The sequence below is a fragment of the Hemicordylus capensis genome, chromosome 5 (genome assembly GCF_027244095.1).
Source record: "Hemicordylus capensis ecotype Gifberg chromosome 5, rHemCap1.1.pri, whole genome shotgun sequence".
Classification (NCBI taxonomy): domain Eukaryota; kingdom Metazoa; phylum Chordata; class Lepidosauria; order Squamata; family Cordylidae; genus Hemicordylus; species Hemicordylus capensis.
Genome location: NC_069661.1, coordinates 12,069,108 through 12,213,286, shown reverse-complemented (window position 1 = coordinate 12,213,286; position 144,179 = coordinate 12,069,108). Strand labels below are relative to the sequence as shown.

At 44.9% G+C, this 144,179-nt stretch overlaps 2 protein-coding genes and 1 long non-coding RNA gene across 14 annotated transcripts in view; all 3 read left to right on the top strand.

Annotated features, from left to right (window-relative positions):
- Nucleotides 1–4,938, top strand: part of LOC128327036 (uncharacterized) — a 10,545-nt gene extending 5,607 nt beyond the window's left edge. Inside the window, exon 3 of the long non-coding RNA XR_008308414.1 lies at nucleotides 4,387–4,938. This is a non-coding gene — a long non-coding RNA (uncharacterized LOC128327036). The remainder of the gene's footprint in view (nucleotides 1–4,386) is intronic.
- A 35,245-nt stretch (nucleotides 4,939–40,183) lies between these two features.
- NPFFR2 (neuropeptide FF receptor 2) lies at nucleotides 40,184–103,514 on the top strand. 7 transcript variants are annotated; one of them, XM_053257047.1, is made up of 7 exons: nucleotides 40,184–40,486; nucleotides 62,151–62,224; nucleotides 80,808–80,984; nucleotides 84,381–84,534; nucleotides 89,013–89,351; nucleotides 90,978–91,077; nucleotides 95,640–103,514. In XM_053257047.1, the coding sequence occupies exons 5-7, from the start codon at nucleotides 89,024–89,026 to the stop codon at nucleotides 96,484–96,486; spliced, it is 1,275 nt and encodes a 424-aa protein (XP_053113022.1). In that variant the 5' UTR covers nucleotides 40,184–40,486; nucleotides 62,151–62,224; nucleotides 80,808–80,984; nucleotides 84,381–84,534; nucleotides 89,013–89,023; the 3' UTR covers nucleotides 96,487–103,514. The 7 variants fall into 7 exon arrangements, with proteins under 7 accessions (XP_053113022.1, XP_053113021.1, XP_053113023.1 ...); XM_053257046.1 differs by lacking the exon at nucleotides 62,151–62,224; XM_053257048.1 differs by lacking the exons at nucleotides 62,151–62,224; nucleotides 84,381–84,534.
- Nucleotides 103,515–131,634: 28,120 nt separating this feature from the next.
- Nucleotides 131,635–144,179, top strand: part of LOC128327796 (disks large-associated protein 5-like) — a 16,115-nt gene continuing 3,570 nt past the window's right edge. For 5 of the 6 annotated variants that reach the window (XM_053257057.1, XM_053257058.1, XM_053257055.1 and 2 more), the window contains exons 1-4: nucleotides 131,635–131,912; nucleotides 135,289–135,374; nucleotides 135,974–136,211; nucleotides 138,025–138,242. In XM_053257057.1, coding sequence (XP_053113032.1) covers nucleotides 135,989–136,211; nucleotides 138,025–138,242 — 441 coding nt within the window. In that variant the 5' untranslated portion in view covers nucleotides 131,635–131,912; nucleotides 135,289–135,374; nucleotides 135,974–135,988. The remainder of the gene's footprint in view (nucleotides 131,913–135,288; nucleotides 135,375–135,973; nucleotides 136,212–138,024; nucleotides 138,243–144,179) is intronic. The other variant, XM_053257054.1, reaches the window with a different exon arrangement.

Genomic DNA, 144,179 nt, shown 5'->3' with positions numbered 1-144,179 from the left:
GCCAAATTGGCCCAAACTACTGCCGCGGCCGCGGCTGCCGACCACCCACCCAACCACCCAACACAAGGCCCGATTTCGGGCCAAGGTAGCCCGTGGCTACTAGACCGGATTAGGGGCCAAATCGGCACAAACTACAGCACTACAGCCGCCGCCGCCCGCCCTCCCAGCCGCCCGAGTCCTCACCGCAAGAAGGCCCGCGTCAGTTGGGCTGATCAGGGCCCCACAATTTGAAAAGGAGAGGAGCTCGCAAACAGAGCTCCTCTCTCTGCAAAGTCTCGGCCCGAACTGGGGCTTTGGGCTCAAAGGACGCCTGGGAGTTCCGTCGGATCCTATAGGATTCCAAGAGGCCTTCTTGGAAGGACCATCCTAATAGGTCCTGCACCCCTGCAGAGGTGCACTAACCCTCGAACCTTGGGATTCCAATAATCCTATAGGATTCCAAGAGGCCTTGGAGGGTTTCAGAGTTGGTTCTGCTGGTGATTCTGTTGATGCCGTGGTGGTGACCTGGAATAGGGAGCTTACCAGGGCAGTAGATACTATTGGCCCTAAATTGGCCCCATGGTACACTGAGTAGCTACGGGAGCTGAAGCAGCAAGGGAGAAGACTAGAGCATAAGTGGAGGAAGACTCAACTTGAATATGACAAGACACAACATAAAGCCCATTTGAAGGCTTTGTCTTTGGCAATGCATGCAGTGAAGAAGCAATTCTATTCTGCATGTATTGTGTCCACAGCTTCGTGTCCAGCTGAGTTGTTGAGTTGTTCTGAGATTGACTCAGGTTCCCTCCTCTCTGAACTTAGATCTGGATTTTTCATCATCCCGCTGTGATGCTTTTAGCAACATTTTTGAGGATAAATCTCTTGCATTCAAGCTGACTTGGACTCCACGGTTTTGACGGCGTCAATTGTAGAGTAACTCCTCTGGTTCAATTAGAATGGATCAATTTCCATTTGTGATTCCTGAAGATGTAGACAAGTTCCTTGGCAGTGTTCAGCCTACCACTTGTCCTTTGGATCCATGCCCAACGTGGCTTATAACATCTATCAGGGAGGCTGTTAGAGATGGCTTAGTTGAAATCATAAATGCCTCACTGAGGGATGGCAGGATCAGAGGCACTCTTACCCTTGCACTTCCAGGCCAAAGTTCAGGGCATCCACACTCTCTGGCGGACCTCAAATCCTTTTAAGTCTATCTGGTGGTGTGGCCGTGTTACAAATGTGTTAAAAATACTTGCGGGGGAGGCTCCAAAAGACTTTAGGTCCAGACTCCAAAATGACCTAGGTGCACCTCTGGGTAGTATGTCTCCATGTTTGCAGGAGGCAATTGTGAGACATCTGCTTAAAACACATGAGCCCTTGGTGAGGGATATTTATAGGCCAGTCTCCAACCTCCCTTGGGGTGAGCAAGGTGATTGAGAGGGTGGTGGCTGATCAACTCTAAGCAGTTTTGGAAGATACTGATTATCTAGATCCATTTCAAACTTGCTCTGGAACAGGCTATGGGGTGGAGACAGCCTTGGTCAGCCTGATGGATGATCTATACCAAGGAATGAATGGAAGGAGTGTGATTCTGTTGGTTCTTTTGGATCATTCTGTGGCTTTCAATACTATCAACCTCTGGTCGCTTTTATGACAGGACTGGAGTTTCATGAATCTGGACATACAAGAAAGTCAACCTCAGGTTCCTTCATCTCCAGTTTCCCGTTACGTGTAAATACAGCCACTGTTTGGTTGCCCTACCCTTTCCCCTATCTGGAGACACCTTAAGACAAAATAAATTAAGCCTTCTTGAAATGAATGTATCTCATTGCATTAATTTTTGGAGAATATTTTGTGTCTCTGTGTGTGTTCTCTTCTGTTATGCAACATCTGAATTCGGCCCTTTATTTATCTATCAATCAATTATATTTGAGAGCGTAAGTGCAGGAAGACCCAGCAAAAATCTGACAGATCACAACACAGAGCACATTTGAAGATCTATGCTCTGACAGTGCAGGCAGCAAAGAAGCAGCCCACATTGCTTCTGCAAATTCATGTCCAGCTGAGTTGTCTAGGGTTTTGAGGGGACTAGTTTATGGCTCCTCCCCTTGAATTTGAACTTGGAACTATCACACTCACTGTGATGTCTTTAATGACTTTTTTGGTGGATTAAATCTCTCATATTCAGGCTGAACTGGATACTGCTAGATACCACAGAGTCTATTGTAGAGGTGGCCAGCAATTCCTCTTATAGGATTAAATTGGATCACTTTCAGTTTGTGACTCCTGTGGATGTGGACAAACTGCTTCGGACTGTACATCCTACAACCTGTTCACTTGACCCTTCCCCAACTTGGCTTATTTCATCTAGTAACGATTATCAGAGAGGGTCTAGTAAATATTATAAATGCTTCTCTGAGGGAGGGCAGGATGCCTCTTTGTCTTAAGGAGGCTACTATTAGACCTTATTTGAAGAAACCTGCATTGGACTCCTCAGAGTTGGCTAATTACAGACCCATTTCCAATCTTCCATGGTTGAGTAAGGTGATTGAGTAGTGGGTGGCCTCTCAGCTCCAGGCTGTTTTGAATGACACAGATTATTTAGACCCAATTCAAACTGGTTTTCAGATGGGCTATGGGGTTGAGAGTGCCTTGGTTGGCCTGATGGATGATCTCCAACTGGCTATCAACAGAGTGGAGTGTGACTCTGCTGATCCTTTTGGATCTCTCAGTGGCTTTTGATACCATCGACCATGGTATCCTTCTGGGTCACTTGAGGAAGGTGGGATTAGGTAGCACTGTCGTACAGTGGTTCCATTCCAACCTCTCTGGCAAATTCCAGATGGCGTCACTTGGAGACTGTTGCTCTGCAAAATGAAAGTTGAAGTGTGGAGTTCCACGAGGCTCCGTACTATCTCCAATGCTTTTTAACACTTACATAAAACCGCTGGGAGAGATCATCAGGAGGTTTGGTGCTAGGTGTTATCAAAACGCTGATGATGCCCAGATCTATTTCTCCATACCAACTTCATCAGGGAATGGCATAACCTCCCTACAGGTAAATGTCTGCCTGGAGGTGATAAATGGTTGGGTGAGGGATAACAAACTGATGTTGAATCCAAATACTGACTCTGTGGTCAGGACCCGAGAACTGGTTTAGATCTGCCTGTTCTAAATGGAGTTACACTTTCCTGAAAGATCAAGTACCTAGCCTGGGAGTGCTCATGGATCCCAAATGCTCTTTGGATCCCAAAGTTTCTCAGACTAAGTCAATGGCCAGGAGCGCTTTTCATCAGCTTTGGCTGATATGCCAACTACTTCCATTTCTCAGCCTTAAAACAGTTGTACATATTCTGGTAACCTCTAGGCTTGACTACTATAATGCACTCTACATTTATTTATTTAATGTATTTTTATACCGCCCCAAACTCGCGTCTCTGGCTGCCTTTGTATGTAGTCCGGAGACTACAACTGGTACAGAACGCAACAACCAGACTGGTCTCTGGGTTTACCTGAAGGGACCATATAACACCAATTCTGAAAGAATTGTATTGGCTGCCAATATGTTTCCAAACAAGATACAAAGTGTTTGTTATTACCTATAAAGCCTTAATGGCTTGGGTCTAGGGTACTTAAGAGAGCGCCTTCTTTGTCATAAACCCTGTCCCCTATTAAGATCATCTGGAGAGGTCTGGTTATGGTTTCTGCCGGCTTGTTTGGTGGCAACTCGTGACTGGGCCTTCTCTGTGGCTGCCCCAGGGCTCTGGAATATACTCCCTGTTAAAATAAGAGCATCTTCTCCTCCTCTGTTTTTAGGAGGTCCCTCAAGACATAGCTATTTCTTAGGCTTTTAACTGGGTTTTAAAAATTATTTAATGTGTTGTTGTCTTCTAAGATTTTTGTTGTTGTTGAGAATTTTAACTGCTTTTATATTTTATATTTGCTTTTAAAAAAAACTTTGTATACTGCCTAGAGATGCATATATCAGGTGATACAGAAATATGATAAAGAAATAAAAAATTAAGTCAAAAATTTAAATCAAATTAAAATGATGGTTGAAAAACATTGTTCAGGGAAATGTTCCAATCAAAGGCCAACCTAAACCAGGAAGTATCTATATGGGATCCCCTAGCAGCATGTGTATCTATAGACATCACTATGTAAAACTGAGTGTAGAATGAATAAAAGTGACAAACATTAAATAAGCCAAAATGGATGTGGTGTTAATGGATGAATAACAGCATGAACTAAATGATCAAAATAACCAAAACCAAAGCTTTTGCACACCCCTGCTGAGTGGTTCACAGCCCAAATGGGTGTGATCAAGCAAGGAAGAACCTCTTTTATTCTTCTGCTCAGATCTGACCTTGCATGCAGCATTAATACTGTTCCTTTCTTCTCTTCCAGATCTTGATCTCCTTTATCTAGGACTCACTCTCTGACACAGACTTGATCACAATTGTGACAACAACTAATTCGGAGCCCCGGTAACAGAATTCCTTGGCTCAAAAGTTCTAAGAAGACCCAACCAAGTGGCCCATTTATCTTGGTCTTTGAAAAAATAATTGCTGCTTGATTCTAAAAAAAAAGCCATTTTCTTGTTCAGGGAGTGTATGATTTATAGGGAAATTTGCATTGTAAAGCCATAGTGGTAGGCAAATTAATCTTAGATTCATCCATCTCTGTTAAATATGACTACATGCTTTGTGAGCTCATTAACACTCTTTCCCCACTGGCTATGAATCTTTTTCTAGATTAAGGGATGGCATAAACTCAGTACAGCCATCTCTCTCTCTCTCTCTCATATTCACTCATATATATATATATAAATTTATACATACACAGACACACAGAGCCACTTGCTCTAACATGCTGAGGCCCTAAGCTTTGTCAAACATAGGTCCCATAGCATTACGCACACAACAAAACTTTTCTAATAAAAAGGACAATAAAAATAAAGCTTTGTTTTTACTAGACAAAGATACAATTAAAAACTAACACTGGTTACCTTGCAAAAAGACTATTTGCATACCTTAAAATGAAAATACTAGATTGGCAGATGTGGAGGAACAGCCCTCTGTTCCTCTGCACCATTTTTACCGCTGCCACCAAGTGGACTTTTGGTATGGCTGGGTCTACTACAACAGCCCTTCACATTTATCAAAAATTACACAAAACCAAAAACAAATCTCAGTAGTGTGGAAAGGCTTATAGGCATGGGATAAAGACAAATCAACAAGCTTCATTTATATATATATATATATATATATATATATATATATATATATATATACACACACACACACACACACACACACACACACACACATGGAAGTTTATTTTTAGGTGAAAGATTGTTCAATTAAAATATTTATCTTACAGGGTAAAAAATACAAACTAAAAACAGTTACTTAAAAAGCAGGTCAGGGAAAATAAAAAGCTGGAGAAACACAATCACTACCTGTCTCTATACTGGTCCCTACTCAGAGTCCTCTTATACTTTCTTACTACTCAGTTCCGGGCTTGCTGGGCAGACTTTGTTCTGGTTGTGGCACAGGTCTGGGCCCCAGACTCTGGGGCTCAGTCCAACTTGGCTCTTCCTTTTCTTCCAGTGATTTCAGCTAGAAGGCTTCTCTTTTTCTTGCTGGCTGCTCACTCTCTGCATCGATTCACTCTAGCAGACTTCCAGGCTCTCTTCCTTCTTCTGCAACCTCCAACTCTGACTTGTCTTGCTCGAGTAGACCCTCTTGACTTCTCCCTCTAGGACTCTGCCTTCTCTCTCTCAACACTTCCAAGATATACAGTTTCTCTGGCCCATCCATTCCTCCACCCAGCCAATCAGAACAAACAAAAAATTCCCTCCATTTTTAAAAAATCTATTTGCCCCGTAAAAAATCAGCTGTCAAAATGCTAAATCAAATGTGAAACAAGGATTAACTTTTGACCCCGCAATGAGACCAGCCAACATTCTATACATATTTACAATGGAGAAGAGGTTTGTGCCTCATTCCGTCATGGCAGATAACACACAACTGTGGAGTATGACTAACAAGTCAAGATGACTTTGATGGAAGGAGAACCTGGGTTGCAACTAATGTCATTGGATTCAACATGACATTATGGATGGGGCCGCTCTGGTTCCAAGTTCCATCTAGGTTCCAAGTTCCCTCCCTGGCAGCATCTCCGAGATAGGGCTGAGAGAGATTCCTGCCTGCAACCTTGGAGACGTTGCTGCCAGTCTGTGAAGACAATGCTGAGCTAGATAGACCAATGATCTGAATCAGTATATGGCAGCTTCCTATGTTCCTAACATGCCAAAATGCAAAATCATGTAGTTATAAAAGAACAAAACAAAACAGCAAAACAACCCAGCTGCTTGGATTGGAGGATGTTTGGGCTTGCCGGTAATACATGGGACAAGGATTATAAGTTAAAAGATGAGCATGAGTTCATCACAGCACTGTGATGCAGCTTCAGAAAGGGTGTATGCAACTTGGCTGCATGGTTTACTAGAACCAGGGGACAGCATCCAGAGTAGGGGTAGGCAACCTTGGCTCTCCAGCTGTTTTTGAAAGCATACCTCCAAAGTCAAACAAGTTTGTTTGTTTGTTTTACATATTTTTATACCACCCAAAACTCATGTCTCTGGAAGGTTAACAACAAAAACAAACAAACAGAAAAAGTTAAAATGTTAGTTAAAATAGATAACAACAAAAAACATTAGTTAAAACAAAATAAATAATACAGTAAAAGTTAAAACATTACAACAAATTAAATTTTAAAATGTTTTAAAATAATTTTGAAGCTATTAAAACAATATTTAATTAAAAGTTGTTCTAGTAAGAACTAATCCGCCTACTATCTTTTCACTATTCCTACAACTGGACTAAATTTGGTCCAAATCAGTTAGGCAGTTCACAAATTACTTCACTTCTTCCTCAAATGTTCAAGTGTCTGCCATCTTGAACTGGGGTAGATGACATCATCAAAAACTATACATTTGTGGTGTCCCTATGTATTCCTGCAACTGTAGCAAATTTGGTTCAAATTGGTTAAGTGGTTCACAAGTTAGTCCAATTGTGCCTCAAATGTTCATGTCCCTGCCATATTGAATTGGGGTGGATGATGTCATCACAAACCATGCCATTGATGTGCCCCTATGTGTCACTCACTATAACTGTACAAATCTGGTTCAAATCGGATATGTGGTCCACAAGTTAGCCCTCTTGTGCCTCAGACTTTCACACATCCACCATCGTGGATCAGGTTGGATGACATCATTACAAATGACACTATTGAGATGTCCCTGTGTATCACTTACTACAACTGTACCAAATTTGGTTCAAATCAGTTAGACAGTCCATGTTAGCGCACTGGTGCCTCAAACATTTACACTTTCGCCATCTTGAACCAGGATGGATGATGTCATCACAAACTCAGCCTTTGAGGCATCCCTATGTGTCCCTGTAGCCAATTTGTTAGGTGGTTCACAAGTTAGCCCACTTGTGTCTCAAATGTCCCTACAACTGTACCCAATTTGGTTCATGCTGGTCCAGGCATTGCAAAGTTGATAGGGACACACAGAGACAGACAGACAGAGTGCTGGGGGATCTCAAGAGCCTACTGGAAAGTAGGCTAAAATAAATTAGGGATAATGGTTTTGCAAAACCTTAATATATTCTTATTAAGAGGGGTTTGGATAAATTCATGGAGGAGAGGAGAGGTCTATCAATGGCTACTAGTCTGAGGGCTATAGGCCACCTCCAGCCTCAGAGGCACGATGCCTCTGAATACCAGTTGCAGAGGGGTCACAGCAGGAGAGAAGGCATGCCCTCAACTCCTGCCTATAGGCTTCCAGCAGCATCTGGTGGGCCACTGTGTGAAACAGGATGCATTGCTGAACTAGATGGGTCTTGGAGCTGATCCAGCAGGGCTGTTCTTAAGGATAGGTAGCAGAAAACAGGGATTGTCCCTGGTAAATAGGGAGAGGTGAATTGGATGGGACTGATGCTGATTTCTAAATCAGGACTGCCTGTGAGAGCCGGCTTCCACATCTGTTCATCTTGTATATTTATATCGAAATGGCAGAAGGCACCAGGAGCCTCTAATCTCCCAGGGAAACTAACTCTATTAAAAAGCTTACCCTCAGAACTTCTTACTGCTCAGGCAAAATGGAGAGTATGAAACACCTTACATAAGGCAGCAAAACCAGATTTTTTAAATTTAAAAAATCTTCCTAATAATTATTTTGCTAAAAACGAGTCGCTGCACACACAAGCAAAAGTGCTTAATTACTCTATTCATCACACAGACTCTGCACTGCTCACCACAGGCAGCAGAAGGAAAGTGGGCCCATTATGGCCAATGGAAATTATCGATCATGGGATTTTTGAGCCAAAAAAACTTATTCATTCATTGGCTCTGTTAAGCAAGCCTTGGTGACAAAGCTTCATGGCAGGCTTTCAAAACCAAATTCTGCATGGCTTGAGCAACGTTCTATTTGTCGTGGGAAGCCAAAGTCTGTACAGGGCTGTAGCCCAATGGTAGAGCATAGGGATGTGCACGGAACCAGCTGGCCTGGTTCAGTTTGAGTCCAGACCAGACTTACACCTGACCAGGTCAGTTCGGTCTGGCACCCCCTCAAGGCCCCCCCCTTTCAGTTCAGTCTGGAGGGGTTTGTGGATTTAAAAATAAATAAAAATAAACTGTATTCCCTTCAGGGGAGTACCTTGGAGCAGTGTGTGTGTGTGTGTCCGAGGAGGTTCTCCCACGCCCAGCCGGCCTCCGTTATCACCGCCAGCAGCCCGTTTGGCCGCTTTTTTGCATGGCATGACCCAGGCCTCTCAGAGGCCAATTGCGCAGGCGTGGTAGCGTCCAAAATGGCTGCTACGCAAAAGTTTGCAGCTGAATGGGCTGCTGGTGGTGATAACGGAGGCCATCGGGGGGGAGCCTCCTCAGATCCCTCCCCAACCCCCCCCCCAGGAACTCCCCTGAAGGGGATACAGTATTTTATTAATAATAATAATAATAATAATAATAATAATAATAATAATAAATAAATAAATTGAGAATCCCCCCGAAAAGTCGGACCAAACAGGTTGGTTCGGTTTGACCCTGGACCATCGAACTGAACCGGCTTGATGTCAAACCTCTTCGACGTCGAGCCGGTTTGCACATCCCTAGTAGAGCACCTGCATTGTATGCAGAAAGTCCTGAGTTTAATCTCTGGGATTAAACCCAGTTTAATCTCCAAGTATAGCTGAGCAAGACCCCTATCTGAAATCCTGGAGAGCCAATGACAGTTAGTGTGGATAATATTGTGCTTGACAGAACAATGGTTTGACTTGGCAGAAGGCTTCCTGTGTTCTGAGCTCTGAAATGAGAGTTGCTTTTTTGCATGCTGGATTTTCGATGTCAGTTCTAACCTAATCTGAAATGAATGTGCAATTACCTTTGTCCTTTTCATACTGTTCCGGAACCATCCCTGCCCCACCTCCATTTGTGCAGCTTAGAGACAGTACAAAGTATTCCAGTGGTGTAGCAAGTGCACAAGGGGCCAGAGTTCACATCTTCTGGTGCAGGGCCCTATCCTGGAGGTGCATGTGCTCACACGCGCATGCACAGCCCACCCTTGATCACCCGCCATTTGCTTATCACTGCCTTCTGCACCTGCTGCCTGCACCGCTTACTAATTCTTCCTCCTTCTGGCCTGGGAGCAAAAAGTGCGGGCAGAAGAGGGGAGGGCAGGCAAGCAAGCAAGTGCAAGGTGGGCAGCAGAGGCGAGCATGAGCATGAGTGGTGGCAAGAACAGCAGCAGCAGTGGCCAGTCAACTGGCCGGCAATAAGCGGGGGAGGGTGTGGCAGCAAGAGTGGCATGGGCCCAAGGGGTAGAGGGGCCCATGTTCCAGGGACACCCTGGAAGACTGCTAGTTCAGCCACTAGAGAATTCTAAGACGGGTGGACATTAGCTAAGAAGCTACTGGCTTCTCTCGACTAGCTCTCCAGGAAATTGGCCTTCCTTCTCCCTTCCTTATGTTCTAGCCAATACTGCAACTCTGATTGGCTGGCAAATCTGAGTAGCTGGCTGAGTGGTGGCATGGCCACACCACTTTTCATCTCTCTTTCTGATTGTCTGGCTGAGAGGTGGCATGACCGCGCCACTCTGAGGCCGCATTCATATGTAACACCAAACCAGAGGTAAACGTGGCCAAGGTTTCAATTTGTAATTCCAAATTGCACTGCAGATGTTTGCCAAACTGCGGCCTATGAAACTAAACTCCAGTTGCAGGAGAGGGGAGCCCCTCCCTACTGCTCGGCCTCTGAGGCAGATCCACGACCTGACTATGGGCAGAGCATCGCCACATCAGCGGGTTGGCCACGATTGGCCATGATCTCGAAGAGGGCATGCCAAGTCCGCTCATGCGTTTTTGGAGCACTCCGCCCACCCTCAACATGGAAAGGATTTAGATCCATTTAAATGCCCTGCCTTGCAATGGCAGCACTTCTGTCAGAGATGGCACCGCCACCCCCAAAGTACCCTGCACCCCAATAGTTGCACAGACATGAATTCTTGGGGGCAGGGTTAGGGTCTGGGGGAGAGTTGTTGTTCCAATTTAATTAAGGGAGGGAGCATGGAGACTTCCTTGGAGGGGATATGTAGATGAGGGAGGGCAAAGGATACTGGAGGATGCTGCGGGCTATGTCCCACCATAACCTTGGATGATGTCATGAGGGGTGATCCCGGCAAAGCATCCATGCAGACTCAACTGAAACCTGCTGTCTGGCAGCTTGCTGGTGAGAGGGCCAGTCTATCGGGGAAGTCTGTGCCCATCCAAGGGTGGTGCCCCACCCAAAGACTGTGAGCTCACAAGTGGAGCCAGTCCACCCACACACACACCCAAGGGGGGGGGGGCTTGTGTGGGGCCCCCAACTCTTGGTGGTAAAAAATATAAAAGATTCTCTGCAACCTTTAACCACCCCAATCCACCTGAAGTCTTGCATGCACGCAGGGGACATCTAGATGCTCCTGTGCCCTGGTCTGGACATGTTCACAAAGGGGAAGGGGGAACACTGAGATGGACATTTAAACCCATTCAGAATCCAAGGCCTAGGTCTGGCATTACAATGGATGTCTGATCTGTGGGCACAGGGAATTGTGGGAGAGGGGATGCCTCGTTCTCTGGCCACCCTGGGACAGTGGGGTGTCTGTTATGGGGTTCTGTCAAGGACACATATGTCAACATGTCAACAAGGACTGGCTGGCAGGGGGCACGATTTCACAACAGCTTGTCTGCAGTCCCCCAAACAAGGAAAGAAGTCTCCGGGGTACCACTCCCCATGGTTCCCCTGAACACAGAAACTTTGCTCTCTTTTGAGCCCCCATTGGCCTGACACTAGGGGTGTGCACAAAACCAGTTGGCCTGATTTGGTTCAAGTCTGAACTGGACCCAAACTGGACCGAGCTAGTTCGGTTTTGCAACCCCTCGAACCACCCCACCCAGTTCATTTCAGTTGGGGGGGGGGCTCACAATTTTTTTCAAAATTAACTTACTCCCTCCAAGGGGTGCTGCCGCAAACACTGGGGATCTCCAGAGGTTCCCCCCCACTGGCCTCCATTACATCCCCAAATCACCTAGCCCCCATTTTGAAGGCCATCATGCATTCCCAATGGGCGTCTGCATGGCCGACTCACCCATTGGGCATGCACGGCCACCTCCAAAATGGCCACTACGATGGAGGACAGGCCCAGAATGGGCCTTCTGAGGAGGAGCTGCCTGATCCACAGTCCCCTGATACGGTCCTGCCTCAGGATGCTGAGGAAGAACCCCACGGATGAGAGCTTACCTGTTGTGGAATGGAGCCATTGTCCTCTTCAGATGGGGAGGAGCTGGGACCAAGCAGCAGACTGGTGAGCTACGTGGAGCGTTGGTGTGACTGCAGAAAGGAGCAGCATTTTGTGCAGAGAAGAAGCAGCCGTTGGGCTGCAAAGTTTGACCAGGGAGACATCTGAATCTGTGGCTCCGAAGGCAGGCGGGGCCTTAATTGGCTTCACCTGGCATTTAACCTTGACAAGGTATAAATTAAGACCGCTCACTCTGCACCACACTGGTTTCAACTGATTGCTTTGGCATATAGCAATAGCACTTACATTTATATACCGCTCTATAGCCGGAGCTCTCTAAGCGGTTTACAATGATTTTAGCATATTGCCCCCCAACATTCTGGGTACTCATTTTACCGACCTCGGAAGGATGGAAGGCTGAGTCAACCTTGAGCCCCTGGTCAGGATCGAACTTGTAACCTTCTTGCTACAGGGCAACAGTTTTACCACTGAGCCACCAGGGACTCTATGTAGTTCCAGCTCTGCATGTAGTTCCAGCTCTGTGCTCTTGAGCCCCTTGTTCCTGTTTGCTCCTGTGATTTTGACCCTGTGCCTGACTATCGACTTGTGATTCTTTTCAGAGCCCCCTGGACTACGGAACTGGCAACCGACCTCTCTCCTGGCATTGACCCATATTGGACTTGGCACTCAACTATGAATTATGGACTGATGATTCAAATGTGGTAATTTCCATTGACTTTGTCCTACGTACACTTGCTTTCATTGTTGCTTTGATTTATTGCGGGAGCATGCACCTTTGACAGGGAGCAAGGGACAAAGTGGGAAGAGGGGATGCCTCCAAGTGTCTATGCAGCTTGACAGGCTGACAAGTCTGGGATGGGGCATGGCGGCATCCCTGTAGCCTGGCAACTGCATAGCCACATAGCTGATGGGCGGGGGGGGGGGGGGGTGCTCCGAGAAGGCTGAAGGCTTGGAGCAGCCATGTCCTTGGGTGGGCCTGCACCACCATCTCGGATTGTGGTTTGAAAATCAGTGCAAAATCATGGTCATGTGTCCAGAGTCGCACATAACCCTTTGGCAATAAAACCTCAGGTGTTGGTGGCGAACCTTAGAGATAACCAAAAGTTCATTTTGGACTTGCCAATTTGGATAGGCAAGCGGGAAGCCAATATTTACTTTATGTGCAGAATTATATAAATGAATGTAATTTGAATGTTAAAGCTATTGTAAAATCCAATAAAAATTTAAAATGCAAAAAAAGAGAAGAGGTTCAATTTGGAGTTGGTGAGGCAAACGTGCTATAATGCTAGTGGATAGGTGGATAGGGTGTTTTCAGTAGTCCCCCTTCCCCCCACATCTTTAGAATGCCCTCCCAGAAGGCATTCTTCAACAGTCTCCTTCCTTGCTTCATTTCAAAAAGAACCTAAAACCCTTCATTTTGAAGAAGCTTTTAAGAACTGATGGCAACTGGCTTGCTGGTGTTAATTGATTTTAATCCTGACTGCTGCTTCATCTTGTTCCGTCTTTTATTGTGGTTTACGATGATTGCTTGTGTTTTATCGCCTTTTACTGTGGATGATTTGCTTTTATTATTTTACTGTAAGCCACCTTGAGCTGCAGTCTGCTGAAGGGGAGGGACATAAGCATTTTTAATTAATTAATTAATAACAGGCTGCCTTTATGCTAGGTGCTGCTGCTCACGCAAGAAGATGAACAGACTGTTGCACCAGCAGAACATTATCTTGAGATTTAGTGCCATTTTCCTCACCCTGTGCTTTAGAGTAAGGCATTAAACAACTCTTTTATGAGTGGGAAGGCAGGCAATATTCCAAGCAGAATGGCCCATCATAACAGTAATCATACAGTAATATCAATGTGAAGCAGAAGTAATAACTCACTATCATGGGATGAGTTATGGCAATTAGTCTGCGGGTAGACAGGGAAACTAGGTGACTTTTGATCCTTTTAGCATTTGCAGGGTTACCCGAGGCTTCCTAGACAGGCACACTGTGGACTGATCTGCATTGAAACCATGGCAGGGGCAGGGTGGCTTTAACCCTTTGCCTTCATGATGCAGCCCCAATATAGATTGCCCCTGTCGTGAGCCCTGAGTATGCCCCCAACCGCACCTGCCCAGTCTTAGAGAGACCCCATGTCTGATACTGAGACTGAGGCTGAGTTCAGTCATAACACAGAATCAAGGGTCCAATGGACCTCTGGTTCTGCTCCCCCCCCCCACGTGCTTACCAGTCTGAATTTGGACATAAGCACTTGTCTCCTCTCTGCAGTCTGTGAGACTGCAGCAAAGAGGGGGAAGTGGCTTCCGGGCTTACTCCTTTGATTGATGGACAGCCACAGCAGCTAATAAGGATGATGAAAGGGAGGAGCTTCTTTCTCTCAACTCCGGTTCCAGGGAAGGCTGCCTCTATTACTAAATTCGGACATAATGGAGGTAACTGCAAATCGTAGGGCTGAGCAGTGAACCACACTTCAAACCGAGGGTTCAAATTGGAGTTTGGTGAATGAACTCTCGGATGGCGTTAGACCCTGAACTGCAGTTTCATGCATTTGGACACGCAGTTACCCAAACCCCAGCCACCCTAACTGGTTTTGTGTGATGTCTGACTGTAACGAGAGTCGAGGATGCAGCAGCAGAAACAGTATGCAAAGCCTACCTGGATAGCAAACATCTGGATAGCAAAAAGAAAATAGCATCTCCTCCCCACCTTCCCTTTAAGTAATGACTATTAGAAGTGAGAATTTGAAAGCATTGCTCTTAGCACTGCAGTAACCCCTTCAGGCCACTAGAGGCACGACGAGATGTTAATTGGTCTGTCTTGCTCAGTTAGAGTGAGTTAGAACTCTTGTTGTTGAAGGCTAGTGCCTGTTTGGGTATGTTGTGCTATGGCTCTCTCTCAGTATGTGAGGTTTTAGTTTAGTTTTTTGAACTTAACCTTCTTTAACCAGATAACCCACATGGCCCCATTTTGGGGGGAGATTGATCGGCCCCTGCTGTATTGGCAGCGAGATAAGGAGCCATGCACGGGCCGATTTCAATTTCGCAGGCCACTTGGCCCCATTTGACATCATCTGGGGGGGCATGTTTGGGGGTGCGCTCATGGCCCCTGATTGGTGGTAGCCCAGGTTCTTTGAAACCATTCACCCAGTGTTGGCTCTTCCCCTGGACAACGTGACAAACACAAGACAGCAAACACAGAAAGAGAATAAGGAGAGAGCGATATAAGGAGAAAAGTTATGACCTAGAGGCATGGAAAGACAGTCTGAAAAGGAGAATTGGGAATAGAATAATCCAGTTCCATGTTCAGCTAGAACTAATGGGATATTATTAGTAACTGTTGAGCTACAATTCTTCCCTGAGCCTGGATATTTAGGAGCCAAAACCTAACTGAGATGAGTATTGGTATAGCAGTCAGCAATCAGTCTGAGTCACTGGTTGATCAATCTCATTGCTATTTCAAGCTGAGGGCCCACCATTGGTCTTGAAAGCTGCAGGGGTTCACAGCATCTCTCTTGAATGATGACCCAGGCATGGCTTGCCTGCTGCTTCTAGGGAACTGTTGGCTTTCATCTCCAACTGTGACTGGTAGCCACAGGGAGCAGCCATGAGGAACGTGCTTTGGATGTGGACTGCATATTTCTGGATTAAGCAGGCACAGTTAGATTTGGGATCGAACAGAAATCCACCAAATCCAGCTGTCAGCCCGAGTCTGTGCAGCAAGATTTTTTTTAATGTGCAACTACAAACAAAATATGCAGCCCGCCCCCACCACAAAAAATGTGCAGTTCTAAAAGAGCATTTGTGCAACTCAAAAATCCAAGTCATGCAAAAGTTATATTATGCAAGATGATATTTAAAAAGTGACTATTGACAATGAGAAGAGTGCTTAGTCCAAGTTCCTCTAGAACCCAGACCCTGATCAAGGACATTAATTTCTCCTCTCCCTACCAAAGGCACTCCTCGATGCCCATTCACACGTTATGTTCAACACTTGTACAGTGTACACAGGTACAGTTATTCACATGATACGTTGAACACAGGTACAGCAGTACACTTCCTGTCTGTACCATGCATTTGAAGAGCCTGTGTCCAGGTTCACTTTTAAAATCAACGCAAGTATAGTCATTCATACAAACACATGTATGAGTGTACAGAAAACTGTACACTCATACAGCATACTGTCTGAATCCAGCTGTAGACTCCAGTGCTGGTCCCCATGGAGTCCCAAAGACAAAACTGGATTAGGGTAAAATTGCAGCCATTTTTGCACAGAGGAAAGGTTTAAGGTCAGGATTAGGGGTGTGCAAACAGGTTCGATTCTGAACTGGTTCAAATCCAAACCAGTTCAGTTTGAAGGTTTGGGGTCGAGCCAAACTGCCCCATTTGGCTCCACCCCATACCACCACCACCACCCCTCAGGGGTTCGTTGAACAATTTTGAATTTTTTTTCTTTTTAACTTATCCCTCGGGGGGGGGTTCCTCCAAGGTGGCAGGGGTCCACGGATATTCTCCTCCCCACCGTTGGCCTTCCTTTTTGTAAAAATTGCCTGGTTTGGGTGTCTTTGACCCTTTCCAGGCCTATTCCTGTGTGCTGTGGCTATCTTGGAGGCTGCCACACCTGAGTAGTGGGACCCTGCGCAGGTGTGGCAGCCTCCAAAATGTCCACTGCACACAGGAATAGGCCCAGAAAGAGCCAAAGATGCCTGAACCAGTGAATATTCATCCCCCAAGAATATTCATGTGAATATCCATCCCCCAAGAAGGTACTGACCACCCCAGCTGGCTCATGCACTAAAAGGAAAAGTTGTGTATGCTGCCCTGAATGCTAAATAAGAATATAATAAGTCTGCAGTCAGGGAGGATAAAGGACAAGCAGAGACATAGAGAACAAGGCTGGGGAGCCACAAACAGGGCTAGAGTCCAGCTGCTGCCAGGTTTGGTGAAGATGATGATGATGATGATGATCATCATCCTTTATTACAGTCACAGACCAGCATAAAAATACATGTTAAAGAATACGAGTAAATAAAAGTGGAAATAGAAGGTGGTTACATATATGATGATGCATATTAACATTAGAAGAATTAATAATACTAAGAATGTATGAGGGCGATTACATGTTAAAAATATGAGTACTAAAAAAGCTAAAAGTACTAAAATACTAAAAATGAAAATGAATAAAATAATAATAATATACTATTACTATTAGGTTTAGAAGTCATAAAATGCATAAAAGACATTAAAAGGGGGACATACGATAATAGAGTTTTAAAAAACCATAATATAAGAGAGCTATAAAAACCAGAATAAAAATTATATTGAGCATTAAAACCAATTTAAAAAGGAATAAAAAGGGAGGCGCGAGCAATTACAAGGTCAAAACAGGGCTAAAAAGGCTTACAGCCCGTCATCCACCGATGGATGCCGATCGCAGCCGCACAGTATCTGGCAACGCTATAAGTTATGGTAGGCTTAAGATCAGCTGCCAGGTCTGATCTGGGATCTTGTTGTGGCCAGGCAAAGACGGGAGGAACCAATGGACTGATGAAGGGGGTAGAGATAGGATGGCATTTGTATGGACAATATTGCCACTTTCTTTCTGTAGTTTGCAGAATGGGCCTGATGAATGGCATTGGATGCCACAGAAATGCTAAAGATAAGTGGGCACCGAGGTGATCAGCAACCATGATGGGAGTCTTCTGGGAACCAAAGAGCAAGCGGCAACCCCGACAGTGATGAAAAATGTGTTGGATTTTTAAAACACTCAGGTTATGTAACGTAGTAGCACCTGACCCATTTCAAACAAAAGTCCTTCTTCTTCTGAGGCAACTACAAAGAGAAGTACAATTGTGAAATTCAACCACTGTCCCATAAAATCAAAACATGCCCTATTGTTCAACATGAGTACAATTTAAAACATTCAATCCTGAACAATGTTGATACCTCCATGAGAGTTTGACTAAATCAGTTCCAAGTATTTGTTCAGAGGAGATCCCCTTTATTTGTGGGGGGTTTGTTCTTGCCTGTAGGTGTGAATATGGAAATCACAAATAAAGAAACCTAACCCTAACCCCTGTGGGAATCCAGGGGTAGGTTCTTAGCACTTTGGCACACACGAAAGACCAGGAAGTAAGTGTGTGGGGGGGGGGGGGGTAAGAGAAGAAAAGCACAGTACCTTGCTTTCCAGCAATGCCCCCCACCATTTGCTGATTTTCCATGAAAAGTTGCAGATTTATTTATTTTTAATAGCCACAAAATGTTCGGTAGTGCTTCCGGACCAGGAATGACTTCAGAAGTCATTTCCGGTGGCTCATCAACCACAGATAGGTAGAATCTGACTATCTTTATGTATATTTCTCTAAGGCATCCCCGTGGCTAATCCCATGCGTGGCAGCTCTCATGAGAGTTCGGAGAGCTGCCGGATAGCCACAGGATGGGTGGGGAAAAGAAAATGGTGGTGGCAGCTGGCTGGATGGCAGGCAAAAAAATGACAGTGAATGGTGCCGGCCGGCTGAAGAAAATTGCAGGTGGCGGCAGGTGGCGGTTGGCAGGTGGGTGCGGAAACAGATGGCCGGTGGGCAGGCAGGGAAGGAAGAAGGCAGCAGGCAGGGGACAGGCAGGGTAACAAGAAAATGGCGGATGGGCAGGGAGCGGGCGGATGGATGGGGAAAGATGAAGACAGTGGGCAGGGGGTGGGCAAGGAAACAGACTGCCAGTGGGCAGGGAATGAAGAAGATGGAGGGCAGTGAGTGGGCGGGGAAGAAGACCTGAGAGAATGTGGCAGGGGCAGGGGCAGGCAGGCAAAAAAGTAGCGGTGGGGGTGAGGGGAGGAAGCGACGGCAGCGATGAACTAGTGGTGCAGATGTTCTGCACTGGATCAGCTAGTTTTTAGTATTGTGGATAAAGAAAATGGGTATCTAAGACCAATCCACAGATACTAGAAACCACTGTCTGTGACTCCATGGATAATGAAGACCTCCTTATATAACTATGAAAGTCACATCTGAATGAATATTTGAGGCTTGGAGTGGGCATTTCCCATCGTGGTCATTTCATACAGTACCCCAGCCAGTGGGGAAAACCAGGCATGCCCTTGAGGTCTGGCAGCAAGGCAGGACAGCACCATGGACAGCTCCATGGGCCAACAACATGGGCCAACAGCCAGAGGCAGACAAAGCTCTTAAATAGCTCCAAGCTCAGTCTACCCCTGCTGGTTTCCACACTTTTGTCCAGAGAGTGGCATTCTCAAAGTCCAGAGACACCTCTGGCCTGGTGTCTGGCACTCCTCCTCTTCCTCTCCAGCTGATCCTGCCTCATCTATCACCAGTGCTGATGTGCAGATCTCAAGGAGGGTGATGGAAGGGGAGGATCTGGGGGTTCCAGTTCTGGGGCGTCCAGGTTCTACTATTGCTGCCTCAAAGGGCTCCATCACTGGAGTTCTCTCAGGCTCTGCTTCAGTGGCCCAGGGATGGTCCTGCCTCTTCAAGGAGTCACTAGTGGGCTGGGGTCATGACAGGTGAGAAGATGCCTGGTTCCCCCAGGGAGAAAAATATCGGGTACTACCTGACCTAAGCTGCTATGCAGTACATTTCAGGGGTGTGTGTATTTCTCTCCAGCAGTTATCATGGTTACCATATCTGAAAGACAGGAGCTGCACACCCACAACAGTAGTAACATCTGCAACATGAGTGGATATTTTCCATAATTGTTCCCTTGGAGCCTTCATAATTGCTCCTTGTTTATTTGTTTTAGATGTCATGTTAAATAAATAAATATTTGATTTGATTTTATAGTTTGTTGCACCCCAATGCTCAGAAGACCCAATTCTTCTGTATTCTTGCCCTTTTATGCATGATCCACATGGGATTTTGAACTCTGATGTGGCATTTTTCATGTACATTCCTATGCAGCAGGGATTCTGCTGTATAGTTTTCCCACAAGTACCTGTGTAGGTTCCTGTGGTTCCCCAGGTGATGTTGGACTACAGCTCCCACAATGGCTGAAGAACATTGAATGACTGGGGATAATGGGAGTTGTAGTCCAACAACATCTAGGGCCTTAAGATTGGGAATATCTGCTCTACATAAATTCATAGAGCAAAATACTGAATTGAAAGTGGACCTTCACTATGTAGGCTGTTGATGCCAGAATAGAGATGTGTGGATAGAGGTGATGGTGAATGCAAGATTAAAGAAGCAGGAATTGTATTCTGTGCACATGTTACAGTCCTTTGGTGACATCTTGCTTAATAGCAGCCCGAAATCAGCCTAGTTATTTACAATGCTGAGAAAATTGAATCCTGGATTTGAGCTAATGGATGGCAAATTTTTTAGTGGAAGCTAATGATCCTCAAACAATACATGCTGCACAGTTGGATCGGAAATAATAGGCAAGGTTTTGGAACACATAAATAGTGTCTGCTCAATTTAAAATGCATTTATCACTTTTTATGAGAACATGTCATCTTCTCCAAAAGAAGGCTAGAGTGAAACAAGTATTGGGAACAAATACAAAAACAATGGCAACATGCTGTGCTCAGGAATTGTAACCAGATTGTCACACTCTTGATTTTACAATGAAAAAAACAGGGAAAACATTGCCATCAAGTTAGTTTTGCAAAGCTGCAGTAGGATATAAAACTTGCCACTCCAGCACGTTAACACTCTTTCTCAAGTCCATGCAAGTTACATAAATAATTGTATCAGTTTGTTGTGACAAAATAATAGCTGTGATTTGGGGTCGTTTGGTTTTGTGTGTGTGTGTGTTTCGGAAAAGACATTAGTCAGCATTGTTCTTAAACCATAGGCGATAAAAATATAATGTATTATTATTATTCATGACAACGGCTGGTTTTATCCATTATGTTTCACCAGCTCATTGTGAGACTTGTCTTCAGAATTGCACCCTGAAAGCCCTTTGAAACATCGAGGCTCTTCACACAATGACTCCATTTTCCCAGCAAAACATGGAAATGCCCACCGAGCATGCGGTCCTGCAGACTGTTGCATTAACTCAGGATTTTTCAGTGATTTCCGCTTGGCAACACACCAACCTGATGTGAGGCTGAGATCCGTAACTTGGGTGCTGAAGTTCATTTGTTGTTCTCAGCTCCACACCAGGTTGGCACACTGCCAAGCAGGGATCTCCAAAAAACTCTGGGTTCATGCAACATGCTCTGCAGGAGCATGCAGAGGGTGGGAGGTATCCATTTTTTCTCTGAACTGAAATATGATACTGAAGTCATATGTTGAAGAACCCCATTGCGTTGAGGCAAAACTTGGTTTGCCACTGCATGCACACTCAACATAGAACCTTTCCACTTCTGAATATAGAGGTTGTACTTCTAGATTTCATGGCTGAGGATATCAAAAGGTCTGAGTTAATGAAGTTGTAGGAGTTTATGCAAATATTTGGCTTGAGTGAAGCTTCACTCTGAGATGCAGATAGTTTAATATCAATTTGTATGCTGGAGAAAGCCATATGTTAGAACACAACCTGCCTCCTTCCTTCTGTGCTTAATGTTATAGTTATAAAGAATGGTAATATAAGATGCTTGCATGTAATGCATCAAAAGCCAGTTTTGCCTAACACTGCATAAAGCAGCAGACATTATCACCCCCATTATATATCGGTTATGGTAGCAAGTTTATTGGAATTGTCGGGGAATTGATTGGAGAAAGCTCTGAGGGTTATGTATTTAGCATAATAGCATAAACATTATTATCTGCCATCCCTGCTAAAGGTGAGAAATGGGAACAGACCTCTTTGTCAGATGAGGTTGTTTGTTATGGTTTCATTGGTGAACATGTTAGATGTTTGGGATCCCGGCATCTGCCCCAGCTCCAGGTCGATAGATACATGTTCAATCCCATCATGAAAGGACAGAACTGGAGAGGCGATGGCTCTTCACCTGATGGGATGCTGGCAGAACTGGAATTCTCATTTGTATGTCAGCATTGTATTACTAGGACCATGAGGGAAGCACCAGCAAAGGGACCAATAGAGGCAGGGCTCTTTTAAAAGGAAAATGAAGAACTGCTATGAAAATGTAATGTGTGTAGTACCATGCACACCTGCAGCACACACCTGTGCACATGTCTAGAGTCCAGGGTCACACTTCATGACACTTAGAAGCCTACAGAAAGCAGGAGAAAATTCTCTGAGCTAGCAATTTGGTAGCACTATTAGGAACATAGGAACCATATGCCCATTGGTCCATCTAGCTCAGTATTGTCTACACAGACTGGCAGCACCTTCTCCAAGGTTGCTTTATGCTGCTCTGTGCAAAATATGGAAACTGGGGGGGAATTCACAGAAGAATGGAAATTCCCAAATGCATCGGTTTCACTTTGGAAACAAGATTACATAACTTGGATGATTACGTAACTCGTCTCCCTTCATCGTGGCTTTGTGGTCGTTTTGCAGTTGAGGACTGAAAAGTAAACTTCACAAGCCAGCCTGTATTAGGAATTTCATAAATAGCTCCAAAAATAAAAGATGTAATTACAACTTAGAGTTCTAACTAAAGGAAGGTCAAGCACAGAATGAGAAGTTCATTATTGCCTTAGGATAGTGGGTGCATGTGTTACTTGTTTATTTGGGTAGAGTCTGTAATGAGACTAAATTCCCTCATCCCTCATTTGAAAAGAAACACGGTGAATTTTTTTTTAATGTGGGAAGCATGAATTTTTAAAGTACTTTCCTTGCTTATTTACTAAATTACTAAAACTTTATCCCAGCACCTGCTGCTGATATTTCGTTTGGATTGGCAACTATTTCCTCTAATCGTCTATCCAGTAGTGACTGTTTTGAATTGCCAACAACCCTATGGGAAGATGCAGAGAAAAAGCCAAGCAGATAATTTCATCCATTTCTCTGTTTGTTTTCACAACACTTAGAAACAAACAAAAATCAGGCCTGCACAACTTGTGATCCCCCAAGCCAAATGCACAAAATTGTACATAGTAGGAATAATGATAATGATTATAATAATGATAATAATAATGATGGTTAATCATTATTAATTAATTTATTAATAATAAATAAATAAATAAATAAATATTTATTCGATTTTTTTTAACTGTCATGTTCTTAGGTGCCCAGAAAACAATTTTTTTTTTGTTGTTGTTATTTTTCATTAATTTGATTTCTATACTGTCCTTCCAAAAATAGCTCAGGGAGGTTTACACAGAGAAATAATAAACAAATAAGTTGGATCCCTGTCCCCAAAGGGTTCACAATCTTTAAAGAAACACAAGAGAGACACCAGCAACAGTCACTGGAGGTACTGTGCTGGGGGTGGAGAGGGCCAGTTGCTCTTCTCCTGCTAAATAAAGAGAATCACCACATTAAAAAGGTGCCACTTTTCCAAGTTAGCAGGGGTTGGTGTGGTTATGGTGTGGTTATTACGATGTTGTTAGCAAAGTTTGCCATTTTTATCATTAGTAGGCCACCAAACATATTTGGCTTCATGGATTACAAGTTGTGCAGGTCTGCCTTCAAAAGAAGCAAGTCCAAATTCATGTATGTGCTACATAAATAATGTCATCTCCTTAGGGCCAACCCTACCATTAAGCAAGGAGAGACTTAAAGGTAGAGAGACTTAATTTTCCACAGTTTCTCCTGTGGAAAAGCTGAAAAGCATTAGAGAGCTGTGAAGAGACGTTTTGTTGTTACAAAATGTTTTACTGTGATGAGAAGCACCATCCACATTTTCTGCTTGAGGCTTGTCAGATCAACTTCTAAGTAGGGATGGGTGAGTCATCCCCACCTTGTAATGGATTGCCTCAGTTATAAACTGAGGAACATAGGAAGCTGCCATATAGAGCCAGCATGGTGTAGTGGTTAGAGTGCTGGACTAGGACAGGGGAGACCTGAGTTCAAATCCCCATTCAGCTATGAGACTTGCTGAGTGACTCTGGGCCAGTCCCTTCTCTCTCAGCCTCACAGTGTTGCTGTGAAGAGAAACCTAAGTATGTAGCACACCGCTCTGGAGGAATATTGTCTACATAGACTGGCAATAGCATCTACAAGGCTGCAGGCAGGAGTCTCTCTGAGCCCTATCTAGAGACGCCAGGGAGGGGACTTGGAACTTTCTGCATGCAATCTGCATGCAATCATGCAGATGCTCTTCCCAGAGGAACCCCATCCCCTAAGGGGAATATCTTACAATACTCACACATGTAGTCTCCCATTCAAATGCAAACCAGGATGGGCCCTGCTTAGCACTGTGGACAATTCATGTTTGCTACCACAAGACCAACTTTCCGCCTATGTTCCTCCAGGGGGGGGGGAAACTAGATGCAGGAGATAGAGAAGAGGGAGAAGCAAGATGTAGGAAGAAGTCCTGTAATGTTTTGTGTTCGTCCAGCAGAGGGAATCAGAAGGCACTGTGGTATACGTTGTCTACACTCCAGAGTTCTGAGCCAGAGAAGAGCATAACTTCACAGGAAGTAGAAATGCTGCAATGATGAAACTCAGGACTCATCCCCCACAAATGCTGTGATATGTTGATATATCAAAGAGCTGAGGTCTCACAGCCTCAAGCGCAACAGATGCCTCTCAGCTTTTTCCTGACCTGCTCAAAGGAAGGGCCCAAATAGTGCAGAACAGAGGTGCACCTAGGTAATTTTGGAGCCTTCACCTAGAAGCCTTTGGAGCCTCACCCCCCGCAAATTAAGCATCATCATGCTCGGCTGGTTGACCACACCATCCAGGAAACCCTAAAGAGGATTTGCAGGGGCGGGTGGCTGGGGCCTGCGATACCCGGGACACCCGGCCCACAAGTCCAGGGGTAAGAACGCCTCTGGTGCAGAAGCCAGTCAGGGCCAAAGTCTTTCACTTTTGACTACTAGCTAAGTATTTCAGCTGGAAGTTGAATGCATTCTGAATGGTCATCTGAGGAGGTCCGTCTCCAGTTACCGCCAACTCGTTTGGTGGCTACACAGAGACGGGCCTTCTCAGTCGCTGCCCCGAGATTGTGGAATGCGCTCCCTGCTGAGATACGATCCTCCCCATCTCTGGCAGTTTTAAAAAAACACCTGAAAACCCATCTTTTCGCCCAAGCTTTCTCAGCTTTTACAATTGTTTTAGGTTTTAATCTCTGGTTTATTTTTAATTTGTTAAATTGTTTTAAGTTTTTGTATATGCTTTTAATTTGTTTTATGCTATTGTTAACTGCCCAGAGATGAAAGTTTGGGGCAGTGTACAAATTTGATGAATGAATAAATAAAATAAATACATAAGTTTCAGGGGGAAATTCAATGGAAGTTTGCAAATTACCCAGGAGACATATCATGGTGACCAGATGGAGCGGGTATGACTCAGTGAGGACTACTGACTGGATCTTAGCTTGACCAGCAAAACTTCTTGAAGGTGTAATTTGATAGCAGAGCACTTACTTTACATACAGAAGGCATCAGGTTCAGTCCATAGCATCCAGCATTGAGTGGCATATTGTGACCAAGTATAATGATGTGCAAACAAATATTGTCACATTGTTTGCTTTCAATTCCTGTAGGTAGAACTAGGAAACAGGTTGCCAGTTGTCACTGGAGTCTCTTATTTTCTGCAGAGCAATGACATGTTTTCAGCGTGGGTATGACGGATAATACTGTGCCTCGAATTTTCACAAAAGAGCTGACTCTTTTTACTTCCCTTCTGAAAAGTGAACTTGCCAGAGCTCCTTGCTGGGAACACACACTAAGCCTTGAAACAATAGACAGTGTGGGTTGGTATTTGTCTGATAACACAATAGCACTTTTACCAAACTGATGGGCAAATGGCATCCACCTTTTCTGTACATCAGGGATGCCTACAGGTGAATCCTGCATATAAATATGAATGGGCAGCAACCCCTCCTATTTCTCTTTCTACAATCTGGGAAGGATGATATTGCAAAGAGCGTGCCATAGGATCAAGACTGCTTTTGTTATTTATTTATTTATTTATTTATTTATTTATTTATTTATTACATTTATATACCACCCCATCCTAATGGCTCTGGGCGGTGCACAGCAGCAAAAATAAAACCTGCAAATCGGTCATTTTAAAAACTATCAATATGAAACAATTTTTAAAATGTTTAACCATTAAACATTTAAAACATTTTTAACCATTAAAATGTTTAAACCAGTTTAAAAACCCTGGAAGGCCAGGCCAAATAGATAGGTTTTAAGGGCTCTCCTGAAGGCCAACAATGAACTCAAGCTACCAGGAGTGCATTCCACAGCCCTGGAGTCATTACTGAGACGGCAACCTTTACATAGCACATCTGGTAAGGCAGGATTCCCAGGCCTGGGTTCGCAGATGCTGCTGGACTACAACCCCCATCATCCCCAGCCACACAGGCCTTGAAGCCACATGGGCCTTGCTTCAAGCCTGTTGTATTCAGCCTTTTAGCAAGGCCCTTGTGGCTGAGGATGATGGGAGTTGTAGACCAGCAGCATCTGCCTGCAAGCTTGGGAACTCCTCCTGTTGTAAAGAAAATTGTGTATCATAGTATTTAGAGCAGTGGGGGTCAAACTGCCAGATCAGGCCCATGGAGGTCAACTGACTGGCCCAAGTGAGGCCAGGACAAGCCCTGCTGCCACTGGCACTCCACCCCTCTCCCCACTGAAGAAGAGGTGGCACATATTTCTGACAAAGCTTCCTTCCCCTGCCACCTCTGCTGGTATTTCTTTCTCTCTCTCCCCACCAACCCATGCGCGGCAGTGGAAGCTGTGAGTTGCTCCTTTCCTCCTCATCACTTCCACTTCCCTCCCCTCCTCCTCCTTCGGGCTTTTCAGTGTGTGAAGCACCAGCCCGGAAGGGGGAGACTGGAGATAAAGAGGGGCGAGGAGGAGCAAATAAATAAAAAAATAAAAACAGAAGACAGCACAGGGCACTCTTTCTCTGGGTGGCGGTGGGGAAGGAAGAGACCGAGAGAGAGAGAGAGAGAGGAAGGAGAAGAAAAACGGGTGAGTAGAGGGTTACGGAGGGGGAAGAGAAGCTCTGCTCTGTTGAGAACATTTAACAGTTAAAATATGATGGTTATGTTCAGAATTGCTTTTTGAAATACTCTCTCTCTCTCTCTCTCTCTCTCTTCTCCCGAGCACATTCTGGTGTGAAAGTAGTGTATTCCACTAATTTAAATGGCAGGGTGAGTGAGGAAGAAAGGAAGAGACTGAGATAAAGAGGGAGGAGGAGGAGGAAGATCAAAGGTGGTGTGAGGTGGGTGTGAGGCAGATGTGAGATGATGGAAGGCACTACAAGGCTACGTGCAGCCCCCGAGAGGTGCATTGGAATCAAATCTGGCCCACCACCCAATTGAGTTTGACACCCCTGTTCCATAGGAATCCCTTCTTCTGATGCAGTGGATTATGTTTTCATAGGAACATAGGAAGCTGCCTTCTACTGAGTCAGACCATTGGTCCATCTAGATCAGTATTGTCTATGCAGTTTCTCCAGGATTGCAGGCAGGAGTCTTGACTCTCAGCCCTTTCTTGGAGATGCCAGGGAGGGAACTTTGAACCTTCTGCATGCAAGCAGGCAGAATCTCTTTTTATTGTTAAATATTTATTTTACTTTACTTATTGTTAAATTTATATACCGCCTTTCATTAAAACATTTCCCAGAGCAGCCCCATCCCCTAAGGGGGATCTCTTAAGTGCTCATACATGTAGCCTCCCATTCAAATGGGCAACATCTTCTTTATGATCCCCACCACATGTTAAGGTCATCTGGAGAGGTCCATCTGCCCCCTGTTGGCAACCCGGTTCACCAGGCTTTCTCTGTAGCTGCTCCTGGGTTGTGGAATGCACTCCCCACAGAAATTTCTGCTTTAATTTGGGCCTTTAAGAGAGCCCTTAAGACTTATTTGTTTGGTCTGGCCTTCCAGGGTTTTTAAATTGTGTTAAATTGTGTTAATTGTTTTAACTGTTTTAGATTTTATGGTTTTAAGTTTGATTTTTGAATGATGTTTTTGTGTGTTGGTTTTGGTTTTGTAAACCACCCAGAGTTGTCGGATGGGGCAGTGTAGAAATGTAATAATAAGCAAGCAAGCACACAAGTAAATGCAAACGAGGGTGGACCCTGCTTACCGAAGGGGGCAATTCATGCTTGCTAATGCTACCACAAGACCAGCTCTCCTCTCCCTCAGAATTTTCTGGGGATTGCTGGGATTGCTCAGAAGCTTATCAATGGTTCCTGAATAAGCACACCAGTAACAGTGGATACGATTCCCTGAGTAATTGCTTGTCCACTCGCTCACACAATTTCTTTCTCTGTAATGCACAGTGCGAGGAGCGTGTTAATTGTGTCTCTGCAGGAATATTAGTCATCTTGCTACTTGAATCCCTTGCATTAATTAAGCCCCCATTCATTTAATTATTCTTTGATTTGTATTTATGTTCATGCCATTATTTGTTTTGTTAGCCTTGTTAATGGTTCTGTTTGTAGATCAGGTGAGCATCACGATTGTTATTCTACTGTTGATATTTTATTGATTTGTGTTTTTGTACCGTTGTCTGTCAAACCCATATATTGGCATATTTCTACTTGTTATGCCCTATGGCTAGGAATAAACTATGTATTGATTGTTGCCCTGCCAAAAACCTTATGAAATCCTGTAATGCCAGGGATGAACACCTGTGAGGCTTCTGTCATAACCCCTTTATCTTTGTTCTCAAATATAAACAAGTTTTAAGGATGTGTAACTACTCTGTACAGATCTGTGTCCACCCTTCTCTACTTTTATCTTCCACCTGTTCCTCTGTGATTTTTGTAGGCTCCTTGGGATCAGCAACCCATTTTTGCTTATGAATCTTTGAAAAACACCATGTACTATGCAGACTCCATCCATTAATGTGATGCCTTCTACAAGTCGTCATCCTTAGAGGTGAGCTTTTTGCGGTCTTGGAGTAAAATGGCATCAGCCACATGCTCATGGTGTTCCCGGAATAGATCTTTCCATGTCACACTTCGAGGCTATAGTCACGACTACACAGGTGGGGGGTGGAGGCAGCATGGAACCTACCTCCCCCTCACCCAATGAGTTAGCTGGGGTTACATCCAAGTAACCCCAGCTAACTTGGCAAAGAGGCACCTTTTAACATGGTGATTCTCTTTATTTAGCAGCAGGAGAGTAACTGGCCCGATCCACCCCCAGCACAGTATTTCCAGTGACTGTGGCTGGTGTCTATCTGATGTTTCTTTTAGATTGTGAGCCCTTTGGGGACAGGGATCTACCTTATTTATGTATCATTTCTCTGTGTAAAATTCTCTGAGCCATTTTTAGAAGAGCAGTATAGAAATAGGATAAATAAATAAATAAATAAATAAAACAACCCTCTTTGGCACACTGCCATGTGCCCACATGATCCATGCTACACGGAGCAACAGGGATCTCTGGAGGCCAGGACTCATTGTCCCGGCCTCTAGGAATCCCACAATGCACCCCGTGATGAGCACTTTGCATGGGAAGGGGGATTCCCTTGGTAGTCAAGTGCTCTAAGTGTCTAACTCTGTATATTCTCGGGCTGCATGCAGCGCAAGTATAAACATGACCCCGTACCTGGGTAAAGGGTATGCTCGTGCCCTTTAACCGAGGTAAAAGCCTGGGTACAAAACCTGGGCTTTTGCAGAAGGCATTGCCAGGATGGGGATCGATCCCAGCACTGCACATGAACAGCCCTACCCAGGTAGGGCTTCCCTAACATGCGTAGGGATGCTCGTGTGCATAGCCTTTTCTTATTTTGACCTGTTATTGGGCCATCAACAGAACAGTAGGCAACCAAATGGAAGAAACTTCATTTGCAGCTTGAACTAAGAAACCAGTCATTCTTCTTGACAGTTCATCATCATCATCATCATCATCCCCCAGTGAGGCACTACCATGGTGTGGTTGTGGGGCTTGCGTGCTCTGAGGAAGGTGAGAGCTATGCCAGAGGTCAAACCATACTGGACAGGTCTCACCAGAGGAGCCAGACAAAGAGTGCCTCTCCCATCAACAATATGGTGAGACGTAACTTTAATAAATCTATACTGGATCGGTCGTCGCCCAGGTCAACAAGGACCGCGCCAGGTGCTGGAGTCCCTGGACATCTGGTGGCAAGTGGGCAACAGGACTCAGGATCTTCAGTTGAGCAGCCAGGGCTGGAGACTGCAAGGTTACTGGAAGAAACATCACTTAACCAAAAAAAATATACAAAAAATGCCAACAAGGAAATAATGATCTGCTATTACAAGTCTAGTCCAACTAGAAGAGGTTATTTTAAAAGAATGTACCAAATTTAGAAAGAGAAGCATCCAGATACAGAAATAACAGAACAAAGGCTAGCAGACCAGAGAAGATTCATAATAAGAAATAAAGTATTCACAGGAGTTGAGCTGGAAGAACTGCAATGAGCAACACAGGCTCAAGATATGGAAGAAGAATTACCACCAACTGAAGCAGTTGCTCAGGCGCAGGTGGAGGAGGTGTTGGAAATAGAGGATGCCACTGTTGTTGAACTATTTCAAAATCAAAACCAGGCAACCACCCCTTTGCCTTCACCTCAAAAACCCAAATGCCATTTAACAGAAAAGCAACAAGAACTAAAGCAAAAAATAACTGAGCACATGAACCAAACAACCACCAGGGTTCAACTTCCAGCTCTAAAAACAGTTGCCAAAAAACAACTTGCTCAGACATTAAAAGATGTCAATGCTGCACGTGCAGAAATAACAACCAAGAATTTGCAAGAAACAAACCAACTAATGTACAGTGCAGCAACAATAACAACACAAGAGCTCGGATGTAAGATCAATGGACCTGTAAAAAAAGAAAGTAGTACATCACCAGTAGTACATCACCAGTGTGTCAAGCCAGCATGGTGTAGTGGTTAGAGTGCTGGACTAGGAGCGGGGAGACCCGAGTTCAAATCCCCATTCTGCCATGATACTTGCTGGGTGACTTTGGGCCAGTCACTTCTCTCTCAGCCTAACCTACTTCACAGGGTTGTTGTGAGGAGAAATGTGAACATGTAGTATACCGTTCTGGGCTCCTTGGAGGAAAAGCGGGATATAAAATGGTTTTTAAGGAGAGGAGAGCTGGTCTTGTGGTAGCAAGCATGACTTGTCTCCATAGCTAAGCAGGGTCTGCCCTGGTTGCATCTGAATGGGAGACTTGATGTGTGAGCACTGCAAGATATTCCCCTCAGGGGAATAATAGCAGATGAAGTGATGCAACACTTATTAACCAACAAACAGCCTCCAGTTGAACAGAAAGGAAATTGCCCGAACACGAGAGGCACAAAAGACCAGCTGCTGATTGACAAAATGATTTTAGAAAATTGCAGGAGAAGAAAAACCAATCTAAGTGTTGCATGGATTGACTACAAGAAAGCCTTCGATTCATTGCCTCACACATGGATACTAAAATGTTTAGAAACAACTGGTGTCAGCAAAAACATTCAGATATTTATATTAAAAAGCAATGAGCATGTGGAATACACAGTTAACAATCAATGGCGAGACACTTGGACAGGTTAGCATTAGGAGAGGCGTTTTCCAAGGGGACTCACTATCCCCTCTGTTGTTTGTAACGCTATGACCCCACTTTCACAAATACTAAACAAAACAGGTCTTGGATACTAAACATCTAAAACATCAAGTAAAATCACCCATCTGCTGTACATGGACGATCTGAAGTTGTATGGAAAGTCCCAGTCAGAAATCGAATCACTGCTAAACGCTGTCCGTATCTTCAGTAGCGATATAGCAATGGAATTTGGACTAGACAAGTGTGCTGCATTAATAATTAAAAGAGGAAAAATAAGAAAAACAGAAGGAATAGAACTGCCCAATGGAAGCAAGATCAAGAACCTGGAAGAGAAAGAACCTTACAAATACGTGGGCATTCTCCAGGCTGATAACATTGCATACACTGAAGTTAAAAGCAAAATTGGAAGTGAATACATCAGGAGAGTTAGAAAAATCCTAAAGTCCAAACTCAATGGTGGGAACACCATACAAGCCATAAACACCTGAGCTATACCTGTTATAAGATACACTGCAGGAATAATAGACTGGACCCAGGCAGAGCTAGAGACGCTAGATTGTAAGACCAGGAAAATCATGACCATCAATCATGCTCTGCACCCCCGCAGTGATGTCGATAGGCTCTACCTCCCTCGCAGCTCAGGTGGAAGAGGAATGCTGCAAGTCCATCAAACAGTAGAGGAGTAGAAAAGAGGCCTTGAAGAATATATCAAGGACAGTGAAGAAGATGCACTTAAAATGGTCAAGAACGAGAAACTATTCAACACCAATGAAAGAAAGCAGGCCTACAAGAAAGAACAAGTCAAGAACCGAGCAGAATAATGGAGAAATCAAACAGCAAGTGCCGCCTTTGTAAAGAAGAAGATGAAACAGTGGACCACCTAATCAGCTGTTGTAAAAAGATTGCACAGACTGACTACAAACAAGGGCATGACAAGGTAGCAGGGATGATACACGGGAACATCTGCAAAAAATACAAGCTTCCTGTAGCCAAAAATTGGTGGGACCATAAAATTGAAAAAAATTGTAGAAAATGAAGATGCAAAAATATTAGGGGACTTCCGACTACAAACAGACAAACATCTGCCAGACAATACACCAGATATCACTGTAGCCGAGAAGAAAGAAAAACAAGTCAAAATAATCGACATAGCAATACCAGGGGATAGCAGAATAGAAGAAAAAGAAATAGAAAAAAATCACCAAATACAAAGATCTACAAATTGAAATGGAAAGGCTGTGGCAGAAAAAGACCCAAATAATCCCAGTGGTAATTGGTGCCCTGGGTGCAGTTCCAAAAGACCGTGAAGAGCACCTCAACACCATAGGGGCCACAGAAATCCCCATCAGCCAATTACAAAAAGCAGCTTTACTGGGAACAGCCTATATTCTGCGACAATATCTATAACAACAGCAACAACATTGACAATAAAATTCAACCATCCCAGGGCCTTGGGAAGGACTCGGTGTCTGGATAAAACAAACCAGTCAATAACACCTGTCTGACTGTATAAATAAATAAATAAATAAATAAATAAATAGATGATGATTTCTATACCGCCCTTCCAAAAATGGCTCAGGGTAGTTTACACAGAGAAATAATAAATAAATAAAGGATCCCTGTCCCCAAATGGTTCACAGTCTAAAAGAAACATCAGATAGACACCAGCAACAGTCACTGGAGGTACTGTGCTGTGGGTGGATAGGGCCACTTACTCTCCCCCTCAGAGCTTGGAGTTGCACAGAGCTTGGAGTTAACACGGTTCTATACAATGCCTGAACCTGCCAATACAGAGAGATGAGTCTAAATCATGGGAGGGAAGGAGAAAGAACCTGAATGAACCACAATATGGTGAAACAAAACAAGATTTGGTGATTGTCTGTGATGCCAATCCAGGTTTATTAAGTAGCCCTTATTTAAAATAAATCAGGAAACCACATGTCCGAAGTGACCCCTGGGGCACAGGCCCCCAGTGAATTGCTCAGGTCCCCGAATCTCGTCAGCCACCTTCCTCCTCCATGACTTCTTCCAGAAAGGAAGCGTAACAGTGGAGGCACCGACACAGAGCAGGGGAGAGAGCTCTTGGACTCACCCAGCTCTCTGCTGCGTCCACCTTCAAGTTCATAATCCTATATAATAATATTAGAGATGTTAAAAAACATAAGTAGTTATTCTTAGAGGGGTATGAGTGCGTGTAGTTATCAAAAGGGGGTGTGTGGGCCCAGATCTCTTAAATACCCAGCAAAGGTCCTGCCCCCAAGTTAAACTCATGATTGATTTGAGCCAGGGTCTTCCTGGTAGTTCTTAGCCAGTCTAGGGATGAGCATCATTCCTTATTCTCCTCCTCTGTTTTGGAGCAGGGGTAGGTAATCTTGGCACTCCAGCGGTCGAACTACAAGTCCCATCACCCACAGCCACAGTTTATTGTGACTGGGGATGATGGGAGTTGTAGTTCAACAACAGCTGGAGTGTCCCGATTACCTACTCCTGTTTTGTAGGTCCACTTTACCCTACGATTCACTTCTCCTCGATCCTCCTTTTAAGTAGGAGAATGAAAAATAACCCCAGTATTGGAGCATGCATAGCTTGTTCCATGTTTCAGTTCCTTCTCCCAGCTTCCCTGCCAAGTTTCCACTCCGCAAAGAACAGGTAACTTGAAACTCTAAAATCTCACGATTCACTGTTGGCATGAGGTTTCTGCACGCCCTGATGGTCAACCCTCAAAGTTTAGTAATTAGAAAAACAAGGCTTACACAGCCTTTCCCTGTTCAGTGAGAAACTGTAACGAGCTGCTGAATTCAGCTGCTCTTTTAAACTAATCACATTTTGGCAAGTGCAATTCCCTTCCCTGTTGGGCTGCAGCTGCTTCCCTGTGTCCTTAAAAACAGCAACTTTGTAGTGCTCAATCATTTCTGGCAGAAAGTGGAGGACATGAAATGCAAGCCATTTCTCTCTATAGAAAAGTTTGCATTGAACCTAACTTTTGCATTCATAGTCTTGAACTTTTTTCCACTGAAGAGGTAGATTGTTCCGCAGATGCCCCAAAGTGAAGGCCACTGTAATCCCCAGAAAGAGTCACCTTCCTTTTAAGTGGATATTTTGATAACAAAGGCAGTTTGCTGTGTGATCAAAGAGTGGATCTTAACATACAGTTATTATAGAAAAGCAGAACAGGCTGCAAAGAGACCGCTTTGCACTTGGTGTATTGTGCAGGAAGTAATGTCTTGGTTTTTCAAGGTCTCGTCTTTGCAGAATCCAGCAGCTTGCTGCCCTTCTAGGTGGTGTGGATCGTTTGCCCCAGCCCCCTCCCTCCAAGGAGCACATGACACCTGGAAGCCATGACCATTGGCTCCCGGAGCGGGGCTGGCCCAACAAGCCGTGCAGCACGCTCAGTCCGACACTCGCATTCACCCCTCCCTCCCATCCCTCAGATATAGGCTGGGCTTGGCTGGTCACCGTTTGGGGTTGGGCAAGAATTTTTTGGGTCCACAACTAATTGGCTGGTGGTGTGCGCCTTTCTTCGCCTGCCCTGGACTATATCTGTATTTCCTGTTTTTTCCGGTCACATTCTGGGCAGGTACAGTGTGGTGGGAAGCATGAGCTTAAAATAGGTGCTGCACCTTAGATAAGCATTTGGCATCAAGGGGGAGGAGCAGATTCCTTGAGGCTTGACAGATCAGGGATGCCGCTCAACCCCTTCTTCTCTGCAAGCGACATCCTTCCGTATCGCTGGACAGCATCAGAGGGGTGTCGTTGGTACCAGAGACCTGACCTTAGGTCAGCTAAGAAGGGCCCCCCCACCCCGCTTTAGAGCGTTGGAGCTGCCTGGAGCCAAGGTGCTAGTACCACAGTCATCTAGTCCAAGGCGGCCACTTTCGTGGCCAGCCTTCTAAGAACTGCACTGTGGTGGGTGGAGTGCCAATCCCAGTAGAATGCCATGTAGGCACGCAATGAACATCTCAATAAATGTGGCCAATTTCACCAATGAATCATGGGTCGGTGTCTCCTTGTATCTGGGAGCAATCCAATCTTTTGCAGAAATTTAATTGGAATTTTATCATTGCAATGTTTATTGTGTGGTAGCTAGAATGACAAGTTGCACAGATGCTGTATATTGAAAGGGAAACTTCTTGATGTTTGGCAGATAGGTGGTGGCAGCCAAATGTAGTAGATGGCAAGTAATTAAAGGAAGGGGGCTTGGCTATGGAAGCACCTTTGCTCAGAGTAGTAGAGGGACCCCAGTTCAAAGTGGGTATTGGGAATTCTCTCTGGTAAGAGATACCCTTCTAATATAGCAGAGTGCACAGAGGCACAACACAGCGGAGTCTGCCCAGGCATGCTTGTATGCTGAGAGTAAAATAACTTGGAGCCAGTTCATAGTTGCAAATCAATATAAGGAGTATTTATTAGTGAACTCCATTCTAGATAGTAAAGTGGAGAGATAGGATCTCTAATCTATCTATCTAGCTGGATGCACATGGATGCATCTCTGCACACATGGTGCAGGGAGAGAGGAGCTTGCATGTTGCAAGGGAGAAGGAAGGGAAAAGGAAGAAGGAAGAGGAAGTGGCCAGGCAGGCAGGAAGTTAGTCCCTAAGAGTAGCAATCTACATATCAAAGGGATAGTGTCAGAACAGTAGAGAAGGGATGACCAATGTCTTGACCTCTCTAGCCCTCTGACTCACTAGTCTGTCCCCCTCTGTCACTGAGACATGAGACAGCGCACAGAGTCCTTCACTTCCAACAGTGGGCACAGTCTTTCAAGCATGTCCCTACTCAAATGAAGATCCACATACACACACCATTTGCAGCCAGTGATTGGGTGGCTTCACGTGACAGGCAGCAAGTCTGGTTGCTTTTAAGTAACCAGAACTGCTGGTTCCCCATGAGTGTACACTCCAAGGAACATAGGAAGCTGCCTTATACCGAGTCAAACCATTGGTCCCTCTAGCTCAGGATTGTCTACACAGACTGGCAGCAGCTTCTCCAAGGTTGCAGGCAGGGGTCTCTCTCAGCCCTATCTTGGAGAAGCCAGGGAGGAAACTTGGAACCTTCTGCACACAGGTGCTCTTCCCAGAGCAGCCCATCCCCTGTGGGGAATATCTTACAGTGCTCACACATGTCTCCCATTCTAATGCAAACCAGGGCAGACCCTGCTTAGCCAAGGAGACAATTCATGCTTGCTACCAGCCGCAGTGTGCCATGTGAACCGAGAAATGTCAGGCGCCCCAGCTGTATTCCTCATCCACCACCCAGCATCCACCACCCAACTTCAAATCTTGGTTATAGATGTCAAGTGGCGAAGGAAAAATGTGTCCGGGGCATCTGACATTTCAGGACTGGAACTTGAGGGTTGTGTCAGGAGCACTTGCTAGCAGGGAACCGGGAGATTGTGGCAACCAGACTTGCTGCATGTTGTGTGAAGCCACCCATTGTGTGTCTCACAAAACCTCATGATCTCGGGCTGCAAGTAGTAGCCAGCTCCACTCAGCCCAGAGGAGTCCCCACCAGTGTTCCTTGGAAAAAGGATTTCCAGATGTTGTTGATTACAGCTCCCATAACTGCTAGCCAAAGTCCATTGCAGCTGGGGATTATGAGAGTTGTAGTCAACATCTGGGGAATCCCTGTTACAGGGTACATCGGTTGCCAATTCTTGGCATTCCCAGACAGTGGGCATTTGTAGGCACCTGCAATTCTTGCCTGCAAATGGAAGCCAGCTCTGCAGCCCTGGAGAATCCCACTCTGTCACGATCCCATCCCTGAACTGTAGCATAGAGGTGACCCTGAGAGGCCATGGGAGCCAGCCACAGGCTCAGTCCCAGCTCCTAGCCCTGCCACCTGTCTGGAGCCTGAGCTCACCAACTGGGAGACCCCAGAACTGGAGGCCCTGCAGCCAGCATACACTGAGCCTAAGACCCCTAATGAACTGATTCTTCCATACCACGTAATCTGTGCTCCTCCGAGCCTGGAGAACATCACAGGGAATGGGCCTGGAGGGTCTTGATGGAGCATGGAAGTGCAAGATTCCAGGCCAGATGGCTGTCCTTTTAAATCTCCTTGCTCTCCAGCCAGGGAGCCAGAGCCTGAGAGGAGTACTCTGAACCTGGAGGTATGTAAAAACCTAATTTCAGCTCCAGCACTTGTTGGAACAACTTGCTCAGTGGGAGCTGTCCAGCGTGCTACTTTGGCTCATCGATTCCTAATTTTCAAACATGACACCCTTGCCATGTTTTCAAACGTGATAACATGTTTGAATTTTCCTTGTCAAACTTGTTGTGAGAAGCAAGCTGTCAGAACAGCAGGAGATCTGGGACCTTCCAGACACTCACAGTCTGCAGCTGCAAATGACACTCTGCCACCTGCCCCACTCTTCTGCTTTCCATGGCCTGTTATGCCCCCATTCACCAAGGTAAGGATTTGGTCTTGGGAAAAGGTGGGAAACTGACACTGGAGGGCTGGGAAGTGAAGGATGCTGAAAGAAAATGAGCTGCTCATTAAAAAGCTGAACACTAAAAAAAATAAAAATCCATTGAGGTTTTTTGAGCAATGAACTTAAGCATTTGAGTACCCTTATTTATTTGTAGGCTGATCAAAGAGGTGATTACCCACCTCTGATAGAGGGCAGAACTCTGGTACTTTTCATAGTTTTGCAGAAGAGGAGGTTCTGCTAGTTCAGTTTTTCTTCCTCTTATTGCTCTGTGATGTCACAAACTGCAAATTATCCTAATCTGTACAGCCATTCAGAATACAGCAGCCCCATCCTCTGTTGAACCTGACCACCCCAGACTGGCACTCCTTTTGACCCACCTTGCCAACACTTCCCACTGGCTTTATATTGCAGACTGCCAGGCTCTCAACAACATCTCGCCCCACCACCTCACAAACAGAAGAGTCATTGTGGGTCTCAGCTAAAAAGGGACCACTGACTTCTTTTGCTCCGGGGTCCAGGTCTACCGAGCAGCCAAGTCTCCCAAGCTTGTGGTGGTTGGTGGTGGTGGACTTCCATGTTCACTTCGAGACCACTTTATCTGGGGTGGCTCAGGAGTTCATAGTGGCCATGACAACTGTGACAGCAACTACGACCACCCATACCAAGTGGTCTTGGGCTTGACACATGTTGCTGGTCACATGCCTGATCAGGTCTTTTACTCTGATCAGGGTGGTGTTCCATGGGTGGGGACTCCTGTGATTTCCCCATTGTTATGGACGGACCACCATCTGTTTAAGATTAGACTAACAACCAAGTCCCATCTTCTCAGGGGTGAGGGGCCTATCAGGATGGCCTGCCCTAGAAAGTTATTGGATCCTGCAGCCAAACCCCCTGTGGGGATGGTAACTGGAAAACTCTTTGAACTATGGAGAGGTGGCACTCTCAAAGTCGCCTCTGCCCAGGAGGGCATCTCATCCTCTCATTGGCTGAGGAGGAGTCAACCTGAGCCCCCATGGCCGACCTCTGATTGGTGGAAAGTCTGCAGCACGCCTCCAGGTGTTTGCCAAATAAACTCTTTAAAAGTTGTGTGTTGCCTGTATCCATCTATCTGCGGAACCACCCATCACCAAGATATGCGAGTGCTTTGCTTAGACTGTAGAATGTGTTAGGAGCTAGATATGACTTTTGTTTTGTTTTACCAATGCCTACCTATTTCCCCGACCCCACCCCCAGCCACCTTGGTTCCTGTAGATTGATAAAGTAATCTTTTAGAGAGAACCATCTCGCCTCTTGTGTGTGCTTGCCCAGAGACTCTGGAGGTGTCGCTCCCCACAAGCTGACTGCTTGGTTGAGCTACTTAAAATGTACTTTAAAAGGGGGAATCAAGCCTGGCTCCCGCCAAAGGTTGATTCAGCCCAGACTTAACTTCTCTCTGGAAGCAGGGAGAGAACTTAAGTTCTCTCTGGAAGGCAGCGACTACCGGACCTGCACTGGAGCAGGGGTGAGTGAATCAATCTACCTAAACTTCATTGGGATCTCTTTTACAGTTTGTCACTCAAAAGCCATCCCCACTGAGTTCAGTGGGGCTTACATAAGACAGCAAACCTAGGCAGTATTACCTGAGTCCAAGTCCCACTGAATTATGTAGGGCATACTTCTGAATAAAATGCACAGTTACAGTGATAGGCATTAAAGTGAATGGGTTTAGGCATGCCTAACTCTGCATAGGATCGTGCATTACAGCTGCAAGTCTAAACACACTAACTAGTGAGCAAGCCCTGTTCACTGAACTTCGTGAAACTGACTCCTGCGTACACATGCTTAAGATTGCGGTAAATCTTCACAACCAAGGCTGCAGATGGTACCCCAAGGAGCTTGAATCCGTGATGTGAGACTTCTTCTTTCTCTAAGAAGAAATCCAGTTGCAGCCAGTGAGATTTACTTGAGTCAACGTGCAGAGGATCGGGCTGCCGGTCTACACAACCACGTCAAGTAAAGCGTGGGTCCACACATCTCCCAAGCATGGAGGGTAGACAAGCTGACTTGTTGGGCTCTTTTTCTCCCCCCCCCCCCGTATAGATCCATGAGGGCTAGTGACTTATTTAGCACGATCCAGAGACAGTAGCCTGTTGCAAGCAAAGTAACCCATTTCACTAAAAACACCAGAAGGATGCCTTGGCCTTGATCAAAAACACGCCACGTTTAGGGGAGGCAATGCGTGTCTGGAGAGCGGAGGCGACGTGGCGGCAGCAGCAACCCACCCCCGCTATAAAACGCCGTTTCCAGCTAGCGACTTTCCCCCCGACGACGCTCAGGATCCGCGGGGGGCGGGGCGGGGCTTTGGGGCTGCTGCGCGGCGCCGGTACGAGCCCTGCTCTCCGGGCGCCACCCAGATCCGCCCCCCTCGCCGGATGCTAAAAGGGCAGGGGGCGCGCAGAGGCACCATCGCCTTGCCGTCTGGCGGCAAGCGCCACAGTGCCAGACGAGACGCTCCTGCCGAGCCGCCTTCCTCTCGCGAAGGCTGGGAGCGGTCGCCACAGCGGAGCCCGCGGGAGCCGGCCCATGTAGCACGTGGAGTCGCGTCGGGGCTTGCGCGCCCGCCCGCGGGGTGAACTTGCCGGGAGAGCCGCGGAGACGACCCCCGGCGCCCTGGAGGCTCCTTTCCGCGGGGGTTCCTGCCCCGATTTTCCAGTGAGGGTAAGGGGAATGGTGCGGAAGGGTGTGGGGGCGACTTGGGGGGCGTGTGTGGCTTTGGTGCGGTGGGAGAGAAAGTACTCGCGAGGGCTCCAGCCCCAGCTCTGTTTGGAATTCGGCATTCGGGTGCCCGAAATGCTCGCGCGCGCTTGCTTGCTTCCGCCCTGCTTTTTTGTTTCCTCGTGTAAGTTTTGATTTCCGAAAAGGAGAGGCTGATCTGAACGCCCTCCTTCCTCCCCGCTCCGTCGGGGGTTGCTGTGAGGCTGCGCTGAGGAAGGGGAAGCACTCTGCACATGCCTCGGCGCACTCTCTTCTGGAGTCAACGCGCTGAGATCTGGCATTGGCAATGGGTTCTTCTGTCGAGGCTAAAGCCGGGGTGAGCTTCGGCTCGTTTTGCTAGCAACATCTCTGGCGTGTTGGCTCTGGATAACCCCCACCACGCCCTGCGCTGCACCTACTCCCAGTCCCAGTCCGGATGCCCTTCGGATTCTGGCCCTACTCGCGTCCTAATGAAGTGTCGCATGTGTGTGCAGGCCGGCCCATGCATGACTCGGAAGTAAATCTCGCAGTGTCCAATGAGACCGGCATATCAAGGTGCCTAGGGGGCTGTGTCTTTATGGCACAGGAGCCCTGCTTGGCTCCTTGGAAGAGGAGATGGTGGGACTCGTGTGTGAAGACTGGTCACCCACTTCAGCCTTTTCACACCCAAGCGAGGGGCCTTTCTGGAGTGGGGGATAGGACTCAGTCGAGCAGCACCTGCTTTGGGTGTAGAATGTGTTGGCTGGAGTTTAATTCCTGGCATCTCCTGGTAGGACTCGGAAAGACGGTCTGATACCCAGAGCTGCCAGCCAGTGCAGGCAATACTCAGATGGATGGGCGTGGTGGTCTGTCTTGGCCAGCTTCATAACTCAGGAATCCGCTTCACTCTGGCTGGTGGTGACGGCTATCCCTTAATCCCGCTAGCCACTGCCAGACACGCCCCCCCCAATAATATGATAGCATCATAATGTTCATGCAAGCAAGAAGACACTTTCTTTCCCCCAAGGAGATGGCTGGATTTTAGCCATGCAGGAGACAAAAAACTGGGGCAGGAGTTAAAAAAAAAAAAAAAGGACTGGTTTTGAACAAAAAATGAAGAGGTGTTCTTGTCGGCAGGCAAGTTGATACCAAGACCTGCCATTTTACAGCCACAAAGATTTGAAGTGGCTTTTCTTTAGAAACTGAGGCACCTTTGGAAGGTGTTGGGCTCTCTTAGACCTAGCAAGGAGAGAGCAACTGTCCCTGTTCAGCCCAGCATTCAGTCCTTCCACTGGTGGCTGCTGCCATGTCTCCAGATGTGTGTGTGTGGGGGGGGGTTAAGATGGTGAGCCCTTTGGGGGCAGGGAACCATTTTCTTAATCCCATTGCTGTGTAAACCAGCTCCAGAACCTTCTGATGAAATGGGATATAGAGATGTACATCTCAGGCAGTATAATGATATGACAGATAAATAAATATATAAATATTGATGCTACCTTGGCGGGTGGGATGTTTTAGAGGTAGATGTGCCTCCCTGGCAATGTCTGGCTAAAACCAAAAACAAATCAAGTCTTTTCTTTGGCTACTTTGTTAAAATCTCATCCCGTGAGGGCGCCTGGGAAACAAAAGCGTCTACTTCAGGTAGCCCCGTTGTGTGTGAGCTTTTGAGTAGCTGTTCTGGGGGCCATTGCTAACATGCAGTAGGTTGGAGGCTGGAGTGATTGTAAACGTTTGTGCCATAATAGTCTGATAAAAGAGATTATGTGGAGGTACTCTTCTTAGCTCCCCAAGCTTCGGTTAGCTTTTTCTCTGTGCTATATATTTCACAGTGTAAAGGATTCATTTAGCATTGAGACAGACAATGCATTGAAGCTATTCCCACGATCGGGAGCAATCTGGCTAGGGAAGGCTCACCTGATTTCTCCTGATCGTGAGAAGCAACAGGAGCCGCATGGCTTCCGGTGGTGGCTTGGTGCAAGCCCGCTTATGGAGCCCACCAGGTTTTGGGCGCAGGAGCACCTGAAAAGTGGGTTAAATGATTGTGTGGCCCTGCATTGTGGCTCTGCACCGCAACGTCTCACAAGTAGCCCCCTGACAGGGAGGTTACAACAAGCATCCTGGTGTTGGGAGACTCCCCAGAATGCTGCCTGCAATCGTGCGGGTCATTCTGGGACTTCTGGGGACAGGGAGGCCCGCAAACCCCACCGTCCCAACCGGCTCCATGACAGAGCCAGTAATCTTCTGGGCAGCTGATCTGTCTGCCCAGGGAGGGCTAGGCGGTCATCTGCGCGGAGAGCAGGTCAAGCCTACTTTCCCTGCAAACCCATTTTGGTGCTTCACACTGTTCGTGTGAACTCCTCATTAACTACCTCAAGGTTTCCCAGTCTTCAGGCCCCCCCTAGGGGTGGTGAGAGTTGTAGTCCAACAACATCTGGTGACCCAAGATGGGGAACTTCTGAAGTAGGGGGTGCTAACCCATTGTTGCTCAATCTGCTGTCTAAAAGGTGGCTGTAGTAATGCAAGTCCATAAAAGAGCTTCTTGAAAGATGTTCTTTTGGGCCATCAAACCAGGATCTGAAATCTTGGTTAGCAAATGGTTTGCAAACCAGTTTGTTCTAACTGTGATTTCATGTTTGGCTGGTTCAGACATCACACAATCTAGGTTTATTCTAACCAAAATCCAAATTGGATGCTCGTGTAGGTGTGGGAGTGGTGATGTGTGCACGCTTGAGCCTTGAATGTTGTGCAGGACTAGGACCCACCGTGGTGATGTCTGAACCATATTATTATGCCTGAATTCACAGACTGTTGATAAAGTATAGTTAGGGCTGTAGCTCCACCTGCAGAAGTCACTGCACCATGAAGATGGAAGCATGTTGTATGTCTGGACACTCAAACCATGTTTTGCATTCTTAGTTATGACTATCACAAACCATGGTTTTGCATGAAGTCTGAATTCTGCCAATGTCTGAAATACATGCATTTTTAAAAGTTCTTAATCAGAATTGCACTGTACGTTTACCCAACTTTCTCATTCACTTGATGAAGGGTTCTTTGTCAAAAAACTCTGCACATTCTTGTGCCAATCAGCACAAATATAACTTGTCATCTTTTCTGTTCTATAATATCTGGGATGATAACTGCAATCCCTAAGCACATGGTTGAGGAAATAAGTCTCACTGAATAGTGTGACCTGTTTTCAAGTACACAAGCAAAAGATTGCATTGTAAGTCTCCAACAGAGAAAAGCTGAAGGCCACAATCCTGTGTCTCATATCTATTTATTTATCTGTCAGATTCGTACACCACCCCAAACTTTAGTCTCGGGGGGTTAACAACATAAAACGAATTAAAACATACACTTGTAAGTGGTTAGAGTGCTGGACTAGGACCGGGGAGACCCGGGTTCAAATCCCCATTCAGCCATGATACTAGCTGGGTGACTCTGGGCCAGTCACTTCTCTCTCAGCCCAACCTACTTCACAGGGTTGTTGTGAGGAGAAACTCAAGTATGTAGTACACCGCTCTGGGCTCCTTGGAGGAAGAGCGGGATATAAATGTAATAATCATCATCATCATCTCAAAATTAAAAACAGATTACAACTTAAAAATTTAAAAAGCTTTAAAAGCTTGGGTGAAGCCAACTGTTTGGGCCTCACTGACAGACCAAACCATAAAAGATAAACAGGCCATTTGGCAGGTAGGTTCCATTTCATCCACAGTACTAGAAAAATTAAAAAAAGACTCAGAAAAATTCACAAATTTCCCCCCAAATGCAGAAGAACTCTCCCTTGGAAAAGCATGGGAAATGATGCCTTCTGACAAGTTTTGGCAGTTTTCTTGAGTACTTTTACAGAGAGGAACTCTAAGCAGGGTCTGCCCTAGTTGCATACAAAAGGGAGACTAGAAGTGTGAGCACTGTAAGATATTCCCCTTAGAGGATGGAGCCGCTCTGGGAAGAGCATCTAGGCTCCAAGTTCCTTCCCAGGCATCTCCAAGACAGGGCTGAGAGAGATTCCTGCCTGCAATCTTGGAGAAGCCCCTGCCAGTCTGTGTAGATAATATTGAGCAAGACGGACCTATGATCTGACACAGTATATGGCAGCTTCCTATGTTCCTATGTTCTTATGTTCCAGACTTCCACAGAATGATGAAGAAATGCAAGCTATATTGTTCCAGTCGATTAGATTTCTATCCATGTCGAATTTCCATGAAACCCACTTAAGAAATTGAAAAACACAATTTTTGCATTCGAGATCTTCTCTCATCTGTCGCCTAGAACTTGTTTTACGTCTTATGCTCAAAGGAAAGCAGTTCTTCTGGTCACCAGCTAGCAAGAAGAGAGAGTGCATGGTCATTTTGTGGTACAGGAGGAATGCTTGCCAGCTGCAAGCCCATTTTACTAGTATATTTTTATGAAAGTAAGCCCCATTGAGCACAGTGGGATTTACTTATAAGTACGCATGAGCAGGATTGGACTGTGTGAAGTTTATTATCCTTAAAGATTAATTCATGCCCTTTTCAACTGGAGTTCTCAATTCTACTTAATCTTCTGATTCTGAATTGACCTGCAGCATTGAATAAGTTGGCAAAGCTTTATAGAAACTGAACTGTAGTGCTTCAGTGCAAATAATTTAGCCAGTGCACTGCAGGAAGGTGTGTTTCTGCATGCAGAAACTAAGGATGTGCATGAAATGGATTTTGAGTTCTGTTTCGAGCTTGAAATGAAACACAGATGGCTGAAAGGTTTCATCAAATAGTGGTCAACTCCAGTTTTGATGGAAAAAAATCTAAAAGTTTTCAGTGTTCTGGCCATAGGGAACAATGGGGAAACTTGAAACACCCCATTGTTCCCCATGGGTAGCGACTAGGGACACAGAAGTGAGTTGGGCAATAGGACATGATGGATGCTACCTACCACCCAACCTACAAAAGAAATGGGCAAGCAGGGGCAATCTTAGACAAATTTTTAATCTTTTTCCCAAACCCACATATTATCCTATCCATGGAGAACAATGGGATATTTCAAGTTTGTCCCTATGGACAAGTTACATTCACAGAGTGCACACAAGTTTTGCATCACAATTTACATTGCATTTTGCAATCCTGCCTTGAAAAACACTGCAAAAGCAAACCATAAAAGGGAATCTGTCCCTCCTAACACAAACACACATTTCAAACACAGTCCAAAAATGGCCAAAAAAGAATCGCTGACCCAGAGTCGACTGCCAGCCACAGTGCCTGGACTGCAGTAACATCACTGGCACAAATTGCTGCCTCTCACACAATTATTGCTCCTTCTTGGTATTTTAACAGCTGCCCCAGCAGCACCCTTACTTAACAGCAGGAATAGACGTAAGCTCAACTAGAGCAACTTCAGCCACATTTTGAGTGAGTACACCTTACGATACAGATTGTAGAGCAGTGAGTAAAGCAGAAGTTAGTCTGAAGGCCAGACATGGAGCTCAACACAGCAGTCACCAAGAAATATGACATATGTGTGCATGTGTGCACACACAAACACACACACCTGCCACTGTCCATTTCACTCCACAACACAATCTCACAAAAAAACAAACCCCAACTCAAGGAAGGCAGGCACCCAAGTTCTGTCTTTGTCAATCTGAGATCCAGAAAAACAAGATAGTTATAGCAGCAGTAGCACAGTATATTATACTCCGTGCTGAAAAAAGAAAACCACAAAATCAAATCCACCTTCCTCTTCTTCCAATCTCAGCTGAAGTTGCTACTTTCGCTATGTTTTCTTTTAAAGTCATATTTATGTTCCAAAACGTAGCATTGGTTTTAACTCCACTTAACTGATGTGACTTCTTGGTATGTTGCGTTTCTTCTTTTATGTTATGTTTATGACCTGTGGTCACAGCAGTTAAGTTATTACTCACTACTTTCCTCCTGTCCTGATGTATCCTCTTCTGGAGAGCCATAGGGCTCTCTTAGCCTCTCAGTCCCTTTGAATACTTTTTGAAATTCCCCCCATTTGTGTTTTGCCTCCCTCCTCCTCCCCCCCCAGCCAATGGAGGCACAGTTGCCCATGGCAATGCTTGATCTGCATGATAAGCCAACCAAAAAGCAAGGAGATTGCAAGCCAATTGAAAGCCAGTGCCAGAAAACCAATCAGCAAGGGGAAAACAGGCCTCCAAAATGGTGTTCAAAACATTTTGATGGAAAGGGTGTTTTTCCCCCCTGCTCTGAGCTTGAAGCAGTCTCTTTATTTAAAAGGTGTTTTAATTTAAGCTCAAAACTGCTTGTTTTGAGTCAAAACATTTTGCTGTTGGAATGTTCTTCACATCCCTGGCAGAAACCACTCTTGGAATTTTGTCTTTGCTTTAGCAAGCCTTTGAAGCCTTAGGTGTATCTGAAATTTCAGCCTTATTAAAGAAAAACAAAAGGAAATGTGATCTTGCTCTTTTGATCTGAATCTCTGATTTTCTTATGTCAGCCTTTGATCCTTGCTGAATAACAGTGGTCTGATACTAAAGACTGAGCTTTTATCCAAGGACCTTGTAATATTTCGAGTGCCTTCAAAGTTAGGAAGGCATAGGGAAATGGGAGAATGTTTCCTGTCATTAAAGCCATATTTTATTTTGAAAGAAGGCTGTGCAGTTCATAAGCTGGTTAAATTAGAGTTTTATGGATTTAAACTTGTCAAGGCTGATCTTGGTTTGATTCGGTGTTGTGGGTATGTCTAAATATAATTTGCAATCTAATACAACTAGCTTAATCCAAGCAGAGCATCTGCTTGCTAGTACTTGATTGCTCCTCTCACCCCCTGCCACAGCCCCCCTCACCTGAGATTTCTCCACCCTCACCTGAGCCCTGCTCCTCCTCCTTCATCTAGTTGCTTCCATCCCCCTCACCCCTCTTGGTCACTCCTCCATCCCTTTACTCCATCCCCCTCACCCCTCTTGGTAACAGCTGCAGTGTTGCTGGACCTATTGGCCAAGCTGCAGCCCCACTCCTACTCCTCCACACAGGAGCAGCAGTGGTTGACCGGTCCCTTCCTCACTGCCGCCACCACTATGGCTGCTCGTTCCCCTCAGGCCGCTGACAGGCCCGGGTCTGTCCCTTGCCTGCCTCCCTCCCTCTGGCAGTGTCCTTGATAGCCCCAATATCAGCAATGGTGGACTGGGCCCTTCTGGTCTGCCAATAGGCTCCACCATGACCGCTCGTTCCTCTCAGATCACTGACAGGCCCGGGCCTGTCCCTCACCCTTCCTTCTCTCTTTCTTCCCCTCCCTTCTTTTTTCTCTCTTTTCTCTCCCCTCCCCTCTGTCTTCCCCTCCCTCCCTCCCTCCCTCCCTGAGTTAACAGATCTTGTTCATCTTGTTTCCTCATCTAAATCATACAACGGCAGCTTCCTTCTCCTGAAAGGGCTCTTTCCTCGCTCATGACCCCTTTCTTCACAGACCCCTGCCCACTATCCCATATATATATATATATATATATATATATATATATATATATATACACACACACACACACATATATTATATATATATATATATATATATATATATATATATATATATATATGAATGAGATTCCTCTCCTCTACAATCAAGAACATCTTCCGACCAGAACCAGTTGCATTCCAACTGACCTTAACCATCAGAGGCTCCTCCTTCCTATCTACATAGGAAATCTCCACTGCCCAATCACCATGGTGCTTCTGGTCGCGAACTCTCGCGAGAGCTGCCACACATGGGATTAGCCACGGGTGCGCCTTTGAGAATTATATATATACTAGCTGGGCCAGGTGCAGAGCATCTGCACCTCTAGCTGCCTGCCCCGCCGCCACTGTTTCCCTATCGCCATTATTTTCTCTCCCACCCGGGTTCTTCCCCTGCCCACTGGCCTGCCCACCGACTGGCCGCCATCGCCACCTTCTTCCCTGGCTGCCATCATTGCTCCAGTTTTCTTTGGCTGCTGCTGCTGCTGCTATTTTTTCCTCTCCCCAACGTCCCGTGGCTACCCTATCTGGCATCTCTCTGAATTCTCTCGAGAGCTGCCACACATGGGATTAACCATGGGTATGCCTTAGAGAATTAAATACTGTATATAGATAGATATGCTCTATATACTGCAAGCAGGTGTAGCTTCCCCTCTGCTGAAGCAATATATGACAAACTGTACTTGTCCAAAGCTTCTCTCCCTGGCATCCTTCAGGAGCACAGCTTTCGTACCCTTGCTTCAGTGATCATGTTGCAATGGTGCCTTTGCAAGTGTGACTTTATTCAGGTTGCTTTACAAGCACCATTTAAGTGCTTCCCTTTTCTAAACAAAATGATATTACCATACAAGTCCAGTAATTAAATACCTTGCTGTAGTGAACCTGGGGATTATATCTGACATGTATGGACCCGCAACAAAATGTAGCAGTATATTCCTGCTGTGCAAATGTTGCCTGCGCATGGTGCAGTTTTTAGGCACCTTTCCCCCTCCAAAGCAGAAAGCTTGTGGCTGTTTCGAGGAAGTGTTCTTCAAGCTGAGAAATGTCCCACCCTTTCCCCTCAGGCCACCCCCCCCTCCACCTTGTTCCATTAGCTGTGAACACTTGGTTGTCCAGTCTGCCAACATTCTGCTCCATTGAATTATCACTGAGGAAAGTTTGGGTGGGGTATTTTTTTTTTTTGCCCCCTTAGGTTTATTGTGAAACCGACATGTTACCCTGAGTCTGCCAGTACCTGCCTCTCACCTGCAGATGTTCCGGTTATGCATCCATAAAGATCATAACACTTTTAGCTTGTTCAGAAAAAGATACAATGTATTGGAGACTGGCAGCTGGGGACACCTAGGTCAAAACTGCCCCAACAGTGCACCCAGAGGCAGGTGTATATCCAAGGATCATTACATGTTGGTCATCCGTCCATTTGGGGGTTGGTTGTAGGGGTGAGTCAGAATATCCCCCAGCAGAAAATTCAAGGTGAAATTGGGAGTTTGGGGTACAAAATCCCTCTCCCCAATCGCAGCATGTTCTATGGACACCCTGATGCTGACCATGCCCCTTGATGTTGACGCACTGGTGTTGGGATGTGGCTGGCATTGGGGCATAGCCGTGCCACATATTGGCTTCTCCCAGCCAGCGAGTACTTCATTCACCAGCTGGGTGCCTGCTGGCAGTTTGCCAGCCAAGGGACGTTTCTCCTCGCTGATCAGTGATGACTATGCTCTGGTTCTTTCAAACACGGGAAAACTGGATGGGTTGCTGAGTGACACAGGGGGCACTTCCTAGATCTAGAGCACAGTGCTCTGCAGCACAGACAGTGTGGTAAGATAGGCACCTGGCTTACCTGTCTTACCACACTGTCTGTTTTACCACATCTTGATAAATCCCAGACACCCGGGAGCCAGGGTGCCTAGAAAGTTAACCATGACATCTAGTTTCGGATATTCGGAGGTCGAGTTATTGAATAAAATCTTTGTCCCAAGCAGCCCTGTTTCTGTATGTTACAGAAGTATGTTACTTGTTACGGAGATAAAGAGAAGCCCATTTACCCTTCCCCATTGACACTATCACTAAGTGATAATTTTGTCAAGTGCCTGTTGCCTGGCTCCTTAATTTTTGGGCTGGCTCCTAGATCCAAAGAAAAATGGCCAAGGCCTGGTTTATGCAGTGGGTGAACTTCAGACATCATGAAGAATGATGGGCACAAGAGAGTCATTGTGGTGTGTGTGTGTGTGTGTGTGTGTGTGTGTTGGTGGTCCTTGACTCAGAAGCATGGAATTGGCCTTTTTCACGGCTGCTGCACGGCTCATTGGAAGTTTCGACTCAATGTGCAGCAGCTGTGAAAAAGTCCAATTCCATCCTTGGAATAATTAGGAAGGGGGTTGAAAATAAAACTGCTAATATTATAATGCCCTTATACAAATCTGTAGTGCAGTCACATTTGGAGTTCTGCTCTGGTCACTGTATCTCTAGGAGGGTATTGTTGAACTGGGAAAGGTGCAGAAGAGGGCAACCAAGGTGATCAGGGGCCTAGAGCACCTTCCTTATGAGGCAAGGCTACAACACCTGTGGCTTTTTAGTTTGGGAAAAAGATGACTGAGGGTAGACATGATAGCGGTCTATAAAATCATGCATGGTGTGGAGAAAGTGGAGAGAGAGAAATGGTCCTCCCTTCTCATAACTCTAGAACCAGGGGTCATCCCATGAAACTGATTGCCAAGAAATTTAAGACCGACAAAAGGAAGTACTTTTTCACACAATGTATAAGGAACCTATGGAATTCTCTGCTACAAGATGTGATGACAGCCAACAGCCTGGATGGCTTTAAGAGGGGTTTAGATAAATCCATGGAGGACAGGTCTATCAAGGGCTACTAGTCTGAGGGCTATAGGCCACCTCCATTCTCAGAGGCATGATGCTTCTAAATACTAGTTACAGGGGGGTAGCAGTAGGAGGGAGCTTTTGTCTGTTGACTTTCCAGAGGCATCTGGTGGGCCACTGTGTGAAACTGGATGCTGGACTAGATAGGCCTTCGACATGTTCTTATATTCTTATGTCCTTTCTGAGCTTTTTTCATCTCTGTGCAGAATGAGTTTTGATCTGGGTGTTGGTGTCAAGGCAGTGTGTGTGCATGTGCATTCAGAGTGGGGTCTTCCTGATTCAGTCTTCGCAGGATCTAAACTTAACGGAGTATGCATCAAAAACTGTGTGTGCACATGTGCATGCCTTAGAGGGAACACTGCCCATGACTCCCCTTAATCCTCAATGTGCAATTAGTTTTCAGTAAAACTGGATGCTGGCCAGGGCTATGGATAGGAAAAACGTTTAGGAACTACTGAGAGACAAAGGAGCAGTTCATTATGCTTCTTTTAAAATATCTCTCTGGACAAGCTGTCAATTTTGCCTTGGTTCCAGCCGTAAGAAACGTCCAAGCGCTGAGTTAGAAGCTCTAGTGAAAGTAACGGATGTACTTATCTTGGTGTGGTTTTTGAAGATAGCAAATGCCTGCTTATGTAACTGCCATCTGGATTCCACTCAAATCCTTGGCATGACTTCCAATTCCTTTGGACGGACAAGGACTCCTGGTTTAATTACCTATACAGTATTACTCTGTTTTTTGGGGAAAGCAGTATACAGTAAGACTTATAGTGTAAGTCTATGTTAATCCAGTTATAGCAACATGAAGTTGTGGGACACAGATCTGTCTCTTGCCCACTGATGCTAGGTTCCAAAAGAAGACGAATGCTATGACTCTTAGCCAAGTGGATTCCAAAGGGGAAAGCAAGGAGGAGAAAACAATACTACTTACAGGGCTTGCACATATGAAGTTGCCTTATACCTAGTCAGCTGATTGATCCATCTAGCTCAGTATTGTCTACAGCAAGGCCACACAACTTTGGTCCTCCAGCTATTGTTGGACTACAACTCCCATCATCCCCAGCCACAGTGGCAAGTAGGCAGGGGTGATGGGAGTTGTAGTCCAACATCTGCAGGAGGGCCAAAATTGTGCAGCCCTGGTCTACGGTGACTAGCAACAGCTTCCCAGGGTCTCGAGCTCAGAGGTCTTTCCCAGCCTTCTGGTGATTCTGGGGCCTTCTGGATGTGAAACAGGTGTTCTACCATTGAGCTATGATCCCACCTCCGAAATGTTATTACAGAGATTATGGGCAGTGTCAGACATTGCATGGAACCATGGTTTGTTTTTACTGAGGTTTATTTTAGAAACCTGGATTGGTGCCACAATCACCAAATCTAGGTTTTGTTTCATCACATCATGGTTTGTTTGTGGCCTGCCCCTTCTCCTTACCACCCTCATCTAGACTTGCCTCACCCTGTGAGAGATTATGTGGGGGTGGAACTACTGAAACCAAGATTAAACCAGGCACCACACAAGACCATGGTTAGGACAAACCAAGTGAACTCCAACCTTGGGTTCGGATTATAGCTTTCCTGCCTGAAATTTGAGTTCAGATCATGGCTTTGACTGCCTGGTAGTTGCTGAGACTGCATGCTGCATGCATGAAGTTAGAATTGCCAGATCTGTATCTGGTGTCCATACTGTTAATGCTTTGAGGTGCTGTATGTACCCTCAACTCAGATCTTCCAGAAGTCTATTTGCCCATGCTCTTCATCTTCATGCTTTGTACAAAATTAGAGTCATGAACAAACAAGAGGAGGGAGAGATTTTGAGGGCCTGGTATGTCTTTAGGGGAGAAGTCCCTCTGTGTCTGTATGTGTGTTTTGCCAAGGCTTATTTTGATAGCTGTGTGGCTTTCAGTTTTAGTTTCTCTTTTGCCTGGAGAGAGAGAGAGTGGGAGGAGCCAGCTAGGGCTGAGGTGAGTCACACCTGTGGGACGGCCACACTCCTGTTGAGCCTGGTTGCCTCAGTTTGAAGTCTACTCTCTACATAAGAGGCGGTGGCCAGGGGAATTAGTGAACAGGAATGAGCAAATGGGTATCATAGGAGATTTGTGTGGAGTTGAGTGGGGAAGTGTGCAGGAGAACTTGAAAGGAGCCCCTCTTGATCACATGGAGCCCAGTGGGAATTGGGATGGCATGATAGAGCTCTATAACATTATGCATGGTGTGGACAGAGAGAAGTTTTTCTTCCTCTTGCCTAACACTAGAACCAGGGGTCATCCATGAAACTGATGGACAAGCAATTTAGGACTGACAAAAGGAAGTACCTTTTCACACAATGCATAACTAACCCATGGGATTTTCTGTCACAAGATGCAGTTACAGCTACCAGCCTGGATGGATTTAAGAAGGGCTTGGACAAATTCATGGAGGATAGGTCTATCAGTGGATACTAATCTGGAGGGCTATAGGCCACCTCCAGCCTCAGAAGCAAGATGCCTCTGAATACCAGTCGCGGGGGAGTAACAGCAAGAAAGAGGGCGTGCCCTCAGCTCTTGCCTGTGGGCTTATCAGAGGCATCTGGTGGGCCACTGTCCAGGCTGCTGGCTAGCCAGTGTGGCCTGCCAGCTTGCCAAAGAGGCACCTTTTTAATGTGGTGATTCTCTTTATTTAGCAGGAGGAGAGTAATTGGCCATATCCACCCCCAGCACAGAACCTCCAGTGACTGTTGCTGGTGTCTATCTTATGTTTCTTTTTCGATTGTGAGCCCTTTGGGGACAGGGAGCCATCTTATTTATTTGTTGTTTCTCTATGTAAACCACTTTGGAAACCTTTGTTGAAAAGAGGTCTATAAATATTTGTTGTTGTTGGATCGAGCCAGTTCCCATTGTGCCAGAGAGGGGGTATTGGATTGCTGGTTGTGCTCTGGCCCCCAGAAAAAGTACTGCGGACACCCTTATGGTATGGCTCTCCTAGAAGGCTGGAAAATATACTGTATTAAAAAGGCCAGTGTGTGTCCAACAGACAACAGCCTCAACTTGCTTTAGATATGATGATCCAGGTTAGGGTAGAACCCTGACATTTCACTTGAGTTGTCATAGAGAGCCCTGGCTTATGTCAGCCGGTGATGAGAAAGAAAATGTTATACTGTAGCCTTAATTGCTCTCATGTAGAAGACAATGCAATGATGGTGCCTGAATTAGCTGCCCCATGTCTTTTGGAATTGCAGTTGTCTTTGGGCCTTCAGACTGCATAATTAGACCCGTAGACAGGTGTTACAAGACTATTTCCATCTAACTGCTAATTATCTGATATGCTCCTCTTTTGAAAAGAAAAGTTCCAAGCTGCCACAAACCTACTGAGACTTATTATTATTCATTCATTCAATTTCTATACCACCCTTCCAAAAATGGCTCAGGGCAGTTTACACAGAGAAATAATACATAAATAAGATGGCTCCCTGTCCCCAAAGGGTTCACAATCTAAAAAGAAACATGATAGACACCAGCAACAGTCACTGGAGGTACTGTGCTGGGGGTGGATAGGGCCAGTTACTCTCCCCCTGCTAAATAAAAGAGAATCACCACGTTAAAAGAGGCCTCTTTGCCAAGTTAGGAGGGGGACAATTGTTCTTGATCCACTAGAGGACAAGTTTGCTGAGCAGCCGCCTGATAACAGGCGAATGCATTATTCCAGAAAAGGGAGTTTGGACGACCTGGCTTTGATGTATTAAGCTCCATCCTGGTGTTAATTATTTTATCAGGAACTTCTTGTTACTGCTGGCTGACTGGCCACTGCGGCAAGTTCTTCATGGCGGATGATCTGGAGAATCCATGTTATCTTCTAAGATGCAGCACAGAATGTGTGTGTGTGTTGCATTGTGCGTGTTCTTCTTTTTCTCATTATCTCAAAAGAGAATTCTTCACATTATCTGCATATCCATGGTTACAAGCAGGACATATATTGGGAAAACCTGGTCTTGCTGAGTTTTTAAAATACCTGTTTGGCTGGGTGATGATTTCAATACCGACTTTCAAATGTTTCTTACAATAGGAATAAGTAGTGAGACCCAACATGGTCCAAACTGGTCCCTTGTGCTGTCTCCCCCTCCACCCCACATCTGTCAAGCCAGCTGGGAAGCAAGGGGGATACGAGAAGGGAAATGGGACATTGATAGTTCATTGTGTCGAGTTGACACACTACCATGTATTGTCTCCTCACAAGCCCAGTTCGGACATTATGCTGTACGAGTGTACATATGTCTGTACACTCATACATGTGTTTGTGGGAATGACTGTACCTGTGTTCATTTTAAAAATGCACCTGGATATAGGCCCTTCAAATGCATGGTGCAGATAGGAAGTGTATGTAACATGTGAATGACTGTACCTGTGTACAGATCTATACCTGTGTACATTGTACACTTGTATGAGTGTTGAACATAATGTGTGAATGGGCTTACAGGGTTCCTCTTTTCAAAATGGGTCTTGCATGGTTGCCTAGAGTAACAATTAGGATTCCTTTAGCCTAGTAGTTCTCCAGCTGAAGGCTATTGTGGTTCAGGATGTTGGGATTCATAGTCCACAACATCTGGGGTCACAAGTTGGCGAACCACTGCTTTAGCCCTTTGTAGAATTCCTGCCCAGACGAACTTCCTGGTAGAAACTTGTGGGAAGACCTGTGTGTGAGAATGGAATGACAGCATCTGGTCTTCTCTTTCTATTCTGTGTAAAGGTGCTTGGAAGTGAGGAAATACACTTATGTTCTACCCAGTTTGAGACTCTGTATGTTATTGCCCCTTGTGGCAGCTTGCTGCACTGCAACATAATTTTTTTTTAAGCCTTTTTAGGCCAGCATCAGAACTCCAGAGAGATACTTAGAATGATCAAGGTGCATTCACCTAACTTGCAGCATCCGCTTGCTTTCTCTTTTTCAAATGGAAAAACTGCTGGTGCGTCATCACCCCTTGAAGCATTCCCTTTCATTTATCTAGGTTAGATGGGTATCAACTTCTTCAAGCTTTGAGTATCTAATTCAAAAACACACAGGCCTGGCTGTCAGATGTTTATGTGGAGCCAGCATCAAATTTTGTTTTCTGTGACATTCTCTAGCCTCAGAAGTGTGCACTTCTTCCAGGATCTGTTGTGATGTCCAAACTGATGATCTTTACTTGTTCTTGTCAGAGTTCATCATCGTCATCATCAGAAAGTGGGATCCCAACTTCAGATCCTGGTTTATTTTGAAACCCTGGCTAATTGGTGAAGATTACCTGGTTCAGACATCCTGACAGATCCCGGCTTGTTGCAAGCTGGATTGGAAATAGTGGATAGAGAGAAATTTTTCTCCCTCTCTTATAACACTAGAAACAGGGGTCATCCCATGAAACTGACAGCCAATAAACTTAGGAACAAAAGGAATACTTCATACTGTGGAATTCTCTGTCACAATGTGGTGAGAGCCACCAGCTTGGATGGCTTTAAGAAGGGCTTAGATAAATTCATGGAGGACATGTCCATTAATGGCTACTAGTCTGAGGGCTAAAGCCCGCCTCCAGCCTTAGAGGCAAGATGCCTCTAAATACCAGTTGCAGGAGAGAGGGCATGCCCTCAGCTCTTGCCTGTGGGCTTCCCAGAAGCATCTGGTGGGCCACTGTGTGAAATAGGATCCAGGACTAAATAGGCCTTGGGCCTGATCCGGCAGGGCTGTTCTTATGATGTTGTTCAGAATGCTGTACAATGTCTGGAAATACTCTCTCTCTCTCTCTCTCTCTCTCTCTCTCTCTCTCTCTCTCTCTCATGTTTTGGTGCTGCTTCAGAAACAAACTGTTAACTTGCAACTCCAACAATCCTTCTCTGTAATACAAAGAACATTTGATGTCTCTATTTAGAGGAATGCCATTTTCTCTCAAACTGGTTCCACATCTGACATTATTATTAGATGGATTAGCTAATGGCACTTGCTGTTTAAAAGTACCTGTGATTGAATGATTGTGTGGTTCAGAGTTTTTGTGGGGTTTTTTGAGGTTCACAGCATGGGCCTAATCAGCACAGAGAATCTTAGCGGGAACTGTTCTGGCACAATCATATTTGTTGCTATGATTCACTGTATGGGTAGCTGTTCTCAACAGCATCTATATGGAGCTAAGGCAGAAGGGTGTCTTTCTTTTTTTAAAAAATAAACAAACATTAAAAAAAAATTAATTGGCTAAGAAGTACCTTGACCTTCAGGATGCCTAATGAAAACAGAACGTGACTTGCAAAAATGGTACCTCTGCCATCTCTCATTTAAATTAAATCAGTGGCATCACCACAAATATGCAGATGAGCTGCCACCAAAACAAAACAAAAATTGTCAGGATACTGTGTTACCTGGTCATCCGCACAACCCTCTTCCAGGGGTTCCTCCCTCTCCCTACAAGGATACCTGCAAGGTGGACCCAGGTCTCCCTGGATCAGGCACAGCTGGACGACTGGGGCAGAGAGCTGCCCCATACAGTGCTGGTGGGGCCACATGGTTAGGAGAAACAGGAAGCCGGAAATGTCATACCCTGCACAGGATAGGGTATGAATCAATCTATCTTTATTACAATCGACTTGCAGTATAATCAAGTAAAACTACAATACAGAATATAATATGATACAATTGTAATATAACAAGCATGAGTAACTGGGATTAAACTCCTACAAGCTATAACTACAGGTTTAATAAGAATTCATCCAATGTTATCCACCTAAAAGTATTGTATCAGACATTAACTCTTGCCAGGTTCTGCTGATCACTACACAACATTTTGGATGGACTGCCTAAATAGTGCATTATTATTATTATTATTATTAATAATAATAATATTACATTTATATCCTGCTCTTCCTCCAAGGAGCCCAGAGCGGTGTACTACATACTTGAGTTTCTCTTTTACAACAACCCTGTGAAGTAGGCTAGGCTGAGAGCGAAGTGACTGGCCCAAAGTCACCCAGCCAGTTTCATGGCTGAATGGGGATTTGAACTTGGGTCTCCCCGGTCCTAGCCCAGCACCCTAACCACTACACCACGCTGGCTTTGAATCATGGGTTGCATTCAAAGTCATTTATGTGTTCCAAGCCCTTGGACACAGGAGCCCCAGCACTGATGCACACTCTGTCCCTCACTTCCAGAAGATCAGAATGGTGGTGGTGACTTTGACTGTAAATAGTCACTGCAGAAGCCATTGCAGGAGGGTGAATTTACACTCCCTGAGTGTTGAAATAGGGTGTATGTAACTGTGTACCCTACAGATAGGTTTAAAGATAAAGTTGTGCTGTTGAGTCGGTGTCTATTCCTGATGACCACAGAGCCATGTGATTTTCTTGGTAGAATACAGGAGGGGTTTACCATTGCCATCTCCCAATGAGTATGAGATGATGCCTTTCATCACCTTCTGCTGCCCAGTATAGATGTTTCCCATAGTCTAGGAAACATACCAGCAGGGATTCGAACCAGCAACCTCTTGCTCCATAGGCAAGTCACTCTCCCGTTGTGCCATGTTTACTAGCTTGGTTTTTGCTCACCTGTAAAAAGTGGCATAATCTATAAGGTAGGTGCTCTGTTTAGAGGCACGCAAGTCCAATTTGCCGGTAATGGATCCTCTGCTTTAGTGTTCAGGAGGAAGGAAGGACAAAGGAGGGGGTTTGGCAGGAGGATTTTGGCAACAGCCCCATCTTTCATGGCAAAAAGTAGAAGAGCGTACAACCCAGATTGCTGTAACAGACCAGTGTCTCTGGCACTAGATGATGGCCTTGGTCAATCAATCATAATTCTGCCCTGGAATTCATGATGTGCTGTGTATACCTTTTAGACAATGCCTATGCCATGACCTGTGCTTGTAGATAGGAGGGAGCTTGTGGACATGTTGGAACATTGGAGTCATGTGCTCCTGAATGGACCACTCTATTCTGCAGTTGCTGCAACTTCTGAACACTCACTTCAGCAGTTCCATGTTAGAGACCTTGCAATTGCCGTACCATATTGTTTCAAAGGCATAAATGATGGTTGTGAGTGTGACTAGGCACGTGTTGGAGATGTATTGCAGAAGCATTTTCATCCACTAGAACTCTTGAAAAGCATTAGGTTGTTCAAGTAACTGCAGCACAAACATTTTTTGGTGGAATGCTAGTGTGCATGTGCGTGGCTAGAAGACGCCTAGATAGAGGGATCCACACATTTGGGCTTAGCTCACTAGCTAGCCACCATCTTTGGTCGCCTCCTGGTCTTGTGGTAGCAAGAATGACTTTTCCCCTTAGCTAAGCAGGGTCCACCCTGGTTGTATATGAAAGGGAGACTTGATGTGTAAGCACTGTAAGAGATTCCCCTTAGGGGATGGAGCTGCTCTGGGAAGAGCAAGAAGGTTCCAGGTTCCCTCCCTGGCATCCCCAAGATAGGGCTGAGAGAGATTCCTGCCTGCAACCTTGGAGAAGCTGCTGCCAGTCTGTGTAGACAATACTGAGCTAGATGAACCTCTGGTCTGACTCAGTATATGGCAGCTTCCTATGTTCCTTACAACTTTTTCTAGCATGTAGGCAGAAGGCTTAGGAGAGAAGTAAGTCATCTGTCATTTGCACTGGGATATGGAGATGGTAAGTAACAGTGGGAGCCCTCTCATACTGCTCAAAAGGGATTCCTGATGTTTCTTACCTTCTCAAAAATGGTAGTGGAAATGAGATCTCTGGGAGGAGATCTGTGCTTGCCAGAGGACTGGCGGCACTGGTGAGCTGGCAAGTGGGTTTGTAGATGCCTGCCCAATTATATTCAAGAATCAGTTTGGATGTCTTGTGCAAATTCATGCCAAAAGATGGCATAGGGTGCATTTGTGCTGGAAGATGGCTTTTTTTCTGGGTTGCTCCTGGCTTTGTGTTCCATAGGAAAAATGGTAGGTAAGAAACAAATCTTGGTGCAAGTACAACATCTCTTTCTGACACTGTACTGATGCAGCACCTGCTGTGCCCAATTCTCTGACCATTCCAGCTGTTGTGCCAATGTCTCAGTTTACCCATGGGGAAATTCTATTGATAGCTAATTCCTTCTTGTAATTCTATTTTTTTAAAAAATAATAATGCAAAAAATAGAACTGCAAACAAAAAATGTATATGCAAACTGGTAAAGCAGCCAATTAGAAAATAAGTACATGGATTATTTGGTAAACAAGTATAATATGAACAGAAGACATAAATTGGAATACATTTTGCTTCAATAAAATCAGATGGCTTCCTCACAATTATTTTAAAAGTTTGTTCATTTAATTAATTCAGAGTTGCTCTACAATACTGTGAACCAATTTCTTAGCTTCTAAATGGAAATCTAAGGGTAATTTGTGCTTCGCCAACCGGTAAACGAAAGTCTTCCATACTATTAATTTTTATGACTGCTTGAAAATGACTTTATAAAATAATACAAGTGCAATGGTGGATTATACTGTAATTACAACTGTAAGAGAAAATTGCATCTAACCTCTAATGCTACATCCTCCCATGGTAGCACTACAGGAATATAAAGCTACCTTCTTCCCAGCTGCTTCTGATTACAATTTGGGCACAATCTTTGCTACTGGAATTGGGTACCATCTGTATAAAAATTTAAAAGGCATTTTCAAACTTCTACCAACCGAGAGTTCTGATTTTTATATGCAAATTAGGGGTGTGCCCAAACCAGTTTTTACCGACTCGCAGATCGACTAATTGGTTTGAGGGGGTGGAGCGGGGGGGGGGGGACTGAGAAGCACCTTCAGAAGCTGCCTGGAACAGCAGCTCTCCCCCCAGTAGCCTGCATAATGGTGGCACGGCCACATAACTGCGCGAATCACCGAACCAGTTCACTTAGAACTCGGTTAGATTCAGTTCGATCTCGGACTGGTCTCCTTTCCTGTAGGGCACTCTGGTTCGGGTTTGAGCCACTTGAACCGGCGTGATTCATGGCAGACTGGTTCTGCACATATCTAATGCAAATATCAGAGCTGTCCGTGAAGTTTTCTGAGCTTGAGTCTGGAAGTAATCCTCAGGTTCTCAGTAAGTTCACCTCTCCTCTTGAAGGGGGACACTAGACATTCTTAATTTTTGCTTCAGCTCAGATTAATCCTCTGTATTGCATTCAGTGGATGAGATACTATGTATGTATGTATGTATTTATTTATGTAACAGATTTTTATACCTTCCAAAACTTAGGTCTCTGGGTGGTTTACAACAAAACAAAATAAATAGAAAAGGTTAAAGCATTGGTTAAAACAAAATAAATGACAACAGAAAAAGTTAGAACATTACAACAAAACAGTGTTTTAAAACAATGTTAAAACTATTAAAACAGTATACAATTAAAAGCCTGGGTGAACACAAGACTTTTTAAAAGTTGTCAGAGATGGGGAGGCTCTTATTTCAGCAGGGAGTGTGTTCCAAAGCTTTGGGGCAGCAGTGGAGAAGGCCCGTCCTCAAGTAGCCACTAGATGAGCTGGTGGCAACCGCAGAGAGTCCTCTCCTGATGATCTCAATGGGTGGTGGGGTTCATGATGAAGATGTTCTCTTAAATACCCAGGTGCCAAGCCATTTAAGGCTTTATAGGTTATAACCAGCACCTTGTATTTTGCCTGGAAACTTTTAGTGGCAAACAGTGTAGCTCTTTCAATATGGGAGTAATATGGTCTCTCCGAGATGCCCAGAGACCAACCTGGCTGCACGCTTTCACGAAGGTTCCAAGTTCCCTCCCCGACTTCTCCAAGATAAGGCTGAGAGAGACCCTTGCCTGCAACTTTGGAGAAGCTGCTGCCAGACTGTGTAGACAATACTAAGCAAAGGGACCAATGGTCTAAAACTGAATAAGTTCTGTTCCATGCATGTTTTCTGTTCAGTGTTGCGGACAATTTAATTCATAGCTTCTCCATTTTGGATTTGACAAGACAATCACCTTGGCCAATTAACCCTGACAGGAACAAAGGAAGCTGACTTATTCAGTTTCAGACCACTGGTCCCTTTGCTTAGTATTGTCTTCACAGACTGGCAGCAGCTTCTCCAAGGTTGCAGGCAGGAATCTCTCTCAGTCTTATCTTGGAGATGTCGGCAAGGGAACTTGGAACCTTCATGAAAGTGTGCAGGTGCTTTTTTGCTGAGCTCCAGCCCATCCCCTAAGTGGAATATTCTACAGAGCTCACATTTAGTCTCCCATTCAAATGTAAACCAGGGTAGACCCTGATGAGCAAAGAGGACAATTCATGCTTGCTACTACAAGCCCAGTCAAGTGATTGAATAGAATCAAATGAAAGAAAAGTGTCAAAGACAATTTTTTTTGCTCTTTATTTTTATTAGTTTTCTACATATCAATGTGACTTCCCGTTCATCTTTCAACACAGTTGTGCTACAACATCCATATCTGCTCTCAAGTAAATATTTTCTTCATATTTATATATCTAGTTATTATGTCCTAATCCTTGTTTTCATCACCATAGTAATCTATTAATTTCATTACTATAACAAATTCCCCAACTGTTATTTTTACTCAAAGACAAATTCTGGCAATCAGTTGCACAGTCCAGGTAACCTGGGTTCTGAGCTGACCCATCTGAACAGAAATGCAGGCTGGCTTTGCCCAGTGGTGCCTTCACAATTTTTTCTGGTGATTGTCTAATCACAAAATGGAAATATTTTGTTCCTTCTGCTCCAATTCAAAATATGAAGGCAGATATGCTCCTGTGGAAACTTAAAAAGCAAGATTTAAAAAACCATTGGAAGACCTTGGTATATCTTTGTCTGATGGGCTTCCTATGAGCAAGAGAACACAAGAGCTCATTCAGGCATGCAAAACTCCAGACCAGTTTGGTCTGATTATGTGTGTTAAGTGCTCATTTTATTTTTGCATCTCCTCCCTGGCCATTAGAAAGCCATTATGCACTGAATAGCCAGGAAACTCTAAACCAAGCTCTCATTTTAACTTGGCTTGCAATCTTCAGAGGCAAACAGACATTTAAATTACAAATTATTTAGAAGGTAAAGGGTATCTGGGTGATAAAGCAATCTGAACTCAAGACATGCAGAACACCAGAGGGGCTTGTGTGTGCATCTGTCCTTCACTTTTTATCTTTTAACACGTTATTAGTACTACTTATTCTCTAGATTTAAAAAGGCTTTCAGGGTTACTGTTTCCTTGTGCAGAGCTCTGTCAGTAAGAATGGGTACTCTTAGTCATGGACAAATTCTCAACCCAAATAAAGAGACTTGCAAATTAACTTTTGTGGAGGACTGAGAAAAATGGCAAGGAGGTGATGACACACACATCTTCCTTCAGTATTTATTTTGCAAATGTAAGAGAGGTGCATTTCCTCTGGAATCATGATTTTTGGCTAGTCTTGGATTTTCTTCCCCAGTAAATTGTAAGATAAAAAACCTTTTGTTTCTGACTTGTTTTGTGAACTTGAAAAAACTTCAGTAAATAGCACAAACACACCCTGTTGAATTGGACCAAAAGATCACCAAGCTCGGTCTCCTGTTTCCAGAAACAACCAATCGGATACCTCTGGGAAGCCCATAAGCAGGACATGAAGTGAACAGCTCCCCTTTCTTATTTGGCACCTGGTCTTTGTATTCATGGATATACTACTTCTGGACCTGGAGCTTCCATTTTGCTGTCAAAGTGTAAATGAGTTCTCTTTGTTCTCCAATCCCCTTGTGGTTGCCCCTAGAGTAACATAAAGTACTCCAGAGTACTAGGTGTCATTTGTTTAGCCCTCTTGCAAGCCTGGTGTTGGGAGATCTGTATCTGTGAGACAGCAAGTTCAGGCTCCAAAGCAGAATATATGCTTTGATTGCCTCCTTTTCCTTGTCTCTCCCCCCGCCACCCCCCACCAAGACTGATTATACCTCGATTTACCACTCTCGTAGCCAGGCCGTGACCATTTTTCTTTGTATCTCGGAGCCAGCCCCATGGAGCCAGAAAACGAGTGCTGAAAAAATTACTGGACTTATTGATGGCTCACACTGTGGAGGAGGCAGCTAAACGAGCTTCTCTTTATTCCCTTTACAAGTAAAGTGCTCGGAAGAGAAGCAAGGCTTCCTAGGGCAAATCAAGAAAGTATTAAATAATGCTACCTCTGGATATCCTCATCTAGGTGCCATGGTTCCATTTCATTTTCCCATTTTATTTTATTAAATTTATGGTCATTGACCAAGACGTAAACATAGATACATGCATATTACAGTGAACAACAACAACTGCAATAATTTAAAAATTGACTTTTCAGTGAACAAAGATCTTTGAATATTGATAGCAACATAACAAAATTTAGCTGTTACATAGGAAACAAATATGATTGTTTCAGAAAGTAGAAAAGTAACAAGCAAATCATCTGATTCCCCTTCCAATCTGATCAACAACGGGGGGATCAAACATTGTCTGACTCCCCGATAGAACTTACAATTGAGCAGGATATGTGCAGTGGATTCTGTTTCTCCACAAGGACATGTCCTAGCATCTAAGGGCAGGTGATGATATCTCCCTGTTAGCAGGGCTGAAGGTAACACATTAAAACGGGCTCTTGAAAAAGCCCAACGGTATTTGCTGAAAGTGATTTAGTACAGATATTGTGTGGGGGGAAACCCCACCCTCGTGTTTAACAGTATATAACACCCAGGTAGAACAGCAATCTCATTTTGCAGTTCAATATCTTCGATTTTCTGACGCACCGATTTCTTTGCATTTACTAAGAATCAAGAATTTATTAAATAATGCTACCTCTGGATATCTTCGTCTAGGTACCATGGTTAAATTTCCAGGTGCCATGGCTTCCTGGCGCCTGAGATCTGTCCAGCCCTGCTTGTGGGCATATCCACCGTTTTCTTGGTTGCTTTAATTTGTTTGATCCAACCAACCTGTTCTCCCTGCTCTTTTGCTGCTGACACACCTTGGATGGGAAATACAGCAGATACCATGAATTGCAGTGCTTCCTGCTTGTTTACAGCTGCAGAAACTATCAGTATGCATTCAACAAAGGAATGTTAAAAAATTAAAACTGGCGTCCTTTTAGGGAGCCCACTGAGCTTTCTTCGGCAAGGTGACCCCCCACCGCCATTTAAATTCCAAACGTGCCCACTGGAAATGTACAACTGTGCTGTAAGGGAATGTTATAAATGGCAGGTTAGCACTATGTAATAGGTTTGGTTTGGGGAAAATGGTAGGCAGGAAAAATTCAAGGCAGTAGGTGTCTATAGGAGGTGATTAGTTTTAAAACAGCATTTCAGCCTGGAATTCTGAATGCCATAAACCATTTTTTACTGCAGCAAAAAAAGAAGAAGAAGAAGAAGAGGAAGAAAAAGATCCTATTGTAGTCAGACTAATAAGTTGTCAGTTATGATTTGCCCAAATGATGGGTGTAATTCACTGGACTCACTTGAAATAAAAGCCTGCCTGCCTTGGGCAATGGTGCTGAAAGACTAAAGCCTGACCTGAGGCTTTCGGGGTTTCACCTGCTGCCTTAAAATCTGCAGAGGAAGCAGGGGATGAGGGGCTTGAATCAAGCCATGGGAGGGGAGAATCTCGGGATGAGGGGCTTGAATCAAGGGGAATCAAATCTTATCAGCTTGGCTGGTGCACTTTTGCCTCACGGGCCCATCACTGCAGCCCAGAAGGTGTGAGTGGTGGGAAGATGGAGACGAAAGGCACAGAAATGTCTTGGATCCCCGTGCTCTGTAATGAGGCCACAAAGCAAAATACAGCCAAGGCAAGCAGGAGACCTTGTGCTGCCTTTGGACAGGGGTCCTCTTTTGGCTTCTGTGCTCTGCTCTTGTAAAGCACTGGGACAAATGATACAAGCATCAACATTGAGTGGAAGTACTTATTGTGTTCCTGGACTGCACTGTTTCGTGCTTCAGGCCATAACTTGTATATTAGCTCAGATGCTTCCTCCAAGTAGAAAACAACCTTTTTGTATATAGAAAAATATGATATTGGATGCATGCAAGAAAGATTATTTCCTTTCCTGTCTCTGGGCCTTTTCAGATAACATTTTGCCCAACTGGCCCACTGCACCTTGTTAAGATGCAAGTGTGCTGTGAGTGCCTATGCCGTGGGCAGCTCCACTTTCTGTTGAATCAGAAAACTACTTGCAGGTATGCACAATATAGACGAGCTGCGGAATTTAGCTGTTCTTGGCATCTACCTGTGCAGACACAGTCCTGCCATTCATCACCCTGTGGGTGTTGCTATGAGACAAAAACTGGCAATTATGAGGCTGTGTTGATTGTAAAGCATTTTTGCCTCGCCCTCTGGCTTTGGAAAATAATTTGGCTCAGCAAGCGGAGGTGTTGTCATGTTGTCTCTTCCAGGTTTCCAAGGGTTTCTGAAAGTGTTGGCTTTTGATGGCTTGCTAGGATACCTTAAGCATGCATGCAAAAGCCAAGAAATGAAGTCCTATCTAACACCTGCCCATTTGCATTGAAGCTGTCCACAAACATTGGCTAACCCAGGAGTTCCCAACCTTGGGTCCTAGATGTTGTTGGACTACAGTACTCATCATCCTTAGCTACTATGGCAGAGGATGATAGGAGTTGTAGTCCAACAACATATGGGTACCCAAACTCATATTGTGGAGACAAAACTATTTCTAGCTAGAAGATGAACTGGTCAGTCATGAGGCAGAAGGTTTTCAAGGGCACACACAGGATGAATTTGGATGTTGTACAGAAAAAGGAAGCATGGCTATGTTACACTCCCTTTCCCCATTTCTCTGGATTTCAGGGGAAGGAAAGGATATGGGCATTTTCTCCCTTTGCATGAGAACTGGAAGTGGGGGGACAGGAAGCACACATCACCAGCACTTCCTCTCTTTCCACCTCTGTGGAATGTGGCCCAGGAAGGCAGGAGCATTTGGAGCATTGGGAGTGAGACCAAACAATGTCTTTAAATGATAACAAAATGTGTGGGGTATTAAGAAGTGAAGCTCTGTGTGTCAAGAGAATTCTTGGTCATTTAGTTTCTAATGAATGTCGGCCCGCTGCTTAAGCCTGGAAGATAGATTATTTTGCTGTACTTAGATTTATTGCATGCATGCTTCTAATTTTTATGCCACTGAGGAAGGTTCAAGAGTTGAGGGCATGCCCTCTCTCCTGCTGTTGCTCCCATGCAACTGATATTTAGAGCCATCTTGCCTCTTAGGCTGTAGGTGGCCTATAGCCTCAGACTAGTAGCCATTCATAGACTTCTCCTCCATGAATTTATTTAGGCCCTTCTTAAAGTCATCCAGGCTGTTGGCTGTCACCACATCTTGTGGTAGAGAATCCCGTAGGTTGATTATGTGTTGTGTGAAAAAATACTTCCTTTTGTCGGTCTTAAATTTCTTAGCAGTCAGTTTCATGGGATGACCCCTAGTTCTAGTGTTATGTGAGAGGGAGAAAAAATTCTCTCTACCCACTCCCTCCATACCATGCATGATTTTCTAGACCTAGATCATGTTGCCAGTCAGTCATCTTTTTTTCTAAAACAAATAGCCTCAGGTGTTGTAGACTTGCTTTGTAAGCAAGGTTTTCTAGGTCCCTGATCATCTCATTTGTCCTCTTCTGCACTCTCTCCAGTTCTATAATGTCCTTTTTGAGGATGTTTGTTTGTTACTTGAGGAAGCCTTCAGGCACTTTCTAAGCATATTGCTCCTATTTATATGACAGCAAGACCTTGAACAGCACAGACTTTGCTTCCGCCTGCTCCTCTAGGGTTTCTCCACCTTCTGCGGGAAGTGAAATAATAAACTAAGGGATGTTTGAGAACACAATGCATGCAACTGAGTGAAAGCTTCTTTGAATTAATGCAAATCTTCCATTTTTGGCAGCTCCTGAGGTAGGAACATAGGAAGCTGCCGTATACTGAGTCAGACCACTGGTCTATCTAGCTCAGTATTGTCTACACAGCTTGGCAGCGGCTTCTCCAAAGTTGCAATTCAGCCCTGTCTTGGAGATGCTGCCAGGGAGGGAGTTTGGAACCTTCTGCTCTTCCCAGAGCAGCTCCATCCCCTGAGGGGAATCTCTTACAGTGCTCACACTTCTAGTCTCCCATTCATATGCAACCAGGGTGGACCCTGCTTAGCTAAGGGACAAGTCATGCTTGCTACCAAAAGACCAGCTCTCTTCACGAGAGCTGATAAAAGCAATACATAAAATTTCCAGTTCTAAATTGTATGTAAAAGTAGAAATTCAGCATTTGAAATATTTGAACTGGTTCAGATGATCATATGATTAGGGCAGGGACGTGCCAGGAGTGTACCTGCCCTGACATTAGGTCATCCCATTGTGCTGTCGGGACATGCTGTAATTGTGCATCAGGGTTGACCATCCAAATCACCCTTCTACATGTATGCCTCGCAGTGATGTCAATGTGGGTGCCCTCTTGATGCTTCCCTGCCCTGAATGTGTGAGCTAACTCATATGAACTGGCTCTCTGTTGTTTTTGCATCTTACCTTTCCTTCAGGAGCTGAAGTTGGCATACTTGGTTATCTCTTCTCTCCCAGCTCTGATTTTATAGTTCTCACAACTCTGAGGTCCAGAGAGAAACCAACTTTAGCTACACTGGCAATTTCAAGAATGTTGTTGAACAAGATGGAGGGCCGTGCTTTAATAAATATGGGTCCAGAGCTGTTGATCTGACACTTCCAGCTTGCTTCTGTCCATGTTTACTTAGAAGAAAGCCCTACTGAGCTCCGGAATGTTCACTTCCAATTAAGTGAATTAACTATCTTGCTGAATACAATGGTATACTAATCTTGAAACATATTTGATTCATTAAGTGCCGTCAAGTCAGTGTCGACTCTTAGCGACCACATAGATAGATTCTCTCCAAAATGATCTGTCTTCAACTTGGTCTTTAAGGTCTCTCAGTGGTGCATTCATTGCTGTCATAATCGAGTCCATTCACCTTGCTGCTGTTTGTCCTCTTCTTCTCCTTCCTTCAATTTCCCCTTATGGACTTCTCAATGGAGCTGGGTTTTCGCATAATGTGTTCAAAGTATGATCGTTTGAGCCTCATCATTTGTGTATTGACACTCCTTAATTCCACTACATGCACTTTTATTTTCAGTACTTCTTTTCTAATGAGAGGTTTTTATTTTATTTTATTTATTTAAAGAAATATTTGAAAACAGCCAATAGACAACAAAGAAAAGGAAAAAAAGAAGCACATATGACATCTCACGACGAATATATCAACTTGGATTCTACTTCCCTATCTTATCTCCTCCTATCATTTTGTTCTAACCCAGTTCAGTTTAGGCCCCCCAGCTGTTTTTCGACTACAGCTCCCATAATCCCCAGTCACCATGGCCAATAGCCAGGGATTATGGGAGTTGTAGGCCAACATCTGCAGAAGGGCCAAAGTTGAGCAGCCCTGTTCTAACCCAATGGCAGCTGAGTAACATATCTATGCAGCAATACAAACATCAGAATTAAAGATATAAAACTTGTGGCCTTGTCTACATAACCATCCAGATCTTGGATCTGGTGTTAAACCATGAACCAAGTTATAATGTATAAACGGTTCCCACGTTGAAACAAATTTGTCCTCTGATTTGTTCTTTATGTATGAAGTAATCTTAGCCATTGATTCATATTCCCAAAGTTTAAGTTGCCACTCTTCTAATGAGGGAATTAAATTAACTTTCCAATATATAGCATAGAGAATTCTAGCAGCAATTATCATGCATAAAGAGAGTTCAGTATATTTTACAGGTATATGAGGCTTTTTGATATTTAACCAAAAAAATCTGGTAACAAGGGAAAGTCAATATTCAAGAGAGTTCAGTATATTTTATAGGTGTCAGACTCCCAGGGGACAATGTGGGCTCGTAGCCCTTCTTGAACACCAGAATGACTGGAGCATCCCCAAAAAGATCAGCCTCAGGAACAGCCAGGGGAGGAGGTTAGCTTGTCACCTGAGTCCTCCTCCTGGCTTGCTGCATCCAGCCAGTTCCCTCTCCTGGAGAACTCCTGGCTCCCATACTCAGAAGCAACCCCTCATCATCAGCTGCCTTATCCTAAATTACCCCAGTGCAGAGCTGACAAGGCTTTAAGCCAGGCATCCCCAAACTGTGGCCCTCCAGATGTTGCTGAACTACAACTCCCAGCATCCCTAGACACAATTTTTTGTTGCTGGGTATGCTGGAAGTTGTAGTTCAGCAACATCTGGAGGGCCACAGTTTGGGGATGCCTGGCTTAAAGCCTACTCCCAGCCCCGCCCCCTTCCTGACCTTGCTTCCTGTTTCCTGCCACCCAACCCAGCTGTCTCCCTAGAGCTGTTTCCTGCAGCTCTCCTTTCCTTGCCCTCTCAACCCCCCTGGGATCCGACCAGCCTGGGCCTTTCTCATCCCTACTGCCCCCTAAAGGGAACAAAAGCCTCAGAGGAGAGATGCCACACCCTTCTTCAGACTCCACAGGGCCACCCAAGCAACCAGGTAACATGGCATCCCAGCAACAGGTATATACGGTTTTGTGATATTTGACAAAAAAAATATCTGGTAACAAGGGGAAGTCAATATTCAAGATTTGTTGCATCTTAGAATGAATTGTCTTACATAATTGTTGGGCTTTACTGCATGTCCACCACATATGACAACATGTTCTTGCCTGATTCATACATTTCCAGCATTTACCAGAAGATTTATTGTCTATCTTTGCAATCATCATGGGAGTAAGCTACCAGCAAAAGTACATTTTATACCAGTGTTCTCTTAATGTGCTATTCACTGTAAATATAATATTCACCTTCCATTGATACTCCCATTGTTGCATATCGATTCTCCTATTTAAGTTTTGCATTCATTTTATCATGCAATCTTTTACTGATTCTGAATCCTACTTTAATAACAACTTGTATATAAGTCCTAGTAAGTGCTCTGAATTTTGTGTTATTAATGAGAGGTTTTGTTTCTGTGTGATAATACTGAGGCTTTACATGCTGTTTCTACGATATATAGATAATAACAACCTTCCTTCGTTTACCGCAGTCTTGATATTGATAGTTTCAATATTGCTGTTCTCCAAACTAGCAAAAACTAAGATATACTTCCCTTTTGGGTGCAGTGGCTTTCAGCTTCTTCTGGGTATATTTGTAATTGTGTTGATAAACCAAGGGCATTTCATAAATACAGCAAGCATTAAAATTGAGGAATCCAACTGAATCTGAACCCAAATTGAAAGAGAAAGAATAGGAGAATAGGAGGTGGGGGGAAACCACAATTCAGAGGCGCTTTCAGTGAACCAGAACTGAAGCCAAACCGAAGAGCCAGACCTAAGCCATTCAGGGCAATTTTGGCAATTTTTGGGCGGGGTGGCAGGCAGAGATTCCACCCAGTGAAGGTTTTTATCCCCACAGTCTTTCATGGAATGAGTGTAATATGAAACGAATGTAGCATGGGTGACTCTGTGTGTGTGTGTGTGGGGGGGTGTATTGTACTTGTAAACTTCATAACATCATGTGCTCTGTGATAAGAAGAAAAAAGCCTATCTAGTCCAGCATCCTGTTTTCCCCCAGTGGCCCACCAGATGCCTTTGGGAAGCCCACAGCCAGGAAATGAAGGCCTGCCCCCTAAATGTAATACTTTGCATACATTTAAAAAAGGCACATGCCAGCCAGCAGTCACAAAAGGAACACACAAAGCCACCCAAAAAGAAAAAGATGGCATCGGAAGAAGTTAAGCCAGGGGAAAAGTTTGGGAGGATGTTTTGCCTTTCCAACTCTTCCAGATTTGAGCCCAGAATTCTCAGGAGAGAATTTTGTTCGTAGTTTAAACTGCTGTTAAAGATAGAGAATAGAGTGGGTCTGTTTTTCTTGGTCAACCGGCAAATCTGTGTCCATTTGGACCTGATGTTCTCCCAAACCCTAGTGTATTTACTCTCTCTCCACCCGACCCTCTCCACCTCTCTCTTGCTGAGTTTAGAATCTGATCTAGATAAGAGCTGCCCAGCTTTGGCTCTCAAACTGTTGATGGACTATAGCTTCCATTATCTCCAGCCACAGTGGACAATCAGGGATTATGGGAGTTGTAGTCCCTCAACAGTTTGAGGGCCAAAGCTGGTCAGGCAAAACAAGAGATGGTTAAAAAAATTTTTTTAAAGTCTCTTTAAAATTATATTATCGTCTCCTACAAATATTCTGGTTTAAAATGAGGTCTATATTTTTATAGAAGCATGTTGTAGCTTTCTATTTCTGAAAATCAATCCATAACTCTCTGTCAGACTCACTGAGCGGATGTCTTCCCTTCTATATAAAAGGAGCCTTGGAGACATTTGAAGTCAAGTGTTAGAAATACAACTCAAGAAGTTATGTATGTCTTGTAGGCTTTCTCACAAACCTAGGGACTTGCAAGTTATCACAAGTATTGGGATCTAGAAGATGCTGCCATCTCACTCAAAAACCTGAGCCCCAAAAACATTTCTCAATGAACTGCAACCAAACCTGTTGCCTTAACAAGAATTGGAACTGAATCCTTCAACTAGAAAAGTGGTAATTGGTTAGATAATTGGGCATTCATGAACTGTATGACCAATAGCTGATATCCTGACTAAGGCTGCATGTGTGCTACATGAAATCTGCCTGTGAATGGTGATCTTGTATATGTGTGAATTTCACCAAATTCCCTTTTCCTTGGAAGTGCTCTGCACCAGCTGAAAATATATAGGAACATAGGAAGCTGCCATTTACGGAGACGGACCTTTGGTCCATCTAGCTCAGTATTGTCTACACAGACTGGCAGCAGCTTCTCCAAGGTTTTAGGCAGGAGTCCCTCTCAGCCCTATCTTGGAGATGCTGCCAGGGAGGGAACTTGGAACCTTCTGCTCTTTCCAGAGCGGCTCCATCCCCTGAGGGGAATATCTTACAGTGCTCACCCTAAGGGTTGCATGGCCTCCAGAAACATAGGTTTGGGTGTTGCAGGGCACATCTGGTGGAAGGGGAGGTCAGTGAAATTACTCCCCCCCCCCACACACACAAGTAGCTGGAAAGCTTTTCATAGAAGAGGCTCTTCTTTTTTTTTTGGCTGCATGTATGTAGCCTTAGTCAAGATGTCGACCGCTGTTTTCTTCTCTTTTTCTTTTTCTTTTTGTCCTGTGTGGTAAAGTGGTTTACCACTTTGTGTGTGTCTTCCGGTCAGTAGTAATAGTTGTATAGAGTTCTGTTGCTGTCAAAAAAATTGGATGACTTCTGTATAAATGTGTTGGAACCAACTACTGATTCACTTTTAAAATTAGTGTCTGATCTGGGTTGTCATTTAAAAAAAAAAAACCCCAAACCCAAGAACTGATTAACCTGAACAAAACTGAACTCAGTTTTCTAATAGCTTGACTCCCTGGCTGCTGCTGTTACTTGTTTCCAGAGATGTGGGGTGGAAAATAAAGGAGCTAAGCAGAAGTCTAATATTCTGCTTGGCTTCTTAGAAAACTTTAGATATACAGTGAGGAAAAATTAATATGGAGCGTGGGTTTTTAAAAACATTGTATAAATAGGCCAAATGAAATCACAAATCACACGCTAGTTAGGTCATCAGGAAAATTTATATTGTTTGGGTTGTTTTTTTTTTTTTTTAAAGGCGAATATTATGCAAATGAGGCACTATGCAGTTTTCAGTCTCTTAGGAGCTGAGGCATATTTTGAATGTTCATCACACACACACACACTCACACACACACGCCAGATAACCTGGTATATAACCATTTAAAAATGTAAACTCTTTGTTCAAGTGGTTAAACTTTCATTAATGACAAAAGTCATATAAATTTTGTTATTTATATACTGCCCTAAGATCCCAGGATGATTTAAGAGCAAGATAAAACCAATTCAACAAAAACAGGACAAATGTAGCGAAAGTAGCTACATGCATGCGCGCGATGCGCAGTCACTACTTTGGCCACTTCCGGCCAATAGGGAAACAGGGCGGCAGGGAGGAACGCTGCCGCCCTGAGGGACTTAAAAATAATGGTGCGCCGTCAGGGGAAATGCAGCAGGAGGGGTGAGTACACCCTCCCCCACCCTTAACGTACCCCCCCCGGAGCCGAACCCCCGCCGAGCCGAAACGTTTTGAAGGCCTACTAGTAGACAAGCTTAGTAGACACATCACAGCATCTAAAAATCCTTTCCAAGTCCTTCATGGCAACCCTACCAAGTGCTAGTCTGTGGCGTCTTTCTTGGTTGCTGGGTCCTTTACTGTTGATGGCCAATCCTAAAAGACAGAAGCTATCCACCACTTCAGTGTCTTCATTGTCAGTTCTGAGGCTGGTTGCTATACCTGTTGTCATTAGTTTAGTATGCTTTACATTTAGTTGTAGTCCCATTTTTTTCACTGTGCTCCTTGACTAGAGCTTGCAGATCATCCACATTCTCAGCTATCAGAGTGGTGTCATCGGTGTAGCACAGGTTTGTGATGTTTCTTCCTCCAACTTTAAAACCATGCTCTTCTTCTTCCAGTCCAGCTTCTCTCAGTATATGTTCGGCATATACCTTGAATAAATAAGGAGAAAGTATACAGCCTTGCCTTACTCCTTTTCTGATCTGGAACCAGTCTATTTATCCATGTTCCGTCTGGACTGTGGCTTCCTGTCCTGTGTATAGGTTTCTCATGAGAACAATGAGATGTTCTGGGATGCCCATTTTCCTAAGGATATTCCACAACTTGACATGGTTGATGCAATCAAAGGCTTTTCTGTAGTCAAGAAAGCACATATTGACTTCTTTCTGGTATTCTTTGGCTTTCTCAATTATCCAGCATGCATCAGCAATGATGTCTCTTGTTCCTCGGCCTTTTCTGAAACCAGGTTGAACATCTGGCATTTCCCTTTCCAGGTAGGGCTCTAATCTGTGTTGGATGATCCTGAACATGATTTTGCTAGCATGTGAAATTCAGGATATTGTGTGATGGTTTGAGCAGTCTGTTAAGTCTCCTTTCTTTGGAATGGGTATGTAGATTGACCTCTTCCAATCTGTTGGCCACTGTGGTGTTCTCTAAATTTGCTGGCATTGTTTGGTTAGAGCAGGGCTGCACAACTCAAATGCCCTGGTGTGCCGGAACCATCTACCACTTGGTGTGCAGGGCCTGAGGTCAAATTTTTTAGCACATTGTTACATTAAAATTAAAAATATTATTAGTTACTTGTGGATCTATTCCCCCTGTCAATGAACCCATAATTTTCACCAAGGATAGTGGCTAGAGAATAGATCCTGTCCTTGCTCAATCAGTGGGGCCCCTGAAGTACACGCCAGCCCCAAACGAATGCCAAGACCTCTCCTCTCCCTAAATTGTTGTTGCTTCCAGTGGCAATGCTAGGCATGCTTACATGGGAGTAAGCCTCACTGGGCACAGTTCTGTGCATATTTGGAATATATTTCTGAGAAAGCATGTACAGGATGATGCTATAAGGCAGTTTCCAGCTCCTGTGTTGCTGCAGGATACCTGAGGGCCAGTAAAATAGTCCCTGTGGGCTGAATCTGGCCCCCGGGTCTTATGTTGTGCAGGCCTGGGTTCTAACCTTGACTGATTCTTCTTCTGTTGCCTGCCATATTTCTGTAGATATTCCATCAATTTCTGTAGCCTTCCGACTTGGTAATGACCAGAGTGCTGATCTAACTTCATCTTCCCATACTAGAGGTTCTTGCAAGTAGGGAATATCTTCTAGAGTATCTTGGATGTTGACATCCCTGCTGTACAGATTTTCAGTATACTCCTTCCATCTCAGTTTGATCTTCTCTGAATCAGTTACTATCTGTCCTTTGGCATCCCTTAACTTACCAGTTCGAGGTTGGAACCTCCTGAGTTCAGAGATCTTTTTGGAAAACTTTCCTTGTTTTTCCCTTTCTTTTTCCATCCTCGGGGTCTTTACAGATGTCATTGTAGTACTGCTCCTTGTCTTTTCTAACAGCTTTCTGAAATTCCCTATTAAGTTCCTTCCTGAGGTCTTTATCTTTCTTGACTTTGGCTTCTCTCCTCTTCATGGCAATATCCACTGTCTGTTCAGACATCCATTTTGCTTTCTTCTGTTTCTTGGTCTTTGGCAGCCTCTTTTCGCATTCATACTTAACAACTTCTTTTGTTTCATTCCACAGTTCCTCTGGTTCCCTATCAATGAGGTTCAGAATTTCAAATTAATTCCTGATGTTCTCCTTGAAAATGGTGGGTACATTCTCAAGATCATATCGTGGAAGCTGGATAGCTTTGTTTTTCCGCTTTAGCTTGACTTGGAGCTTGCACTTGAGCAGTTTGTGATCTGTTCCACAACCAGCCCCCGGCCATGTCTTTGCTGTTGTAACTGAGCTCTTCCACATCCTTGAACCAATAATGTAATCAATTTGATTTCTGTGCACTCCATCTGGTGATGTCCATGTGCATAGGCACTGCTTTTGTTTTTTGAAGAATATGTTAGCAATGAAGAGATTATTGGCTTGGCAGAAACTAATAAGTCATTCTCCTGCTTCATTTCGGTTTCCTAGGCCATGTAGTCTTAGCCCTTGCACATAGCTGATGCATGAAACTGTGTTAACATGCAGGTCAGTGTTGTGAACTCTGCTCTTCAGATTATATTTTTTTAAGTCTTGGTGCTTCCACTTTCATCTCCCTGTTCATGCCTGCATCTGTCTGAGGTAGTTTTAATTATGAAATTCAACACATGCCCTTGGCAAATGAGTGCATTAGAAGATTCAATTTTATCCCATCACTGGGCTGTCAGTATTTGTTAAATTAATTCCGTTTTCCATTGCCTCCAAAACATATGCACCTGCCCTCTGTGCCCTCGCCAATTATGGTTCTTATCTGCAACTACTAAGCTGCACTGTCACAAGTTATTTTGGAGAGGTGCAGCAGGCTATAGAACATGGGAGAAATGGGAGAAAGGAGGGAAAGCTCTGTCTTGAATAATAAATAGAAATCTGAGCAAAAGCCATTTGTTCTGGGATAATATATACTTGTAAGGGAAAATGAAAAGGAAGAGGCTTTTAAGAGCCAGAGCTTAAATGCAAGACCAATATTAGAATTCATTCAGTTTTCTAAGTGTAATTCTGAACTTGATGAAAGGAACACATCCCATCACTGTCATCTTCAAAAACTGGAAAATAACTTCTTTTATTCTAAGCCCACTGTTGTATCAGCACCAGTAATGTCAGAAGTGCAATAGGGTCTGATCTTGTTCAAAATATCTTGCACACACTTACCTGGTCTGTAGCTCTGGCATAGCAATGGAAAGGATGGCTGTGCCTCTCCCCATCTGGCTCTGAGCGTAGTGGTATGGTCCCAGGGCAAGTTCTAGGGGCACAATACAGCCACCTTGTGGAAGCAGAGCAGGTAAAGGTCTGGCTGGTGGTTCGATGTGTGACTGCCTAGGAACCCCATTGACACCACCTTGAGTACCATGATGGGAGAAAGGTGGGATATAAATATAACATACAAAATATAGCTGCAAACCAGGTACCAGGAGCATTTGGAAGTGTGGTTTTCCCAGGCTTGCTGGAGGAAATGCTCAGAGGAAAGGAGGAACAAGTCCTTCTCTGGCTCAGTTTTTAGTACATTTAACCCTTTTAAGCAAACACTGGGGTTCCTCCAAAAGAGTAACCACTTGAGAATTTTCAAATCGGTTTCTATAAGACAAGTGAAACTTATCGGCTAGTTTCTGCACATCAGTAGGATTGGCACTGACTTGCAAAAAAGTGAAATTGGAATTATTTAAAAACTTGCTTTCTTCCAAAGAGAAACATCTAAGAATTCCTGATGGAAGCCAAATAGGGTTTTCCCATGGAGTTTCTGCATATGCTTAGCAAGAAACCATGCTCACATGTCACAGAGGGATGCCAAATCCCATGTGAAACCTTATCTATTTTTTTAAAAAAATAAATTTTATTAAATTTTCCAAAATACAAAAGATAAAAAGAAAAAATTGAAAGCAAAGTGCAACTCTAAACTAGTAGCATCAAGAGATTTCACAAACTGTTATCTACCAGTGAAATACAATTTTATCATCAGTCTCATCAAGAAACAGAAACTATCTAATCCAGCCAAACAGCCTATCTGAATAAGGTCCAGAGCAAGAATAAAAGGATATATAAAAAGAAAAAAGGAAAATGCAAGACAAAAATCAGTAATGACATTCAGGTTTTATGTCTTTTTAGACTGTGAGCCCGTTGGGGACAGGGATCCATCTTATTTATGTATATTTATTATTTCTCTATGTAAACTGCTTTGGAATCTTCTGTTGAAAAATGGTATATAAATAATTATGTACATCCATTGACATTTGGTACTTGAGTGCATTTTTAATTGGCTGCCATCATCTGACTTTAATTTCTGTTTATCCCAAAAAAACTGATGCACCCATCCTTCAAGAACAAGCAGAAAGAGAAGACACTTTTAGATACCTGACAATTATTCCTGTATATTAATTAATTGGGCTTCAACATTTCAGTCTGGAACATGGAACACTGATAATTATCAATGCCTTTAATTAATAAAGACATTAATATCTGCCTTTAGATACTTCAAAAAAAGGCTTGGGTTATTATAAACTCAACTAAATCTTTCCAAAGTTCTGCTTGTATAAAGGGAACTATAAATGCTTTAATGAACTAGGAAAGCAGGATTCTTCAGATGCCTCACTTCAAGCTCAAATCTGCTGCCCTCGAATCTGAGTCAATATGGATTTGATTTGAATTCTAATTGATTTGCCCAAATTTTTTTAATGGTTGGGTGGCAGGGCCCCTTGGGTGCCAACTGCCAACTAACCCCTAAAGCAGGCATCCCCAAACTGCGGCCCTCCAGATGTTGCTGAACTACAATTCCCATCACCCACAGCTGCAATATATTGTGGCTGGGGGTGATGGGAATTGTAGTTCAGCAACATCTGGAGGGCTGCAGTTTGGGGATGCCTGCCCTAAAGGAATCGGGCAAAGGGCTGAATATTTAGGAATTTTTATGTGTGGATTCTCTGTTGTGAAACAACCTCCTCATAGGGATTTCCTATGACAAAGTCATATCACAGTTGAAAATCCACAGCACATAAAATTATTAAAAATTCACCCCTGGCAGAAGCTTGGAGGAGACAAAAATGGAGATTGCTGGGGACAAAATGGTTGCTCGAATTGCTGAATAGAGGGTGATTCAATTTGACCTTGAATCTGGTAATCATCCTCTAATCTATCTTGATTAGAGATCGAATCACCCAGGTTTGAGTCCAATCATTTCATCCATGAGTGGTTTTGCACATCCCTAACTAGGTGTGCCTGAGGCAAAGGTCTCTGGGAAAGAGTAGCAGGAACCAACACCGCACCAAACCACCAGAAAAGCTTTGTAAGAGATTCTAGCAACAAAGGAGAAAACATCTTAAGCAACCAGGATATCGGCCCAGGTAATTTGCTCACATGAGCTGACACTAGCATATTTGTGCATGACAAAAATGCAGTAGCATGACTGGATTGCAATGATCTTTTAATCAAAGCCAATGGCACAGACATTGTAGTCATCGCCATATCAGTTCTTCTATTACTGAAGCAGCTTGGCTTTCAGACCCTGTGGGTTTCTTTTGAGAAAGTCACAAAGTACCATTGGATTCCAGTCCGTGAAATCGTGGACTCAGTAGGGCCTGGAAAAATTAGTCTTCTTCCATGCTCTCCCTGAGTGTGATACCATATCATTACATGGCAAAAGCAAGACATCTGCATGGTGTGGATAGAATATATTTGATGTGTCAAGTGTGTTTACAAAATTAAGTCGTTGCCCAGCAGTGACTGAAAACCAAGATCCCCACATCTTGGAGAGGTTTATGGTAATCACATATGACAGAGGTAGTATTGCTATGTATGTAAATGATGCAGGACTGCAACTTTTTGCAAGGGAACAAAAGTCCTTTCTGGCTGTTTGCTGACTGAGGATGCCCTCTTACTGCACTCAAAGCAGGCTGCATACCAGGCAAGAATAGTATGGGACCAAACAACTGCTTTCCATCCGTTCATTGGACTCACATAGTGAGTCTTGCTGAATGGGGATGGACGAAGAGCATGGTACATGGAAAATCCTTTGGATAACACTTCCACCTTTCTCAGAACGCTGCAAGGAACTTATGAAATGTGCAGCAGAAATGAAAAGCTGACTGCAAAGCAAGGTGTAAATGTTTCAAAAGTGATCTCGACTGCCCTGGACTGTGTAGCTTGTGCATGCTTGGATTAGAAAGGGATCCAATCTCATTTATTTAATTAATTCATTAAGTTTGTTTCACCACTGAAGTGCTTTTATATATGAGTTATGCTCTTAAGAACTAGTAAAAAAATTGAACCATGTAGTAATATAAGTATTGTTAATGTCAATTAGTTCTGTTGCAAATATTCATGCTCAGTTCCATCAAATATATTTCAAACAATTTGAGTGCTATTTTTCCCCATTTCATACTGGTCTGTGATGAATATTACAATAAAGTAATTTTCTATAGGTACACTATAGATATATAGGTACCACTTTTGATACAGGCACCATTTTGGATTTTTATATGGCTAGTTTTTTCCCCTTTAATATTTGAATTATTCAACAGTCATGCCAATTTTCATGCTTGTGACCCAAAGTGGACGATGCTGCCCACTAAGACATTTTTTGGGATGAAAGGTGCAGCAAGGATGGAGACTTTAGTAGGACATCCTGGTACTATGCTCAAGAATCCAACCTGATCCAGGAGCTTGTGTGAATGGGCATCTCTTTGCAATTTGTGTGTACTGGTGTCCAATGAATGTGTTTTGTATTTAGAAATGCACTCTTAATGTGTCCAGCTAAAGTTCTGCTCTCTGTTTGCTGTGATTCTGAGCACAGGCAGCAATGTAGATAAAGAGAAGGAAGACTGCTGAGCTGGTCACCTCTCCTTGCCTCCTTTGGATCGCCTTTCCCCTTCTGCTCAGTGATGACATTTCACACTGACCACTAAGGGAGGGAAGTTTGAAGGCACTGGCAAGCCGTACTCTTTCTTTTTTATTCCCCATCCAGGTGGCCAGAAGACTGCTTCATGGCTGCTATTCGCAAGCCCCTCTGCACACCATGCTCTTACTCCTGCTTCTGACAGCCATTGCATGTGTGAACAAGAGTCTCTCTGTTGCAACTGTCTTTCACTTGTCCATGTCAGAAATGCAACATGAATTATAGGGGAGAGTACCAGTATTACAGGTAATACTGTACTGAGTATGTACTTAAAGCACTACTTGGATGCCTTAACAACAACTGGATGTCTGCTTATTCACCTGATTCAAGTACAGTTTAAAACTACCTCTGGCAATAATAATAATAATAATAAAGCCCTTCAAATTGTAGCTAGGATTAGTAAAATATGACTGAAGCTAAAATATTAGCAGTATTCTAAGTGAAAACATGCTGCCATTTATTATTACTCCTCACCCTTTTGCATCCTCTGACAGGATGAAGAAAAGATGTTGTTTTTTTAAAGTTGTGATGCTCTTTCGGGAAGAGAAGCGACTGCTTAGGAACATAGGAAGCAGCCACATACTGAGTCAGACCATTGGTCTATCTAGCTCAGTATTGTCTTCACAGACTGGCAGCAGCTTCTCCAAGGTTGCAGGCAAGAATCTCTCTCAGCCCCATCTTGGAGAACCCAGGAAGGCACTCACACCTACAATTGCAAAAGCGGGGATGGAGACATAGGAAGCTGCCATACAGGTATAGCAAGTCAGACAAGTGGTCCATCTAGCTCAGTATTATCTACACAGACTGGCAGTGTCTTCTCCAAGGTTGCAGGCAGGAGTCTCTCTCAGCCCTATCTTGGAGATGCTGCCAGGGAGGGAACTTGGAACTTCAGATGCTCTTCCCAGAACGGCTCCATCCCCTGAGGGGAATATCTTGCATTGCTCACAAATCAAGTGTGAACACAGCACTAAAACACAGCATTAAAACATCCGAGTAAAAACATATCAAGCACATCAGTGCATTTTAAAATTGTTTCAAGTTAATTTAAACAAATTATTTTCCAAGTTTCCTTTTTTTGTGGAAAAATTTAAAGCTAAACTTTCCTAGATTCAAAGAAAATCTGTTGAGACCTGCCCTACACAGGCTTCAGGCCAGCATACCTGTGGACTGTGCATACATACAATCCTCTGCAACAACAGTCATGGTGTCCTTCAGGAAATCCCCGAGGACAGGATGTTTGCTCAGCATAGGCCATGCCCCCTCATGAGCCCCATGATCTTCATTCAAAGTCCTCTTGGCTCAATGCACACCCTGCTTGGCATTTACAAGCTTTTTCAGAGAACTTCTGGAGAAAAATTCTCATCTTTTCCTGAAGGGTTTTCTGTACAGCATCCTGTACTGTCGGCCGTGCTGTATCACATTTCCTTATACAATGAATATGACAAATATGTATATACCGCTTTTCAACCCAAGTTCCCAAAGTGGTTTACATAGATATAAATAAATAGCTTAATAGTTCCCCCAAAGGGCTCCCAATCTGAAAAAAAGCAACATAAAACAGACATCAGCAACAGCCACTGGAGGGATGCTGTGCTAGGGATGGAGAGGCCCGTTAAGAATCGCCACTTTTAAAAGGTACCTCTTTGCTCTGTTAGCAGGGGACTAACAGAGCAATTCTCACTTTTAACTGATCCCTCCTCGCAAATTTTCATCTGTTTATTGGCTGAATCCTAGACACTAATTCCAGTGTGACTTTGAAGTTGCCAATGAACTTCACAAAGTGGAGCTGGTATTTATATTTATTAATTTATTTAAAATACACCCCCAATTTATTTATTTATTTAGAATATGTCTCACACGCTGCGGCTTAAGGCCCATAGCTAGGGTTGGCTAGGGCAGGTTCAGCTCTCCCTCTCCCACTAAATGTTTCTCTTCCCTCTCCATTTTTACAAACAATTTTTAAACTACTATATTGTGATGGAGAGCAACTAAAGGGGTGAAACCTAGCCTCCTACCCATTTTCATGACCCTCCACCAAAGTCTTAGGCTGGCTATGGACCTGGCAGCTTATAAAGGCATAAAAAATGCCCAGAGATGCAAGTTTTGGGTGGTATAGAAATATTTTTAAATAATTAAATAAATAAAATAAAAAAGACAAACCCAATGATTCATCATAAATGATTCATCATGGATAAGGCCATTTGCCCTCCCCCTGCTAACTGAACAAAGAGGCACCTTTTAAAAGTGGTGATTCTCTTTATTTAGCGGGGGAGAGCAGCTGGCCCTGTCCATCCCCAGCACAGCATCCCTCCAGTGGCTGTTGCTTGTGTCTATCTTATGCTTCCTTTTTTAGATTGTGAGGACACCTGTCCCTTTGGGGACAGGGAGCCATTATTTATATCTATGTAAATGGCTTTGATTACATTTGTTGAAAAGTGATATATAAATATCCGTCATATAAAACCCAAGATTCTGGAAGCCATACACAAGATAAGACAGCAGTCAGGATTAAAAGTAATTGACACTGGACACCCACTTACAGCCAATTTTTAAAAGCTTCTTTCAGTTCTTTTAAAAACTAGACTTCAAACTCTACCTCCTTTTACACACTGCTGCTGGATACAGCAGGACTCTTATTTAGCTGCTGGATCACAGGGCACATGGATCAGGGAAGTTTATTTATTTTATTTTATTTTATTTAACATATTTTTATTTATAGTCTGTTTTATTTAACATATTTTAATAAACATTTAACATATTTTTATATACATATTTTTATAAGTTCCAAGCCACACGTACATACGCACATTTTTCAGAGTACCGTGTTCCAATTCCTTGGCCCAAATGAGCTGCAGCTGCACTTCTCTCTCTCTCTCTCTCTCTCTCTCTCTCTCTCTCTCTCTCTCTCTCTCTCTCTCTCTCTCTTCACCTTGCTCCCAGCTCAAATATTAAAAGTATCTATCTTGCATTTAATACTGAAGCTTGTTTTCTATGATGAACTGCAGAAAACACTTCCAGACAAATATGCTCAGAGCCTAATGCATCTGAGCATTTTGAGCTGAATAAATTTGTATTTGGAATGAGGCAATTCCAAGCTTTCCCCAGAGCACTAACTATGACAGAAAAATCTTCCTGGTTATAATACCTGCATAACTATATCTCAGTAGCACAATTTGTACACTGTTTCATGAGCCTTGAAGATCTCAAAATCAGATGTCTTCGAATTGCAAATATTCTTATTTAAAATATATACTCAGATGTGTCAAGATTGACTCAGATCTTGAATAAGTATTGTGCTCTGTGAACTTTAATATCTGGAGTGTGAAAAATTGATGAGACCGTAAGTTCATTCGGCCTGACTCCTTGTTTACAATACTTTTGTCAGTTTGCAGATGGGATAGAAAATGATTTTTTTCTGCATGCATGAGGCTAGAATCTTAACTATAAACCGGGGGTGGCGGGGGGTGGGGGGGTTAGGTTTATCAGGATTGAAGCCGTTGCATGTAGTTCATACATCAGCTATCTCTGAGAAGAGTATTAGGGCTGAGCTGAAATAGGGAAGGGATTAACCAATTGATCAGTTATTTAGGTTTGCTCTGAAGTGTGGTAGTTACCAACCTTTGTGACTCTGCTTTGGCTTAGGTGGGGAATTCAGCTTGACTTAATGCAATCCTGCATACATCCAAATTATAGACTGAAGTACTGGGAAAGCTGACCGTGGATAGGATACAGCTGTGTTAAAGCACTCAGAAAGGCACCATAAAGTGCAGAAACATATCTTGAAAGCAAGGTTAAGGTAGGTTTGATAGAAAAGTAAGTGTCTACAGTAAAGGCAATGGTTAGCGCCGTAGCAAGGATGCTTCTAATGATCTTCCCTTAGGGAGTTAATGTTGTGAGAATAGCAGAGTTGCTCCTAGGGATGTGCTGAGCCACTTCCGTTTGAACCCAGTTGGAATAGAATGAGGCCATTTTGACCAGTTTGGATCCCCCCCAAAAGGGGTGGCCAGCCCCAGTTCTAATGGAACCAGTTTGGTGATTCAAGAGGCATGCTTGTAAAGGGGAATCAGGTGAGGATTTCCCTTTACAAGCAAAGGAGGGAATCCTGCCTCCCTTTGAAAATACTCCTAATGGGGGGCAGCAAGTGGACATTTCAGCGGTGCAGCTGCTCTGAATTCCAGACCATGTCTAGCACTCCAGCACCACCAGGTTTCGACCGCACATGCACAGAGGCCATTTGATGATGATGTACATTTGTGTTATCACGCATATGGCCTCCGTGCATGTGTGGAGGCTGGAAGCGGGCCACTCTGGAGTGCCAGACCCAGTCTGGAGTTTGGAGGAGCCACCACCACTGTTGTCGAGGTGCCATCTCGTTGCCTCCCATTAGGAGTATTTGTGAAGACAGGCAGGGTTTGCTTGTAAAGTGAAATCCTCACTGGTTTCCTCTTTACAAGCTGCTCCTCATGCCGAATCGAACCGGTTCGACCCATGGACCGAATCGGGGGCCGGTTCAACTTGAACTGGCTCACAGTCCAGTGGTCCAGTTTGAATTCAGCTCAGATTCAAACCAAACTCCTGGAATCAGTTCCCTGCACACCCATAGTTAGTGCTGAGGGAGGGGATGGTGTTGCAGATACAAGAAAATGGGACTGAGAGAGGAAGGGAAAGGGGAGAGAGAATAGTCTTACCTATCTTGCAGCTTTGCCTTGTGTTGGGATGATGATAAGGGAGATCTGCTTGACAGGAAACTCCAGGCAACTAAGTTTGGCCTGCAAGGAATAGAGCCGAAAAATAATGATTTCATCTAAGAGATGCGTGGGCATGAGAATCTCTAGGACTCCTTCACAGAATGTGCACTTTCTCTGGGCTTTCAGTGGAGTGGGTGGTCAGGTTTGCAAGAGGTAAAGTAAAGTTGTGCCGTCGAGTTGGTGTTGACTCCTGGCGCCCACAGAGCCCTGTGGTTGTCTTTGGTAGAATACAGGAGGGATTTGCCATTGCCTCCTCCTGTGCAGTATGAGATGATGCCTTTCAGCGTCTTCCTATATTGCTGTTGCCCAATATAGGTGTTTCCCATACCGGGGGGGCGGTTCAAACCAGCATCCTTTTGCTCCCTAGGCAAGTTACTTCTCTGCTGCACCATTAGGTGGCTTAGCAAGAAGAAGGCAATCTCAATCCTTGGGAACAGCATGACATAGAACTGTTCTGGGCAGGGGCGCATTAACCTTGTTGCGGCCTATAGGAAAAAAGGCTTTTGCTGCCCTTAAAAAAGAAGCAAGTACTGTGGCGGAGGTGGGGAGAGGAAAATCTCCCTCCTTTACTTCATTTTTTAAGGCATGGCAGCGGCTGCAGTATCTGCTGCGGGGGGGGGGAGTGACGGGATGGTGGGAAGTTCTCCCCTTTTGTCCCCTAAAAGGCTGTGGGATGGCGTGGTGGTGGGGTGAGGAGGGGAGAGTTCCCCCCTTTACCTTTAAAAGCCCACTGCTCACAGCGGGCAATGCTGTATCAGTGATTAACTCAGAGGGGTATTTCTACCCTAAAGACTGCATTCTATAGGGAGTTTGCTCTGTTCTGGAATTTCTTTACCGTTCATTTCCTATGGGTGTTCTCTTCGACATTTCTCTTAAAACAAAAAGCTGATCTCCCAAGGGAGACAACTGCGTGGGGAAGGAGAGCACTGATTTTCAGCATGACTTGATTGAATCCAAGAGTCTGCTCTGTGGCAGGGAATCTGTCCTTGGTTCCTTGGCTTATCTGGGTGTTTTCTCATTAATAGAGAGAAACTTCATTCGAGGCTCAGAACTTTAATGCTTGGTCTATTCTAGCATCTTCTGTGCATGCTCAGGGGGGCAAGGGTGGTCAGAGTGGCATTTCCTAGGCCTCTATGATCACACCAATTACTTGAGGGCACTTAGGAAAAGCCTAGCCCGAATGACCCATTTCCTTGAGTCCGGGGAATGAACTCTGGCAGGGGCTCATTACTAGAAACTGTGATACAGCCTTGATTCAGTCCGGGGGTGCGATGGGAACAGGTGGGCATGTCAACATTTCTCTCTGCTTTGGCTTTGTAATAGCTCAGGCTGCTTTGCTGCATGGAAATGCGACATCATTACACTGGTTGTACAATCCTTGATTGCCTGGATCATGAAGTCAGTGAGAAAAAGAACGCTCTTTAAAACATAAAAAAAATGGGTTGCATCCTAGAAACTCCAACCTAAAATTTTGAGGGAGCTTGGAAGGAAAAGGTGTGTGGCAGTGAGGGTGGGGAGATAAATCTCTCCAAGCAGATCTGATTTTGCTACCAGTGCCTATTTCACAGTGGTGGTAATGGCACTCCTGCTAGCCCCACCCCACCCCAATTCTCCTCTGAATGACACTGAGAGCTGGTCTTGTGCTAGCAAGCATGAATTGTCCTCTAAGCAGGGTCTGCCCTGGTTGCATTTGAATGGGAGACTACATGTGAGCACTGTAAGATATTCCCCCTCAGGGGATGGGGCTGCTCTGGGGAAAAAGCACCTGCATGCTTGCAGAAGGTTCCAAGTTCCCTCCCTGGCAGCATCTCCAAGATAGGGCTGAGAGAGACTCCCACCTGCAACCTTGGAGAAGCCGCTGCCAGTCTGTGTAGACAATACTGAGCTAGATGGACCAATGGTCTGACTCAGTATATGGCAGCTTCCTATGTTCCTATCTTGGTGGAGGGGGTTGTGCAATACAGTGGGGTGCTGCTGCTACCACTGACAATAAGTTTTGGATCACCCCACCCCAAAAAACTTTTCCAAAAGCCCCTTCTCCCCTTTAACCAACTGCAAATGGGGCTGTGAAGATGGGGAACATTTCACCTTCTCATCAGCTGAACCATGCCAACATGTGCTATTCAGTCACCATTCCACCAGGTTCCATTCACTCCCGGTCTGCACAACCCTGCCCACCCCCCTGCAGATGTTGGACTACAACTCCCATCATTCCAGACTATTGGCTACTGTGACTGGGGTTGGTGGGTGCTGCCGTTCAAAAACAGTTGAAGGGCCAAAGCTCTGCAGCCCTGGTCCAGCTGAAGTGCCTTCCTGTTAAGAGACAGCCACTCCTGCCCTTACTTTGCATAAGTCCCACCCCTCTTTCCCGCCAGGCTTTTGCTACTTCCACTCAACCTGTGCTGAGCTTTCTGGTTCTCTATCCAGTGCCTGTTGCAGGAGTTGCCATCTCTAGATGCTGTCAGGCTACAACTCCCACGCAGCCGGCGTAGCAGGATCTGAAATGTCAGATCCAAGTCACAACAAAACCGATCCAACAACCGTGAGAAAAAGGTAATAAGAAGACTGCACTTGAGTCAATAAAGCATGTATAAATCATATACATGTGGCTGGGGATGATGGGAGTTGTAGTCAAACGACAACTGGGGATCCAAGATTGGGAACTCCTGCCCCCCCTTCTGTCGGTTTCTATGCTCTTTAAATGACTATGTTTCTGGGATCCATGCCTTCCACCCCTCAGCCTTTGGCTTCCCTGCCTGACTAGCTCCTTGCCTCTGTCCCTCTTCCTGCCAATGATATGCAGCTGCTCCTGTCCTTAAACCTTTTGTAGGATTTTTTTCTCCTCCTAGGAAATCTGACCTTTCGTTTTCTGTCACCAAGTTTGCACTGTTCATCTGTTGCTGGCACTTTCACCCAACTACTACTGCTTTTCAACCAAAGTTCTCAAAGTGGTTGACATAGAAAAATAATCAATAAAGATGACGCCTTGTCCCAAAAAGGCTCACAATCTCCAAGGAAACTCAAGGTAGGCACCAGCAACAGCCACTGGAGGAGATGCTGTGCTAGGGCTGGATAGGGACAGCTGCTCTCCTCCTGCTAAACATAAGGGAAATGCCACTTTCAAAGGTGCCTCTCTGCTCAGTCAGCTAACCCTGAACTGATAGTTGGTTGGTAGATAGCTTCCACTTATTGCACGACATGCTTATTTAAAACTAAGACTCTCAAGTATCACAAGATTTATTCAAACCTTAAAGGTTGCTGTGTGGAGCAAAATATCTGGAGAGTGGACCATCTCAGAAAACACTATATTAGGACTGAGCTGAAAAGTGAGCGGGGGGTGGGGTGGATTTGTGAAGAAAATTGCCTCCTCTGACCATGTCTCTCCTCATTTTGGCAATAATGTTAATAAATTCTGTGACATCACAGCAGGTCTGCCAGTGAGCACAAAGAGGAGGGGCTCACAGGAAGGCTGGCTGGCATTACAGTTGCTATTTCACCCCCTGACTGTCTTCTTTCTATTGTAAAGCTCAGCTTAGGATGGATAAAAATGTGGAGCCTGGTTCTTCAGTCAGTGGACCTCCGGTGAGGAATTGCAGTGGATATACAAGTTCTTGTCTCATGGAGAGCAACATTTCCTACGTGGGCTTTTACCTCCATCAGCCGCTTGTAGCCACCGTCTTCATCATCTCCTACCTCCTCATCTTCCTCCTGTGCATGATCGGCAACGGGGTGGTTTGCTTCATTGTCCTGCGGAGCAAACACATGCGCACCGTCACCAACCTCTTCATCCTGAACCTTGCGGTCAGCGATCTGTTGGTGGGGATCTTTTGCATGCCCACCACTTTGCTGGATAATATTATATCAGGTGAGTCTTAGTACAGTCTCTGGAGAGTGCCACCTTTCTGCAAGGTGACCAGTAAAATCTGATGGGAGTTGGGTGAATGGACCAGGTCTACCGGGTTGCATTTGTGCGACTATTATATTTTAATACATGTGTATACTAAATGTATTTCAGAAGTCTCAGGGTGGCTTACAAAGGGTGGTGTGTGCGCGTGTGCATGTGCATGTTGGGGAGGTCACATTCTGGTCCTCTTAAGGCCAAAACAGATGCAGTGCAGCTGTGTTGGTTTATTCAGCTGTCTGCCCTCCTCACACACAAAGGTCTTTCACATGATCATCAGGGTGTGATTTGGGGGAGGGAAGATCCCGGGAACACAAAGAAAGCAGGCAAATGACTGAACACATGTGACTAACAATGGCAGCCGATGCCAGTGGGACAGATGGGGGCAGAGGGGCGAGGCTGGTGAATGCCAACAGGTCACAGCTGCATTTTTCTCCCCACCCCAGTACCAGTACTTCACTGGTACTGGCCATCACTGGTGACTATCCTGCCAAATCTGTCCTGAATATATCGCTGAACTGAAAGTTCTCACAAAAGAACTTTTGGGGGCAGCATTCAGGCAAAAAATCCCTCACAATCACATGGAACAGCTGCAAGGACTGGCATTCCCAAGATGTGCAGACAGGAATCTCGATCAAGGGGCTACCTGATTCCTTTACAAATGTATGATGCTGCTGAGATCAGACCTTTGGTGCACCTAGTTCAGGGTTGTCTACGTGGCTGCATCTCCCTAGGGCAGGGGTGTGCAAACTGGCACTCCAGCAGCTGTTGAATGACCACTCCCATCATTTCCAGCCACAATAAATTATGATCCCTGCTCTAGGGTCTCAGACTACATGCCCAGAGAGCAACGTTTTATAGGTTGGCCATATAAATAAAGTTACATTTATTTTTACAGGAGAACCCCATTATCTGCTGACCAGACACCTGCTGATTTGCGTATCTGTGGTTGGGTAATTGGCACCCGACCTCAGTATATGCAGGGGGAAATGGCAAAAAAAGGGTTAACACTCACGTATCGGTGGGTCGGAGGTGGGCAGAAATGATGTCTGAAGTCATTTCCACTTGCCATTTGGAGTAAGGGAGACATTTTCTGGTTCATTTCTGTAAACCAAACTAAGCCACAATTTTTCACAGAAAAACAAAATAAAAATTGCAGCATTTTGGGGGCATTGCTGGACAGCTGGGAACAAAGCATGACAGGGCACTTCACCACCCAAATCCCCCCTCCAATTTCCTCTACTTTCCACCCTTTTGGGGTGAATTTTTGCTGCCTAGGGAACTTACCCCCCCCCAAAAAAATTCCCATTGCCCTAATGCCCCATTATCCACCCCCCGCACGGATAATGGGATTATCCTGTATTTTTTGTAGTTGTGAGCTGCAGTTGGCTTTGAAACTTTTTTCCCCATTTCCCCCCTGAAATCATCCCTGTCTCTCACCCCCTTTTGCTCCCCATGGACTTCTCTACTTGTGAATGGCAAAATTGGGGGGACCACTGTTCAGCTCAGCCTTACTTATATAGCTTTAACTGTTAAAGTGATCCAAGTGCAGCTTTGATCTCTTCATCCAACTGTCATTTTATCCAACAGGATGGCCGTTTGGGAATATGGTCTGCAAGATGAACGGGATGGTCCAGGGAATATCTGTCTCGGCTTCTGTCTTCACTTTGGTGGCAATTGCGGTTGACAGGTAGGACTCCGTACAAGCCTGGAAACCAGTCTTGAGTTCAAGCACTTCATTTCATTTCCCAGCAACCCCCAACATTTCATTCATTGATTGTGCAATCGAGGCAACCAATTGGTTTCCGGGCAAAATACAAAGTGCTAGTTATAACTTATAAAGCCCTAAACAGCTTAGGCCCTGGGTATTTAAGAGAGCATCTTCTTCACTATGAGCCACACCGCCCATCGAGGTCATCTGAGGAGGTCCGTCTCCAGTTACCCCCAACTCGTCTGGTGGCTACACAGAGACGAGTCTTCTCAGTTACTTCCCCAAGATTGTGGAATGCGCTCCCTGTTGAGATACGATCCTCCCCATCTCTGGTAATTTTTTAAAAAACATCTGAAAACCCATCTTTTCACCCCAGCTTTCCCAGCTTTTTAAAATTGTCTGTTTTAATTTTATGGTTGATTTTAAATTGTTGAATTGTTTTAACTTTTTATATGTGTTTTAATAGTTTTATGTTAACCGCCCAGAGACGAAGGTTTGGGCGGTATAGAAGTTTGATAGATAGTTAAATAAATAAATCAGTAGGAGCAGGATGGAGTCGCACACAAGCAGAACAATAATCACTCCAGTGCTGATTTAGAGTGTGTTGCTCGGTAGAAAGGCACCCAGGGAAGGCCAGGTTACATGGCTTCCCCCTCCCCAAGCTTCTTGAGGCTCAAGCTTTGTGGAAACAGAGCGACAAACTGCTTTGATTGCAGTTTTGACTGCACCGTTACTGCTGTATTAACCTGCTTGTGTTTTAGTTGTATTGGCTTTTTAAATGCATGCTGTTCTGCATGTTTCTTAAAATGGACCTAAAATCAACAAGTGGAGCTTCTAGGTGTGAAGGAAACTAGCTGGATTTTAAAGGGCTGGCCAACATAATTTTTCAAGTTTCGTATTTCCAAGTGTGGACAAAGAACCTCATGGGACGCTGCCACTTTGCTTGAAGGTGTGTGCATGTCTGTGCCCTTCTCCTTGTGAATTAAAGCCTCTCCCTCGAAGCAGTCACCCACCCATCCTCCCTCTGCATTTTGATCCGGTTGGACAAGTGATGTGATCAAGTGTGAATGACCAGCAAATAGCTTAGTTCATGTCTGACATCCTGGCAACCTGCACTGCCAAGTGAGGGGCGGGGGTGGGGGGAGTGTCTTGGGTCTGCAGAGGTCTGCTAAAGGCCAAAGAGGATCATTCAGCCCTTCTCAGCATGCCCCCCACTTTTTTTTTTTTTTTTTACTAAAAGGCAGAGGTGGGAATTTCAAACAGAGCTTCCCTTTCTGTAAGAGAACCCTTCCTCTTGGTGTGGTGCCTCAGGCAGAGGTGGGCAAACCTGACCCTCCAGCGGTTGTGGAACCACAACTCCCATCAATCCCAGCCACAACAAATTGTGGCTGGGATTGATGGGAGTTGCAGTTCAGTAACAGCCAGAGGGTTAGGGTTGCCCATCCCTGGCCTGAGGAATTATGGGTTGACATCCTGTCCCGTCATGTCCTGCAAGGTCTGGTGGCTGACCTTGAGCAACAAAACAGCACAATAGAGCTCTGATGAGGCCCAGACCGCCAGATGGGTAGCATCATGGCGCGAGCCATGAGACATGTCAACCCAACAGTCAAAGGCAGACTGATCCCTGAAATACCACTCTGCCCTGGTCAGGCTCTGCCTCTCTGGCCTTCAGGGGTTCCTGGTTTGAAGGCAGTATGCCTTCTCCTCTCCATCAGATCCTGCTGTATCTGCTGCCAGCGCTGGCACACAGAGTGGAGGGGGTGATGGAGGAGGAGGAGGAGGGGACAGGTCTCCCAGGGATTCCTTCCACCACCTCAGTTGGGCAGAAGTGCACAGGGAAATAGGGGAAGACTTGGTGAAGACAGCCTCTTGTTATGAAGGGCCTCTAAAACAAGAGCCCACTCAATACCAGTTGCAGGGGAGCAACAGCAGGAGAGAGGGCATGCCTTCACCTCTTGCCTGTGACCTTCTCAGAGGCATCTGGTGGGCCACTGTGTAGGAAAGAGGGTGCTGGACTAGATAGGCCTCAGGCCTGATCCAGTAGGGCTGTTCTTATGTTAAGGGCATATATCTCTGAATGCAGAGCAGGACTCACTACTAGGAGGTCAGTTTGCAGGGATTTTGTCTCCAGGCAATAGTCTCATGTGAGTGGTAATTTGAGTGCAGAGGCTTGGGTGGGGAGTATTCCATCTTTTGATTTTTATTTGTTTTTGCCTCTCACCAGCCTACAGTCTCAATCTCTTTTGCAAAAACCTTGGAAGCATATTATTCACATTGATTACAATAAAAGTTTGATCATCCATTTGTGAATCATAATCATCTTGTTTTCTAAGTGCGCAAAGAAAATCAGGCAACAATTAAATAATTAATAATAGCTATTAGAATTTTTAAAAGGCATTAGACTTAATGGATTGCTTTCTAAATAGCACCTGACAAGGAAACTCATGGTGAGTTAGGACAGCAGTCTATTTAAACAGATTAGTAAACTGGTATAGTTTTTTCACTTTTTAAAATGCTGGGGGAGGCAGATGTGTGGAGAAAACATTCTCCAGTGTGCAGAAAATCAACTTACAAGTTTGTATTAAATGAAGAAAAACCCCAAAGTGCCATTTTGATAAAGTATCTTCTTCTACTATTGTAGTGATCAAAGGCAAACCACTCATGCCTGCCCAACAAACACCCAGCCTAAACCTTTATGAAAATACATCAAAATATATATTTGGTATGACCATCTCCAACCCCAGTGTGGTCTTCTAGACTTCACAATTTCCAAATTATCCCATATAATCTCACTCTCAGCAGATAAGTAAAAACCAGGCATGTTGTAGTGGGATTCTTTAGTGTGGAGAGCTGGTCTTGTGGTAATGAGCCAGATTTAGCCCCTTTGCTAAGTAGGGTCCAGCTTGGCTTGCATTTGGATGGGTGACTGCATATGAGCATTGTAAAATATTCCCTTCAGGGGATGGGGCCATAGCTCAGTAGAAGAGCACCAGCATGCTGGCATGCAGAGAGTCCCAGGTTCACCCCTGGCATTTCCAAGTAGGACTGAGAGAAACTCCTGCCCACTGTTCCCTCTAAGGCGTGCGCTCATGCACATGCTCACAAGCTTTTGGATGCCCACTCAGTTCATTTTAGATCCCGCTCAGATTGACTCAGGAAGGTGCCACTCTGAATGCACATGTGCACACACTGCCTTGATACTGCCGCCCAGAACAAAACTCATTCTGCACAGAGGTGACAAAAATTAGAGGGACCACTGCTCCTGCCTGGAACCTTGGAGAGCTGCTGCCAGTCAGTATAGACAATGCTGAGCTAGATTAACCAGTGGTCTGACTTGGTACAGGGCAGCTTCCTAAGTTGGGTTCCAGATGTTGGACAACAATTCCCATCATCACCAGCCACAATGGACAAAGATTAAGAAGCCCTGTTTTAGGGCATCCCTTTAGCAGCTGTCCACAGGGCATGTGACAGTTCAGATCAGGGGCGGAACCACCATTGGGCGAACAGGTTCAGAGAACCCGGGCCACCACCAATCAGGGGCCGCACCTCTTGGCCCTGACACACACACACACACCCCGCGTCTGACGTTTGACACGTGGGTGCTGGTTTAGCTCCCAAGCGGGGCTGCACGGCCCCGTTCGGGAGTAAAATGGCTGGTGCTGCGTTTGCGGCGCGGCCAGGAGCGGCTCTTCCCTGCCTTTAAGGCTCTGTTCAACTCCGTTGGAGTTGGACAGCCAACGCTGCATTTGCAGCGCGGCCAGAAGCCATGCTGCAAATGCAGCGCCGGTCAAGCTCTAACTCCTGAACGGAGCCACGCAGCTCTGTTTGGGAGCCAGACCACGCCCCCTGCATCTGATGTGGGGCTGGGCACAGGCCGCTCACGTCATGGCTCCGCACCTGGTTCAGATGTAATTTGCTCGCTAGTTGGGAGGGGGATATGGATCCCTGAACATGTATAGAAACCTCTGGTAGGGGATGGAGTTGTACCCAATCTCCATTCTTTCCTCCTTGCTCCCATGGGAAACTGTGTTTGAAATTTGAGGTGCGGATATGTATTTATTTTGTTTATTTATTCGATTTATGTACCACCCTTACAAAAATGGCTCAGGGCGGTTTACAACAGAATAAAACCCATAAAAACCAATTAAGAATTAAAATCAAATATATAGAAACAGAATAAAACTAATTAAACATACAAACAGTTAACAACCCTGGAAAACCAGGGCAAACATTCAGCTTCTGCTCTGGAGATAATGGAAATGGAGCCAGCGTGGTGTTGTGGTTAGAGTGCTGGACTAGGACTGGGGAGACCCGAGTTCAAATCCCAATTCTGCCATGATACTTGCTGGGTGACTCTGGGCCAGTCACTTCTCTCTCAGCCTAACCTACTTCATAGGGTTGTTGTGAGGAGAAACTTAAATATGTAGTACACCGCTCTGGGCTCCTTGCAGGAAGAGCAGGATATAGATGATGATAATGATGATGATGATGATGATGTAGCTGTCTGCCAGACTTTAAGGTGCTATATCTCTTCATTTCAGGTTCCGTTCCATTGTTTACCCATTTAAACAAAAGCTCACCCTATGGACGGCTGTTGTCATCATAGCTGTTGTCTGGATTCTGGCCATCGCCATTATGTGTCCATCTGCTGTGATGCTGAAGGTGGAGGAGGAGAAGCGTTTCCGGGTGATCCTCGGCATTGGCAACCAAAGCAGCCCCATCTACTGGTGCCGGGAGGACTGGCCCAACCAGGACATGCGGAAGATCTATACGACAGTCCTCTTTGCCAATATCTACTTGGCTCCCCTTTCTCTCATTGTCATCATGTACGCTCGGATAGGGATCACTCTCTTCAGTACAGCAGTGCCTGCCACCGGGAAGCAAGGCCAGGAGCGCCACTCTGTGTACAGGAAGAAGCTGAAAGTCATCAAGATGCTCATCATTGTAGCACTGCTTTTCATCCTCTCGTGGCTGCCTCTCTGGACCTTGGCCATGCTCTCCGACTATGCCAACCTGAATGAAGGCCAGTTGCAAATCATCAATATCTACATCTACCCTTTTGCTCACTGGTTGGCCTTCTTCAACAGCAGCATCAATCCCATCATTTATGGCTTCTTCAATGAGAACTTCCGGCGAGGTTTCCAGGCAGCCTTTAGGCTTCAGCTCTGCTCTGGGGACATGATACCCAGGGAGATTTATTCCCAGCGGGGACAGAGCAATGCTATTTTACCAGTAGCTGGTCACCAGGAGGGTACCTGTAACCTTATGACAACAGGTACCGGGAGATTGACTCAACAAGGGAATTGGATGGACAAAACGCAGGTTTTGATGATGGAAAACCTGGACCAGGCTTCAACTAACAATGGCATTAAACAAGACTTGCTATGAACTACCTCAACAGTTTTGTTTGGTGACCTTGTTGAATGTAATTGTGCTGCTCAAGCCCGATTGGCAAAAAGGACGGGAGCAATTTTAAGACTTGGTTGCTTGTACAGTGTATAATTTTTGTACTACATTTTGTTGTTTTGGAGAAGGGGAACATGCAGCTCTTAGGTCAGTGTGGCTCAAGAGTGATTCTGTTGTACTTTAAGAGAGGATTGAACTTTCTCTTGGGACCACTTAAAGTCCTGTGTTCAAGTCAGTGCTGGATCTTACTAGGAATCAGCCAATCACAAATACATAATTGTTTAGGTAAAGCTTGGATGTAGCCTATTGCAAAACATGCATGTTGGTGAACACAGCCTTTCAGACTTGGAAATCAACCCATCCAACCCAGAGCCACTAGAAGCAAGAGAGAATATCTGGATACACCGCCTGAACACATTCTAACACCCCCTGGCCTTAACTTGGAAGATAATACATAAGCTGCTGCTACTACGCTTGTTTTTCAAAGTCCCACTGAATGAATCCTATTGCCTGGTTGGAAACCCAGCATATCTATTGACAAAACACTGAACTAAATAATTTTAAAACTACTGTATTTACCTGAATCTGAGACTAGGTTTGTCCAAGTTCTTTCATGTTAGAAATCAGGGGGTCATCTTAAACTTAGAGTCATCTTGTATTCTGGTAAATATGGTATCTCTGTTTTGCCAGTCACTTATATCAGGGTGCCTAGCCTTGAGTCCCCAGATGTTGTTGGACTGCAACTCCATTGGGCTGGGAATGATGGGAGTTGTAGTCCAACATCATCAAAGCTGAGAACCCCTTACTCCTATCAGTCAATAGTCATTCCAGCCCAGTCACCAAAGATTCACTTTGGACATCACAACACATCATGATGAGGGGTCTGTTTCCCAGCACAGTGCTTGTCCCAGCCGTCAAAGCGTTGTATGCATGGAGAGTGGGAGGAAAGGAAGTGAGAATATCTTCTGCTGCCTGTTTTCATGAGTGTAGCCAAAGCAAGGACTTGCACATCTTTCACTCCACATTGCAAGAGAGATGTCAGAGTCCCTGCTTTGGAGATTGGACCCGAAGCCAAAAAACCCAGGATGCATGATTCATGAGGCTAATTTGGAAACCAAGGCTGCCATGAAATGGCCCACTTAATTTCTTTGAAACTACAAAAGTCAAAAACTTTGTGGGGGAGCTTACCATCAGGGCAGCAGTAGCTCAGTTTTTTGTTTCTGTTTTTCATTGGTGCCTATGGTGGTGGCCATGGGACTCCTCTCAGTGGCCAACTCCAGGCAGCCATCATTGTTGCCCACTGTGCCCAGATGATGTATTTGTTCTGCGGGGAAATAGCAGCCCTGATGGCTTCCACCATTTGTCCTCAAACTGTCCCAGAACAACACAATGTATTGCGCAAGACACCAGCCTAGTAATGTGTTATCTGTGCCACTCGCACAGAAACAGTGTGTATTGTGTTGGAAATAATGGCCTTGCTCTTGTGTGATGCAGATCATGCAAATGCAACATCATTAGGCTGACATACTCTTGCCAGTATTTGGGGTATTGTGGGGAATTGATAGCTGTGAGGTCTGATTGCTGAGAGGTGCTGTAATGCTACCAAATCACCTTCTCAAAGATACTGTAAGCTCCTCTTATGTTGTAGAAAACGCCTTCTCCTGAACTTGCTTGCATTTCAGCAGGCCCTGAATTATAATGCCCCCAACATTTCAAACCAAAAATTCATCCTTGAAAATATCCATCTCAGCATTCGCTAACATGACCCAGCTAGTTTCATGTTTATTTCTCTGTGTGTCGATATTGCCTCCCTTTTATATTCTTATTATCTTTGATACCCACTGCAAAGTGTTGGGATGCTGTTTAACACCTCATTATTTCTCTGGCCGTTGCTTCTCTTCTGTGTCGTTGTCTTCTTTGTTGCGGTGCTACATGGAACACCCATGCCGTCGGTGTGATTCAGTATTATATGTGGGGCATCATAGCCAATAGGATTAAATGGCAGTGAATTCAAATGATGCTGGAGATAATTGGTGGGCGGCGGGGTGCACTGAGAAGTAGCAGTTGGCAGGGACCATGAAGGCACTGCTCAGACATTGTCTGAATGTGCTTTGGGTGGGAGGCAGATTGTGCCAGCCTCAGCAGAGGCACAGGGAAGTATCTACCACTTAAGACTATATAAGCATCAATATGTATGTTTTTTTCAACTCTTCCCAAGCAGTGATACCACTGGCTCGCTGGATCATTCTCACCCCCATACTGTCCTCTAACTTGTGTATTCCTGCACCAGATTTTGAAATAGGGATTTCATAAATATGGGAAGCATCCTCTGCAGTAACTTTGGTATTGTTTGCATGTAATTAATAACTGCATTATCACTTTTGTATATATGTCCACCAAACTGCACCTGGCGCATCTCCTGTTCCTGCATCTGATGCATGCCCTGTTCCTGCACTTGGTGCATGTCCTATTCCTGCTGACGCAACATGCCCTCCCGACCCAGTTTGATCCTATTTGCAGGTGGAACATAGGAAACTGCCATATACTGAGTCAGACCCGTGGTCTGTCTAGCTCTGTATTGTCTGCACATACTGGCAGCAGCTTCTCTAAGGTTGCAGGCAGGAATCTCTCTCAGCCCTGTCTTGGAGATTCCAGGGAGGGCACTTGGAACCTGCTGCTCTTCCCAGAGCGGCTCCATCCCTTAAGGGGAATCTCTTGCAGTGCTCACACATCAACTCTCCCATTCATATGCAACCAGGGCAGACCCTGCTTAGCTAAGGGGTCAAGTCATGCTTGCTACGCAGAAGACCAGCTCTCCTCTCATATGGTTGCAATATCCATTCTGGAGATATCAGAAGGGTGATACTTACCAATGGCAGCAGCGGTGCTCTTCTTGGCATCTGCTGCAGCAGGGGGCTAACCCTGCCCCCAGAAGCTGCTCTCAGAGTGATGCTACATTGCCATATAGAGCAGGGACTCTCAAACCTGGCTCCCTCTGATGATGTTGGACTACAGCTCCCATTACTCCCAGCCACAATGGCCGAAGGTTATTGTGGCAGGGGGTGATGAGAGTTGTAGTCCAACAGCATCTGCCAAGCCAGATTTGAGAAACAAAGATGGAAAGTCATTCCTGGGTGCTTCTGGGGGAGAAAAATATCAGTTGCCAGCCTATAACAGTTAGGAAGAACAATGCCACTGGAAAACAGCAGCCAGGGAGGGAGGTTGGAGAAGATTTCAGCTCTGCTTCTGTTCTATTATTATTTCAGAAATGTGTCCCTGTGGGTGAAGGCCGGGGGACAGGATCGATCTAAGCCTTGAAAAATCTCTACACGGGTTTAGAAGAAAATCGTGATATTTTTTAAATCATCATGAATGTCAAATGCTTTTAACCGAGTGGGTGTTTACAATTATTTGTATGTTTTATTTATCACACTTGTATCCTGCTTTCTCCAAGGAGCTCAGGATGTCACACATAGCTCTTTAGCTATGTAGGACTGACTTAGCTCTCTCGTTGTGACTAAATCCCGTTGAAAGCGATGAGATTTATATGCCCTGTTTACATTACATCCAATGTGTGTCTAATCTGTGTACAGTGTACACGTCTCTAGATCTGAATGTATACACAGTTATTCATGTGTTATGCTCAGTGCACATCCAGCAGTTGCATGTGAGAAGGTCTGTGTCCACGTTCAATTTTAAAATGCAGGTACAATCATTCACTCAAATACATGTACATGCATACAGACTCCTGTATAAAAGTTCAGTGTTATATCTGAATAGGGCTCCAGGTATGAGCGAATGGCTTCCTTGACTTCATCAGGATTTGGCCATGACCAATTTGGGCTACAGCCTCCTCCAAGCATCTGTTCCTTGCAGTGGTTCTTGAGGGAGGTTGGCTCAAGAGATGTTGATTTACACAGCGACTGAGTGGCAGGGGTTTGGGTAGAAGAAGCCACAATCTTGTGAGTGTCAGTTTTTGCATTGACACTGGCATATCCCACGAGGGATACCTTTTTGTCAAACAGCTAACCAAACGGCACAAACATTAAAAGTGTCCCTCTGTTTTTTGAACAAGTCCTGGAGGCCCGTCGCTCAGCCAGAGCTACACAAAGGTCTCCAATGGATGGCTTTTAAGGCTCCAGGTAACAGTCTTGGCGTTTACCTACAGCTCAGGGCAGTTCCGGCCCTTGGGAGCAAGAGCATTGGATCAGGCCCAAGCTCACCTAGTCCAGCATCCTGTTTCACACAGTGGCCCACCAGATGCCTCTGCGAAGCCCACAGGCAAGAGGTGAGGCCATGCCCTTTTCCTTGCTGTTGCTCCCCTGCAACTGGTATTCAGAGGCATCTGGCCTCTGAGGCTGGAGGTGGCCTATGGTCATTTATTTATTTATTACATTTTATATCCCGCTCTTCCTCCAAGGAGCCCAGAGCGGTGTACTACATATTTAAGTTTCTCCTCACAACATCCCTGTGAAGTAGGTCTACACAGTCGCCACATCTAAAAAAGGGCATTGTTGAACTGGAAAAGCTGCAGAGGAGGGCAACCGAGATGATCAGGGGCCTAGAGCACCTCTCTTATGAGGCAAGGCTACAACACCTGGGGCTTTTTAGTTTCGAAAAAAGAAGACTGCGGGGAGACACGATAGAAGTCTATACAACCATGCATGGTGTGGAGAAAATAGAGAGAAATTCTCCCTCTCCCATAACACTAGAACCAGGGGTCACTCCATGAAATTGATTGCCGGGAAATCTAGGACCAACAAACGGAAGTACATTTTCACACAATGCATAATCCACTTGTGGAATTCCCTGCCACAAGATGTGGTGATGGCCAACAACCTGGATGGCTTTAAGAAGGGTTTGGATAACTTAATGGAGGAGAGGTCTTATCAACGGCAACTAGTCTGTGGGCCACCTCCAGCCTCAAAGGCAGGATGCCTCTTGAGTACCAGTTGAAGAGGAGTAACAGCAGGAGAGAGGACATGCCCTCAACTCCTGCCTGTGGCTGCTGGTGGGATCTCATGGGCCACTGTGCAAAACAGGATGCTGGACTAGATGGGCCTTGGGCCTGATCCAGCAGGGCTGTTCTTTTGTTAGGCTGAGAGAGAAGTGACTGGCCCAGAGTCACCCAGCAAGTATCATGGCTGAATGGGGATTTGAACTCGGGTCTCCCCAGCACTCTAACCACTACACCACGCTGACTCTCTTACCATTAGACTAGTAGCCATTGATAGACCTGTCCTCCATGAATTTGTCCAAGTCCCTTTTAAAGCCATCTCAGCTAGTAAGGTAAAGTGTGCCATCAAGTCAATATCAGCTCCTGGTGACCACAGAGCTCTGTGGTTGTCTTTGGTAGAATACAGGTGGGGTTTACCATTGCCATCTCACATGCAGTATCAGATGATGCATTTCAGCATCTTCCTATATCGCTGCTGCCCAATATAGGTGTTTCCCATAGTCTGGAGAAAACATATTAGCGGGGATTTGAACAGGCAACCTCTGGCATGATAATCAAGTCATTTCCCTGCTGTGCCATCAAGTGGCTTAGTAACCATCACTATATCCTGTGGCAGAGAATTCCACAGATAAACCATGCACTATGTGAACATCCCTGAGCTAGTCCAACAAAAGGGTGGGGCTATACCACGCAGTCACTGTTGGAGGTGGTATTTAGATTCATGAGTACTAATGACATAGTCTGACGTGGGCCAAACTCACTACACATTTCTTGCTTCTGGCCAGACTCCTCTCCCTCATGAAGCTGATTTAAAGCACGACTGTAGGGGAGCATTTCCACCTTGAGCCCCTCTGCCACTTGTGCCTCCTGCCTGGTCCACCTGCACAGTGAATTTGCCATGGCCTGAATTTCTGCACTAGAGCACTGCCACACTGCATATACAAGCTGTCCCTTGCAAACAATTCTATCCAGGATTTTGTTTGCGCACCAGATCTGAAAACTGATCCTTATCTAGTTTGGACAAGCATCACCTTGCATGCATGAGGAGGTCAGGGATGCTCTTAAGAGTGCTCCCATCCTGGTGTCTCAGGAGGATGTCTTGTCACTGTAGGGGTGTCCCTTAATCATGCGAAGCGGGCGTTCCTCTGAATAACCCCTTGTACACATGCTCCCAAACCCTGTGGGATTGTGTAGAGGGGTGATTCAGATGTACACCCCCTTCACATGATGAAGGGGTGTACCAGCAGTACATTGGTTCATCCTCTTGTGATGGACCTTCTCAGGAAGACTCTGTCCCAATCGTGTTGTGACCAGCATTAATCTGAACTGGCACTCACTACACCTTAATAGAGGCAGAAAGCAATTGCCGGGCTCCCATTCCTAGTTTCGCCCTCATCTCAACACTGCTGAGGTGTCTCGGACGTGTCCATCTTGTGCTTTCTAATTACAGCTGCTGCAAGTTGCCATTTTTCATCACTCGATCTTAACCGTGGCAGGGAAGTGATGGCATTCTGATAGTGTGTTCTTTTCAGGGCTGCTGTACACAAAGATGCATATCACTAGGACTCATCTGCGTGTGTAAACTGACCAATCCACCCTGGCTGCTTGGTGCTGCACTTGGAATGCTTAGGAGAAGCTGTGGTGGCTGGCGGCATCCATCCTGATTACCAGCCTTCCTTAAGGTCCCACATGGGAAGAGAGTGGACTCTGGTGGCACTTTTCCTAGGCTGGGTTTTCATGTCACCTACCAATGTGGGCCGCCTGCTAACTGAGCAAAGAGACACCTTTTCAAGTGGTGATTCTCTTATATTTAGCAGAGGGGGAGCAAGCGGCCCTATCCCACCCCAGCACAGCATCCCTCCAGTGGCTATTTGCTATAAGCATATAAAATATGCATATTTTTTAGATTGTGAGCCCTTTGGGGACAGGGGACCATCTTATTTATGTCTTGTTTATTTTTCTATGTAAACTGCTTTGGGAACTTTGGTTGAAGTGCAGTATATAAATGGTCATTAATAATGGATATTTGTTAATAAAATTGCCTGGCTACTGACTCCTCTGGTCTGCCTAGGGCCCCACAAGAGGCTGTGCATGCACGGGGGGGGGGCTCTCCTGTTTCTGACCCAATACCCTGGGCTTCACTATTTATCCTGGGCATCCAGGCTACAGCTCTTAGCCTAGCTGCAACCAGGAGCCCAGAATGGCTTCTCAGTTATTGCTTTGGCAACTAGGGATGTGCACAAAACTGGTTGCCCGGTTCAGTTCAAATTTGAACTGGGTTCAAACCGGGAGGGGGAGGTTCGGTTTTGGTTTTGCTAAAAAAAAACCCAGTTCGGTTCAAATTCGAACCTGTTTGAACGGGTTCAAACCTCCAGTTGAAACACAAACAACAAAATTTGCAAAATAAAATAAATAGGTTACAGAGACTTGCTCAGACTCATGTATCCAAATGGAGGTTTTTCCTTTTGTGTTGTGGTTGTTGGCTTGTTTAGAGTTCTTTCTTTGCTGTTGCATTAAGATACAGTCTGGTTCTGTTTCCCGTTCTTGAAAGTCTGGAAGTAATAAATATAGGCTTAACAAATAACCAAGCCACCGAAAGGTGCAGCGGAAAAATGGCTTGACTGCCAAGCCAGAGGTTGCTGGTTCGAATCCCCATTGGTATGTTTCCCAGACTATGGGAAATGCCTATATTGGGCAGCAGCAATATAGGAAGATGCTGAAAGGCATCATCTCATACTGTGCGGGAGGAGGCAATGATAACCCCCTCCTGTATTCTACCAAAGACAACCACAGGGCTCTGTGGCTGCCAGGAGCCGACACTGACTCAACCACACGCTTTACCTTCAACAATAACCAGCTCACAGGAGCTCCCTCTTCAGGGACCTTGTTCAGCAGGCCTCTGGATCCTCGGAGGAGGATTGCACCTTTAAAAAAAAAATCATATATGGTAGTCCCTATTCAATTTGCAAGCCACCTAATGGTGCAGCGAGGACATGACTTGACTAGCTAGCCAGAGGTTGCCGGTTTGAATTCCTGATAGTATGTTTCCCAGACTGTAGGGAAACACCTATATTGGGCAGCAGTGATATAGGAAGATGCTGAAAGGCATCATCTCAAGCTGTGTGGGAGATGGCAATGGTAAACCCCTCCTGTATTCTACCAAAGACAACCACAGGGCTCTGCGGTAGCCAAGAGTCAACACTGACTTGAAGGCACACTTTACCTTTATTCAACTTGCAGCCCCCTACTGGTCAAGCCTATCTCACTGGATGTTTTAACCCTTAAAGAGCAGGGGTTACAATAGCAGCCCAAAATGCAAAGTATCACAATATTGCCAAGGCAATCAACTCAATCCATCCCATATATCAGCTGAAAAATCTAGGTCTTGTCCAGGTGTCTGAACAGTCCATAAAGTGAATAGGCCAGTTTCAATGACACAGTAGTAGCACATATGCTTGGGAAGGGGATGTGCTGAGAGTGTGTCCTTTCTAACATCCTCTGCAGACATCCCAACAGCCTCCTGGTGTGTTTGTGTGTGTGTGTGTGTGTGTGTGTGTGTGTGTACGTAGGTAGCTGTTCATCCAAATGCCCCCTTCCCAGTATGAGTGCACGGTCACTCTTTTTTTACATCAGCTCAGTCAATTTTAGATCCCGCTCAGGCTGAACCAGGGAGGTCCCACTCTGAATGCATGTGTGCATACACTGCCTTGGTACTACCGCCCAGAACAAAACCCATTCCACATACAGATGAAAAAAATTAGAGAGAACACTGCCCTCGACAGTGCTCTAGATACTTGTTTAAACAAGTATCTGGAACATGTATGTGTGGGAAATACTCAGATAAAGGGACACTCTGGGAAAGCATCAAGATGTGTGTGGAGGATGTTACAATGGACATTTTAGCGGATTTAAGCCCAGCCTTTGTCTCAAAGAAAGCCCATGTGGGAGAAAGAAAAATGCTAAATCATTCCCTCCAGGTTTGATCAACAAAGGCTGTTCCAGTCAAACCTAAACTATTCATTTGGTAGTTCTATCTCTGCCACCACGCCCACTCTTTAACAGAATTTATTCTCCCCTGGTGTGGGCAAAATCCCAGGGAAACTCTCCTTCTCTTTGCCAATGGAAAAATACAAAAACTCCTCCACATGCAACTTGCATGTGGTGAGAAAACTTGGTAGGTTCCTGAGCAATTAACATTGAGGCATGTTTGCACCAGAGTCAAACCCTTTTTCCTGAGTTAAAAATCCACTCAGAGGCAGGTAAAATACAAAGGACAAAAAGAGAAAAACTTTATTCAGAATACTATAGACTGCTTCAGTCAGATGCTCTCTCAGCTTTTAGTTACAGGTAACAGAAACACTCAGTACTTGCAAGACTACTTTAAAAAACACCCTCAGATGATATTGAGGTAGGCACACTTTAAAAATAGTGGTGCTCCAGTTGCAAAGAACATAAATGTAAGAAAATACCAAAAAGCACCTTTGGGAGTCTACAGAGATTTTTTACAATGCCCTAGTTTGAAAGAAAGGGCATAGGCTCAGTTTCTCTTAGTTTGTTGTGTTACAAATAAAAACACAAACCAGTTGTATGGATTTGCAAAGCACAAAAGGAAAGAAATCTAACACAAGCTAACTAGCCAACTGTTCCCTCGCTAAACCCTTCAGAAGCCCAAAAGCCCTGGCTTCCTTCCCCCTTGAAACTCATCCCAAACTCCAGGAGAGATTTCAAGCTTCCTGCTGCTCCTCACTAAGCCTTCCACCCGGCCTCTCTCATCCCCCTCCTAGCTCCTTCTGCTTGAGAGAAATCTCCAGGCTAGCTTTTGACCATGAGGGAACAAAATTCAATTGCTCCTTACTAAGCCTTTTTGCCCTTGCTTCCCTCACCTCCCACCTAGTTCCTTCAGAACAAAGACACACTTCTCTTCCTGTCTCATGGCCCTCAAAGTTCCATCCACTGTGTACTGAGTGGCTGATCCCTAGAGGTCACGGCCTGTCAGTCAGGACAGGGTTCACTTCTGGTTCACTCTTTAGGGTAAGAGAGGGCCGATTGATACAGGCATGCTCTCAGCATGTCCCCTTCATAATAACATTGGGGATCTATTACTGGAACCAGCCCAGGGTTGCTACAAACAAGGTCTACTCCTTGCATATGTCCACTGATTTTCTATTGACCATGGATTCTGGAACATAGCCTGAATGGAACAAATTAGAATAAAGGGGTCCTTCAAGATGAAACTCCTTCAGCAGTGAGGGTTACTGGCTTAGATGGGTTTAGGAGGATCAGACAAATTCATGGAAGACAAGACTTTCAACAGCTGCAAATCATGACAACTATATGCTACCTCCATGTTCAGAGAAAGGATGCCACTGAAAACTAGTAGTAGAGGAGCAACTGCAGAAAAGGGCTCTCTCAGAGGCATCTCACTGGCCACTGTGGAAAGCAAGATGCTGGACTAGCTAGAGCTTTGGTCTGATCCAGCAAGGCTCTTCTTAAGTTATCCTCCGCTAAGAATTTTCTGCCCCTGTACAAAACTACAATGGTTCTTTGAAAGAACCATGGCTGTCAAAACAATTTCCCAACTGGTTTCAGTTTGTAATGTAGATTAATGCTAAACAACATGAATGAGACAGAGCAGAGTTCATTAAATGAGAAACTGATTTAACCTGCTTCTTCTTTTTAAATTATGAACGATAAATTCTACAGCATTAGCCAGCAGCTTCTTATGAAAATGAGGTTTTCAATGATTGGCTTCAGAGTCCCAACAAGTCCCTCTTGGGAACTGTTTCATCTACTGTGTCCCCATTAACATTACAGGTAGAGTTGCCTAATGGGCCAGCATCAATGCCGGTTATCCACCAGCAAAACGGGCAATTTGCATTTCTGTGGCTTCTGCCTGGGTAATTGAGCATGCTGTCTCCTTCCTTCAGGCTTGGCTTTGTGACTCAACATATGGTGAGGATTTTCAACCCTTCCTGTTTTCCTGTTGATTCTCCCCTTTCAAGCATCTGCATTTTGGCTCTTATTTGTACTGTGAAGAGAGGCTTCTGAGTACAACAGTCCCATCTTTGAGGGAGAGGGAGAGAGAATCTAAGAACAAGAAGAGAAACACATTTCCGTGTCTCTTGTGCCTGACATTAAAATGTTGCCCTTAGATGTTTTATTCCCCAAATATTTTTCTTTAGCAATCCAATTATCTACAGAGCACTTGACAGCAGCTGACATTTGGAGTCTTGTGTGCAGCGCTGGTCACCTCACTTCAAAAAGATTATTGCAGCACAACTGAAGGGTGAAAAGCTCCAGATGCAAGGCTTGCCAGGCTTGGAGGCTGAAGAACTGGAGGCAGCGGATAAGGTTTGCTTCATTTCCATACAAGCAAGCAGAACGTAACCGAAAGCAACCAGCAGGCACGTTTGCAAGACAGAGAAGTCACTAGCACCCATGAGATTCCCTGAGAGGCCCTGCGGCAGCCTCAAGGGCACCTTCGTCTTCAGCTGGACACAGCTTTTTCTTCTCTCATTGACTTACACCCCCCCACACACACACACCTACGTCTCTCTCTTTTTAGAATAATAGAGTTTTAGAGTAGGGGTTTGCACGGAACCGGCTGGCCCGGTTCGGTTCGAGTGCGAACTGCACTTGAACCTGACCAGACCAGTTTGGTCCAGCCCCCCTTTGAAAACACACACACCCCCGGTTCCGGGGTTCATGAATATGTTTTTTTTTTTTTTTTTAATTTAAAATTACCATTAAGGGCCGCTGTGCATGCGCAAATGGCCTCTGTGAGGCCCTGGAGCATGCCAGGCCTCTGCAAGGCCATTTGCGCATGCATGGCAGCAGGCAAAATGGCCACTGCGCCTACTTACGGAGGCCCGAACGGGCCAAAGGTATGGTAAAATGGGCCACGGCAATGATTACTGAGGCCGGCGGTGGGGGGGGTGTTCGCAGGCCCCCCTGCGGCCTTTAGGAAGCCCCCCGAAGGGGCTAGAGGTAAATAATTTTTTTAAAAAATATATTTTTAACATTCATGAACTGGTGGGGGTGGGGGTGTTCGGTCCCAGTCCGGACGGAACCGGGGGGGGGGGGGTGAGGGTTGATTCAACCCTGAACCATCAAACCCCTATTTTAGAGTTGGAAGGGAGTTTAGAGGTCTTCTAGTGTAGCCCTTTGCTCTCTGCTGGAAACTGCTCCAACATCCCTGGCAGAAGGCTGCCCAGCCGCTCCTTGAAAACCAGCAGCAAAGGGTAGCCTGCCAGTGCACAAGGCAGACTGTTGCCCTCTTGGCTAACTCACACAGTTAGGAAATTCTTCCTAGTGTCTTGCCTAAATAAGTTTCCTTGCAGTTTCAACCCCATGGCTCTAGTCTTGTCCTCAGGAACTAAGAACAAGCCTGCATTTCCTTCTATGTGGCACCCATTCAGACCTTTGTTTTTTCATTCATCAACCACCTAACACTTAGATCTCAAGGTGGTGTGCACAACTTTGCACACCACCTTACATATTTGAAGGTGGCTATCATATCTCCTCTTAGTTGTCTCTTCTCCAGGCCAAACATTCCCAGCTCCTTCAACCATTCCTCATTGGGGTGTGCGCAAAACCAGTTTGCCCAGTTCAGTTGGAGTCTGAACTGGACCTGAACCAAACTGGGCATGTACAGTTTTGTGCCCTCCGAACAGACTTCTGGCTAGGCTGGAATTTGAGCTGGCTTGGGGGTTCTAAGGTTGTTTTCTTAATTATTTATTTTAGGACTCACCACTGAGTCTGCGGGTGCTGCCGTAGCTGCAGGAGGGTGTCTCTGCCATCTCCCCTCCCCCCACCTGCCTTCCTCCATTCTTCAAAGCGCCATTGTGGCCCATTCTGGCCCATTTTCAGGCTGTTCGGGCCCTTCCTCCGGTGGTGGCGGTCATTTTGGAGGCTGCCTCACATGGGCCCTGGCCATTTCCACCCTTAGAACCCATCTCACCACCTTGGTTGCCCTCCTGTGAACCCATTAGAGGTCATCAATGCCTGTCTTAAAATGTAGGGCCCAAAACTGGACACAGAATTCCAAGTGAGGTCTGGTCAGTGCATTAGCTGGGAGTGATGGCCACCATCCCAAGATCTCATGGCTGTTTTCCCCAACATATTAAAGCTGGATCTTCAGGAATCAGGAGCAGTGTTCTCTCTGATCTTTATTATCTGTATGTGGAATGAGTTTTGTTCTGGGTGGCAGTATAAAGGCAGTGTGTACACACTTGTATTCAGAGTGGGGCCTTCCTGATTAAACCTGATTGGATCTAAAATTGAGATGAAATCAAAAAATATGTGAGCGCATGCACATGTGCATGCCTTAGAGGGAATAGGGGTGTGCACGGAACTGGCTGGTCCAGTTCAGTGTTTGAGTCTGAACCAGACTGGGCCACTTCGGTCCAGCACCCCCTCGAACCCCCCCCCACTGGTTTGGTTTAGTTCAGTCCAGGGAGGGGGGGTTCAGGATTCATTCGTGTGTGTGTGTGTGTGTGTGTGTGTGTGTGTGTGTGTGTGTGTGTGTGTTTTCCAAGGCTTTGTGTGTGGTCCATAGATATTCTCCCTCCTCCAGCCAGACTCCCTGGTCAAAACTGGGCCATTTGGTCATTTTTTGGCCCATTCAGGCCTTCCCCCTCAGCATGGTGGCCATTTTGGAGGCTGTCGCACCTGCACAATGGGCCTCTATAAGGCCTGGCATGACTCAGGCCACACAGGCGCCCATTGCAGAGGTGCAGTGGGCTCCAAAATGGCCACCATGCCAAAGGCCCAAACAGCCTGAATAATGGCAAGATGGGCCAGTTTTGAACAGAAGGGAGCCTGTTGGGGGGAGGGGGAACCTCTGTGGACTCCCCCGCTGCCTTGGAGAACACCCCCAGAGGGGATAACTTTTAAAAATATATTATGTTTTTTTAAAAAAACCTGAATGACCCCGGGGGGTGGGGTTGGCACAGGGCCAGACCGAATAGGGGGTGGTTTGGTTCGATCCCAAACCATTAAATCAAACTGGTTCAACACTGAACACATTCGACGTCAAACATGTTTGCACATCCCTAAGGCGGAACACTGATCAAGAGGCCATCTTATACTACTGTATTTACCTGAATCCAATACTAGGGTTTTCCCAAGGTTTTTTATATTAGAAATTGGGAGATTGTCTTAAATTCAGAGTCCTGTTCCTTTTGAGTAAATGCAAGTAGAACCTGTATTTAACCTCTACATTTTAAAGGGGATAGCCCTAAATTCAGAGTGGCCTTCAATTCAGGTAAATCTGCTGATTGGTTCCCATGGAATTAGATTAACTAAAGACCTATAGCCAGGTCTCACGATCAGTGTGACCCGGTTTGGGAAGCTCAGCAGGGAGAGTGGGCTAAGCCAGCTCTCCCTGCAGATGATCAGGGCGGGAGCCCTGGGCAGCTGGATCAGCTGCCCACATGATTGCCATCTGTGTTACAGAGCCGGCGGGGACTGGGGAGTTTGGGGGCTGCGCGACCCCCGGAAGCATCAGTATGCGGTGCGCGAGCGCGCAGTGCATACTGGGGAGACCACCGAGCCGGTAGGCTGCTTTTCAGCCTCCCGCAAGGGGGTCTACTCATGAGTAGCTGAACCACAGCTACACATGATTTAAAAAACCAGGTTTGTGGAGTGCTCGCTCTGCAAACCCGGTTTAAGGGGTGGGCTACTTGAGCGAGTTACCCGCTCAAGAACCACCGGGCTCACAGCTGAGCCCGGTGGTTCTCACGACTGTAGAAAATCAGGCTAGTGGAGGCTAGCCTGATTTCCTACAATCGTGTGAATAGCCCACTAGGCTATTCGCCAAACAAAGGAACTGTGACCTTCAATCCATACCAATCCCATACATCTGGAAATGGTAAAGAGTGACACAATTATCAAGGGCTCCCAATTCAGTGCCCCAACAGACCAGTGTACTAATGTACCAGTGTCCTAGTCTCTCTGAATCTGTTGTTACTTAGACCCCTTAACATCGGTCCAACCAGTGGATGTAAGAGACACAAGCAATCAAACAGGGATTGTCTTTTATTAACTAAATATTTGAAAATGTAGAATGTGTAGAAGTATTGTACAGGTGTGTGTGTGCATGGAGGTTTTTGTTGTGTGAGTGCGTGTGGTGGAGACAAGAGGTTAATTTCTTTTGTGTAGATAGTGTTTTGGAAGCTTTGGAATGTGTAGATAGTTGGTGTGCAAATACTACAGCTGTATAGAGGGATGTGTGTATATAATACTTGTAAATAATGTTTTTGTGCAATGCGTATATAGGCCCCCTTTTTCTTTTCCCTTTTCAGTTTAGTTCTAGCGCGCGCGCACACACACACACACACACACACACACACACACACCCGCCAATGATGAGTCAGTGGCCTGATGCCAACACATGTTGGGCACCTGTGTGGCCTCCAGCAATGATGTGTGGACCTGCCAGTCTGAGGTGGATTTTCCTTGTAGGCACACTGCATGTATGGAGAGAGAGAGGAGCAGAGAAAATTTCAAGGTGTGTTATTTTAATGTCTCATTCAATGTGGTTTGTTTTTGCCTTGCCTTCTTTCTTTGCAGTTTGCATGCCAGGATGGTTTTGCTGCTTTGCGCCGTAGTGTGTGTCTTGTTAGGTGTTTGTGGCAGTAGCTGTAGTAGTTAATGTTTGGTTTGGTGATTTTCTTGGTTTTACAGTTGTGCAGATCAGGTCTGGCTGGCAGGTCTGACTCTGTGCTTGTTTTTTTGGTTTGCAGCTTGGTGTCTTCTTAGTTATGTCACTACCTGTTGGATTGCAGCCTGCTAGGGGCACAAACCCAGGGTTGGCAGTAGGCAGCCATTGGTGCCAACTCCCACAGGAACTGCATGACAACTAGAACTGGTTCTAAAAGGTTCTACATAGACTATAATGGGGACTTGAATGGGCCCATTATTCCCTATGCAGAGCACCTAGGAGCACAAAAGCAGGGTGGGTGGTAGACACCCATGGTTTGCCACACCCATGGGTGTCTACCACTCACCAAACTCCAAAGTATAGGGCTAGTAACAACCATATTCTATCAAGACCTTCCTCTGGCTTGGCTGATGCTACTCTAGCAATAGCCAGCTGGCCAGTCATTCTGAACTCAACAATCCTCCCTGTTATGGGGTCCAGAAATAGGACCATCTGTACACTCTCCTGGCCGCCATACAGAAGTGCCGAGTCTGGCCTGGCCTGTGTTTGAGAGAATTCGGGTAAGAAACAGTGCTTGTCCCCAAGGCAAAGAATAGCCTAGGGCAGGGGTGGGCAAACTTAGTACTCCAGCTGTTGCTGAACTACAGCTCCCATCAATGAATTGTGGCTGTGGGTGATGGGAGCTGTTGGGAGCCGTCTCCAGCTGGAGAGCCAGGTTTGCCCACCCGTGCCCTTGAGAGTCAGTCAGGAAGGAGGACATCTACTGCATCCTGCTCTCATGAGAGTCTGCAGAGCCCCCCACCCCCCAACACAATAATGTAGTAATCACACCCTAATACTGTGAGCAGCTGCCAAAGTCACAGGCCCAACTCTGCTGGGAAGCAAGCTGGCAGGAACAAAAGAGGCAGTGGTGCACCACCAGCAAGCTGTGCTGGATCTAGTCCTTCAAGAAGGTAATAGCCCTCTCATTCTGTTATACCCAACACAACCGGCACTGAATGGGATAGGAACATAGAAAGAGAAGATGCTCTGAGAGAAGAACACAGGAAGCTGCCTTATAATGAGTCAGAGCTTCAGTCCATCTAGCTCAGTACTGTCTCTACACTGACAGGCAGTGGCTTCTCCCAGGTTTCAGGCAGGAGTCTTTCCCAGCCCAACCTGGAGATGCTGCCAGGGATTGAACCTGGGAACTTCTGCATCCAAAACACATGCTCTACCACAGAGCGACAGCCCCACCAACAAAGGTGGCATACATGGGTCTCCCATCCATGCAGTGACCACACCAAGTCTTGCTTAGCTACAGCAATATGGCTGCATTTGTGTGCTCTTAGACCACGCTCTGGAACTCTGAAACCATCACGACCAATAACCACAAGGTGCAGGAATGACTGAACAAGTCTTTCCCATCCCATCCCATCTGTCTTCATTGGGGAAATGGATCCCGCAGTTTTCTACACACAAATGGCATCTCCTTCAGATGAAACATATGTAGAGGAGCTTCCCGATTCATTACACTCTTGTATGGAGACCCAACTCCTTCACACACCTTTCAATACAAGGAGAAGCAATTTGGGTCTAGCAGTCTGCTGAAAGTATCCCCTTGGTGAAGGCAAAACCAATAGAGAATTACTCCTTCAATAATGCTTGCACCTTTGCTTCATGCATCTTTCCTGTTATTGGGATGGCCCTTTCTAAGCATAATTGTACCGTGTTAGACCACTGGTCCATCCAGCCCAGTGTTGCCTACTTTGACTGGCAGAGGCCCTCCCGGGTCTCAATGAGAGCTCTTTTGTGGCTCTGCTACCAGATATCCTTTTTGATGGAGATGCCAGGGATTGAAATCAGGATTGTCTAGACTCTAGAGAATACAAGCTTGTATTCTCTAGAGCAGGGGTTCTCAATGTTAGGTCTCCAGATGTTATTGGACTCCCAGAATCTCCTGCCCCAGTGGCCTTTGGTTGGGGATTATGGGAGTTGAAGTCCAATAACATCTGTGGACTCAACACTGATAATCCCTGCTCTAGAGTAGTGGTTCCCAACCAGGGTTCCTCCAGATGTTGTTGAACTACAACTCCCATCATTCCCAGCTACAATTTATTGTGGCCGGGGATGCTGGGAGTTGTAGTTTGGAAACATCTGGAAGAACCCTGGTTGGGAACCACTACTCTAGAACAGGCTTCCCCAAACTGCGGCCTTCCAGATGTTGCTGAACTACAACTTCCAGCATACCCAGCCACAAAAAATTGTGTCTAGGGATGCTGGGAGTTGTAGTTCAGCAACATCTGGAGGGCCGCAGTTTGGGGAAGCCTGTTCTAGAACTATGCTGACCCTGCCACTTTACTACCCCATTTGCAGTAGTTAAACATGGCGGTTTTTAGTTTTTGCAGGGCACAACTGGAACCTTAACAGGGAAGTCCTCCTTGTGGAAGATGGTTGTCATTTCCCAGACCACAATTCCGTGTGGAATGGTGCTATCTGATGATGCAATATTCCAAGTTGAATTGTGGGTAAAAAACAAAGTGGTGGCTGCCAGATGGGAGAACAAGTATCCCAAATATATGATGGCAAAACCAGATGATCCAGAGGTCTCCCTGCCCCCCTCAGGCCACATTTTACCCCGGTCCTCCATGGAGAATTTTTGGCTCAGCCCTAGATCTACTACAGAACTAGGCTAAATGATTCATAAAAAATAATAACCACATAATGCCTCTTCATGAAGCCCAGATCTCAGGATCCATTATGACAAATCGTCTAAAACAATTGTTTGGCACAGAATGTTATTTCTGCTTTTGTGCTGTGAAGAAGTGAAGTGCTAAATTCTATTGATACACCTGCAAGCTTTCAGCACTAAGTAAGATCTTGAAGAGTGGCTAGCAAACGGCAAACAGGTACATATGTATCAGCACAAAGTCATGTTTTAAAGTAAATTGATGTATCAGAAGGAGCGAAGATGCAGAAAATCAGTAACGAATACCAAATCACAAAGACATAACAGGATTGCTCATTGCTGGCAGCAGTTTTGGAGTGGTTAAAGAAGTTTGCTGGATCCTTTTGTTTTGCAAAAGGAGAGAGAAAGGCTGAGTTATCCTTGGAAATCACATCTGAAGTAACTGTCACATGTAGAACATTTTATAGAAGAGGAATACATGGGGAAACAGTAGGACATCACCAGGGCCAGATGGAAGACATCCAGGAGCTCAAAAACTAATTAGGTATCAGATACAAACACATTATACTATTGACTCTAGTATATCATCTTTTCCAAACCCTTGCTACCCCTTATGCCTGGAACACCTTCCCAGAATACTTTCAGGATGTTAAATTAGCAGGCCCATAGCCACAGGGTGTCCCCCATAGGTTTCTCCCCCCCCCGCACTGGGTCCACCTGCTGCCAGTGCTGTATGGCCAGCACAGGCTTTCTTCTTTCAGCTACAGCAGTGGCTGCTGCTGTGCATGGGCCATGGCTGCCAGCCAATCAGAGATTCTCCCATGCATGTGGGGAGCCATGCTCCCCACACCCAACCAGCAGCTTCAGTAGTGTGAGCCAGCCAGGCAGCAGTAGCCTCCCTGCTGCCACCGGAAGTGCTCCTACCGCCTAGCATCGGGATGCCGATGATGGTCGGATCGGTCAGGCTCGGAGGAAGGAAGGAAAGATTGAAGGAAATGGGGGGGCGGCACTGGGCTCAGCATGCAACCGATGGCAACAAGGACTCTTTTCCCTTTTGAAATCCCAGATATAGCTGGAAGTGCCAGACGCATCTGGAACTTCCGGCCATATCTGGCCAACGGGGGCAATGGGGCAGCAGGGAGGTATGCTGCCGTCCCAATTATCTGTTAGAGAAATGGATTCCGGTGAGGGGAAAGTGGCAGGAGAGGTAAGTGCACCCTCCCCCGCTCTTAAAGTGGCATCCCCACTGCCGTCAAACCGGCAGAACTGCTGGTTCTTCAAACCGTTTCAGAGGCCCATGAAGAGCCTCCGAGCTGGTTCCGTGCACATCCCTACCTGGAGGCCCCTCAGAGTGAGGGAGATAGTGAAGAAAATAGGGAGGGTTAGAGCTGGGGGGTCCTCAGGAGCCGAGGGGCCTAGGTTCTTTGAACCCATCCCCTCAATTATAGCTATGCCCCTGTCCAAGATTAATTCCCCCACCCCCAAGTACTTTGATGTTAGTACTCTTAACATCATCATCAATGTGAAATTTACTTTGTGTACCAATCTAAGGGAAAATTGGTATAAGATGTTCTTTAGGTGGTATATAACTCCTTTGACTATTAACAAAATAGATGATTCTTTCTTTCTCCAAGAAATGTTGGAAACAAATTGGAGTTGCAATAAGGCTCAACAGTTTTGGAAACAAATTCATATGAAAACTGAACAAATCTTAGAAGTTAAGATTCCCTTTCTTCCAGAAATTTTTCTTTTAAGTATGATAAAACCTTATATTCCTGCTAAATCAAAAGAATTGTGTTTATATATGATTACAGCAGCCAGGATTATATATGCATCTAATTGGCATATTTTGGAAATCCCTTCCTTAAATGATTGGTTTTTGAAAGTGTGGGATTATGCCTCAATTTCAAAAGTTTTTGTTTATGTACATGGCATGTCTACAATATCCGTTATGGTCAAACTTTGTTCCCATTTTCTGGATTTGACTTATAGTGTTTTTGATATGTAACTTACAAGAAGGTGATCAGATTAGATATTACAATTCTAAGAGTCTGAATTTCTTTTGCTTGATCTTGTTCTAGATACTTTTTCTTTACTGATATAATTAATTAGAAAAGTGGTTTTTCATCATGAAGAATGATTGGTTTTAAATTGTTTTTATGGTGATTTGTTTTTGTCCTCTCTGGTCTATTTCTTAATAAAAATTCTTCTTCTTCTTTTTAATCATCTTTATTTGGGCGCGGGGGGTGGGTAATATAACCTTTTTAAAAGGAGTAATCTTAAATCCCCCCTTTAAAAAAAAAGGTTATTCCTGTATTTGCAAGACCTTTTGCCACGCCCGTTAGCAGAGCTCTCCACTGTGTGCTTGCTCATTGTGACTGTGGAGGAAGGAAAAATTTGTACAATGACTGTAATTGTGCAAGATAACCCCCGCCCCCCACCAGACAGGACAGTGCAGTAATGGAGAATTAAAATCAAATTTTAATGGATACAGTGTTTTAAATGAATTTTCAACAGATACTTAAAATCAATTTTTAATGGCTGCTGTACATTACAGTACTTAAAATTTCAACAGATAATTCAATTTTAATGGCAATGTAAATTAACTACAGTTCTACAGCACAGCACAATAATGATCAAGATTAAAATTATTTTTTTGTTTTGAATATGTTAATTAAAATATAATTCCATCAAAATTAAAAATGTATTAAAGTGATAATTCTCATCCTTCAAGTAGCTGCACAGAAGTGGCTGAAGAAAGGCTCCCAAAGACTTCCACAGGCTTGCAAAGGCTCCACAGAAACATGTCCAGAAAGACTCCAAAGCAATGGCTCCTAAAGGTAGTCTTTCAGTAGTCCTAAGGACTACCCAAGTCTGCCAAATGTTCTTTAAAATGACTTTATAACCACATAAAAACACAAACATACCTATGAAGTCCCTGTAGATTTACTTCTGTCCATCAGTGGCAGAACTGGGGTGGAGAAGAGAATAATTATTAAAAACCACAGGACTCACTTCAGAGAAAATATATTTCAGGGGAGATTATTAATGTGAAACAGATCATTATTTCTCCACATCAGGCAAAGGGCATCCCCTCCACAAAATGTAAGTTGCCGCTTCTGTGTTCCCACTGTCTCCCCTACTGTAGGTTTACTCTTCCTTTTCTCTTTTAAAAATATGTTTTACACAGACTATGAAATATACACTTAAAACAAATAATAAGCATACTTAAGAGCATTTCATCAACAAGAGGTTTTAGCAGCATATTCTCTTTTCCTGGACTACAACATAAATTAAGTCCTGTTTGCTAAAGCAGTTATAGGTAAGATTGCCACCTTTTCCTTACCAGCCTTGTTCCTGCATCCTTTGTTGGAAGTGAAGGACTTTGCGCTGTCTCTTGTCCCAATGACAGTGGAGGACAGGCTAGTGAGTCAGAGGACTAGAGGGTCAAGACATTGGTCATCCCTTCTCTACTGCTCTGACACTATCCCTTTGGAATGTAGATTGCTACTCTTAGGGACTAACTTCCTTCCTTCCTGCTTTGCACTTCCTCTCTCCCTTCTCTTCCTGTTCCTTCTACCTTGCACCATGTGTACAGAGATGATATATCCATCTGCATCCAGCTAGCTAGCCAGATTAGAGATCCTAACTCCTCACTTTCCGATCTAGAATGGAGTAGGGATGTGCGAACCGGTTCGGATCCGAACCGGTTTGGGTCCGAACCGGTTCCGGTTCGGAGGTTCGGATCGAACCGAACCACACCCGGTTCGGTTCGAATCCGAACCGAACTGGGGGTGGTTCGTTTCGAACCGGTTCGGATCGGTTCCGATCAGTTTGGAAAGCTGAAAATTGGTCAGATGGTAGCTGGCACCCAGGGGTACCTGTCACCCAAACTCCAAAGCAATCGGACACTCGTATGATTTTTTATGAATTTTTGAAAAATATTTTTATTTTTTTCTCATAGGATATAATGGGACCCGAACCAGGCCATTATTTCTTATTGTGGAGCACTCATGGGTGCCAACAACCATGCAAACCCTGAAGCAATCAGACACCCCTATGATTTTTTATGAATATTTGAAATATTTTTAATTATTTTTCTCATTGAGTATAATGGGACCCGAACCAGTCCATATACCCTGTTGTGGAGGACTTAGGAACACAAAAGCAGGGTGGGTGGTAGACAGGCATGGGTGCCTACCACCCAAAAAATCTCAAGGCAATTGGACACTCCTCTGATTATTGGTGAATTGTTAAGTATTTTTGAATTCCTCATAGAGAATAATTAGGATTGCAGCAAATGTATAGCTTCACGTCGGGGGGAAAGGGGTGTCGTAGAGTGCAGTGTGGTGGGTGGTAGTTCCTAGGGTGGGCAAGGAATCTATCAGAATTATTTGAAAGGAATTGGGCAAAGAGGTGATTTTTAAGTGATTTTTGAAGTTTACGCGTCTTTAAGGTTTTTCCTCATAATAAGTTATAATGGAGCTTTCAGCAGCCCTATAAGTGCACATGGGGGTGCTGGGGTGGCCCAGAGCAAGTGGTGGTATAGTGCACATAGGGTGCCAACCACCCCCATGGGTTTCTAACCCATGGGGTACAGAGATCTCTGGTAGGGGCACCCCCATGGGTACAGGGTTCTCTTGTTTCTGAGGTATTGAGTAGGGGTGTGCAATTCGGGATTTTGGGTGATTCGGCTCGGACCCGAACCGAATCACCCCTGTTCTGTTTTGTGCCCGAATCTGGGTCACCCGAATCACCCTTGATTTGGTTCGGATTCTGATTTAATCCGAATCCGAATCGATTCGGGGGGTAAAAAGGGGCCCCGGGGCAAAATTTTGGGGTGGGGTGGTAGTGCCCAATGGTTAGAGTCTATCACCCCAATTTCAGGGGGATTGGGCAAAATCCTGATTTTTGGTGAATTTTTAAAGTTTTAGTGACTTTGGGGCAGTTCGGGGGAATAGCATGGGATCTGGGCAAAAGGAGTGGGGTGGGGTGATATTGCCTAATGGGTGCAGGCTACCACCCCAATTTCAGGGGGATTGGGCCAAGGGCTGATTTTTGGTAAATTTCTGAAAATTTCATGTCTTTGGGGCAGATTGGGGCATATTGGGGCAGAAAGTGGGGCCTGGGGCAGAATAGTGGGGTGTGCTAAATTGATTACTTAAATGAATAACTGTCTCTCTATGTGGCTTTTTATCACCTTTCACCCAGTGACACACATTCTATTCTTTCCAATTAGATATTATTTAATGCCTTAGAAAATCTTAATAAAAAAAACCATCACTCCTATCTCTCCGGGGATTGCTGGGAAGGACTGAGGCCATTTTTGCCATGGCCCCGGACCCACTTTGGTGGTGATGCTGCCCCACAGAGCCGGGTCTGGGGCAGCCCCAAACCCCCATTCTAGTCAATGGGAATTTTTTCCCCCAAAAATTCACCAATAATACTAGGAGCAACCAATTGCCTTGGGATTGTTGGGGTGGAGGACACCCATTGGTGGCTACCACCCACCCCAGCTTTTTGCCCCTAAGTGCTCCACATAGGGAGTTATGGGCAAAAATTGAAATTTTTTAAAAAAATTGTAAAAAATCAGAGGAAGGTCCAATCGACTTGAAATTTGGGTGGCAGGTAGAACACAAGGTCCCCTTTCAAACCAGCTATTTTTTGAGATCCGAACTGGTTCGGTTCAGATCCGAACCGGTTCAGATCCGAACCAAACCGGGGGGGTGGTTCGGCAAAACCAAAACCGAACCACCCTGGTCCGGTTCGGACCCGGTTCGGATCCGAACCAAACCGGGAGAACCGGTTTTATGCACATCCCTAGAATGGAGTTCTTTAATAAATGCCATATATATTGATTTGAAACTATGAACTGGCTCCAAGTTACTTTACTCTCAGCATACACGCATGCCTTAACTGAATTCTGCTGTGTTGTGCCTCTGTGCCCTCTGCTATAATGAGAAAGGGATTATCTTACCAGAGAGAATTCCCAACATCCTTAACAGCAGAACTACCAAACACAGTCTTAAGAGAAGTACAATTCACCACTGCTTTGTACTTGAGCATGGTGGATTCACTATGCCCTATCCCCTTAACTATAGCGCACCCTCCAGGATCTCCTTTCACTCTCAGAAATCTTTGCAAATCTGTGTTAGGAGCCTTTCTGGGGACCTGTATATAGCCCTGAAAATCAACCAGGCAAGTTACTAACACCTGGGTGGAGCCTGAATTGCATATTTATATTCAACAAACACACCAATAGTCTCATGCCAGGCAAAGCTTCACCAGCTATATTTCTGCCTGTCTGGCTGCTTACAAAGGCACAGAAGCAGAGCCACTGAAAAAGCAAGCTAGTAACATTATCAGCAACAAAGAGCGTGGGTGGAATGGAAGGCTGTAGCTATGGTATCTTTTACTGTTATATGGAATTGCCTTAAGCCACTGGTCCATCTTGCTCAGTACTGTCTAGTCTACTTGTCCAATTTACTTGTCCCAAGGCCTCAAGCAGTGGTCTTTCCAGTGAAAGGACCTCAAGTAGATGGGCTGGGAGATACCATGGGCTGAGCAAAGCATACATCTACGCTTAGCTATGGCCTATCCTCTGTTAAACAGAGACAACTGCCTCATACATACAGGAGTGGAGCCGACTCTTCCAGCCTGTCCCTAGATGCTGGCACATACCCATTGGATGGCCCTGATGATGTGTTTTAGAAAACCAAAGCAACTCCATTTTACTTAGAAAACCTAATTCTAACTTAAAGTAACCCCAGCCCAGCCCAGCTCGGCTCAGAGCCATCAAGGCCTCTCATGATCAACGTCATTATCTCTCTCCACTAAAATGTATCTAAAGAAACTTGGTTCTCACAGGACAGTTTAGAAAACAGGATGTAACCAAATAAGGAGTGATCACCAGATGAACAATGAATCATTCGCATGCGTACTAGATACTTAGTCCACCATTTTGTTGCCACGTATGCTATGTCTGGGGTATCAGCATCATTCAGATTGTTTGTATAAATGTAAGATGCACCTATAACCAATTTGTATTCAGCTTGAGAGCGTAAAGCCCGCTGATTACCTGTTGCTATCGCAAAGCAATAAATACCTCTATTGATTCCCACTGAGTCTGTTTGATTGGCTAAAAGGCAGACCCAGGGACGAACTGAATTCACATCAATTTGGTGCCGTGACAGTCGGATGTGACTTGGGTGGACAGTCTGACCCATCACGGGACAATGAGATCCAGCGTGCCTCACAGCATTTTGTCTGTGGAGGATTCTCATGGGCCCGGGATGCGCCAGTCGTCACAACGCGCCACATCTGGGAATCGAGGCAAGAGTGAATGAAAGTGTGAACAGAGAGAGTGAAATCCAAAGACGTCTTTTGGTGAGTACCCTGCCCAAGAGAGGGGAAAAGGGGGAAAAGCCCAGGCAGGGGCAATCTTCAGCCCAAGCAAGGGGGGAAATCTTACAGCCGAAGAAGGGCTACCCAACAGCCGAAGAAGGGCTACCCAACAGCCGAAGAAGGGCTGCCCGAAGCAGGGGCAACTTAAGTTTACTGCCCAAGAGAGGGCCAACTTAAGCCAAAAGCCCAAGGGAGGGGCGACTTTGAGTCAAAAATAAATGGCCCAAGCACAAGCAAATGAGGGAGGGACTATGGGGAGTAGAAATAACAAGTACCTTTAGAATGCATGTTGAAAAATTGGGTGATTCTCACAAGAGGGGGAGGTGCCCTCAGAATGAAAGTTTAAAAACGCCTCTGTGCTCCAAGACAAGGGGTCTGAGGAAAGTATTATGGAAGGAAGAACGACTGTCCTTTGCTAAAATCATGTTGTCTCTGTGTTCTGTTTCCAAGCTCAAAACAGCTGCTGGCTGCCCTAGTCTTGCAAACAGTCTACATTTCTTGCTGCCACTGTCCTGTTGTAACCAAGCCAAAGGATAACACTGTTCTTGCTGCAAAAAGTTTCTCCAAACAAAAGGCTGCCTTTGTTCTCTCCCCCCCCCCCCCCTTCAACTGCTTGCAGATGGAGAAGAGGAAAGAAAATGGAGTTACTGGAGGAATGCACATGTTGAAGTTCTGTGAGAAAAGACTATAAGGAGACATGAAAGGATTTTGGTTGGAAGATTGTTAAACAAAAAAGAAAATTGCTTGAAAAGCACCAGTAAGTTATAAGATTGTGATGTGGGAAGTAATATGGAATTACAGATTGTTTCTTAAGATGACTGTGATAAGTTTGTTCTATTTAAGCTACTTTCTTAACTGAGTTTATGGCTAACATATTGAAAATGTTATAAAATTCTTGTGACTCATGGAATTTCTTTTGTTTAGTCCCTTGTTCTATGAAATACACAGACAAGCCTGTTTGTGTGTGTATGTGTGTGCATGTTTCTGAGCGGGAGCCCAAAGCTCTGGTTCTGTGTAGGAATTCAACCCTACATCAATCTTATAAGCTCATCTCTGTGAAGATGAGGTTTCTGTGGTATTTATTCTGTTTATTCTGTTGTATTTTTGAATGTATTTATTCTAGTGATATGTCTTTTTCTGTAAACTGTTCCAGACCAAACTTGCTCTGACATTGAATTCCAAAATTCACAGTTATTACATTAATTGAACATAAAATTGGTCATGAGCAACAGGGGGAACTTTCAACGGCTCCAGCTGGCCAGTTGGAGGGCTGAATCTTCCCACCTCTGCAAAAGTGCTGCTTATGGATGGCTAAATGCATTAGGCATGAGAGCAAGCTCTAATTCATTCATTTTTATATCAAGTTAATTGTGATATTTCTGCCACTACTGAGTATCATAAGCCTTTATATGTTATGTTTACTGAATTCCTTGACCACGGTCTATCTTATCTTACCTGTTTTCTGTGAGCTCAAACTTTTCTCTAAACCGGAAGTTTCCCTTTCAAATTCTTGCTCACAACTGAGCTGATCTCTGATGAACAATGACAAGGGGGAAAGAGGTTCTCTGTAAAGCAGTTTTTGTTCCAGCCAGATTAATTGTGGGTGAGAAGGAAAAAATGGATTTTAAGATAAATTAGTCTAATTGTATTACTGTCATGTTTTTGCAAAATCTATGCAATATTTCTGCTAGCTGAATTTGATGTAAACTAAGAGTATTGTCAAATGGTCTACGGCTTAAGTTTTAAATTTGTCTCATCCAGCAGCCCTGCTTTGCCTTCACAGTAGTTGAACCTTCAAATTCCAGAACCCAGACGGAAGATTTGAAGAAATGAGAAATTTTGGTTTATCACTCCTGCAAGTGGCAGGGAGTTCCAAAGTACTGGTTTGCAATTCACCTTATAAACTTCCCAGCTAAAGGGGATTAGTCTGGGGCAATAGATGGCTGACTCCCTCACACATGACCAAATATCATTTGACTTTGGTGGGGAATCCTAGGATTTCCATGGCTACTACCTTTGTTCTTAATCCAGCTACTTTACTTCCTTTTGAGCCTACAGAAGACCAAGAACATAATTGCTTGCAAGCCGTGGACTGCATCTATGCCAAGCCGTCCTGATCTTAAAGATGAACCTCTCCAAAATGCAGACATTGATCTGTACACAGATGGAGGCATCTTCATGTAAGATGGACAACGTAAACTGGCTATGGAGTAGTAACTGACCATGAAGTTCTGGTGGTGAAATCTCTTTCTCCAGGTATCTCAGCACAGCTTGCAGAGTTCATCACCTTCAAGGTAATTTTTACACAACTCATGGGGCCACTTGGAAAGAAAGAAGATTTTAACAGTGGGAAACAAGGAAGTAAAGTTTGGGACACAGATATCAGAACTCTAGACTGCTGTTACACTACTAGAAGAGGTTGCAGTCGTTCATAGCAGAGGTCACCAGAGGAAAATGACCCAGTGACAAAGGGTAACTAGATGGCAGATGCTGCAGTTAAAACCGCTGCTCCTTCTATTCCTGTTTCCAAGCATTTTTGATTCCTGTGCTAACTATCTTGGCACAACCCCCCCACACACACATATTCAGAAGAAGGAAATCGACTTTGCACCACAGCAGGGGGGCGCACTTAGAAGAGGATGGCTGGTAAAGAACAGCAGATGGATGTGGAATTCTTGCAGAACCAATCCTTTGGTTTTTCCTAGTCAGTACAAAGACACTTTTGTGCCTCTTGGATGTACCCTTTTGCAGAACATGTGGCAACAGCCTGTGTAGCTGGTGTAGTAAACAATCCTACTTTACCAAGGTATAGTATCTCACTGGACATGCCAAGTCAGGTAATGCCCAAGCTGTGGGTAGACAGAGGGCAGGGATTGACTTTACCTGTGTGGGCTATCTTTTTCCTTGTCTCGAGAGGTTGTTTTCGCTTTACAGAAATGTCAAACCCAAACTTGTATCTCCATGAGGCTGAAGACAGAGAGCTGGAACATTATTTGCACGTGGCTTAGATGGGGATGGTGAAGAATCAAGTCAGGTACACTGGACGGAGATTGGTTGCCCTGACAAAGGCCTGTAAGTATGATTGTCGGCCAGCATGGTGCAGTGGTTAGAGTGCTGGACTAGGACCGGGGAAACCCGAGTTCAAAAACCTCATTCAGCAACAAAAACCCCATGACACTTGCTGGGCGACACAGAGCCTGCCACTCAAATGATTTGGCCTGCCTCACAGGGTTGTTGTAAAGAGGAAGAACAGGATGCAGAAGAGAATGTGAGATGCCACATGGAAACCGGACTTTGTTAGCAGTGACTATGCTTGACCTGAAAGGCTTTAATGCCTCCTCAAAGCCCCAAACTCACAAGGGGGGTGAAAAATGTGAATGCCTTTTTCTTTTTGACTTTATTGCTTTGCTTTTGCCCAGGATTGCTGTTTTGTTCTCGTGTATAGAAACCAGCCTACAACACAAGCCACCAAGCCTTAAATGAGGACATCCTCCCCTGTTCTGGTCTTCGGGGAAGAAGGGCCCAGGGCAAGCAGGAAAACAAAAATATAAATTGGGGGGAAAAGGAAAAAATTGCCAAAAGACCAAATTGAAAATAGCCTCAGGTTTTATCCATCCTTTGTATTATTTGCCTTGAAAACTTGATTTCCTTTTGTGCTGATGGTTAGCACCCAGCGACTTAGTCTCAGGATGCTGTCCCTACATGGGGGGGCGGGGGAGGGAATTGGCAACTCACTTGCCTGTCTTTCTCTCAAGTAAACAGGTTTGCAACCAACAGTGCCTTGAATTGTCTTTCCAAGAAGGATTGGTCCTCCCCAGATCGAAGGAATACCTGGATCCATTGCAAGAACATGATCCCAAGGAAGTCTGCACACTGACCCAGGAAAACTAACCATCAGCAGCAGCAGCTACCCGAGGGCAGTGCCTATCTGCATTTCCAGTCCAACCCAATGGTGACAGGACGTTCATCCAGGGCCGGTGCTAGGGTTTTTTGCGCCCTAGGCGAGATCACCTTCTGGCGCCCCCCCGCGCCCCGGCCAATCATATTTCAAACACAGATGTATTATAGGAAGAATGAAAAGCACAGAATTTGAAATTGTTAATTTATTTTTTAAAAATTGTGAAAACAAGTCATAAAACAATTTCTGATTTATCTTCTCAGACAGAACACAGTTTTAGCATAGAAATCACTTTGAAAAATGTTAAATGTGATGCTGAAATTTAAGTCTCTTTAATGTTTCAATTTCAAGCAAATCACTTGGCTTCCACACTGTCTTGGCTTCCACACTGCCACCTATAGTCATAAAGAAGAAATTAGGCATAAGTCTCTTGGTAGCTGATCATTAACATTCATACTCAAGTATAAAGTTGTATTAAGAGTCTCAAGCATGCCCACCAATAATAAATACAAAGAGGCTTTGTATTTATGATTAAACACCCAACCCAAAGCACCAGATTGCATTTGAAATTTTCCGACAAACTCTGAAGAAACTTTAAAAAGCAACAGACATTTGCTAGATCACTAATAACACACACACACAAAAAATGTTATTTGTATGCAGATTTCACTACCTATACAGAATCTATTTGTGGGGAAAATCTACTGACATTGTATGATTCAGGATTAACTTCTTTTTCAGTGACTGGCAACCAAAAGCAAGGAGCACTTTATCAAAAGCCCAAGTAACTTACAAGCGGGTATACTACTGTCCAGAATGACGTAAATTTTAGAAACTGAGATATACCAGTCAGTCATCAAAGAACAGCATGACTAGAAGACTCCTTCTGGGAAACAGAAAGCTCATACCTCTACAAGGTTTTTTTTAGGGATGGATCCCTTAAATTCCTGCAGTATCTAGATATTTTGAACATTTGTAGACACAGTTGTAATGCAAAGATGGGTAACTGTTTACAAATTCACAAAACACAACTGGATAATAAATATTATTAGGAGAGGAGAACTGGTCTTTTGGTAGCAAGCATGGCTTGTCCCCTTAGCTAAGCAGGGTTCACCCTGGTTGCATATGAAAGGGAGACTAGAAGTGTGAGCACTGTAAGATATTCCCCTCAGGGGATGGAGCCACTCTGGGAAGAGTAGATGGTTCCAAGTTCCCTCCCTGGCTTCTCCAAGATAGGGCTGAGAGAGATTCCTGCCTGCAGCCTTGGAGAAGCTGCTGCCAGTCTGTGAAGACAATACTCAGCTAGATAGATCAATGGTCTGACTCAGTATATGGCAGCTTCCTATGTTCCTATATGTGGCCCATAGGCATCTGCTAGGGCACTTCTGTATAGCCTGAAAGAGCAAGTTAAAACCTCAAGAAACACTGGAAAAGCAAAAAGTATCTTCCAAGATGGAGGAGGAAAAACTTGAAAACACAATTCATGAGCATTTAATTCAGTGCTTTTAAAACAGTCAAAGAAAAAAGAATCCTATATTTCATTGTGTTCAGGTCTTATACTATTAAAGCACTTGTTGGCATTTTAAGTATTAAATAGCTGCTGTCATTTTGAGTACTCTTGGGTAGCCACACTGAGAATACACAAGTGGGGGAGGAGGCTCCCTACGCCTCCAGAGATGCCACAAAGGGCTTCTTCAAAGGAAAATGCCAAATATAATAAAAGCACAGCAACTGGTGAAGAACTGTGGTTAGAGTAAAAAGAATTTTTCCCCAAATTTAAATAGATGACTGACAATGCTAGCTGCTAGTTACAAATCCTTTAGCTGCATATCAACAACGACAAAATGAAGCAGTTGATCCACAGTGCTCACAAGGCTAAAGAGGGTGGTGGTGGAATATTTCCAGTCTGCAAAAAAACTAAACTAAGTAAAACATGGAGCAACAACTTAACCTAATTCTCTTATTTGGCAAAACTCACTCACTGACTCCTTGCTGAAGTGCCCGGTGGAGTCGCCAGCCGACCTGGGCCCTGAATGTAGGAGCAAGAGGGGGAGCTGCTGCCGTTCCTGCTGCTGCTGCTGCTGCCGGGCACATCCCAGTCCCAGCACCTCCTCCTCCTCCTCCTCCTCCTCGCTTCATTCACCCCTCCGGCAACCACCCAGCCCGTACTACACAGTGCAGCGAGGACTGGCCCTCCCTACTATGAAGCCGGGGGAGGGGAGGAAGGGCACGCTGCTCCGCTCGCCCACAGCAGCTGAGCCGGCCTTTAGGAGGAGTCACAGCAAAAGGGACGCAGCACAAGCTAGACGGTGGTGGCGGCGGCGCAACCAGGGGAGGGCGTTGCTTCAGGACACACAAAAATCCCGGGGCCTGAGCAAACTCCACGCACTCACACTCGCCAATGTCTCTCGGGGCGCAGCCACGCAACGTAGCAAAGAGACAGGCAGGAAGGGACAACCTTCAGCCAGCAGCTCTCCTTCCTAAAACCCACATACGCAGAGAACGGGTAGTCTAGGGAAGGGAAGCCAGGGAGCAAACAAGTCGGGGACGGGGGAAGGCGACCTGGTAGCGGTAGTTTTTACCCAAATCTGCTCGCGGCGGCGGGGGGTGGGGGGGCGGCAGGCTGGCCAGCGCGGCACCCCCTCCATTTTGGCGCCCTAGGCAACTGCCTAGTTCGCCTTAATGGACGCGCCGGCACTGCGTTCATCTGCTACCCTGTCCTGTGTTCAAAGAAGAGGGCCTAATCACAGTTCATCTTCCTGCTCCTAAGTGCTGTAGGAGAGGAATATACAACAAACAAGCAAGCCAATTTGTTCACTTTTCTCTGGAGTCATACATGCAACAGCATTTCCCTAAGCTGTGAAGCCCTGGAACCATCCTACCTGGGTAAGATACCTTGCCAAAGACACTATTTCAAAATTCTGCCAAGGACACTATTTCAGATTGCCCACGGGGGGCGTCAAGGCTCCCAAACACATGAACATTCGAGCTTGTCTGTGGACACTAGCCAAACAAGCCAAAATGACACGGCCAGGATAGCCAAAATCCTGCAACGTTGTACAAGAACATTTGGTTCTCAACTGAAGGACTAAAATATATTTTTCCTTACCAAGGACTTTTAGATTTTGAATTCTAAAAGCTCTCCATGGCTTCCTTTTTGGCCATGACAGACTTTAGAGGACACTAAGGGGGGTGGGAGTTGATGATTTGCACCACTTTCTTATATTACTTTCTTGTAGTGACTATGTGCTGTCATTATGTTGAAAACCTTGCTATCTCCTCTGTTGTAAGGTCATGGACCTCACATGCTTGCTCTCCGGTCATTTCCTTATTTGTTTCACTTACATATTGTGCCAATCATCTCATTGTTTCAACCAGAGCATTTACCTGCAAGTCTGCACCTATCCCCAAGTTACTGATCCCTTTGTGCTCTAAGACATTAAGCCATCCCAAGCTTTACCTGCTAATTTTATAGACACTTGTATTTAATCAATGTGATTGTACATGACTTGTCATTGTTATCGCTTTCCACAAGCTGATAACCCATTAATTGCCAGAAGCACCTGGTTCCACATTGCTAGACTGTTATTGATACTTATTTGGGATAAAGATGGGTTAAAACAATGTTGCTTGCTATAAGTTGTAAGATCTTTATATGTACACCTTACTGTTATGTATAAAACTTTTTTTTCTATATCAAATCATGCCAGATATGGGTGGTTAAGGATATGTGTGAGTGCTGTATAGAATTATAATAATTATGTTTGTAGCTCTAGGATGCTGTATGCAATGTATCTAGTTTTATTGCCATATGTACAGCCCATTCAGCACCTACTATTTCTGTAATGCTTAAGGCATCCCAAAACCACATATGTCCCAAATCCTTTAGCTACACAAAACACAGAACTATATTTCCTTTTATATTTCCAAGATTAGAAGTTTATGTGTTAGAAAAGAACTATTATTAATATTTCCAAACAGTTAGAACTTTCATCTAACTAATATGGAGAGCCTATTGATTTATGGGCAAGGAAGGTAATTCTAGTTATAGCATGTATTTCCTTTTATTGATAATCACATGTTGCTGCTTATAATGCATTTTAGCTTTAATCCAAATGTTTATGAGAACCTTTAAACCTTGCCATAATATACAGCTGTACCTTTACAAACCCATATATCCTGAAGATTCAGGGTGATACAGTATTTCAGGGGGGAATTGATGTGTTTTAGAAAACCAAAGCAACTCCATTTTACTTAGAAAACCTAATTCTAACTTAAAGTAACCCCAGCCCAGCCCAGCTCGGCTCAGAGCCATCAAGGCCTCTCATGATCAACGTCATTATCTCTCTCCACTAAAATGTATCTAAAGAAACTTGGTTCTCACAGGACAGTCTAGAAAACAGGATGTAACCAAATAAGGAGTGATCACCAGATGAACAATGAATCATTCGCATGCGTACTAGATACTTAGTCCACCATTTTGTTGCCACGTATGCTATGTCTGGGGTATCAGCATCATTCAGATTGTTTGTATAAATGTAAGATGCACCTATAACCAATTTGTATTCAGCTTGAGAGCGTAAAGCCCGCTGATTACCTGTTGCTATCGCAAAGCAATAAATACCTCTATTGATTCCCACTGAGTCTGTTTGATTGGCTAAAAGGCGGACCCAGGGATGAACTGAATTCACATCACTGACATCTACACATTTCCCCTTGGTGTGACAGCTCCCTATGCACATACAGCCCTTCCGCACTAAACACTCATGCGCAGGGCACATGGGCAATAGACATAATGATGCTGAAGTAAGCAAAGCCTCACACTCTGCTCTCAAACAAGAAGATGTGAAAGAGGGAACAAACTGGGATATTTACATCCCAAATTGTCTAACCTGGAAACTATAAAGGAGATTACATACCTGTTAAAACCTGCTGCTAGTTACTTCTTAGGGAGAGCACTATTTCTTGCTATGCCTCTAACTGGTTCTCTCAAGTTTCTACCAGCTTCCTGGCCATATTTGTTTTATTCTATTTAAAATAGGCCTACTCAGCCTCTCAACCATAGTTTCCAAGGCAGCTTACATTGAAATTAGGATGAAACAGCAACAGGATAAGGGCTAAATGTATATGTATAGTGTGCATTTAGAGGAGGGAAGCTAGTCTTGTAGCAAGCATGAATTGTCCTCTTTGCTAAGCTTGGTCTGCCCTGGTTTACATTTGAATGGAAGACTATATATGAGCTATATGTAAAACATTTCCCTTAGGGGATGGGGCTGCTCTGGGAAGAGCATCTGCTTGTTTGCATGCAGAAGGATCCAGGTTCCCTCCCTGACATCTCTAAAATGGGGCTGAGAGACACTCCTGCCTGCAGCCTTGGAGAAGGGATTCTCAACATTGGGCCCCCAGATGTAATTGGACTTCAACTCCCATAATTCCCAACCAAAGGGCTGGGGATTATGGGAGTTGAAGTCCAATAACATCTGGGGACCCACATATTGAGAAACCCTGAAAACATCAAACTAGATGGATCAATGGTCTGACTTGGTGGAAGGCTAGCTATGAGAGTAACTATTCACAATTTATTTTTCATTCCAGCTGAGACAGAAGTTTGTCTCCTATATAGTATCCACAAGCTCCTCCTACAAGTGCCTTACTTCCTGAGGCTAAAGACTGCTATGGCTCTTTTTTACTGTTTAAGAGCTTGAGTTGTTCTAGTCATTATTTGCAATGGTATTGATTTCTGTCTCATAACTATTGGGTTGCTTGGCTGTTCTTTACAGGTAACAAGAAGGCTGTTCTGTTTTGTACATCTGTTGAGGTGGGTACTTTCTCTATTTTTGATAGAGATGCTTTTGCATCTGTTTTTAAACTTTTTAAAATAAGTTGTGTTTGGTACAGGAGCTTCTTATGTGTAGGAGAGGCAATTTTGTTTTGTTTGAAGTTGCCAGAGTTTGACTTGAAGGTATGAAATAGACTTCAATGAAATATTGGGTTGATTAAGTAGCCTTGTTATAAAATCCTAGTAAGCAAATTACTCTTAAGTGGGATTGCCTCAAAAATGTATCTTCTCCACTCCATATTCATTTTCAAAATCTTTTTGTTATAGTAGGGATTTCAAAGCCTTCAATTCAGAGCCTCACATCTTACAGGAACCTGAGGTCAATCACACAGTCAAAAACTGTCCTACCTGGGAGTTTGGGAGCTGTGTGTGCTCCCACATTTTGGTTGTGTGGAAGCAAGGTAGGAGGAAAAACTGGGTAGAAGTGATTGTGTGGAAGCAAGGTGGAAGGAAAAGCTACCACAGCTCCCAAACCCAGGTAGGATTGTTTTTGATTATGTGAATGATCTCCTTGTATTCAGCCCTGGAGACTTGAAAATTTACTGCTTCACCCTGCAACATATATTGTCTGTAGAGTTACATACAATTGGCTTATATCCACTTTGTGCTGGGGTGTTTGAGAGACAATGATTTTGGAGCATACAGCATATTTTTCTTATAACTCAACTCTTTATTGCTAACAACTCACAAGGAAAGCCCAATAAATATAACTTCAGAGCCATGATTTAAGAAATCAGCACAATGTACCAGAGTGACTCACGGGTCTCAAACTGTTCAGACCATTAAGGAGTTAATACAGGCCCCACCACTCACACAGGCTTCTGTTGTGGAACTATCCCACCCCGCCTTCACTCATGTGGTCCTCTTGTTCTGGGACATGGAGAACTGGCCTCTACCCAAAAAAATCATTACCCCCAAAAATGATGCTAGCAAGTTGTATTGAATTGCAATGCAAAATCCAGCCTAAGGAGTCTTAATGTTGGAGATGGTGAAGGACTGAGATTTAATCCTCCATTTGGTGTTTTGTTAAAGTTCTATGTTTTAAAATGGCTGCCTGGGGAAAATAAAGTGTTGGTCAGTTACAGGGCTTAGGTCAAAAGATTAGTTCAAAATATTACGTTAGAGGCAGGTCAAAAAGTTGCCTTTAGAGATGAGTTACCTCTTGAGGTCAAGTGTCCTAGGGGTAGAAGGTTAACTCAGGATTACAATCCACCCTCTCGATTGGCTGCTTTGGAAGTGGGAGTAGTCATTGTTGGTATAAAAAAAGGCAGAGTTGAAGAGGAGGTATAGTAGTTAGAGTTGGAGACAATCTGCAAGAAAGATGCAGAAGCCAAAAATAGTAGAGCTGCCAGAAGAGAGCTGAATGAGAGAGCAATTGGAGAAACTGAGGAAGTCCCAGTCCTCCTGCTGTCACTCATCCCCTGTGCCCAATGACCACACACGGCACTGTTTGTCTGAATGGAATGGCCCGCGATCCTGTGAACTGCAACCGAGTTGCAGCTCATAGGACAGACGGCCATCATGCTTATGGTACTGCCCTATTCAGACAAGCAGTGCCATAAATGTGGTTGTTGGGCATGGGGGGGGTGTGAGAGAGTGACAGCGGCAGTGTGGACTTCCTCCCTGTTTCCCCTTCTGTAAGTGGTGCTTCCCCCTCTGTAAGTAGTGTAAGTGGTGCTTCAGACACTTATAATGTCTGAAGAGGTCTTTGGGGGATACTGTGGGCTGTTTGGTGGAGGCAGCCAGGGAATGAAGTCTTAAAGTCCAAAAAGTGGGAGAAGCAAGAAACTGGGCTGCTTGCCTCCCCAATGCGTGCCCCTCCCCACCTTAATCACTGGGCTGATTAATAGCAGACCATGACAGAGATGATAACTTTTGTCTCATTTCAAGAAAAGTAGGCAGTTAACAAGAGGATGGAAGAAATCTTTCCAAACCTTGGCCCAAGCATACAGCAATCTTGATCGGGCCAGGATTTCATTTTGCAAGCAAACATCACACCCTATCTCTTGCTTATATGTTGGCCTATCATGGGCAGTGGTTATCTCGTACTCCTGACCATTGTGTCCACAAAATGCACCATCCTGAGGCCTCGTGCTGGTGGGGTGGTTCTTTGTCCCACCCCCTCACCTCAGGAAGCCTTCCCATTGGCTGTCATGTTTCGGGGGGGGGGGGTTGAGTGCTGCTCCATCAGCTCCCTGCCCAGCCTAACAGTTGGTTTTTTGCTGGCTTCTCCTCCCTCCCTTCACTAAGTGCAGAATGGGCTTCATCTGGTCATCCTTTTAAGGGCCAAGTAGGAATTTTTGGCCTTCAACAAATTGGCAAAGATTGCGGGTCTTTGGGTTTTTTGTTTTTGTCTTTACATTTTATATCCCGCTCTTCTTCCAAGGAGCCCAGAGCGGTGTACTACATACTTAAGTTTCTCCTCAAAACAACTCTGTGAAGTAGGTTAGGCTGAGAGAGAAGTGACTGGCCCAGAGTCACCCAGCAAGTCTCATGGCTGAATGGGTATTTGAACTCGGGTCTCCCCAGTCCCAGTCCAGCACTCTAACCACTACACCACGCCTACTCCATTCTGCTTTTCCTAGTCTTCACTAGTTCTAGGTCACAACTGGGCAGGTGCAGTGCTGGCTGGGTAGAGGTCTAGTTGGGCTTGAGATTGGTGAGCACCCTTGGGCAGTTAAAGGGGGTTAATTGGTCAATCAGTCCTTAGAGGCTTTGCAGCTCAGGGATCTTAATTCTCCATGAAACCTGCTTCAGGGCTTCACAAACCTGTTTTTTCCCTTCTGGTTGAGTACTGCCATTAAGCTTTTTAATGGGCATTAAGTAGCTTAAGATCTAACTACTTTCTTTCCAGAAGAGTATAGAGGCCTCTTGGGAGACTCTCTCTCTCTCTCTTTTATTTGAAATAGCACATGAACTGCCACACATTCCAAAATGAAGGAAATCTGCATGAGGGAATGTAGAATGTTTAACGTGATTCATTTATCCTGTTTATTTCTACTCAAAAGCCAGATTTTTTCCTTATTCACAAGAAATTGTGCATAAGATTGCAGTCTCTGAACAATGCAGTCCTATGGATGTTTACTCAAAAGTAAACATCTGCATTGAATGCAACTGCATTGCATTCAATGAACTTGCACCTACATAAGTGTGTGTGTTGAACTGCATCCTAAAAGCTGCAATGTGCCCACTGAGTTATGCAGAGGGCCCCATAAAACTTGTTCTTCATTCTGCTAGCGAAATTTGACTCTGAATGTGTTCCTCAAATGGGTACCATGTTGCTTTAATGTTTTTGAAGTTCTTCAGAAGATTTTGTGTCAATCAGACACACATTTATAACTTGATCCTCTTTTAGAAAGCTCGGGGTGGTTTACAGGAGAGCAGAGAGAGGACTCTTCTCCAGGAGCTGATCAGGTGAAGGCTACACTGCCTTAGTTTCAGGTATGCTGCAACTTCAGATGGACATGGTGGGCTGGGAACATCAGGATACTTAGTCCACTTCCCATGGATTGTGGGATCCACCGGGCTCACAGGCGAGCCTGATTTCCCCAAAGTGGGTCACCCACTTAACTCCCCCTCCCCTTAGCCCAGGTTAGCGGAGCAAGCGCTCCACTCACCTGGGTTTTTGGGTTGTGTATTACCATGCTGCAGCTCCATGCCATGGCAGCACATGAGGAGACCCCCATTGGGAGGCAGAAACAAGCCTCCCGGCCCTGGGGGTCTCTCCAGGATGCCCCATGCAGGGCATCCTGGAACTTCCAGGGGCCACGTGGCCCCTGATCCCCGCAGCCCCTGTTGGCTCCATGACGGAGCCGGCAGTCTTGTGGGTGGCTGATCATGCTGCTCAGGGCTGCCTGAATGATCATCTGCGGGGAGAGCAGACTAAGCCTGCTCTCCCTGCAAACCCGCTCTCAGCAAGTCTCACTGATCGTGAGACTCGTCTCAATATTATTGAGTTTGGGACTCCTTCCCCAGTAAACATACTTGGGATTTTATTGTTGTAAATGGGCAAATAATGTTGTATAATCTTATTCTAATAGTGGGGGGAAACACCCATGGCTGTGGCTTCTCAGTTTGCCACGCAGTACAGAAAACAGCTGAGTCCAGAGAGTCTTGGAGCACAGCAAGCCTACCAAAAGTCCTCTTCGCAAAGAGAGAACAGACGCAAAGACTTTGAAAAAAGCAGAAAGTTGGATTTGCCAAATGCTGACCTTCCATTGGAAAAGAGGATCCATTCTCACAATCCAGAGGCAACTGAGGACACCAAAGCTAAACAAAGTAATTATGGCTTGCGGCAGCTATATGTGGGATGGGGCCATAGTTCAGTAGTAGAGCATCTGCTGTACATGCAGAAGGTCTCGGGTTTAATCCTTGGTGCCATCCCTAGGGAGGGCTGAGAGAGACTCCTGCCCAAAACCTTGGGGAGCCACTGACAGTCAGTGTAGACAGCACTGCATTAGTTGGAACAATGGTTTGACTTGGTATTAGGCAGATTCATATGTTCCTATGTGAGACTGATGCTCTTTCCTTTGAAGAAAGAGTAGAACAAGGGGTCTCAAACTTGACGTTTTTTGAGAGCCACTGTGGCTGGGGACACAACAGCATCTTGCAACTCAAGGTTGAGAACCTCTGGAGTAGAGCATTGCAGACTCTTTAGTTCAGAATGAACGTGACTAAGAGGGGTACATGAGATAAAAATAATGCAAAGTGTGGAGAAGGGGATAGAGAGCAATTATCTCTCCCTCCTGATACTAAAACTTGGGAGAGGTCCAATGAAATGGATTGGAAGGTGATTCAGGGCAAGGAAAAGCCATTACTGCCTCTCGGAACACATAGCTAATCAATGGAATCCATTGCCACAGAAAGGAGATATGGCATGAGTCTAGATGGCTTTAAAGGTCACCTGAAGGCCACCAGCCTGGATGACTTGAAGCAGGGCTTAAATTCCTGGGGGACAAGTCCATCATTGGCTACTAGTTCTGATGGCCATAGGTGACTTCCAGGTTCAGAGGCAGGATGTCTACCAACACCAGTGTCAGGGGAGCAACAGCAGGAGAGGGGGTGTGCCTGCATCTCCTGGTTTTTGGCTCCCCAGAGGCATCTGATGGACCACTGTGGGAAACAGGATGCTGTAGACTAGATAGGTCTTGGGCCTGATCCAGAAAAGGCCTTCTTATATTCTTTTAATCAATACCTATTTGGGTTCTGAGTCTCTTTGGTACAGGGAATCATTCCTCTTGCTATGTAAGCCACTTTGAGGATTTTTAGCCTACTTTCTTTAAGAAAAGTAGACTTAGAAATTCCTACAGCTGTACCCAGTTTGGTTCATATTGGTCCAGGCATGGCGAAGTTGATAGGGATTCATACTCTCTCTCTTTCACATAATGTCCTGTGATCTCATACGTTTACTTTCCTTAAGAAAAGTAAACGTATGAGATCATTCAGCAATGGCATTGTATGTAGGGGTGTAGCCGTAATTGAGTGGTTTGGTTCAAATAACCCGGGGCCCCCAGTTCCACCCCTCCTTATATTCTTCATTATCTCCTTCAGTGCAAGGGGTCATCAGGGAGGGGGCAAACACGGGCCCCATCTCCCCTAACTATACCCCTGACTGTATGTATGTGTGTGTCCAGAAACACACACACACACACACACACACACACACACACACACACACACACACACTCCAAGTATGAACCAAAATGGATACAGTTATAGGGACACCTCAATGGCATAATTTGTGATGATGTCATCTACCCCAACTGAAGATGGTGGACATGTGACCGTTCAAGGCTGAAGGGGGTTAATTTGTGAAGATGGTAATTATAAATTAAGATTATAGTGGAAGGAAAGTAGGCAGATTAGTTCTTACCAGAACTTGTTTTCTTTAAAAGCAATATATTGATGAAGATGGTGATGATGATGATGATGATTAATTGGCTGTAGTGTCTATATTGTACATCCAAGTTCAGAGGCAGTATGCCACTGAAAACCAGCTACTGGATAACAGTAGAAGCTTAGTGATCTAGTCATTTGGTAACACTTCTTCTGGAACCAAACTTCCAACTCCAATCTCTCTTTTCTATGCAAGACCCAACTATAAAGGCAGCTCCCAGAAAGAGAGAACATGACCGTAGAGAAATGCTGCGACGTTACAAAGAGGAGAAAGAACTCCGCAAACTGAATGAACAAAGGGAGAAGGCTAATAAGAGGGGGGCATTCATAACGGGCATATATAGACCGGAGCCATTGGCAGCCGTGGTTCCTCTCAGGCCGCTGAATGTCAAGCTGATCAAGCCCAAAGAGAAGGTAATGAATGACACAATGGAGCACTTTAGTGGGCTTTTAAAGACCACCCCTTGCTTTCCCCCCTCTCCTTATATAAAAACCTACCTGCATTGCTTACTTAACTGCTCATTCAAAGACTTGAGCCGCTAGCAAGTCTTCAATGGTTACGAATCTCAAAACAATGAGGTCTGAGCCAAAATGCCCCCTCAACCTTTCCCCTTCAGAAGTTGCCAACTTGGGATTATCTTGTTTCTGGGGAGGTGATGTGCGCGTGTGCACAACTACTGGTGGTAACAGTGCTTCCTAACATCTCAGTAGCTGGCTGCCATTAAAAAAAAAAACCCATTGCCCAAAATTATCTGATGATGATGGAGGGCAACCGTTCTGTCATCACTCTGGAAATCCTGGTATAAAAATGGCAGCTGGAATCTGCTGAGGTACTGAGGAGACCATCTAATTGCAAAAGGTACCCCTGGGGATTGGTTTTGTGGAATCATTTGCCTCCCAAACATCACTGAAATTTGTCTTAAGATAACTTTCAGCTTAAAAAACTTTTGTGGGGGAAATACTTTCAGAATCCATTTATAATCATGGTTAGATGTGGTTTACTTTTCTAACAATTACTCCCCTCACCCAATTCTCCAAATAAGTAATTACATTGCTGTCTTCTCTGATCCATACAGAATATGTTAATTTAGCTAGAACATCCTAATTATGTGTTTTTATTTTCCCCCATTATTTGCACTGATCTCATTTTCTGATCTCCAGTGTTCTTCGTGAAAGATGTTTGCTACATTAATAATATCGTGGGCTGGGTGGGAGCTCTCCATGAATGCTTAATATATCTTTTGTACATATGTTGGTAGATCCTATACTATTAAAAAAACCAAAAACAATTAAACTTACTAATGCTTAAAAACCGATAGAAGCTTAAAGCTTCTATAGACTGCATTTCTAATGTGTGTCCAGCATTTTTGTGCAACTGGGCAGGGGTGAAGCTAGTGCAGAAATAGCCTGTGTTTGCCCCCACCCCTAGTTGCCCACTGACTCCTGCCACTGGCCACCTCTGCTTGGCAGCTCTTTCTCTCTTTGGCCCAAACACACCATAGCCTGAGAGCACACAGCTCCTCCTCCTCCTCCCCCTATTGTGAGCATGGAGAGGCTGGGAGAGCCAGCCAGTGGTGAAACCTAATTTGCACTCTACTCCAAGTCTTTTGGGAACAAGAAATTTGGTGGGGAAGAACTTTGTTTATTTCAGAGTCACCTGTTCTGTTGTTTCTCCGGTGCTTTTCTTTTCAGTAGTAATTTAGGAGTTAGACTAAATATAAGGTTTCTTGCCATAAACTTATACACTAACCTTCTGAAGGCTTTACATTCAAATTTGGTAACCAAGAGAAGTATTAGCAAGCAGCAGTGGGCAGGCTCAAGCAGGCAGGAGATGGGCAGGAGCCTCCAGCTGGAGCGGATAGGCAAGGGAGGTGGCCCCAAAGATGAGGTGGCCCGTGTTCCATGGACACCCTGAAACACTGTTAGCTCTGGCCCTGCAACTGGGCATGTCTTTCTTAGCTACTCAGATATCTAGTTGGGTTCCAGGTTTCTTGGGATGGAGACATGAGCCAGGATGGAGTAACAGAAGAGAAGTAACATCTAGACACTTACACTTGGTCCTTATTCAAGGATTTCAAAAGTCTAGCTGCAGTACCATAGAGAAAAGAATCATAAGCACAAGTTGTGGGTAAGCAGTGCTGAACTTCTGAAGGCCTTATGCTCAATTTGAAAGCACTTGTTAAATTCCTGAGCTGTTTAAAGTAAGATTTGTCCCATCTTGGTTGAAGGAAGCCTTGTAGACATTGGGCTTATGGCCTGCAAAAGTGCATGCTGTACAGCTCTAACTTTACAAGCATAAAGGCTAAGAACTTGGTATATTTTAAACAAAATATGAATGTCTTCTAAACTTCAAGATGCTGCATATTTGCCCAGCTCCAGATTTGGCACTTGCATGGGCAGCCTTCGCACATAACGCCAAGTTGGGGGCAAATGAGCCAGAGGTTCCATGTCATGGTTGTCTGAATGCATGAAACCGCGGTTTTGTCATAAAATGACTCACTGTTTTGAAGCTGAAACCATAATCTGGACACAGGAGGCTGCCATATACTGAGTCAGATCATTGGTCTCTCTAGTTCAGTATTGTTTTCACAGACTGGCAGCGGCTTCTCCAAGGTTGCAGGCAAGAATCTCTCTCAGTCCTATCTTGGAGAAGCCTAGGGAGGAAACTTGAAACCTTCTGCTCTTCCCAGAGCGACTCCATCTCCTGAGGGGAATAGCTTCCAGTGCTCACACTTCTAGTCTCCCTTTCATATGCAACCAGGGTGGACTCTGCTTACCTAAGGGGACAAGTCTTGCTTGCTACTACAAGACCAGCTCTCCTCTCCATAACTTTCAGTTTGTAGTGAGTTTCGCTGCTCCAACCTGAACTTTGAAGGCGGCATCGTATTGTCCGAATTCTGTTGCCACTGTAACCTGGATTTGGTGCTGTGGCCTCTGTCAAAACCATAGAGAGGGCGGCTTGGAAACACGACAGCTCCATGCCTCCTGTGCTTGCCCCACACCTCCATCTCCATATTCCTCCAGCCATTGCCCAGCAACAGGGATGCTGCATTCCAAGCTTCAGAGCATGTCATGGGGAAAAGCCACTTTGCGGGATGCCCAATTTCCACTTTGTCTCACCCTCCTCCGGCCATCTGCAGAAAAAGGAGGTGGGATGACAAGATGGGTACTTTTGTGGAGAGGTCTCCACAAATCAAATGATTTGGAAGAATTTGCACAAGCACATGGAGTCCTGGGGGCACCATAAACCGGCTAACCCAGTCATTTCCCAACACAGATAACACATGCCAGCAGAGTGATACGTGGGGTCACGGTTGAAAGGCGGTTGCTAAGAATGGAAAGGCAAAGCCTTTCAAGGCAAAGCCTAAAGCAGTGGCTCTGCTCTAGTTATTATACAAATTAGTAGGGGAAGAGGGGCCTAGTCCCTTCTCCTTAGTTGCTAGCATTCAGTCTCGGGCATAACTCATGAAAAGAACCATCTTGGGGGATGCCAGGCTGGATCACTAATAATATGTGACAACGCCCCTTCTCCCAAAGACTGCTTTCTCATGAGAGTGGCAGACCATAGGGACATGCATACAGGCCAAAAGGCTGTTGCCACCCAGCCCCATTGCTAGATCCATGCAAGCCCAATGGAAGGGTACACACCAACACCTCACCCACTCTGCCAGTCTGGACATCCCTTGGCATATATGCATGTTGATTTTTGCCCAGTGCAACTGACTTGCCAGGGATTGCTGAAAACGGGGGCTCCCCTCACCTGCTGTTCCCCACAGCAGCTGATCTGCATACACAACAACATTGGTCCCAGCCTGGGAATTTTGAATGTGTACTAGGAGTGATCCCCAATCTTGCCAGACTGAGCCCACAGGGAGTCAGCTGGACACATGGACCGACCTCTTTGAAGTCTGTAGGGAGGGGAAGGTAAGGAATATGAGTTGTGTTTTTAAACCAATATTGTGAGGGGTCCACATCGTTGGATGGCCTAACTCCTGAGGGCGCAGTCTGATTGAGACCCAAAGCTCATGGAGCCTCTGGTCCTCCCCAGTGGATTGGCCCTCTGATGAGAGGGTTAATCCCCGGCCGGCAAGCCGACATGGGGGCAGGTGTGTGTTGGGGGTTCCTGGACTTCTTTGACTGAGTCTGCCATCAGAAGAGCATCCTTTGTCACAGTGGACCAGTCCTCTGGATCCTTTGCCTGCCCCCATATACACATCCACTCCTAGGAATCATCACAATCTCTTCAAAATAATAGTGCCCCTCTATGCCCCCCCACCATCTATATAATTATTTCTCTTAGCCGCCCACCACGGGGATGCGTGTCTTCATGGCGGAACTCTCGCGACACGCTGCAAGAGTTCCCTGCAAAGACGGGAGCAAGGATGGAGAAATTGGGGCCCAGTTGGGAAGGAGAGCTGGTCTTGTGGTACCAAGCCTGACTTGTCCCCCTAGCTAAGTAGGGTCTGCCCTGGTTGCATGTGAATGGGAGACTTGATGTGTGAGCAGCACTGTAAGATATTCCCCTCAGGGGATGGAGCTGCTCTGAGAAATGCAGAAGGTTCCACGTTCCCTCCCTGGCATCATCTCCAAGACAGGGCTGAGAGAGCTTCCTGCCTGCAACCTTGGAAAAGCCACTGCCAGTCAGTGAAGACAATACTGATCTAAATAGACCAGTGTTCTGACTCAGTATATGGCAGCTCCCTATGTCCCTATTCTGGATTTCAAGAATTAACCTCACATTCATTAACCTCATTTTCGTCAACCCATGAATGTTATGTCCGAACGCTATGTCCGAAAGGGCCCATTGTATAGTTGTTAAATATCCCTGATAGTATTTTAACAGTTCAGGCCAAAGGACAAATAATCAATCTGTGAGTGGTGGGCGCGAAGAGAGAGAATAGGCATGTTATTCTCTAGCTCAGTGGTTCCCAACCTGGGTTCCTCCAGATGTTGCTGAACTACAACCCCCATCATTCCCAGCTACATCCTGTTGTGGCTGGGGGTGATAGGAGTTGTAGTTCAGCAACATCTGGATGAACCCAGGTTGGGAACCACTGCTCTAGACCTATGTTGCATTCCCGAGGATTTGATGTGAATTTCGGTTCCTCTGGGATCAGCAATAGCAATAGAATGTATAGGTAGCACTTTAAATCCTAAAGTGGAATATATGAATGAGTGTCTTTGAGCAGATGGATCCCCCTTCTCCCCGGGCCAGAGGTTTAACAAACAGCCTCTGCACTCTGTAAATATCCTAATTTGGGCATGCACACGGGTGGAAATGGGAGTGGAGAATTTTAAGATTTTGGAGGAGTGTGGATTGTATGACAGGCCCAGATCAATTTTCTCTTCCCAGTGCCCTTGAGCACTTGCAATGGAGTGGTAAATAGCCAATCTGTGACCACCTCAGCAGATAGCGGCATCACAGAAAAGCAACATGTGCTGACAGAAAAACATGTCTACCACATGCTGAGGGGTCGTGAGAACAGGCTGTTTCAGTTGATCAGTTGTTCAACTGAGCTAGAGAATCAGAGAATTCATACAGATGGATATTTCATTTTGCAAGCCCAGAGCATGGGTGACAACTCTGATGTTGTGTTTAGCTGTCAGAGCACAAGTGGAGGATTCCTGCCACAGCTCCTCTCTCTACATTACATGTGAAAGCTAGAATTAGTCTGCTAATGGGTCTTTTAAAAGAACAGCAACAAAAAAAAACACCACACAATTTTCATTGTGCACACAGGTGGCTCTGCACATGTTGTGACTTTAAACAAAGGTTAAAAGGGATGAATCACTCTTTTCTTTTCAAGAGGCATCTACTGCACCTTCTTGTCAGTAAGGTTTAGGGGTAAGCCTGTCTGCCTTGCCCTGAAAATTAGCTGGGCTGTTTAAACATTCAGATGGAAGTACCTGTTTTGACCTTAAAAGCCCATCATGGCCTTGGCCCTGATGATCCTGGGGGATGTATTCCCCCATCTCAGCCCTCCTAGCAGTTATCATCTGCAATTAAGGCCCTGCATGGGATTCCCCCCTATGTAAAAGGCAGATTGACCTCTATGAGGAGCAGGGCCTTTTCTTTTGTGGCCCCAGTGCAGTGGAGTGCTGTTTTCTGAGAGGTTCATATGTTCCTGTCCCGGCAGTCCTTTCGAAGGCAACTTAAGACCTTTCTTTTTCAAGGAGTACAAATTGACTGGTTGGTTGGTTGTGCTGGTGTGCGCTTTGTATATTGTTATACTGCCTTGGTCACCCCACTTCCCCAAGTGGTGAGAAGTTCCAGGGGTTTACAGCTCACTTTGGATTCTGACTTCCTTTGGAAGAAGAGTCACTGCAGATTGTATCTCTGTAATATTTTGT

Excerpts from the sequence above, each read along its gene's own strand:
- NPFFR2 (XM_053257050.1), top strand. The coding sequence starts at position 89,024 with ATGGATAAAAATGTGGAGCCTGGTTCTTCAGTCAGTGGACCTCCGGTG. Across the intron at positions 89,352-90,977 it reads GCTGGATAATATTATATCAG|GATGGCCGTTTGGGAATATG; the intron begins GTGAGTCTTAGT and ends TTTATCCAACAG. Across the intron at positions 91,078-95,639 it reads GTGGCAATTGCGGTTGACAG|GTTCCGTTCCATTGTTTACC; the intron begins GTAGGACTCCGT and ends TCTTCATTTCAG.